The sequence below is a fragment of the Brachycentrus maculatus genome, unplaced genomic scaffold, assembly GCF_059751285.1.
Source record: "Brachycentrus maculatus isolate JH-2025_06_01 unplaced genomic scaffold, ASM5975128v1 h1tg000153l, whole genome shotgun sequence".
In the NCBI taxonomy this organism is placed as follows: domain Eukaryota; kingdom Metazoa; phylum Arthropoda; class Insecta; order Trichoptera; family Brachycentridae; genus Brachycentrus; species Brachycentrus maculatus.
This window is the reverse complement of record NW_028280906.1, coordinates 998944-1125613: the sequence shown is the minus strand read 5'-3', so window position 1 is coordinate 1125613 and position 126670 is coordinate 998944. Positions and strand designations below refer to the sequence as shown.

The 126670-nt window shown below is 32.6% G+C and overlaps 6 protein-coding genes and 1 long non-coding RNA gene across 11 annotated transcripts in view; 4 read left to right on the top strand and 3 right to left on the bottom strand.

The window, feature by feature from the left end:
- Positions 1-5929: 5929 nt before the first annotated feature.
- Opa1 (Opa1 mitochondrial dynamin like GTPase) lies at positions 5930-29485 on the bottom strand. 2 transcript variants are annotated; one of them, XM_088261355.1, is made up of 24 exons: positions 29429-29485; positions 28305-28483; positions 27965-28211; positions 27753-27888; positions 25863-25961; positions 24483-24524; positions 24136-24210; positions 23890-24056; positions 21670-21872; positions 20955-21065; positions 20173-20302; positions 18799-18897; positions 18063-18197; positions 17322-17467; positions 16637-16798; positions 15058-15245; positions 14225-14288; positions 12929-13060; positions 12192-12380; positions 11007-11216; positions 9435-9519; positions 9010-9103; positions 8301-8411; positions 5930-8000 (listed from the first exon to the last, which is right to left on the bottom strand). In XM_088261355.1, the coding sequence occupies exons 2-24, from the start codon at positions 28331-28333 to the stop codon at positions 7936-7938; spliced, it is 2919 nt and encodes a 972-aa protein (XP_088117481.1). In that variant the 5' UTR covers positions 28334-28483; positions 29429-29485; the 3' UTR covers positions 5930-7935. The 2 variants fall into 2 exon arrangements, with proteins under 2 accessions (XP_088117481.1, XP_088117482.1); XM_088261356.1 differs by lacking the exon at positions 24483-24524.
- Positions 29486-33158: 3673 nt separating this feature from the next.
- Positions 33159-49168, top strand: LOC148308678 (band 7 protein AGAP004871). Its single transcript, XM_088261369.1, has 7 exons — positions 33159-33343; positions 33912-34015; positions 36942-37014; positions 41094-41176; positions 42129-42388; positions 45976-46156; positions 48670-49168. Exons 2-7 carry the CDS (start codon positions 33920-33922, stop codon positions 48775-48777), a joined length of 801 nt encoding a protein of 266 aa, XP_088117495.1. The 5' UTR covers positions 33159-33343; positions 33912-33919; the 3' UTR covers positions 48778-49168.
- Positions 49169-54577: 5409 nt separating this feature from the next.
- On the bottom strand, positions 54578-75041 carry LOC148308677 (uncharacterized). Of its 2 annotated transcripts, XR_015837651.1 has the most exons (20): positions 74696-75039; positions 68643-68811; positions 67915-68053; positions 67494-67622; positions 65971-66112; positions 65467-65597; positions 65252-65382; positions 64958-65150; positions 64782-64860; positions 64527-64697; positions 64146-64327; positions 63885-64057; positions 63409-63577; positions 62192-62358; positions 60793-60931; positions 60549-60669; positions 60067-60168; positions 58564-58685; positions 56483-56592; positions 54578-55037 (listed from the first exon to the last, which is right to left on the bottom strand). XR_015837651.1 is itself a non-coding variant. In XM_088261358.1 (19 exons), the coding sequence occupies exons 1-18, from the start codon at positions 74834-74836 to the stop codon at positions 56488-56490; spliced, it is 2583 nt and encodes an 860-aa protein (XP_088117484.1). In that variant the 5' UTR covers positions 74837-75041; the 3' UTR covers positions 54578-55037; positions 56483-56487. The 2 variants fall into 2 exon arrangements, 1 of the variants encoding a protein (XP_088117484.1); XM_088261358.1 differs by lacking the exon at positions 58564-58685 and having other exon boundaries at positions 74696-75041.
- Positions 75042-75227: 186 nt separating this feature from the next.
- LOC148308676 (uncharacterized) lies at positions 75228-78717 on the bottom strand. Its single transcript, XR_015837650.1, has 2 exons — positions 78449-78717; positions 75228-76262 (listed from the first exon to the last, which is right to left on the bottom strand). It is a non-coding gene; the product is annotated as an uncharacterized LOC148308676 (long non-coding RNA).
- Positions 77966-89471, top strand: LOC148308675 (uncharacterized). Of its 3 annotated transcripts, XM_088261351.1 has the most exons (7): positions 77966-78428; positions 79607-79762; positions 81269-81466; positions 82175-82348; positions 83401-83636; positions 84204-84283; positions 85079-89471. In XM_088261351.1, exons 3-7 carry the CDS (start codon positions 81287-81289, stop codon positions 85294-85296), a joined length of 888 nt encoding a protein of 295 aa, XP_088117477.1. In that variant the 5' UTR covers positions 77966-78428; positions 79607-79762; positions 81269-81286; the 3' UTR covers positions 85297-89471. The 3 variants fall into 3 exon arrangements, with proteins under 3 accessions (XP_088117477.1, XP_088117474.1, XP_088117476.1); XM_088261348.1 differs by lacking the exon at positions 79607-79762 and having other exon boundaries at positions 77969-78428; XM_088261350.1 differs by lacking the exons at positions 77966-78428; positions 79607-79762 and adding an exon at positions 78617-78746.
- A 15105-nt stretch (positions 89472-104576) lies between these two features.
- On the top strand, positions 104577-120296 carry LOC148308674 (methyl farnesoate epoxidase-like). Its single transcript, XM_088261311.1, has 9 exons — positions 104577-104813; positions 113053-113304; positions 115773-115998; positions 116269-116449; positions 116606-116708; positions 116824-117001; positions 117538-117655; positions 118444-118582; positions 119008-120296. Exons 1-9 carry the CDS (start codon positions 104729-104731, stop codon positions 119238-119240), a joined length of 1515 nt encoding a protein of 504 aa, XP_088117437.1. The 5' UTR covers positions 104577-104728; the 3' UTR covers positions 119241-120296.
- Positions 120297-124759: 4463 nt separating this feature from the next.
- Positions 124760-126670, top strand: part of SCaMC (Short Calcium-binding Mitochondrial Carrier) — a 41413-nt gene continuing 39502 nt past the window's right edge. Inside the window, exon 1 of the mRNA XM_088261388.1 lies at positions 124760-125147. Within this exon, the coding sequence (XP_088117514.1) occupies positions 124959-125147 (189 nt within the window). The 5' untranslated portion in view covers positions 124760-124958. The remainder of the gene's footprint in view (positions 125148-126670) is intronic.

Here is a 126670-nt window from a genome sequence, read left to right as displayed (position 1 = left end):
TATTTTGTATACCATATGAAGATATGATATAAAAACCAGAAAAATGTCAATATTCTTAAATGCTGCTTTTATTGACCATAGTTGGATTAAAATGTAACAATTTTGTAATGCTTGTCAGTATCTAAAAATGAAAATAAAAAACATTGCATGCTGCCACAACTGGCATGGCTGGCACAACCGCCGCGAAGGACGTCTTGAGCGCTACGGAACAGAGATTGACAGAAACAGAATCAAGCCGCGTGTACAAAAACATGGTACGCACACACTGAGAAACGTTTGTGTATTAGTGATGCCTGATTTTTTAACAAATTATTTTATAATACTTTTATACTATAATACTTTTATGTAATACATAATTATATTACGGAGGAATACAAAAAGTCTGAGTCTGTATCTATAATATCTTGGACCGATATTCTTATTATTAGAATCGAATTGTAGTATATACTACAATTATATTGTATATACATATCACTGGGAAGGAAAGGTTAAAAACATTGTGCAACATTTCATTGTTTATTTCTATATTTATTCAAAACATTTGATTTTTTAAATAATTATTTAATAATGGTTTGATGAAACTCACTTAAATGTAAAATTTGCCAAGCCTATGGAGAATTGTTTTCATATTCATCGTTAAAGAAAATCTGTTGGCCCAAAAAGTCATCTATTTTCACTTTCCGGGGAAGAATAAATACCATTTTACTAATGCATTTACAAAGCAATTACTTTGACATTATGTATGTAATGAATTTGTATAATAAATATCATATAAATTTAGAAATAATAATAAATTTTTAAAATGGCATATAATTATGCCTTACATAGTGTCTGATAATATGATCTCTGATTTCCAGTGCCAATATGCATTTGCATTTTAGTATAATAATACTGAATTAAATTATTGTCGATTATATTAAGGCAAGATGCGTCTAGTTAGAGCCTGGTGAATAATGTCCTAACCACGTCCTTACATAGTTAAACAAGAAATGGAATATAACATTTGTTATAAGTGATTGTTTGCGTGAGAACTTTGCCTTATAGATTATTTAGTTATTTCATATATAAGTCAATATTGATCCTTTTTCTGCCTTAAGTAGTATATTTTACGATATACAAGTTGATCATTGTTGACAAAAACAATAAATTGATGTATTGTTTTATATTAGTATGTACAAAGTAAATACTGTATCTTATCAAAGAAATCTTTCATTTATGAAGATTTCCAAAGATATGGACAAATACTTTTTTTTTATTTTAATAAGTGGAAATAAAATATTTACTGATTGCAATACAGTGATACATCGCCATAAACTTAGTTTTAACTTACAACCTATCTAATGATAATTAATTATTAATTTGAATTCAATATGAGACTATCAATCTATAAAATTTATATTGCATGGTTTTGGTTTATTAAATGGTCAAAGTTTCTTTCTGAATAAATTTTATATTTAAATCTTAATACTCATTGCATTCGAACACGCGCGTGTTTATTATCTTTATAAATAAAAATGCAAATATTCATTTGTCAAAACTTTGACACAATATTGTATTTGAATATGCGCGTGTTTTTATATACTCTCTTCTTTCTTTTTCATTTGACCAGACTGAGGCACAGCTACGCGAGGCGGGTACAGATAGTAATTTATAAAAATTATTAATCAATCTATTCAAATGTTTTCGCTGTAATTCAATTACACAATGAATGCAATACATAATAGTTGTGACATAAATTATCTCCACAAACTACTGTTTTCAGTTGTCTTTTATAATGTGATAGTGTGATATTTTTAGATTTATGAATTCATAATTTGTTAATTAGATTAAAAATAATGATACAAAAGTGAGAAATATCTGTTATCTTGCAGATGCCTTTATGAGTTATGCAATATTTTAGAAATTATTGACTTATAAGCTAAGGAAGATTTAATAAATTAAAAATTTAGTAATAAGGGAAGAATGATATACATTCATGTGTTTATAGAGTTGAATGATATGATATTTTAATCATAATTGGGACAAGTTTTACATTGGCAGACCGAGGGACATTTTGGAAAATTCCAGAAGTAATTTGTTTTCTTAAGCTGGTATAAAAAAATGTGGTAGCTTTAGCAACATGATTGTTAATAACTCAATTTATGAAATTTCCTTCATTGGTCTGTTGGTGAAGAGCTGGTCAGATGGAGTACTCTTAGATAACGATTTAAAGAAATAGGATTGGAAGCAGTGAGAAATATTTTTACTTGTTAATATTAAGACAGTTATTTACACACTTTTCACTATGAGGAATTTTCCTCTAGAGGTAGATGTTTTCGCACAAATAGGGTAGAAATATAATTATTAGAAGTACTTGAATAGGTTTGAATAGTTTGAAAGGCTGCAACTTCACAATTTTCATTTTCAAAATACATAGATAGCACTATGTGCACGCACTGACCTTTTAAATGTTTTTTTTTAATGTTGTATTCTATTGCATGTAAGATAATTTAAAATTAATAAGACAGGTTTTTTTACAATAAATTTTTACAGTACAGTATAAGGGGAAACTATGCAATGTTACGATTTGGTGTACACCAAACTAATCTCAATAATTTTACAAGTACTAAGCATATTCAAATAAGCAATAAATGAAATAATTTTATGAGATGGCACACGGTTCCACACAGTCGCAATGTTATAGTAGAAAATTAGTAGTTTGTTGCATGGTATCAGGTAGTTACTTATTATGTGACAAACAAATTAAACAATAGCCGTGCGAGTTCCTTGTGCTCATCTCATTCTCAACCCTCCAAACATCTCACCCCAATAATACTATCTGGGTAAAAAAAAATCAGAGAAAAACTTCGGCCACTTTGGTACTAGCTATTTTTCAAGGACATTAATTGTTTGAAAATTTTCACAAATCAATTCGACATTAACATTTCATATTTATTTATGCTTAACGATCTTTGTTTTTAGTTATAATTTTCACTACTTATTTTGGGAGAGTTGTCCTTTAATACTGCCGATTGACTTATATCTCGATGGGAGGCAAATCTCCCAAAACCAGTACTAAAAATTAAAACCAATATAAAAATATTGATACTAATAATAAAGTTTGCATAGTCATAAATATTCATCGAATTTTAACGGGTATTTTGTATAAATGTCGAATCCACCTTACTCATGCATTTTTTGCAACTTGTGGTTTGTTAGAAAAATGATTAGAACTTTTGCCTTTTAAAATATGACAAGTTGCTGAATGCTTTTATATACAATTTTCATAAATAGCACGAAATTTTCACTTTTGAAAATGTGTGCATATGTATATTTTTAATATTATAAATTCATATGTATGAAGTACACATTTAAGTTTCTTTTGATGTAATGGGTTTACTTAATCTATAAATAAAATATTCTACTTACAACTCAGCAAGTGTAATTATTGAATAGAAAATGCAATACCCCATTCACATCAGCGGATGTTTGTCTATTCAAATATAGTTCTATGTAGTTATGTATGACGAAATAAAACAAGTGATCTATATAACTATAAGGTTTCCAGTATTATTTTTATAGTATTTAAATATGGTGACCTACAGTAATCATGAGTATTACTGAGACATGTTCAGATATGTTCAGACATGTTCAGACATGTCCAGACATGCACAGACATCCAGACGTAGAGACATGTACATGTCTATACATGCACAGACGTCCAGACGTAGAGACATGTACATGTCTATACATGCACAGACGTCCAGATGTACAGACATGTTCATACATGTGCAGACATGTTCAGACATATCCAGACATGCATAGACGTCCAGACGTAGTCATTTTCAGACATGTCCAGAGACAGTAAATTTGTGCGCAGAGGGCTCTCCGTTTACCATGTGTGGCTTCACCAGAAATGTGTTAATTTGGAATATTTGTAACTAACAAATCAAGGTATTATCCGGATGTATTATCTGCTGCAGAATCTTTTTGCTTAAGAACTGTATTAAAGATAGTTTCATTATATTAATAGGAACCTTCACAGTAATAAAGTGGAGCATATGTATGTACATTTAGATTTACTGGGATTACTTTTACCCATTCACCGTCGTAATGAGTTTGCTATATATTTTTTAGATTTATCGATTATGGACTGATAAATATAAACTTTAAAATCTCATGTGATCATTTACCACATGAGATTTTCCACAGTAACAATTACATACTTTTTTCCTTGATTACTTAGGCTACTAAACAATTCCATATATATCTGTTGTACAAATCATCTATTTTGGTCACTAGTTTCACGGCCAAAGTGCATCTCAGTGGATATGTCATATCTTCTTACATTTCACATGATGGTGACCTTCCGTCCTGAGTCCTGATAATGAAAGCAAGGCTGCTGGAGCAATCTCCATCTGGTCGTTCCAGTGGATTTTTCTTCTTCCTCCGCTTCTTTCTCCACTTTTACAACTATCGTGAGTATTTTCAGTACAAACTTGCTAAATTACCACAAAACTGCTGGCAGTCAATAATTAAAATAATCTAACTTTTGAACCTAGTAATTTCTACATATTTCGTACAATTTTTTTTTCAACTACATACTTTGCTTTGGTTCCAGTTTTAATAAAATTGAGAAATATGAAATTCAAATAAATGGTAGTCTACAGAGCTGTATATGTATATTGTTTTATATAATTAGGAAAACTTTTGATGGTGGATTAGTGAGAGGATACTTGGTAGAGGGTGTAATAAACTATATTTCTACATACATAGTATTTTACTTTTAAAATATTTGCATGTTTTTGTACAATTTAGTGACATGTTTTTATTTATTTTTTTATGTATTTTTTTTTGTAAATGGAGTGTGTGAAAAGAGATTTCGAATGTCTTGTTTTGTAAAAATGATAACATATTGTGTTACTCATACCTATTGAATAAAGTTAAATAGAAAATAACACGAGTTTTATTTCATGTTTTCACAGCACTTGCTCCATTGTTCACACTTCTTGCTGACATTTCTATCAACAATACGATTCTAATCGCATCCCATGATCTCTGTCTGAGAGCTGGCAAGGAACATTTATAAATTCTTTATCAGCAATAATGTAATACCTTATAATTTTTAAGAAATAATCTAACTCTTTTAATATGTACTAATATTCACTCCTTGTGTGGAGTACAAACCGCCTTTAAGCATTTCTGTCGGCTGCCAGCTCCATTGCATTCTCCCAAGACAGGCCTGTGTCCCGTAGTTCAGAAGAGAACTGCTGACAAATTATCAGCAGTGGTTGTCCTGGTTGGTGAGAGCATGAGAGTACAACTGAATCGCCTTTTCTTGCGGCCTTTGGTGAGCATGAGTCACTGCGTCTTACGCCTTATTTTGACATTCCTCACCAAGTCACACTGTACATCTAAAATTTATCTTAGATACCTACTGTCAAAGTTAAGAACAAGGCGGTTTTGAACCCTTGTAAGATGCCATGTTTCACAGACATGTAGGTATAATGCACGCATTTATGCATTATACCTACTTAATGCTGCTTATTATGCAATAGGCGGCATTAAGTCTTCACCGAGTACAAATCAGATCACTAGAAAACCTTCATACTGTCGAATGCAATGCCTTCAAATCCTAAACTCACTTCTTGTACTTTATTTTTTGCTGCTATTATCCATAGTGTACACTTCCGAGTACTTGAAACTTTCCACCCTTTCAATGAGCTGGTTATTAAACACCAAGGGTTGCTAGCCATTTGGGCACAAATAATCAAAAAACAATTTGAGCAACTAGGTACCAATAACAAAAAAAATATATTTAAAAAAAATATATCATTTAATGAGTTAAAAGAAAATAATTACAATTACAATCATTTGGCAAAATGGGGTTAAAATAATTATAAATTTAATAAACCAGCGTGTTTTCAGGGTAATAAAAAATTAAATCCAGTTTGTTTTTAATTTGTTTATTAGATAACAGTTTAATTACAATTAATAAAGAAATTCTTTCTAACAGACTAGACGACAAAAATATCTTAAAGAAGAAATCGTTTTTATTAATATTCGTAAATAAACTGATTTTTTTCCTTGTTTCTAAATTAATATTGCTATAATTAAGGCATACAAAAATATATGTATAAACATGTTTAATTCAATGAAACAATAATCCTTCAAATACTAACTACACATGTGTGTACTTAATGTATAATATAAAGTAAGTACTTAATATATTACTTATAGTTCCTTTACATGTATTGATACATTAAATTCTTCAGTAATGGCGGTGGAAGTTATTATGATTAAGTTCATAAACAGCTAAAGAAAGTATATATTGCTTACGGTTATATTTTTACTAAATACATTATTTATAATAATATTCCCCATTAAAGGGAATTAAAACTATCTATGTCTATAATACCCATGTGTGTTATTGCTAGCTGCAAAGCGCGAGTAATATTGCCATCAAAATAAATACATTCACTTTTAGCTACGTACGCTACCCTCCGGATGTTGTTGCGTAAGCTTGAAATTATCACAAATGCCCAAAAGTTACGCTATAAGTATCATCATAACCTATAATTGTTTAACAAGTTTAAATATTGCTTTTTTGGAAATTTCATTACAAATCTATTTATACATTTTTTGCAAGTGTAATATTTGATTGAATAATTTAACAAGAAGCGAAACAAAAAAGAATGCCTCTAATCAGTGATCTAACACTATTTCCCCCACTAAACAAAAAGAATGAACTATATAACAAGATAATTTGCTAACTTTATACATTGGCTACGGGTAGTTTCTTTTTAAAATGTGACTTGCGGCAGGCGAGATTTGATCGCAATTTCACAAGCCAAGTATGGCTGTAAACTTCAAACTGTAGAGCTCGGATCAATGTAACAAAAATTGTTTACATCATGATTTTGTGATTAAAATATTTTTAGAATGTACAGTAAAACCTTATGCTATCAAACTGTATGGAACAATAATCATAAATTTTCTAATAAAATCACTAAATCTGTAGGATATATTTTTAAACATTTAAAAAATACAAACATCAATCAATGGTTTGCCAAAAATTCCAACAGGATTTAAATTAAAATAAAATAACCCCACAGTTTAACAAATGCTCAAATTGCAAGGGCCGTAAATAAACAATGGCATGTTATATGGCTCTCCCCACTCGACTTTATCGCATTACAGGTATAAGTAGATGACTAAATGAAGGTCAATGATATTTGTGTTCTGTTATACATATTTTGAACTAGGGGACAAAAATAGCATCAATCGTCTCTTAAAAAATTAATTTATAGTACTTCCTTGAAAACTTCAAACCCGTTTTGAGCCCGTGAAGAATAGATAATCATGTTTGTACTATAACTACACCTATCCGCTACACAGCAAAGCAAATATGATGAAAGAAAGAAATCTAAGACATGGTTTTCTGTATGAAGTTGATGGAACTAAAATGCATAAAAATGTGCACCCCGCCGCAGAACAAGGTTTTTGAAACGCACCAATATGTGCACCCCGTAGTCAATGTGTTAATATGTATAATGTAGGATTATTGTAGTTAATGAAAAACATTGAAAAGTATATATTTGTCAATAATAATTCTAAATTTAAACCATTCATGTCAAGTAAAAAATCAAGATGTCAGAATCTTCTAAAATAAGATTTAAAATAAAGATTGAGAAACACATGCTTACTTGATATGTTAATATCAAAATTACTGAAATGGTGGTTGTTCTTTCGTTTGAGTGTCACAAATGGTAAAATTTAATACTAGATCATTCAAATGAAAAATCAAACATGTAATATATCAGATGAAATAAAAAAATAATCCGTTGTAATTGCGAAACATTTCCGATCTTGAAAATGAGCAAAATGACATGTCTGATAAAAAAAAATTAACTTCAAAATAAACATGAAGTTAGTAAGAATCGTAAAGCGTAATCATCACTTTTCTTTATTTAACGCAGCAATGAACTCCTCCAACTTTTCTTGAATTTGTCTAACCCGTTCTGCAACAAAAGAAAGATTTCTTCAGTTGTGTCTAACCACAATAGTTTACCAAAAAGCAAAAGTAGCGTACATACACTAAGCTCTTATCCTTGCCCTCCATAGGGTGACCATAATCGGAAAGGTACATAAAGTTCTCGACAAGAGTTTTAGAGCTCTGGGATTGTAAAAATATTGTAGGGAAGTGAGAGAGAATATATGTTCATGTGCCGATTAAAATAGAACCGTTTTAAGCGGCGAAGTAATGAAACATGGTCATATTTTATTAATTTTAAAATAAAACTATTAGAAAGGTTGCTTACTCAAATCTTCAGCGAGAGCGACGCGTCGACCGGTGAGTAGTTGTTTCTTCTTATCGGAATCTTGTCCAAACTCATCTAATACATCCTTCAACTCTTTGTCCAACCGATGAGCTGCGATGAACACAAACAGCAGACTTTATTAATATTCAACCATTGGTTTTGCCAAATAATAATATAATAAATAAAACCCTTATCCACACCCCAATGGTGCATAGGGCACTGCTTAATATAAACGGAGTGTTATCTAGATCGATTACACATGAAGGAAAGGTGATCAGCCCTCCACTTCAGGTACCAGTCCAGTGTAATATTGAATAAATATTAGAGTGAAAAAATCACTTATATTTATTAAACCCCCCTGGGAATTGAACCCGGGACGTCCAGAACGGTAGGCGAGCATGCTGACCATTACACTATGGAGGCGGACTAAAGTAAGTAATAAACTAGCATTTTAATTTTTTATTATAAAGTCTGTATTACTGATAACTGTACAAAAACACCAAGAAACAAGGCAAAGAATTTTACATATGTCACTACACATCCCTTTCTTATTAAAAATTTGATAGCACTTGAATTTTAAGCGTGATGCTTCATCTCACTTGGGATATTACTACATCTCACTTGATAATATTATTTAGATTATATGGTTCGTACTCTATAAGCAGTTACTTCTCCGTGTTTTTATACAAATATAAAATAATATACATACATTCTCTATTCATAATCTGCTGTCTCAGGGCATTGGCAGTCATTTTCATCATTTGTTGGATACGCCAAAACAAAATCACATCGCAGCATTCAACCTGGAAACCATATTTATGTACAAAAATATTTCAAAACTTGTGTTTATTGTATGATTTTGTGAAAAAATAAATTTGTTTTTACTTTTTGTCATTATTCAATTTGCCACTATCACTATTGAGATCTATGTCATTGACAGGAAGAAGAAAAAATAAAAAAATAAAAATGAGCCGGCTATGTTTATAAAACATTTCCAAATTTAGTACCATGTCGCTTAAATCCATCTTAAATACTTATGAAAAAAAATAAAATAAAATAAAAATATCATTCATAAGCACTGATGATATTGTATATGAATATTACGCATGCTCTGAATGAAATAATTGAACTTACTTCCCCCTCTAGTCCTTGTTGTTGGTAGAGATAGTAGCCACGTCTGCATTCATAGGCTCTAGCCAGGGCTTGTTTTAGGAAATGCCTTTAATAAAATAAAAAACGATTAGTTCATCTCCAAGTAAATTAATATGACTGCTGAATTTACAATATGTAATAAGACGTAGAGTTGAAAACTTACTTGAAAATAGTTTTATCAGCATTATAAAAAGCCTAGTATTTAACCACTTAACAGTCGAATTTTGGCGAGAAAATTCGTCGGTGCAGGAAATCATCACCAAACAACTCAAAACAAGAATACCAGAACACTGCTCGGGTTAGTCAATAAAAAAATAAATAAATATATTTGGGTCGGGCAAATGAATACCACAAAGTTGGAATACAATTTGCCCGAGCAGCACTCGGACTCATCATGCAACACAAACTTTTTGCCCGAGTCACGAGAGGGATAAACTGGCAAATGGTTAAGTTGACCCTTAGCTACCAGGACTTACTATGCTATAAATACCGCATTTCCAATATAAATCATTCAAAAATAAAATGAGTTGGATAATTTGTAAGCACTCTGTACGATTGTTTAAATAAATCTATTTTTACATTTCTCATTTGGCGGGACAAAAATTTCACAGCCAGAGTTATGATACAGAGTTACTAAATGTACAAAATTGACTAACGAGTAAATGCTACATGCTTAAACCTTCCCCTCCCGATGATATATATTTACTACAACTCGGAAACTGGGAAACTTTTTTAAAATGAGAATATCGATATAAATTATAGTAGATAAGAGATCAGATTTTTTTTGTATTACTCCGTAATATAATTACGTATAACATAAAAGTATTACATATTATGTATGGAAATTCATTTACAGCAATAGAAATAAATCATTTGCGGAAGTTTTTAGCATCGTAAGGGAAGGGTTAATGTCCACCTCCTTTTTACGCTGTGCGCATAATACTGCAAATCAAACGACTTAATTGACGACATCCGGTATCAACGTATATAAAGTAGGGGTTTGAGAAATTTATTATTTTATTTATGCAATAGATGTATTACATTTCAACCAATTTATTGCATATTGTTGATTAACCTTAACATACTAAAATGTATCTATTTGAAGAGTATGACAGCTTTACATAACTCACTTTTTGCGGAAACAAAATTGGTTTATTGAACTTTGTTTTTCTTTAAGTATTTTTGTAATATCATTTTTTGCCATATTACAACTAATTGTAAGATATAAATGACCATTTAATTCTAAATAACGATGTAAAACTTATTGAAGAAATAAACATAATACGAAAAAATATATATTCCACAACCCCTCTAACATACCGTCCAAAATGTGTATGAGACTTTTATAAATCATGACGTCAGATCTGACATTCGGTAATACTGGCTATTTATCGGTCTTGGTAGCCGAAGAATTAAGATTGTGAAAGAGAAAGTAATGATAATGATTACTAATCCAATCACCGCATTTTAAATAACTCTATTTCACTTTAGAAGGGAAGAGCTTGAGTCAGTATATATATTTTAGCAAAGCACTGAAATTGGTTGTTGACTCACTTCCTGTAGACCGGGTGCCAGGTATCTCGGATGTAGTCAGGATCCACCTCCAAATCCTTGTGCTGCAGGTTCTTGCGGATGGCCGCGAGCTCCTCGTAAGTCAGTCCCGCGGCACGGCGTATCCCACTCGACCTCAGCAGACCCTCCAGTTCATCACGCACCTTGCGACGCTTGTACTGCTCTTCCGTAGTGCTTTGCCAGTACAGCCAACTAAACCATCATTGAAACTGTTACATGCTCAAATTCAATTGTAATATGGATCTTACATTCTAGATTGAGGTTTAAAATATTTTTTGACCTAAATTAATGATTGAGATGTTTTTTTGCCCTATCCACAGCCAAAGATGTATAGAATGCTGCGTTGGATCGGCGCAGTGACAACCTGATCATAAATGTAAATCACACAAAGGCATCCCTTTCCTGCATTCCAGATTCTTGGATTAACGAGGAGCATGTATTTAATGGTTCAATTCTCTTCCCATGCATACCATTGTCTTCTTCATTGCCTTCCCCCCTTAATGTGGACCACACAGGTCCACATCGAGATATATGAACTACTCCACTAAGACGCCATCCATAGTCATGCTACATCCCACTGGGATCCGAAAGAACACCATGCTCTTAGTCTTTGTAACTCAAATAGTCATGTTGTACTTTTGACTAGCAAGATGGAATACGAGCAAGAGTAATTGTAGGTCCTCGTCAGTCTCAGTGAATACTACAGCATCATCTTCACAGCAAACCATGTCTATGGTTTTCTTTCCCAGTCTGTAGCGCTTTAATATCCTCCACATTCCTATCCATGATAATGTCAAAGAGGAATGGACTCAGACTGCCCTGTTTGATGCCAGTACTGACTCTTACAGGATTTGGGAGTTTACCATCTGCTCTAATTCTGGTGTTTGTGTTAGGGTCGAGTTGTCTGATTATTTAGCTATGTATTTCTATGGGCGCTCTTATTTCAGTCAGCATTTGCATATATCATTAAGTATGGCACGCCTTTGTGAGGTCAATAAAGCGTGCAAATGCCGGCCTATTATATTCCATAGCTTTTTCTTTTATTTACCTCATTTTAATACTGAATCTGTGGTGATGCTGTCATTCAGTCATTCAATGCTGCTTTTATAAAAATATTAATAAATGAATTTTTTATAGCCTAGAATATGATAAATAAAAAATATATACCTCTCTTTGAATGATGGTCCCATCATGATTTTTAGGGTGTCTTCGGTTTTCTTGAGCGTATCTTTGACGGACTTTTCCAGAAAGGCAACCGCTTCATCCCAATCTCGTTTTCCGCCCACGGCACGGTCTTGTAAAGCATTTAACTGCAAGACTCTGACCATTTCCTGAGCCTTTGATTCCCAACTATGCCTAAAAAATGGTCATTGATAACCATATCAGAAAAAAAATGTACTAAATATTTTTCAAATGGGGAAAAAACCTTCAGGTTTTACCTAAAAAGATCTGTTGCACGGTGAAAAGTCCAATAAGTGGCTTGATATTTATTTTTAACACATTTTATTATATTTTTAAACTTTCAAAACGTTCTCCTAAAAATTAAGTTTTTTGATTTATGACGTTCTTGAAAGGAGTGAGCGATATGACGTTGTTGAGTGAGCGATATATGTATAACTTTTTTAATAAAGGATTTGAATTTGATTTAATATTTAATAACATTACATTTTAATTGTATTATTTCCTTAAGTATTTTTTTTAATGCGTTAAATAATTTACAGTGCAAATTACAAATATTTGGTTTATTTGTCAAAGTTTTCTTTACTGTGGCCTCATATTGGATCAGAGAAACGCATGTGGTCTTTAGAAATGAAAAGGTTCCCCACCCCTGCTCTAGATGGTGCTCCATTCTACTGCACGCGTGCATATAAGGTCATTATTAAAATTAAATGAAAGTGACTTACTTGCGAAGAGCCTCATCAACTACAGCAGCTTTCAGGTTGTCAAAAATATCGTCATGGTCGGATGATAATTTGGCTTTGTTCAGAAAATCATTCAACTCCTTTTGGAGAGTTTCCCAACCACACTCTACAGACCTGAAATATTAATTTAAAGTCAGTAAAAGTGTGCTTAGTTTTCAATATGACTTATTTAACTTATAAATAATATATAACCTATTTTTTTCAAAATATTTCTACAATGTCGTGAAGAAAGAATTTTAATGAAACCCTTATTTAATATGTATTGTAACTTGATATAAAATTTTCATTGAATATTTTTTTCTAGTTATATTGTTTAAATTCAAATAGAACCTAAATTTAGTAAAAAAAATGTATTGTAATATTTTCATAAGAAAATGGCACCAAGTGTACTTATTTAGATTTAAAAAATTATTTAAAATGTGATTTTTTAATTTTTTTCCATCTGCAAACATACGCAATCTGCTTTTGTGTAAAAATGTCAAGTAATGTTACATAAATAACAACTATGTATTACTATAATAACTATTACATAAATTTACCGAAATTTTTTTTTATAGTAAATCCATTTTTACATCTTAATTATTCTAGCTAACTAACCATCACGCCGCTTCTCCGCAGGGGTAGGCAGAGAGAAAAGAACACCACACTAGTCTGTCTTTGCAAACATTCTTTGCCTCTTCCATGTTCATGCATCTCCTTATACATACCCGCCGATTATTTAGACTCCTAAGTTTTCTCGGTCTTCCTCTACTCCCTTTTCCAACTACATTCGCCTCATAAATTTGTTTTACCGTTCTTTCCTCACTCATTCGTTCCACATGTACAAACCATATCAAAACACCTTTCTTAATTTTATCAATAATGCTTTTCTCAGCTTTGCATTCCTTCCTTATTTCACTATTTGAACATCATACATCGTTTGTCGCACATTCTTCTAAGAGATCGCATTTCGACTGCTTTTAGTCTACTTTCATTCTTTTTTTGCCAACTCCATGCTGCCATTTATTCACAAATTGTATTTTAAAATTTATCTAAATCGTAACTTTTCCAGCACTCTAGAAAAATATTTTTTTGTAAAAAAATTGCCACATAATACATACTGTGCAATTTACTCCATTAATTTTCAGTTTTATTGTTTTTCATAAAATGAAAAACAATTTTTTTTTAACCCCCATTTTACGACTTTACCTCTACATAGACTTTTTACCTTGACATCTAGTAAAATGTCAAGTCAAGGTTTGCTGTGTTTTCATTACAAGGAACACATAAAATACTCACTTTAGCGGAAGAGCTCCCTCAGCCCACTGCCTTAACTTGATATCCACAGTTGTATTGAAAGTGTCTGCAAAATTCAAACGACTCATTTGACAAATGTAAAATGAAATAGGGTTAATGGCTTCTTGGCAATACATCCTAAAATAGGCAAATATATCCTATTGAGAAGTGCTTTGCAACCGTGAGCCGGACACAGGTGTGCCGCGGTCAAATTCAATGTATTTGACAATTGAAACCTAAGGAACAAATTAATCACGTAAGTAGAGGACATAGAGCGCTTGTACACTACATGTAATTTTACACAACAAATATTTTATAAAACGGATGATTGGCTTGTGCACTTGCACATCTTTCTTTCACAGGGCGCGTGAACTCGATCTCGCTAAACCATCGTAATCGCTTTTATTTGCAAGAAGCGGACTGCCGGACAGTAAAATTCCTTGTAGTGCACAAGCGCCCTTAGGGCGTTTGTCCACTACACGGAATTACACAGAATTCACCCTCTGGCATGTCAGTTAGCGTTTTAAAATGACGATTGGCTTGTGCTTTTGTCCATCTTTTTTCGGATCGGTGCTCTTGATCGGTGCGTGAACACATTACGCGTAAATTCGATCACGCTAAACTGTCGTAGTCGCTTTATTTTTCAAAACCGGACTGCTGGACGGTCAAATTCCGGATAGTGGACAATCGCCTATACTGTATCAGTTGGTAATTGTCCATAAATTATTTGATGTCAATTTTTTTTTTAATATGACCGTTTTATCCATAACAGCCCCAGATCAAATTTTCAACGGTAATGGCATAATAAATAATAGTTTAGGTGATGGTATAATTACTGTTGTTGGGTGTCATGGCGGCAGGCAGGTAGATGTTCTCGAACACGTGGGTGCTAGTCATGCTCCACAAGGCCTGCATCAACCTCTCCTCCCACACAAGGGGCGGCACCATGGACAAGTTGATGCTTTGGTCGAGGATCTCTCCGCGAGCGCGCTCAAACAGTTCGTCTCGGTCCAATTCCCGGATTCTGAAATCATTTAGACATACAATTCAAATTCCGTATAATGAATTCCTATGTAGCAAACTTCCCCCAATAAATGAACCTTTCACCTTGTATGAATCTAGCAAAATATACACACAGAGTTGCATAACCTCATATCTTTCAGTCTACTCGGGGTAAGTTCGGAGACATTCAAACACCGTTTGATATCCAAGTTGCATATCTTCATATTCAAACCCTTATCTGCACCCAATGGTGTGCAGAGCACTGCATCATATAAACACTGTTATCTTGGTCGTCAACAAATGAAGGAAAGGTGATCAACCTTTCGCTTCAGATACCAGTCCAGGGTAATATTGAATAAATATTAGAATAAAAAATCACTTATATTTATTTACCCTCCCCCCTGGGAATCGAACCCGGGACCTCCAGTACGGTAGCCAAGTGTGCCAACCATTACATTATCGGATAAAGAGTTTAGTTTAGGGCTATTTTTACAGAGCCAATCTTTAAAAATCCGTGGATTCTAGATTGGAGATTTTGGAAGAGTAGACTTTGCCATGGCTATTGCTTTAAGGGTATGTTTTACCAAATAATTAGAACCGATACTTATCTCAGCTGTTGGGCTATAGAAAGTTGCTATCGCTGACTTTTTATGAATGACTCTTTATGAATTAAACAAAATCCATTGTTGACTGGACAACCAAATCGGTAGAAACGGACAGAACGACCGTAGAGTAGGACACTGACCCAGGAATAGACAGTAAAAACCACAAAACGGGAAAGAAAATGAACGCTCTCTCATGATATGGACTCCAGAAATCAATTAAGAACACATAATTTTCATATTATAGGATAATAATAAAATTAAAATGAAACAATTCAGATAATCAATGAATAGCATTATAAAATTATTGTATTATATTTGCTGCTGTTTACAATATTCAATACCTTTGTCGTATTGTCAATTTGTACTCTGTAAATATTAAAAATAGAAATAAACAATATTTTTCTTGCTTTAAAAACAATATAAAATATGAGGAAATATTAGATCTATGACTTTAGTACCTCCCTGTGCCTGGAACATTGCTAGACATTCTTTCTTACAGTCACTTCATATGGCTGAGAAGGAACCTTTTCATGTTGGAGTCATTTCAATTGATAATTAAGGCGTCAGGATAAAAAAAATAAATGAATATGACACTAAGAATAAGAAAGTAACCTTGGGTAGCTGTTTTTACACTAAGAATAAGAAAGTAGCCTTGGGTAGCTGTTTTTCCATCAAATAAAAGAATATGACACTAAGAATAAGACAGTAACCTTGGGTAGCTGTTTTTACACTAAGAATAAGAAAGTAGCCTTGGGTAGCTGTTTTTCCATCAAATAAATGAATATGACTCTAAGAATAAGAATGTAACCTTGGGTAGCTGTTTTTCCATTCAGTTTCCAAATTGAAGCGTGTGGCTTTGAATGCATCAGCTTGTTGTTCTATAGATGCATAGACCATTTTCCAGAAACATTCGGCAACTGCCAGCGACAGGTTTCTGGTAGTCACTTGACTTGACATGATCAGACCATCCCTGCAATTCATTTCAACGAATAAGCTTAGTCAAATACAAACGCACAAAAAACTTGTTAGTTAAAATTTTTACATAATAAAAAAGGATTACTAATTTCTCCAACATTCCAACCATTTTTTTTGATATTATATAAAACTTTAAATTATTTGAAAATGTTTAAATTCAAATAAAATTATTTGAGAAAAGTGCACAAAAACATATTTTTTATTATTATTTTTATTAAGATGCACATAGTAAAATTACTTATTTCATTACTGCTGTTGTTTATTACATTGCCACGCACAGTTTTTATATGGAAAACATATAAAGAAAAAATCTTAAAATTTGCTGATGCCTTTAATTGGTACCTTGAATATTGAATAATTTAACTTTTATTGTAAATTAAATTAATTAAAAAAAAAAAACAGATCGCTGATAGAGCCCTGGATTTATGTTGGAACGCAATTATAAACATGTTAAAAAAAAACACAAGATTTTTTAACTAAACTAACAACCTTAAAAATATCTATTGAATTACACTTACTTGAAAAGTTTAGAATTCTTGAAGAATTTTTCTTCGTAATCTCTTATTGTTTGAATAGAATCATCTTTGTGGCCACGGCCCGTCACAACAGCGAAATAACCCAAAGCTTTCATTGGAAACAGTTTGCCGGATAAGATCTTCCTGATCTGTAAAGCAAACCAAATAAACAAAGGAGAAATGTCATGTGAACACTCCATAGTCAGACAATGCTAACGACATGCCTACCAACCCACACTTTTTTACACTTAAACGTGTAAACTCATATTCAACAGTATTTCACAACTCATAGTTGCATAAAAGGCATACAGATCTAAATTAATCAAAACCGCAAGAGGTATCTACTACAAGTCCACTGTTCTAAACAAATAAGCCCTATAAGAACCAACATATTGGCCCAACCAACACTGACCGAACCTTTAAGGACCAACCAACACTGACCAAAGTTGGCAAGAGGCCAACCGACAACAGTGTCAGCCGACTGTTATCTGCTACAATAATATGAATAATATAATATTATATGAATATAAACATGTCAAAAAAATATCATTCAAGACCATTTTAATGCAAAATGACTTAACGGTTAACCTATGGATGGAAGATCATACGCAACATACTACATATACACTTCTGAACAGTTTCCAACACAGGCAAAAAAAAAACTTTATGCTGTAATCTCAGAGAGATTTTTTTTTATAATTAAGTCGTTCTTTCACTGGGGTCCTTAAATTATAGTCAACTTACCTTGGTGGGGTCTGAAAGATAATTTTCTTCAGCTAAATCAACCTTCGTCAGAACAAAGATGGTCCTTTTCCCCGACGGGTCACATTGGGCCACAAGATCTGTGACGTTACTTCTTTCGGCATCAACAGATCCATCCTAAAACACATACTAAATTACTAAAATAAAAATTTAAAAACAAGCAAATAAACTAAATTTTCATTGATAAATGCACTTTTATGACAAGTATCTATTTTTAACCATAGTGAAACAGAGTCATAGATGAACCGAGAAAATATAGAGATTATATAACAAAATAGAAGAGATGGATATCTCTCCAGCAGGTAAGCCTACTAATACATAATACATTATCATTTAACTTTTTTCCATATTAATTTAATTCATATCTTTAAACATGGACTTAACAGTAACTTACATTAAGACCTAATTACTATTGCAAGTTTGTAAGTGTAGAATTTTAAATTACAACCAACATTACTGTTACAAATTTGATATAACAACTAGTCGTTTTGTTCATCAGCTCCGACCCTAATTATACTCAGACAGTCTGCCACCGGACCCTCAGTATACTATTCACAAGTAAACGCAAACCCAATTCCCATCTGTACAATGTTTGTTTGCATCTGTCGCGCTCTACCAAAAGTAAGCAAATGGAACGCTTTTAAGTATCTCCTGATCTCTACCACAACAATGTGTAAAACATGCTTTTTAGCGATTCCCGCAAACAATGTGTTAATACCTGAATGCACAAAATGATGGCATTTGGATTGTTCATGTAGGCCTGTGTCATTTCCTTAATGGCATCACGCGTGTCAGCTGCCATATCCACGGTTTGAGTCTGTAAAAAAAAATAGATAAGTCCATTTCTCAAATTATTAGCAGAAAAGAAAAGCAAAATAATAAAATCGCTGCCGCTTTTCAATATTTCAAATAATGCAACAGAACGCATGTTTTTAATGACAATTTTAAGATATAAGACGCCGACTGATTTCTAGCCCCAGTTAAGTTGGCTCTATTAACAGCAGCAGGCAACGGAAACTTATTTTTCACATTAATTTATCTTTTTCACACAAAAATATCATTATTTTCCCTCGTATAAATGAAAATCCAGAAATCTGAATATGAACTGTGTAAGATGATTTAAGTATAAAATTCAAAAGCTTATATGGGGTTAAAAACCAGCCGTTGTTTGTTAATTATAATTGAATAAACCTATTTGTTCATCAACAATTCAAAACGCAATGAGTAAAATTTCTTTTTTTTTCTTCTCAGCAGCCATTGATGAAGCATTGCTTTACGAATAGAGGTTAACGTAACAAAAAATACTTGTCAATACAAATTTTATTATAAACAAAGTTGGTGCCATGATACCAGAGTTTAAAGTTACACAGTGAACATAGAATTAAACACTTGCTTTTAATTTGTTCGAAGGACTTTCATAGAAATAAACAAGGTTCTCTATATCCTCGTTTGATTGATGGCCGTAAGAAAAAAAACATAAAAAACACTTCTTTTACTGATTCGGACATTGCTTTTTAAATGTAATCAAATCAAATTTTGAATTGACGCATTATATACGAGAAAATGATGATTATTGTCGGTTTTATTATAAAACTGTGTTTCGCTGAGTGGAATTCTTTCTAAGAGTCAAAAAAGTTATTCGATTATGTGATGCATATTAAAAATCATTTTTATTTTATATTTGTATTCATAGATGTACACAGTTTTACAATGAAGTTGACATTATTTATTCGGATATTTGTTCAAGTGGAGAAGCTCTTAAGCTCTGCCAGGGGCTGGAACAGTACAGTGCCATGATAGATGCCCGAAAATGGACAGCACAAAAGAAGAAGTGATTTATGTGAATAGATCGCATGGTAAAGATATGATAAAGTGGATACATTTTATAGAAATATTTAATAAACAAGTGCATTGGAAACACAGTCTTCAAATAATCTTTTAAAATTTGTGACAAAGATAATGGCAAATATGAAAAGGATTAACGATGTTTTCATACACCCTGGACCAGGTAATAATGATTGATTTGGAGATGGGTGTATGTTTTTCAAATACCCTTAAATGTGTAGAGTGAAAATACATAAACTAGGCTTACAGAGATGATGCCGGGTAAGTCGACCAGGACCATCCTATGCAAGCCGGGCCCTCGGACGGACATCGAGATGACATCTCTTGAAACAGTTCTTCCTCCGCGAACGCTGTTTCTCATACGCAGCTCTACCTCCCTGACACACACATACACATTTATTTATAATTTTTTGTTTATATTTAGTGATGATTGATTCAAAGCAAAAAGTTGCAAAGGGCCGAGACTCTTTTTGAGACAGAAGCTTCTTTAAAGGCATCGACTGGTTAATGAAACTTCAAAGGGTACGCAATAATTTATTGTTTAAGTGTTTCATTTTTCATTCAAACCCTTATCCACACCCCAATGGTGCATAGGGCACTGCATTATATAAACAAGTTTAAGTGTACATGTATGAAAACATTCTTAATGTGTATGAATAATCAAGTTTTAGTAGACAGCCGCTTGAACACATTAATAAGTTTATAGTAACAGCAATCGCTTATTAAACTAATTACCATGTATAAATTCATATCGCAAATTCAATAAAATTAACACAATTTGTAAATTTAAAAATCACGTAAATTTCAAGCAGGTAACGTTTTCATGGGTAATCACTTCAATATCTTCAAAATCTTTTATATTTTTCAACTAAAATATAATTTAAAAACAAATTCTTTTTTAAGTAAAAATCAATAAGTTACTCATTTAATGCTTCACAAATACAACTGTTATGGTGGAATGGAAAAGACATCGTAAGACAACAATTAGTAACAAACTGTACATATAGTATAATTACAAACTCATATCACCTTCTTAATTCCGAGAGATCAGATTCCTTGGTAAGGTCAAATTCCCTGGAAGAATCTCTAAACTGCGCAATGTGATAAGGGCCCTCTGATAAAGTCACTTTTACTGGAGCCCTATAAACCATAAGATAAAAAGAATTATTTCACACATAGGGAATTGTTTTATAGCGTTTTTTTAGGTATGTAAAATACAATAACAAAAATAGTGCTTTTTGATGCATCACTCACTCCTTTCAACAACGTCATATATGAAAAAATCATTATTAAAGTTTAAAAAATATGATGAAATGTATTAAAATAAATATCAAGCCACCTTTTGAACTATTTACTGTGAAACAGATCTTTTTAGGTAAAACCTGAATGTTTCTTCTCCATTTGAAAAATATTAAGTATATTTAAAAAAAAATAATTAAACAATACTTTTTCTTCAAAATGCGAAACAACACTTTCTGCTCTGTAGCGGGTAAATATTATGTTTTACCCATGCTTAATTCTTTTTTATAAATACATTTGGAATAATCTTTCGCCTATGACAATTCGCTCACTCCTTTCAAGAACGTCATAAATCAAAAATCGTCAATTTTCAGTTGTGCATGTTTGCGGAATGCCCAGAAAATGTACTATATCCCAGCTGGCAAGGCAAATACTCTTTCGCTATACTAGCTTACAGTCTTGACCTTCACAGGCTGTGTAAAGATGATATAAAATTATGGTTCACCTGGTCATCATCTCCCCGGCTCCTCGGGGGAAGATCCGAGCTTGAGCGACCATCTCCAGAACGCTGGTCTTGCCAGCGCTCTGGTCTCCGACAACAACCACTCGGGGCAAATGGTCGCTCCCCACCCAGACCCCGTCGATACTACTCCCGTTGTACCCCGACAACTCGTCCAACACTTCCGAATACATGTCGATTAATGATTTCTGCAAATATAATAATTTTTACTAGAATATTTGTCAAAAAACTTGAGAATATAAATGCATTTTATTTATATCTGTATATTTGCTGATTTATTTCATTTAATTTTTTGGCAGCCTCATATAAAAATTGTATCAAATTGACTTCCCACGGAAGTATCATGGTGTAATGTAATAAAAGATTCTAATCTGTCTAAATGTATCAAGTTCAAACAAATTATAATAGTTAATTACAAGTATTCAAATTGTTATGTTACTTCATTGACTCTTCGAATAATAAGCACATGGTGATGTGAAAAGGATAGTTAAAAGTTAGCTATAAAATGTTGTGAGGTCCAAAATCAAACTATTTTTGCAGCCGAAGATTATTACTTCCAAACTCATTTTTTTACAATAATTTCATTTTATCCACACCCAATGGTGCATATAGCAGTGCATTGGATCAATGCAGTGTAAATTTGATCAAAAATCTTTTAGGACAAGTTACTAGTGTAAAAAAAAATTTCAACATAAAAAATATACAACAAAGGTCATAAATCCTTGCGTGATTACAAGCACCGGTAATCTATATATTCTCTCAAGATCGCTTCTGTCACGTGCTAAATCGTCCACCTCCCTTAGACCCCTCGATGTCCCTTCAGTATCTGCCCAACTGAACATTCCGCGAGCACACAATATTACGCAAAGCACCCGAACGCATACCGAAATTATATCAGCTATCCGGAATACGTCAAGAGTGGCATAGACGCTATCCTTGACCCCCTGTATCACCTACTTTCAAAGGTACGGGAAGAGGAGAGTTCTAATGGAAACATCGATCGAAGCCCTGCAAGATATAATTGACTCCCTCCAAATAAACTCCGCTGGGTTAGGCCTAAGAGTGAATATCAAAAAGACCAATGTCATGTGCAACTCAGCCTGTCTGGACCGAGATCAACATCTTACTTGTGAGGGACGAGCGCTCATTCGAGTCCACACCTTCAGATACCTTGGAACACTCAAGGTGGAGGGCGGTAGTGTCCAGAAGGAACTGAACGTACGGCTGGGACTCAGTGCTTTACTCGACAAAACCAAGTGTCGTCTCTTTAACGCCTGCATCCTAACTGCTGCTGTACGGATGTGAGTCGAGGCACCTCACCAAAGCTCAAAGCAAGAAACTAGCAAGTTTTAAAAATAGGTGCCTGAGGCGAATACTGGGTATAAAGTGGTATCACTTCGTCAGGAATGACGATGTGAGGAGAAGCACTCAACAGCCCTTCATACTGGAAGTCATGAAGAGGAGAAGGTGGACATGGTTGAGACATGTCCTTGGAATGCCACCTGAGAGCATCAACCCCTTATGTCTCTTCTTCCAACCCCGAGGATTCCGGCACCCCGGAAGGGCGCTGACGACCATTCACCAACTATACTCAGCGGAAATTCGAGATGCCAGACTGACCTGGGAGGAAGCCAAGGAGATGGAGCGTGACAGGGTGACCTGGAGACGTCACGTGTTGGCCATATGCTAAACTAGCGAACATGGAAAGAAAAAGAAAGTCTGTGACATACTAAGAAACCCCACCTCTCTGAAAAGACACATTGTACTCTATTTTGTCTGGCTTCATAGCGTAGTGGTTAGTACATTTGGCTACCATGCTGGAGGTCCCTGGTTCGATTCCAAGGGGAGTCAATATATTTGAATATTTTTTCACACTAGTATTTATTTCATATTTAATGTGAACTGGTACCTGAAGTACAGGACTGACCACCTTGCCTTCATATAATATAATATAACAATTAAATAAGAAGATAAGGGTCAGAAGAAGTAGTAGTACTCTAGTTGAGAAGATTGAGTAGTAAAGCAAAATGAAAAGCGTTCATTCACTGAACAAAGCCACTGGAAGAATCTAGGTTCTCGGTGTGCCTTCAAGTCTACGTTGGGAGTCAAACAAGCGGGACAGTTAGAGAACTCACAGACATAAAAGAACTGAATGAAATTATTTTAGCTAGTGATAGAGTAAAAATAAAGCACTATGAAACGAACCTTAGTTTTCTTAAGAGAAGACATATCCCTTCCTCCGCGAAGCAGAATATTTTGTTTTCTCAATTCTCGATTTTCTTTTTCTAATTTATCAAACTCTCTTTGGTATCTCGCTTGAAGTTGCATTAATTCTTCTTGTAAGGAAATAACACGTTGCTCAGCTGACGACCCTATAAATATTATAAACTATTCTAAGAAATGTAACAAATTATGTATAAAACTGAAAGCATATGTTTAAATGCAACAAACCGTGTGACTTTGGAGGGGTTTCTTTCACATCTTTGGCGTAAGCCGTATTCATATTTACAATCTCATCTTTGGTTTCTAAAATAGAAAAAACATAAGAATACATTATAAATACTTGTGTATAAGAAAAAATTCAATGTTGGTTAAATTTTAATGAATGTACTGGTCTGTGTTTTTGGAGAATTGAGCCAAAACTTTGATCTGAAATAATATTAAGAATTATAAAACTAGTTTATAAAAACCAAAATACTAACTAAGAAGAAGATAAAAATTGGCAAATGATAATATAAGCACTAGTATAAAGATTACATTTTATGGATGATTTATATAATTTAATTGAAATGATTTACCTGATGATATTTTCTTAATAAAGTCAATTGCATCGTTGGCACCTATTGAAAAAAAGGACACATCTTACAGAATGAATGTAACAGATCACCGGATAAATAAATAGATGAGTGGAAATGTGGGAGCAAAAATTGAAGTACGTATATTCAATTCATTATAATCATTCCATAAAAGGCATTCCTTAATATTTAGCATTAATGGTAAAAGTGAAATATTTTCAACTGTAAAATTGTATGGGAAAGCAGTCCAAAAATAATAAAGCATTGAATTATCTGCACAAATAAACATTTAAAAAAAGATGAAACTGAAGCATTGGAAAACAAGAAAAATCTATTCGCTTTAACACTTCTGGATGAAAATAATAATTGTAAAATTATAAAATATTTATAAAAAAAAAAAAACTCATGGTCTAATAAAAGAAAAATTATATCTTTGCCTGTTTAATACGAAAATTTCAAGATATAAAAATATATAGCACTTTATTTCATGCTACATGTACTATAATTCTATGGAATATATTGGTATTTTTTGGTATTCCCTGGATCACTGTTGCAAGCACGAATGCCATATGTAAGTGCTTTGATTAATTTACAATTATGAGAGTACTTCTGAGTAATTCACAGTGCAAATAAAGAAAATCACAATCATTCTGGGGCCAATGGAGCCAACGGGGTCAATATTAAAAAAAATAAATCTCTTCCTATTATTTTAGGCCAATTTTTCTGTAACAGCAATGTTAAAGATACTTATAATTATTTAAATTAAAAGACATAAAAAATTGTTGTCATCTTATGTAAACAAAGGAATTTAAAATATACAAAGAAAAAATAATATTTCTAGGGTAAGTTAGTTGATAAGCTTCATTTCACTTCTAAGAATTTTACGTATTTTTTTCATCACCTTAAAAAGTGCCTAATACTCAATGATTTAATATCATATAGTTTTTCTAAAAACTGTGTTAAAATTATGATAAATTATCACAATTTTAACATATTTGTCTTAATTTGTATATAAAACCAACATTGCCAAAACCGATAAAAGTGGACTTTGTATTTTACAAACAACTTTTTGGTACGGTCAATTGCTTACAGAATGAAAATAGTACAAACAAATGGGATCGGGTAAGTTAACAACAAGAACAAAAAGAACTATGATCTTAGAAAAATAAGGATTGCCCTATGCGAAATAATTATTATTGCATTCTGTATGCGGGATCACAAAAGCTGTTATAAAAATACCTAGAATGTGTTGACCCCATATGACGCTGTTTTGTTCAGTTTCCATTGCGACGATAAGTATTAAAGCCTGACTATACATATAAGATAATTTGTTGAAAAGGACTCTTTACCACATGCAAAATAATTTATACATAAATGTCTTACGGTTGGCATTTGCAGCCTCCAGTGCGTTCTCCCATCTTTCGCCAAACCATTGCTTCATTTCAGTGTATTTAGCTTCAGTCAACATTTTCAACCTAGGATCTACATTTTAAAGCAATACAACTTTATATATAACACAATACAATGAGTACATTATATAAGATTAGCAATTGTGTGGTGCTTGTGTTTACCGATATTCAATATTGCTTCTTAAATCAACTTAATTTAACCCTGGACTATTGAAAAGGATCATCTAAGAATTTGTAGAATATATGAGGAATAATTTTATCATGAAATCAAGAAACAAAATACGTTTGAGTGGAGTAAAATCGACAGAATGTCAGACTTGTCTTGACTTCAATTGTCAGACATGACTGTTTCATCCAACTTTTGTGTTGCAGACAATAATTGTAGATATAAATACAATGAAAATAACTACATACGTTAGCATCAAATTACGTTTGTACTTTTTATTCAAATTATGAGTTAGTTGTAAATAATTGTATACCAAATAATGCCAAAATCAAATAATCTGATGATAATTAGGTATGTAACTACAAGAATCGCTTGAATTTAGTATACATATGGGTGTTTATAACTACAATGCTTATGTCAATATACTGATTGAGTGTACAGTACATTCAATCAGATATTTTAACTCAGATATGATACAGTCGAACTCGGTTATAACGAGGATGAAGGGACCGACTGAATTTGCTTGTTATAACCGTTCTTCATTATATCCGGAATAGGATTTTTTTTAAACATACCTACATACATATAATCACAAGAAGTATGTTATATAGAATGGTCACATAATATGATTATATGTCGCAATTGAAACAAAATTTATACAATTCACCCACTACACAAATGTCATATTTTTCTGTCAATCCAGTTTTCCGATAAATATGGGAAAATGTGTGCTTCTTTGAGTACAAAACCAATGTAGCAGTTTCATCAAAATTCGTAAAATCACAGTCCCTTTTTGTTCGAGTCCGTGATATTATTTTTAAATGCAGATAAAAACACAATATTTACACTAAGAATGATGAAAACTTCAACATTTTTCGCGCCATGTTCACGAATAATTTCCACCTTTTCACGAATTGAGAGACACTTTTTACTTTTGGTATATATGTTGATAATTTGAGGGTTTGTTTTTAACTGACCTGCTCTGGAATTGATCTGACTATCCCCATCTTGTAATGTTTATTATGCAACGTCCATAATAAGCATAGAACATACAAAATATGGAAACTATCGTAAAAATCCCCGAAACAAGCATGAAATTTATTAACTATAAAAAAGTTTATTGTAATAAAGTAGGTCCCTACCGACATGACAAAGCTTGCAATTTGCAACATGCAATTTTAATTCATATGCGTGAAACCTTTTTTTTTAATAAACGTAATCCAATCCCGGCGGCATCCGTCTAACTGCCCGGGCGGATTTTATTGTTTAAGTTTGAAAATGTTTTAAAACATTCAAATATATACAACCACCAAAAAGAAATATGATCTATTTTTGCTCGCTATGGCCGAGAAGTTGCTCATTATAACCGTGAATAAATGTATGGAGAAAACCAAAAACCAAAATTTCAACGAATGTTTCCTCGTTATATCCGAGATCTCACTATATCAGTGCTTGTAATAACCGAGTTCGACTGTATTTTAGTAATATAATTATAATCTAATATCATTCAATGTACCTTATAGATAACTTTATATCATGAGTCCTTAACACTGTGTGTGTTATTAATTTTTAAATAATTAACTATAAGATATATTCAAATGAAATTCCAAGACACGGCAAACTTTATTTATCCATAAAACAGGAGAAAAGTTTACTTTAGATAATCACGATTATATAAACTGATTAAAGTTAACGTACCAATATTAATGTTTTCTGACACATTATCTTTCATGGATATTAGAGACCCAGTAAATTTATTCCACTGATCTGCGTCAGGAATGACATCATTGAGCCAACCCATGTCCGGCAGTCCATCGCGCCATTCAGCATATTTCTAAAATAAATATTCAAAATAATGTATCGAAGTTTTTTATTGTTGCAAAGTTTTGCGAAACGATAAGGGAACTAACCTTGTTTAACGTCATTCCTCCCCCGACCGCGCCACCTAATAAAATATACCGTATCTTCAAGGCGCCACGCAAAACCCTGGCAATTATCATCCCGTAATTCCTTACATACAAATCCCTATTGGGAGAATGTCTCTTCAGTAATGGCTTAGACCTCTCCAGACTTCTGGAAGACCAAATTGTCAACTGCCTGGTTTGAGAACTCGATAAAATCGGCTTGCGCGTGTTCTTGGACACGACGGACACGAACCTGAAACAGTAGACACCGCAACAATTATATAATATTCATTTATACTTCATTCTAGAAAGGAAACAAACCGATAAAGTAACCTCAAAGACTCACCCAAAATGCCCGCGTAGTATTTGAGCCATATTAAATGTTTCGCTATGCAAACATAATAATCAAAAACGATATTTAGATAACAATACGTGGATAAATCTGACGAATAGTTACGAATAACTCGGAATATTCAGGGTCTATGCGAAAAACACGAAAGACCTGCCGACAGTTTCACCCACAGACTAACTATTTTATATAAAGACCGCCAACTACCTCGATTTTTTATGGCTGGAAGTGATATTCGCCAGTGGCCGGAAGTGACGTAAACGGCTAGAAGTACTAAGCTCCCGGCTGGGCGTGACTTCGCCGCGGCTGAATGTCAAATCCACCCGCCGAAATATTTATCATTCATTTTTCAGGTTAAATGGTATTTATATTGAAATTTGTTGTATTACATATTTTCAAAATTATAATATTAATATTACAAAGAAGATATTTCACTATCTAAATTTATTTATTTCAGTGTAAACAAAAATAGAAAGGTCACGGCTAAAACGCGACAATTATAAAAAGAATTCAGGCGATTAATAATGGTTACTCAACTCAGCCTTACAATGGTAAATGGTAATGGTAACTTTTTTGAAATTATTATCCCAAACTATGTATAAATATAAGGCTTTTCAACAAAAACAAAAACGATAGAATTTTCAAATTACTATATTATATTTAAAATTCTAGAAAATACAATATTTTAAAAGGGCGGAAGGAGTGCCCACCACTTTCTGAAGTTATGTTTCTTAACGGGGGTGCCAGCGCCCCTTTGTGGGCGTTTTGGAAGTCTGGCTAGGCGTTTTTAATTTTTTTGCATTTGGGGGGTGCTGCAGAAATTCAAGGGAGCGTTGTGTTAAGTAAGAAAAACTACACTTTCATACGCAAAATTTAACTTTAACTTTGGCATAATACTCAATATTATGAAGTTCTTCATAGACGGATTTCTATTTTTCTATCGATAATTGTCTATAACCATAGTCTGTATATATTTATTTGAAATATTTGAACAACTTGTTGGTATCTCGTATTTTTCGTTCCCGTTTTGGTGTTTTTGTTAGTGTATTAGTGTGTCTCGTCATTTTCTGGTCGTTTTTTGAACAATCTGACGTTTACGAGTCGACCCCCCCTGGTTTCACCCCCGCCAGAGACTACTTATGCCAAAATCCTACAGCTGCTACAGACTGTAAACCACTAAACTGTTTTCTATGCTCATAAAAATGTTACCATTATTCAACAATCGGTGGCTGCCTTTTTATCAGGTTCTTACCTTTACTATTAGTACTTACCTCGACAAAAAGCAAATATTTTTAGTTTTTTTTTCCATTTTCAATATCACATTGTTTTTTTCTTATATGTACTTGTACTTTTATACATTGTATATTCACCGATGAACACGAAAACCATCGCTTTCGCTAAAAATTATAAAATTGACTATAATTTATTAAACTTCAGGTACTAATCGTTCTTTTACAATCAATTTACATATTTGATGAATACCCTTTGTACTTGGTTTAAAAAAATTATCCTCCTGATTTGTATACAAAAATTACCTAAATATTTCAGGTAACAGATTACGTGACCCTCAGCCGCACAACGGTTAAATATGGATCGGGTGCCTTTGAAGGTACAATTGAAAGTTTTTTATTACGTGTATATTTGGAAAAAATGTAAACATTCCTTTATTATTCTATTTATAAACATTTTAAAATAAAAAAAGTACATCACCCTTATTTAAAATGATCATTAAAATTCTTTTATTCGTGGAAGCAAAGAGTGAATTAAAAATTTCTGAAGACATTTCATCTTCCTAAACTTCAATAAACTATTTTTAAACTCGTGGATATTATTTGCTTTTTTGCAAGTTTTTGCTTCATTATAGCCCATAAATTTTCTATTGGGTTCAGATCGGGACTGTTCCCGGACCAAATCAGCGATTTAACTCCGGATAAATTCTTGAATTCAGTTTTCTGTAAGAATAATAAAAAAATACACATCACATAAGTAAATATAATAATAATAAAATAAAATAATAACATATACGGGCTCTATGGAAAGGTGTACAATCGTCTTGGAACATAGGATCGGCAGTATGTTTACTGATGTACTCAATTGCTGGAATGACGTGGTTTTTCAAGACTGATTTGTATTGGAAGGCATTCATCGTACTTTTTTATTAGACTCCTCACAGTATATTCCGAGCACCCAACTCAACGAGAAAATTCACGTATAGAAATGTTTTCCTTCTACAGCGCCAGCGTAATAATATTCCATTTGATCACGGTACTAATTTGCTTATACCTTCTTATGATTTTTATATGATGTTTACATTAACGCAAGTAAAACAAGACTAGTGTAATATTTTAAACTTTAAATATTGTAGCAAGATAGCCAATAACATTCTAAAACGCTAATATAATAACAATAGAACGCTCTAATTACCCGGTTGGATTTTATTGCTTAAGGTCGAAAATGTTTTAAAACATCAAATATTTACAACTTTTAAAAATAGCCGATGTGTGTGTGTGTGTGTGTGTGTGTATGTGTGTATGTGTGTTTGTGTGTATTACAACCAACAAAGACTTATGAAATCCTTTTATTTACTAAATAATAATTAGTAATCGATAACTGTCAGTACCATATATTAAACATATTTCTAATTCACATGTCACAATGGGGTCAGTTTACACATACATAACTCATTTTGTTAGAAAGTACAGTCTGTGACAAATGTTTTTTAACATCTATTTTCTTACTATTGTGAAATATATAAAAAAAATGTTTCATTGTTTCCATTTAAAAAGACATAGACGGCAGTAATGTCAAAATACAATATAAGGTTTAATACAGGATCTGTTATCAATAAACATAATTCAATTTTGTGACAAATAATTCAATAAATTTAATACAAAAAAAAACATAACATTTTTAAAAATAAGTCTAAAATAGATTTTTTTTAATTTCCGATAAACTAAATCGTGAACTAAAAATGTGAAATGATTTATTATAATAGAAAACCTTAGGGGAAAAACCACAAACCACAAACCTTTTCTTTAGAGAAGACAGTAAAAGTTTGTACATTACACCTGATTAGCCGGAAATTTCCTTTCTTTAGTTATTTTACTTTCTTATGTTACTTTTACAGCTATACACAAATAATAAATTTAAGTTTTTACTGACATTTCTTGGTGGAACTGCATTTAATTGAATAAAATAACAACAATGCAATTTTTTCCGCTTGAATTTTATTTGACCAGCAACCAAAGCAAAAATAAAAATAACAAAAATAATAAAATAAAAAAATAATAAAAATCATGGCTTCAACTCCTGCCTTGTTGTGTATATAACATAGAATTTTGTCTAGCCTCTCACCATCAATCAGACAGATCCCAAAGGGAGTACCGCAAGGTAGCCTTTTGGGTCCATACTTATTCAACATATACACACGACATACCGACCATCCATGCATGCAAGAAGGCAATATACGCCGACGACGTGGCTCTCTACGCCTCCTCGAGGTCGCCGAAATTTGCGACCAGACATCTTCAGAGAGAAACAATCCAACTCGAAACCCGGTAGCTGGTCAAATAAAATTCATGTTGAAAAATTACATAGTTGTTATTTTATTCAAAGAAATAATAATAAAATAAAATTAAATTAAGATGAACACTTTTTTTTTGTTCCAAAATTTTATGTTTTATTTGAATTACAATGAAATTTTGTTGTCTTGGTTGTAGACATTTGTTCTTTACTGTATACCAAGGGAAAAGCGGTCAGAGCCGTATTTGTCAGTATGTATAATTCTAATATGGTAATATCGATTCAGAAGCTATCTTGGAATTTGTGAAGTAATCCATATTCACAATTTGACCATGGATACTCATTGAGCATGCCAGATATAACCGTTTGAGGTTAGTTTGTTGTGATGGTTACATCGGAAACATACATACAGGCTTTAAATATAGATTTTTTTTATATATTACCATATTATGGAACATTAATGATAATCGTGTTCTAATTTTTGTTAAAAATCCAATCTTTTAAAAAGGCAAAATACAAAATTGGCGTCGCGGGCAGTTACCCGCAAGTTGCAAAATGTATCTAAAAATGATTTATTTTCTGCTTGTTTTTTTTTCGTAAGTTTCTAATGGTTTGGGTGGAAGACTCACCAATTAGGAAGTACGTTTTCAATATTTACCAATTTTGTTTAAGCGTAAAGTGTAAATTCCAAATTTTAGATGTCCCACCCGTTACAAAAATAGAAATAACGCTGTATCGCCTTGTTATGCAGACTGCATTTATTGACTGTAGGGAAGAAAAAAATCATTTTATTTTCACAACAGAGCTATTATCTCGCACGTATTGCTAATACAATATGGCTTAAAATGAACTCCTTTTATTCAGAGCTCCTAAAAATAATTAAATATTTCGATTTTAAAGTAAATATATTTATATTAAATGTTTTTTTGTTAAAAAACAACATTTACATCTCGGGATAGCATGACAATTTAAGCTAAGAATTCGCATCCAAATAATCCGTAAATTTTGCTGTCTATCTGGTTATAACCCTAAATTGTATGAACTGAGAAAGGTTTTTGTCTGTGTTTATAATTTTAGTCCCATAGGGAGACCATTTTTACCAAGTGACAAAATTTTTATAAAAAATGAATAAAATATAATGTACATCGTGAAGAGTCCTTATTCCAGAAAATGTTACAGTATTGATGCTATGTCAGAAGGGCAGGTGACCCGGTCTGTATGCAAGTCGCGCTGACACCCTATTCTGACTCCTTTATCGTGTCGAAGGCGGTACTTCCATTACCACTCATTGTTATAGCCAGTGGGTGGTAGAGGGTGGTCAGTATCCCCAGTCGTCAGCTGACACTCGCGAGTATTGGACGCAGACAGACCAGTCGTTGTCAGTGCATCAAAGCTCGCTACCCGGTCTTCGGGAGCGATAGCATATCTTCTCACCATTCCTCTACCCCTGGCTCTTGGATCAACCTCCAAGGACATATCGGACGATCGACTAGATATATTAGTCGACGACGAAGGTTTACTAATCGCTAACATAACTTGAAGTTGTCTCCGTTCGGGGAAAAGTCTTATTGAATATTATGAACCCAAAAATAAAACGAATCGGTTAAGCAAGAAACAAAATAACTCACTGATTCATTTTGCTTAGAAAGTCATATAATATATAATATTTTATCAAAATTTCTTTCATATTGGATTAAAACTGTTATTTTAATATCATCGGTACGTCAGTTTTCTATATTTCCTTTAATTATAACATTCAATCTCGGATATCGCTATACAGTAGATAATTTATTTTTTAATTAAATAAAAAAATCGTTTATTTTTAAAAATGACGTCTATTTTAATCATTTCAATTTAAAAATATATATGTACTTAAAGTGTAAACCCTCCGGCCAATCAAAAGTTACCCCAACGGTTAATAAAGATAGACCGTTTGAGCCAAAAAATTAAGTTTTTTCATGTCAAAAAAGAATTTTCTGGGTCAACAAAGGATTGTTCTTTGGCCCTTTTCTATTTTTTTATATTTATGTGCATGTCTTAAGTATTTTTACTGAATTTCTTACAATTTTCTACTTTCCGCAGCTGAAGCAATGGACGATTCAAAATTATGTGGAAAAATACTGACTGGTCTATCGTGGGTACTCGTGGTCTTAACCATGCCGTTCTCTTTATTCGTTTGCTTTAAAGTAAGTACATTCATTATTACTTTTCAAAAATATTTATTTTGTTTTCACAGCGGATTTGCGAATTGAGAATTGTTTTTGATAAAATAAACTTTGCGTGATGTTTGTATTAATTTAAAAAAGTATATTTCAAAAAAGTTGTGAAACTCATTTTAGGAGTAGGTACTTACCGTTATTTTGTTGTTGTTTAAAACTTCAAATATGTATTATCGACCGGTTGCGGGAATTTTGGCAGATAGGATAGAAAAATCAGATATACATGACAAAACTGCACTCATTTTGTATGTAATACTTATGTATATTCATTTTTAATTTATATTTTATAATTTTAATATTTTTTGGCACGCGTGCCATAGGCTCGCTATCCCTGACCTAGCATATCAATAGCATGTGGCTAAGACAGACAAGATCGATCCATCAAAGCTCGGCTCTCCAAACTCAAAACACAGTAAGGGACATTTTTTTGTAGTACGTCTTTTTGCAATTTTGGACTAAGTAGATTCTACTTAGTCCAAAAATGCAAAAAAACGTTATGCCAATATCCTAGTACTCGGTGCAAGCGAAATCGTGACCCGTACTGCCGCTTATTTCGTGACCGTGGCCTTAGTATATAAAATGATAATCAAAAATATGGGCATGTAAGAAAAGGTATAAATATTGCGAATTTGGCGTGTTATTAATCGAAAATAATAATAATAATAAAAAACCCTTGTTTATCTGTTTTCACAAGGGTCACGGAGTCTTTAAATAAAAAAATCATTTTTAAACTTTATGTGTCGCATGTCACCACTTTTAAAAAAATATATGGACTGCGAATGACGTCACAAAGACATAAAATGTCTCGTGAGACGTATTATAAGTGTAAACATTTAAAATTACTAAGATAATGTAAAGTAATTGAAGTGGATTGATGTGTCAAAATCTGACGACGCCGACGCCGTAGGCATCGCAAGCCCGTGTTAATTTGTAGAAAAATATCATATTTCAAGTTTTGTTATAAAGTACAAAATTAAAAAAAAATTAAAAAAATAGGAAGAAAATATATTTTTTTCTAATTCAATTTTAGGTAGCACATTAAACCGTGATAATTTTGAAGATAATTAGTTTCTATTTTATTATCCTACTAGGTCGAATGTTTTCTCATATATTATTTGCTCATAACTTATTAATATGGTACACGAACATAAATGTCCCTCCTTGTGAAATTTAAGTTTCTAGACAGATGTTTAGAAAAAATATAACGTGTATTAACGTTATATTCCGAACGTGTTATATTTCCTCTGCAGTGTTATGATTAGCACGCTCGGCTACCGTTCTGGTGGTTCCGGGTTCGATTCCCAGGGGGGTGTTTAAAATAAATATAAGTGATTTTTTCATATTTATTTCATATAACCCTGGACTGGTACCTAACGCGGAGGGCTGATCACCTTTTTTTCTTGTGTTAATAACGATCAAGATAACATTGCGTTTTTATGATGTAGTGCCCTATGCGCCATTGGGGTGCGGATAAGGGTTTGAAGTTACAAAAATACAGAACAGTGCCCGTAAACTCCGCGGCAACATACGAACCGTAGAATGCAATGAGCGTGACGTCATTGGAGCACAATGCACAATGACGTCACACTCCAATGATAACACGAATTGCCTATTTTTTAGATGACAATAGTGATAATATAGTTTTTCTAAGGTTTTTTATGTTATTTTATTTTGCTAATAATAATAACTTTATGAAACCTTTTTCATAATATGTGCGTGCCCTTATTAACTAAATAATAATTATGAAAAATAATAAAAATGTTACTAGTAATGCTAGAATACGAAGTAAAACTAGGTTTATCCGGGTGAACTTAACATTACCCACTGTTGTTGTTACCAATTGTTGGGTAATGTAAGGTTATGTTAGGTTAGGTTTATTTAAATTTACTATGCAATGTGTTTAGTACTTTTATGATTTTTTAAAATAATAAAACATATAAATTCAAATATTATGTTTAAATATTCCTTTGCACTGACTCTGTACTTATATTGTCTACGTTTTACTAACATTATCCAATCAGCATTGGGTAGACCTCGGTGTACACGGGTAAACTGCGAATTTTACCTTATTTTTGTCAGCTTTCGTTCAAGTTTGGGAACAAGTTTTGTTAGTTTTCGTTCAACAGCATTGGGTAATGCTAAGTTATCCCGAATAAACCTAAGTTTACTTCGTATTCTAGCATTACCCGTAACATAATTTTTTTACTATCATAAATGCTATCGGTAACCTTGAAATTTAGAATGGATCTTTGTCAGACGGGAAGAATATCTAATTTAACACACTCAACCTATAAAGGATTATATTAGATTCGTTTTGTGTTTATAACATCCAATATAATTAATATTTTCATTCATTGTAGCATTTTCTTTTGGAAATTTCGCCTTCGAAAAAACGTTATTTTCGTAAGTTGGAAATGAATGACGTCACAGAAACGATGGTGTTATTTTAATGTTGGTGTCATTGCTAAATTATTGGCGGCTCTATTTGTTGATGTCCATTATCAAACCCCCCCCCTTCCCTCATATTTGTATAACACAAATGGTTGTGTAGTGGTAAACAAACAATCCATACTACTATGTTCTATGACAGAAATTTGATGACGTATGCGAACGCACGTTTTTCGTTTTATTCAACTATCTAAAGTTTAAACTTTAATATCTCCCTTAGTTCTCTACAGATGTCAATAAGAATGTTATCGATAATCTTGTGATTTTTCATATTGATTTAATAACTGTTCAGTTTAAGTCGTAGACGTATGACGAATTGGACGAACTGACGAATCCACGCCACTGATTTTGATGTGTTACCATGATACTCCTATATGTTTCCTAATATTTTCTATGCTTCATACTGGTGTATAATTTATTTGATGTTACCGTGTGACATCCGCAGGTGGTGCAAGAATACGAGAGGGCAGTAATTTTCCGCCTTGGGAGACTACTGTCGGGCGGCGCAAAGGGGCCAGGTAAATATATTTATACATATATTTACATATATAAATATATATATATATATATATATATATATATATATATATATATATATATATATATATATATATATATATATATATATATATACATATATATATATATATATATATATATATATATGTATGTATTTATATATATATATATATATATATATATATATATATATATATATATATATATATATATATATATATATATATATATATATATATGTATATATATATGTATATATATATATATATATATATATATATATATATATATATATATATATATATATATATATATATATATATATATATATATATATATATATATACAAATATTTATTATTTTTATATATAATAAATAACATTTATAAAATAATATTTATGATTTATTTGCAATCTAGTGAAAAATCTAATGTTCTTTTAAAAAGTTGCACGAGTCCTTCTTCGTACGATGTGGTCCTTCGTCCCCGGCGTTGCGACGCGATTATCGCGCGAATCTCAATTAAGACACCTATTCGACAGCAATATAGAATAGATTATCAAACATTTTAGTAGCGCGACCACATCGCGCGAATGCCAGTTGGGACACTTTTTCGAGATCTGAAATTCGGGTGAACGCACGATGATCGCGTAAATGCGTTGTATTATAGTGGGGACTGACCGGAGCCATTTCGCCGTAACGTAACACGTTACGATGCGAGCATTCGTATAGTCAGTACAGCGAGCCCAGCGCTCCATCCATAGTTTCGGATGCTCGGTGATGCTCGCCGCGAGCGATGTTACGACGTTACGTTACGACGAAATGCTCCGGTCAATCCCTACCTTTAGGACGACGCCTTATACCATAAAAATCAATCTGCTTAGTGCGTGCATTTAAAAATTATTTCTTTGTTTGTTCTCGTTTTATCAGGTGAAAAATATTAACGCGTTTGTTTGACAAACCATGTCACCTTCCCTCCGGGCGGGTCAACTTTTTACCTTCGGGAATACATTCAATTAGTATATTTGGGTCCATATTTAAAAAAATTTGATGGGTTAAATGTTATTCATTACTAGTATGAATTATTTTGTCCGCCTCCTTAGTGTAATGGTCAGCACGCTCGGCTACCGTTCTGGAGGTCCCGGGTTCGATTCCCAAGGGGGTAAAATAAATATATGATTTTTTCACTGTCATATTTATTCAATATTACCCTGGACTGGTACCTGAAGCGGAGGGCGGATCACCTTTCCTTCATGTGTAAACGATCAAGATAACACTGCGTTTATATGACGCAGTGCCCTATGCACCATTGGGGTACGGATAAGGGTTTTATTATTATTACTTTAAATGATATTTTTTCGTGTTTTTGAATATACAGTGTCCTATAATCCTACGTATTCCTTTTAAGGGGTGTTAAAACTCACCAAAAAATGAAAATATGACCTCAGTAAAAGTGCCTTAGTTTTCCAGATAATTTAATTTTTATGAATTTCCCGAACACCTACGCCTTAGATCAGTTTTTTAGGTGCACTTTATTAATTTTTCATATTTTAGGATTTTTGTTTTATAATACTGAATAACTATTCTGTTGATCACAGTCCAAAATATTACCATTACTGGCTTGCCTTGGCGGAAAAAATATAAATGCCCGGTCAATGATTTAAAAATAAATCTTTAGGTGACTTTGACTCTTCACCCTGAAAAAAATATATTATTTTAAATTTAAAAAAACAATTCCGTAAAATGTTACCCGGGTTTAGAGAAATTTTAGTTGCGACTTATCGAATACGGAACTTAAAAAACCATCCGTAGTAAGTTTGCTTTTTACATATTGAATTTTATAATAATTCCCATTTTCATAACGTTTTTACACAAAGTAAATTTAATGATGTCAAGCAAAATGTATCGATTTCTTACGGTGTTCGAACGTACTTTTAAGCATGTACTTCGGTACTTCCTTTGGGAAACAAACAAATTATGGGTATATCCATTAATATATTACACAAACATTCTGACGTACAAATTTCACTGAGAGTCTATAATTATAACACAATTTAGTAGCCATGATTAAAATTTTATATGCTGTCTCGCGACATATGGTACATGGAAACTCTAATACTTTATTAATGAAACAAAAATCAAATAAAACATTCATCTTGTTCGTTTATTAGTTACTGGAAGATCGCTCACTCCTTTCAAGAAGGTCATAAATCAAAATTCGTCAATTTTCAGTTGGGTATGTTTTCGGAATGCCCAGAAAATTTACTATATCCCAGCAGAAGCGGCATATTTTTAACGTAATATTTACCCGCCACAGGGCAGAAAGAGTTGTTTTTGCATTTTGAAGAAAATGTATTGTTTATTTTTTTTTTTAAATAAACTAAATATTTTTTAAATGGAGAAAAAACCTTCAGGTTCTACTTAAAAAGATCTGTTGCACAGTAAAAAGTTCAGTAAGTGCCTTGATATTTATTTTTAATATATTGTATTATATTTTTAAACTTTAAAAACGTTCTCCTGAAAAATCGAGTTTTTTGATTTATGACGTTCTTGAAAGGAGTGAGCGATATGTCAATATGTAAAATATGCCATTAAAAACAATTATACTACAAAAAATATTCGAGTGCAATCAAGGTGTTTTTTCATCTTTTCAGACCTAAATAATCTAATTATTGTAAACAAAAGAACCCCATCTAGATAAAAAATTTGTTGGGATATCATTATTTGCATTATAAGCAGCCATTCGAAAGTTCAAACATGCAAATAAATAAATATTAGTATAAAACAAAATTAAAACAAAATAAATGTTGTGAGTAAGTGAAAAAACATAATTAAAACGATACAATAAAGTTAAATTTTAATTTTAAAATGGAAAATCACAAAGTTAGTGCTTCAAATATAAATTATAGAAAGTAATTTGACTGCGTATGTTTACTTTTTCTAGAAAAAAGCAAGTAAAAATATTTAATGAAGTTTTAAAAAAATCACACTATAACGGTATTGTAGTAAATGCAGTGGTACTTCCATCTGTGTAAAAACCTTATTCTTCTTCTTGTTATAGGCCTTGCGGCCTGTTTTTAAGAGGGATTAGCCTCCTGCGACGTCGATTCCCAGCTATCGGCCCATCTCTTTGGTGGTCTGCCCGGGAGTCGTCTAACATGGGGTTGGCCGTACAATGCGATGTGGGGGAGTCTGGATGGTTCCATTCTCCTCACATGCGCATACCATTGTCTTCTTCGTTGCCTTCCCCACCTAACGACATCTTCGATCTCGCATATTTCCCTGATCTTGGCATTTCTCAATCTATCTCGAAGACTCTTGCCTGTTATGCTTCTCAGAGTCTTCATTTCTGACACTCTAAGCGCGTTTTTTGTGGCAGCTATGTCTGCTCTACTTTCGATTCCATACGTCATGATGGGTCGGACACAAGTTTTGTATATCTTGATCTTGCTGCCGATCTTCATCTCAGGGTTTTTCCATGTAGCATTTTTCAGGCATCCTGAGATGGCTGCAGCTTTGTTCACTTGCCCCATCACTTCGCATCGCAGATCCGTCTGAGCACATAGGTCCACACCGGGTATTTGTGTAAAAACCAATGAAATGATATGTTCTTTCTATGTACCTACCGCTTGACATTGATGGTGTTTTCCGTATACCGAATCTTTCCCCCTACTTTATCAAATATTTTCATATACCATTACTTATTCTGATTACAAATCGAGTAATTTAATGTAATGACGTATTTTTTTACATGGTATATTTCATTTTTACATGTTTAACCATAATCAAGGAACTATTTTTTTTTGTTTAACATATATTTTAATCTGAATTGTAATAAAACATGTTTATGTGTTTAATAGAAGCGAAAATAACTTGGAAAGTAACAACGATGTTTTGTTTCCCTGCACCCTTCGTTTTACATAATAATAAAATGGGACCTCAAGCATGATGATTTCATTTCGATAAAGGCTGTATTTATTTTAATAATTATATTTAATGATACATTGTTTTTTATCACTAAATCTTCACAATATATTGTATTTTGTTTTGATCCTAATGATTTTATTGAATTTCTACATAGGTATATTCTTCATCCTCCCTTGCATTGACGCGTATGCGAGGGTAGATCTGAGAACTAGGACTTATGACGTTCCCCCACAAGAGGTAAGCATTAGTATTAGGTGAAGAGGATACCCATTATTACATTAATCTATGATTTGATATTTATGTATTTACTTAGCTTCACACCCAAGCTTTTTTTATCATTATTTACGTGAATGTCGAAATGCGTTTTATTCCTTTTAGTAATTGTATTTGAATGCATTATACTCTGCTGTACACAGAGAAAAATCTATTACATTTAATGAATTTAAACCTTGTGGTTTCAAACACGACGGTTTAAAAGATTCAAGGTCATTAAATGTAATATTCTAGATTTTTATTCTTTTGTAGAGTTGAATTGGAAAGGATCAGTTTATTTTTATTTTTAAGAAAGTAACCCGCAAAGTCTATTATTTTAGAGGCATGTCTGCAGGTAGGATTGTAAGGATCAGGAAAGTAAATGTGAAAATATACACCACAAAAAAATTAATCTTTAAAATCGAACCCGCGACGTCAGTTTCGCAGTCGCGCGTCTGTCCAACTACGTTGCGCCTGTCGCAACCTGACTGCCAATTGTTCGAACGTCTCCGCATTTGATTTTGTATCGTGAAAACAAAAAAAAATACCATTGAGATATGGGCTGTTGGCGGATATCAACAGGCCTTCCGTTTGACTCTTCTTCTGATAATTCCCGCCTCTAGTTATATATTTTGTATTTATGTCCGCCTCCTTAGTGTAATGGTCAGCACGCTCGGCTACCGTTCTGGAGGCCCCGGGTTCGATTCCCAGGGGGGGTCAAATAAATATAAGTGATTTTTTCACTGTAATATTTATTCAATATTACCCTGGACTGGTACCTGAAGCGGAGGGCTGATCACCTTTCCTTCATGTGTAAACGATCAAGATAACACTGCGTTTACATGAAACAGTGCCCTATGCACCATTGGGGTGCGGATAAGGGTTTTTTCAGTTGTATTTTTCGGAATATGGTGATGAATTGGGTATCGTTTCACAGGTACTGACCAAGGATAGTGTCACAGTGTCCGTGGATGCAGTTGTGTACTACCGCGTCTCCAACGCAACGGTATCCATCGCGAACGTAGAGAATGCCCATCATTCCACGAGGCTCCTGGCACAGACCACCCTAAGGAACACCATGGGCACGCGACCTCTGCACGAGATCCTCAGCGAGAGAGAGACCATCTCGGGAACCATGCAGGCAGCGCTCGATGAGGCTACGGACGCGTGGGGAATCAAAGTAGAAAGAGTGGAAATGTAAGGAATTAACGACCAACATCATATTTTTGATTATTTTTAGGAAAACCCTCATCGAATCACGATCACCGACCAGCCAAAAAAACACACATCGCTCACTCCTTTCAAGAACGTCATTAATCAAAAAACTTAATTTTTCAGGAGAACGTTTTTAAAGTTTAAAAATATAATAAAGTTTCTTAAAAATAAATATCACGCCACTTATTGAACTTTTTACTGTGCAACAGATCTTTTTACGTAAAACCTGAAGGTTATTTCTCCAATTGAAAAATATTTTGGAAAAAAAAAATTATTAAACAATACCTTTTCTTCAAAATGCAAAAACAACACTTTCTGCCCTGTAGCGGGTAAATATTAAGTTAAAAATATGCCTCTTTTGCTGGGTTATAGTACATTTTTTGGGCATTCCGAAAACTGAAAATTGACGATTTTTGATTAATGACGTTCTTGAAAGGAGTGAGCGACATACAGGAGAAAGTGACCAACTAACAAAACGTAAAATGTTCAGGAGGGCCATTTAAGTCACTTTTGCTTGGCAAGAAAATAAACATCAATGCAGTTAGTCATTTTTAACAAGTCAATATACAATATTATATTTCCAAGTTTAAAATGCTTTGGGATTTTTTTCAGGGCAATATCAAGTTAGTAAGATATCTAATAGTCAATGATCACGTTTTTGTAAAAACTGCACTTGGTCATTTTCTCTTGTATGACAAAGATATGTGTATTCTCTATTCAAATTTGTTTTTATCAAATACTAGCTGTACCCGGCCACGCTTTGCTGTGCCTTAGTCTGGTTAAATAGAAAAGAAAGGAATTATAAACCGCACATTTCGAATATGTTGAATTTTACAATGCCTATGAATATACAATGTCTATATCCATAGGTCTGGAGTCGGAATAATCGGCGATATATGAGGAGATGAATGAATGTAGAAGAGGGGAAGATTGTTTTCAAAGACTGATTGGTGTGGCGTTCTATTCTCTCTACCTACCCCTGAGGGTGGCATTATGTTTACTTAATTAGTTAGTTAAAATGTTATTTATTGTTTCGTATTCACTTTGTGGTGAGACATGATTATATTATAAATAAAACACTTGTTTTTTTACCACTTGAGTAAGTATTAAATTTTTAACGGTTAGTTTCTGAATCTGAAGTTTGAATATAAACTTAAATTTGTATTCAAACCTGTAGATTTTTTTGTGAGGTCCCTTGCATCCCTCATGTCTTCCCTCATCCCTCATCCCTCATCCCTTATGTCACTGCGACCATATTAGGTCTATTGTGACCTCCCTCTGTATTACAGTTCACTCTCAAGACATACATGAGTCATGTAGCTCACGACCTGTCTTGGTGGTAAGAGCTTCACCTTCTCGGAGTCCAGTAGTGGTCCTCCAAGGATGTGGCTTCGTATGCGAGCGAGTGCGTTACAATAATTGAAAATGTGGATTGGTGTTTCGTTATCCTCCATACAAAATTTGCATACTATGGAGTCATGTAGTCCACTTTTTGTCATGTGTTTCCTCAGTCTGCAGTGTCCTGTCAAGGTCCTGCTTAGGATCCTTATTTGTTTTTGCTAAGCTTTAAAGCTTCTGTGGTGAATTTCCGCGAGTACCCCATGATCAGTTCCTTTGCGTGTTTCATCCCTGAGCTGTTGGACCAGATCTCTTGGCTCTTGTCCATGACCCAGTTTTTTAGACCAAACTCGATAGTGGTGTGTGTCAGTCCGCATATGGGCTCAGGGCCCATTGGTGGTCTCTCAGCACCAGTTCTTGCAAGATTATCGGCAGCTTCGTTGCCTACTTACCCGCAGATGGAAGCATCTGAAGCTTCCGAAATTAGTTGCTAAAAATATAATACGCAAGTGGGAAAAACAAGGGTTTAATTCATAATTTAGTTGGTTAAATTCACTGACCACTTCAGAATTTTATCCAACATAACTTACGTTGGTTAAGTACGGTGTTGATACATTTTTTTTAAAGTAAAACGTACATTCATGATTACATTAAGCCTTTTAGTATGATGACTAGTATACTTAGGGTAATTAAAAAAGGCCTGTGTTAAACGACACATTATTACAATGTCGTGTTACCAACCCCAAAAATAATTGAAGTGAAGTTAAAAGTGGGCATGAACTATTTATATTTTCTATCTATTGCTGAAGCCACGCCCAAAAACCATTGGCGATGTCTTCGTAGGTATTTAATTATCGATTTCTGGGTGTGGTGTGTATTAATATGTAGGTTACCTTTTGTAACCTACATTATAAACACACACTTATTTCATGGAAAACCATACATTGTAACCAGAGATTTTTTCAACAAAAAAGGTCTCGGAACTCACTTTATTAAACAAATATCATAAAATTAGTATATAACCACTCACCGAGATTTTTACGTCTACTGGTTTCGAGATCATAACTCTCCTTTTCCTTCAAATATCATTTTAATTAAATGTAAAGCAACTTTTTCTATATACTTGTGAGAAATTATATACATATAGATTGTTATTACGTAAACGCAAACTTTCGTCTTATTGTTTGAGAAAATTTAAAATACATATAAGTATACATATCTGTGAAAAAAGGTGCGGAACGCCGTTTCACCGCGTTACATGGAAAAACCCCTGATAATAACGAACCTCATGCTACAAGCCACTTTACGGCAGAACATCGTAAGGGCCAATTTAACAGAAATTACTTTATTAATTTAGTCATTTGTATCGTTCATATAGTAATTTTATCAGCTTAATTTTGCAATACGAACAATTTTAATAAAATTATGTCTATGTCTCCGTGTTTTTAGCAGGTTCGCTTAGTAGATATTTTATCAAGAATAAGGCTTTCGAAAAGTTTAGGTATAGTAGACTGTATACAAATTGGTCGATAATTGGTAATGTCGTTTTTATCTTCTTTTTTTGAAAATAGGAATCAATTGGCCAAAGTGTTTATATTTAAATCATCATATTATTCCATAAAGTAAATGCCAAATCAATAAATGATAGAAAAATATTTTTACAACCTAAAACTATGCTATATACTATGTATTATACCATAATTACTCTTCCAAATACAAATGCTTATTGTACAAGTATGATAGTTTTAAAATTAAAATTAAGGGTGATGTTGTGATGGTGCTTTCAATATATCTGTCACTGCCAATCTAAATAAATACAAGATTGTAAGTCCATCACCAAAATTTCTAAAAGTACCCAAGTGTAGGCAGTGAAAGGGATTAGTGTTTAGTTCAATTAGTCAGCTAGATCCGATTCCGACTCGACGTTGGCCGGTACACGGACGCCCACAACCCCGACCAGCACAGCAGACAGACACGGAACAGTGCAAAGACATTTACAGAAAATGGTCAGTCATCGCATTTCCAATCAACCATTATTCATCGACACTATTTTTGTGTCGTTACTTGTGAAAGGGATCCGAAATAGTAAGTACTGGTAGTCCACATCGGTGTTAGGTATCAAATTTGATACCAGGAAGGAGCTCCGAGCAGCTGGTCGATAAATATAAGGTCCACCATGCTCGCCGTTTCTGTAAATCGAAAGTCTTGGTGAATGTTATCGTTAATTTCAGCAAAGACGTGAGGCTTCCAGTTCAATTGCAGCGAGCGATGGCGGCGGAGGCCGAGGCTGCTCGCGAAGCCAGGGCTAAAGTCATCGCGGCCGAAGGCGAGCAGAAGGCCTCTCGGGCTCTGAGGGAGGCTTCTGAGGTCATCGGCGACTCTCCGGCAGCCCTCCAACTGAGATACCTGCAGGTAAGTTGGAAGTCCCTGAGATGGATATACGTGCTTTCGATTCTTCTTTATAGAATAAAATAAAAACTGTGTATGTAATTTTTTCCACGTGAATTTTATTTGACCAGCAACCGGGTTTCGTCGTAACCGACATCATCAGACTGGTGTGAGGCTAGACCAAATTCTATGTTATATACACAACAAGGCAGGAGTTGAAAACCATAATTTTATATTATTTTTCTTACAAAATCAATTTAAATTAAATGAGTTAAGTATTGTACTATAATAATAATTACACGTAAGTTATGGTAAAGGTTTTAGGCATGATTTGATATATTTTTTTTGTTAGAAATGATTTTTTTTATATGAATTAAAATAATATATGTATAGTTAAATCTGTAAATCTTGGTTGAGGACCTCTTCTACTGCTCATTCTTCTTTAAACTGTAGGGCTAATATAACCTGGAATTTTCATTTAAAAAATTCTGGCAAAACACCCATAATTGAGTGATACATGCCACAAACAATCGGTATTTTTTTATTATGCTGTAAATTAACACTTTTTTTAATGATTACTAAAACTAACTCAAATGCTTTTGTTATATTTTTTCAAATATTTTGTTTCATGGTCTTTAAATAATAACTAAAAACGCATTTAATGGAAAAATCATTTCATCAATTTTATTCCACTTTATTTTATCATTTTTAAAATTTTATTTAGTTAATTACTTTGTGACTATGTTTTGCTTATGGGTTTTATTACTTGTTTAAAATAATATTATTATACTACTACTACTAGTACCATCACGCCGTTTCCCCGCAGGAGTAGGCAGAGAGGGTGGAACGCCACACTCTTCTGTCCTGACATACACTCCTCGCCTCCTTCACATCCATACATCTAGTCATACATGCCCTCCGATTACGCAGTCTTTTGACACCACCAGATTTTAGGTTCTGATTGATCTGATCGTGCCAACTCTTTTTCGGTCGTCCTCGTTCTGTTATTTTCTGTCATTGAAATTTAAAATTTTATATTTGAGATTTCTTATTGCAATGTTGACGCCTGTAAACAGGGAAAGCCGCAAACAGCTTAGCGTGATTTAAACTTTCTTAAAGTTTTCGGGTTATTATCCGTCAATCAAATGGTTATACTTATACTACAAACACATGTTTGTTATGCTCACAAAATACAAACAGAGACTAGGTTATTTTTGTAGGATTTAAAGAATGGAACAAAAGCATTTGTACAAACACATTTTAATCAAGTAGTATGGTTCTCTATTGCAACAGGACTGTAAAAACACCTTTTCAACCTTTTGACTGAGGAGTTTTAATGAAGATTTTATTTGGATAAAGGGCAGTTTTTTTTAAATTCTGATAATCTAATGCATTATTGCATGGCATTAATAAAAATATTTTCCCGTTTTTATTTTAAAAAAATAAACTAACTGTGACTCTTCGATACTTAAACATTTTCCACTTAGTATTTCATTTTTATTTTCAATGTCAAATATTTTATTTAAAATGGGTTTTATGGGCCTTAAAAATTTTTTTTCTTCATATTTTTGAATAGCTAACATATACCAAAATAATACCGAAATTGGGCGACAGAGTTCACTTCACTACATAGGTACATATATGTAGAGCCACCCTGCGAGAATACATTCATTTACCCCATAAAATAATGTGGTAAAAATCACTTTGAGCTATTTCTTCGCCAGAGGCCGATTTCATTGTAGTTAGGTAGACGCTCGACTGCGAATCTGGCGTCGCGAGTTCGATTACCATCAAGTGCAAAATAAATTCAAGAAATATTTATTTTCAGTAGGTCTGGGTGTTTGTGATGTATTTTCACATTTATCTTCCCTATACTTACTGCAGGCAAGCCTCTAAAAGTATAGGCTTTGCGGGTTATACCTTTAAAAAAATGTATATAATAAAAAAATAAAAATCATAAAGAAATATCTGGCTGAAAATTGTATAAACCTCTCAGATCATAGTCTATCACTTCGTTCTTCCCAAGAAAGAACACTTTCCATTCCTTGCCATAACACATCATTCTTCAGTAATTCTTTCTGTGTCCAAGCGACCAGACTATGGAATGAATTACCTCTCCGCGTAAAAAATGCACCTTCTCTTATAACTTTTAAGAAACGTCTGAGACATTACTAATTATCATTCGAATCACTGTCCATCAATCCTCCTCCCTTAGTTTTTACCTCTACCTCCTTCCTTAAACTCCCTTTTTCCTTTACCCTCCTTATTATCATCTTTTGTAATTTATGTTTTCTTATATGTTAATTTATAATTTATTTATTTTTATGTTTAAGTACTATCTACCCTCTGATTGCAAACAGCTATATATGGTATCAAACGTTTTGATCAATATCACTAGTCTGTTTTAGGTTGGTTGGAAGATATTGCTTAGCAATAAGCCCGCCAATGTACTTATTTATTTTCTGTACATAAAGTTTAAATAATTAAATAAAAAATATCACCAAAACCCATATAATTTTATTTTTTTTCTTTTCCAGACACTAAACACCATTTCTGCTGAAAAGAATTCTACTATTATATTCCCATTGCCAATTGATATTATAACTTACTTCATGAAGGCTAAAGAAGCATCTACTAGCCAGTAATATCATGATTACCGCCAGCATACAAAAATTAACACCATATCAAATATTGATGGAGACTTTTATGAGTAATTTCCAAGGATAGAAAGGGCATTACCTTCTGCGCTGACCTCATTCAAAGGCAGAAAATAAGGAATTATCCAATGTTTTACATGAATATTATACACCATCTATAAGAATATTATATCTCATTGTTAAGGTCTTGACTATATGTAGATAATTATCTAATCCCATCGCCAGCGGTCCACAGGCGTAAAAAATACCCATCTGAAATGTGTTAATTATGTAATTTCAACCTTCATACATCACTCTCTTTTTCCCATGTATCTTTTACTCTTCTTACTTCTGTAAAAAAAATATTTAAACCTTAAATACAGAACAGTTTTTAAAAAAACATTGTGATAAGTATTATTTATTATAATTAACCCCTATTAATATTTGACCAATGACCTGAATGGCTAAGAAAGAAAAGAGGCAAACATTTTACATTTTCCTTTACTTACAATTTAGGGTAAGAGAATACATAATGAGGTCATAATAAAAAATTCCAATAATTTCATACACATATATTTCAATACATTCTATAAACAAATTGACCAATTTATATACATAGGTAAATGAAATAATTGATTACATTAATTCGTGCATAAATAAATGTCAACTAATAATTCATTTAAACAAATTATTTTCGTCAATATTGTGTCATATATAATTATAGTCATAATTGTCCATTTTTAAATGCAAAATTAAATTGATTAGTTGTTTGTATAAGTTTAAAAAATGGTTAAATATATTGTGTAAAGTATGCTAACTATGGGTGGATGCAGAGGCGTGCACCGAGTTTTTAATCAGGGTACGCACTAGAAAATAGGATATTAATTGAAAACTTTCCATAAATGACTTCCATCATTCAAGTCTCAAAAGATAACTAAGAAAATGGGTAGTTTTTTTTTAGTTAAATGCACATGAACTATCACAGTATTTCACCAAAGAAGGCATTGCATTTGTGTCCATGCAGCTCTATGAGGGTGGATGAGGCTGACACTGGATGTGGAGAGTAAATAGTGGAACCTCTCATAATGAGTAATTTGCGTAACAAGCAAAAAAAGTAAAAAAGTTGCTCCGAGCGAAATTTTGCATAACTAGTTACAGAGAAGGAGCGAGGCCGTTTTTCACGACATACACTTGCGAGCTGAAACTTCCGCGCCAGTCAAAATAAAAAATGTTTCGCTTAGTAAGTAAGATTTTAACGAGTAAGATTCTTATTATTTTTTGACATCTCATCAAAGATGAAGAAGAATATGGAAGTCTGGGCATTTACGGGGCTTACGACCGTCATAGGCTGGTTTAAGTGATCACTTTACACACGTGTAACATTCACCAATTCTACCCATTATTGACAACCACACTACTCAAATTCTTGGAAGTTCTATATATATGAACCAATTTAGAAACCTTGTTCATGAATCACTAAAACTTCACTAGAGACATCTATTGGTGAGATGTAAAGAAGATGTAAAGATTATAATCACACACATGAGAAACGCCAGAAAATACCATTTTCATTTTTATTATTAAGCTTATAATTTGACCAGATAATTTATTTACAACATTTTGAGTGTGTCCAAATACTTGTTCACAAAATCTGGATTATCTCCAATTACAGGAGTTATTTTCATATTATTTTTTGACATCTCATCAAAGATGAAGAAGAATATGGAAGTCTGGGCAAACCAGCCTATGACGGTCGTAAGCCCCGTAAATGCCCAGACTTCCATATTCTTCTTCATCTTTGATGAGATGTCAAAAAATAATATGAAAATAACTCCTGTAATTGGAGATAATCCAGATTTTGTGAACAAGTATTTGGACACACTCAAAATGTTGAGTAAGATTCTGGAACGAATTATGCTCATTATGAGAGGTTCCACTATATATGTGTCCTGCACTAGACAAACTGCCAGCCAGACTATGCAAAGTCAAATCAATGATCCGTAGGATGTGTTTTAGTAAAGTATAGAGTAAAAGCTAATTATGTAATTTGAAATTGATGGGTTCAAAATTTGATGAAATATTTTATGTTTTGAGATCAAATTTAGGTTACATTAAACTGAATCTTTCAAAATAAGTTACCAGAATACAAAGGCAGTGAGTGAATCAAAACATTAATTTATATCAATTGAAAGTATGTATAAAATTAATTTTAAAAATATATTAATACATTTATCTTTTTTTTTATTGGTCTTTTCACTCGTTTCACCGAAAGTTTTTTTCTTAAATTTTTAAATGGAAAAGTCGTTGTAGAGTCTGGAATTTCATTAAACATATTTTTCTATTTACAACTTTTTTATTTTATTTTATTATTTACAGGTTTTTATTATACAGTAGTATGCTGTGCAAACATTTAAACAAATTCCAAATGGCTCTATATAACTTGCTTGCGGTGTTATTTTTTATTGTTGTATTTCCTAAGTAGCAAATAATTTTTACCGTTTACCTGCCTTGATTCCTGTAAGAGGACAGCTTTATGAACAAAATTGATAATAACAGATTCAAATTAATGGATACGTATATCTGCAATGTCAAGAGTGATGATGAAAATAAGGTCATGAATATTTTTTGGAAGCATGCCATACGCCTAAGATTAAAAATAATACCAAAGAAAACATCTAGAGGGGAATAATAACACACTGCGGAAGGCAATTCATAATTCTACAATTGGCTATTTTCCCACCTTGCCTCCTATTCAGAGTTTTGTTATGTTACTCTGTGAACAAAATTGTCAACAATGGTTTCAAATTAATGTTTCATATATGAATCTGTAATGTCAAGAGTGATGATGAATATAAGGTCACGAATATTTTTTGGAAGCATGCCATACACCTAAGATTAAAAATAATCCCAAAGAAAAAAATCTAGAAGGGAATAATCACACGATTGCGGAAGCCAATTCATAATTCTACAATTGGCCATTTTCCCGCCTTGCCTCCTGGTTCAGAGAATGACTCTGTGAAGAAAATTATCAACGATGGATTGAAAAGAATGGATACATATAAGTTTCTGTAATGTCAAGAGTGATGATGAATATAAGGTCATGATTATTTTTTGGAAGCATGCCATACACCTAAAATTAAAAATAATCCCAAAGAAAAAAATCTAGAAGGGAATAATCACACTATTACGGAAGCCAATTCATAATTCTACAATTGGCCATTTTCCCGCCTTGCCTCCTGGTTCAGAGAATGACTCTGTGAAGAAAATTGTCAACGATGGATTGAAAAGAATGGATACATATAAGTTTCTGTAATGTCAAGAGTGATGATGAATATAAGGTCATGATTATTTTTTGGAAGCATGCCATACACCTAAAATTAAAAATAATCCCAAATAAAAATATCTAGATGGGTTCACATTTCTACAATGAGAAATTGCACCCTCATGATTACAATAGTATGGCTTGAAATTTAAATGTTTGACTCCAAATTGCTCAAACTATGCAATAAATGTTTGTCACAATATAAATTTCCATTGACCTAATCATATTTATATTTACACTTTATTTAATTTTTATTATTTATAATTGCAGTTTGAGCCTGCGCCACTCCATAATATTTAAACCAATTTAACTATGAGCACTATATGGAATAGTTGCCTTTGGAACTAAGACACTTGCAATTTTCTCTTCCACACCAATAAATAAGATCTGTTTTCAAACTATTATTTTAATTTAAAGACACATTGTCAACAAGTAAAGTGTTAAACTCTATTAGGCAAAAATATTAAATATAATTTAACAATCATGTGGAATATATCAACTCTAAAAATTCACTTTGTTGTATTTCGTACGCGTGGATGAACACAATAAAGTGTTATTAGATTAAAACCAATATTTTTAGCTTTTCCACTTTTTTATTTGACCAAACCCGGTCGCTGGTCAAATAAAAAAAGTGGAAAAGCTAAAAATATTGGTTTTAATCTAATAATATATTAAAAATGCAATTCCATCACGAAGTGTCAGTGGATAATATAAATCTAACAATAAAGTGTATTTTTGGAATCTATAAATTCAAATTATATGTTATGTTTCCGCTTTCGCCCGTAGATAAGGCCAATGTGTGTTTTCAATTATCTACTTAATGTTGGCCTAGCCAACAAACAGCAGAGTATGTTTCTATGCTTCAATGATGTTTTTCTAAAGTAAGGTGCACTTACAGGATTGTTTACTTCACAAATATTTTATTGGCGCGTAATGAAAAAATATGTAATGTTTACAAAGAAAACCCATTCTGTTCAATAAGATGTTTGAAAAAAATTTTAAAAAATCTTACTTTTTACTTGGCAAATACCACTATTCCTTGGAATATATCGTAACACGTGTTTTGATGCATTGAAACACATGTCAGGATTTTAAGAAATATTGGTATTTACCAAGTAAAATTTAAAAAACATGGGCAAATATAACCGTAAAGTGACTGTCGAATCAATAAATGAAGTTATTTATCACTCACTTTAAAGTTTTTTGGTTTTTGTTAGTGTCTTATAAAAATTCCAAAAGTTTTGCGTCAACATTATTTTTAGTTTAATAATAAAATATAAAATTCTAAAGCTATTATAAAAATAAACCTATTGTTTACAGGTGGGTATGATTTACAAAAGAAATGTTTCAACAAACATCTTCCCGAAAAGTATACAATTCATTTTATATTTCTAAATAAAAACTTAATTATTTAAACTAACCTTATCTATAGGAAAAAAATAGCCAATAATACGATTTCATGAACACAATATATGAATTGTGAGAACACTATAAGTGTCATTTTGAGAATTTAAAGCCAACAAGATTTATCAAATTAGAATATTATAAAATATTTTTGAAAGACACAATTATATATTTACAATAAAAGGATTATAACAAAAACCATGAAAATATATGAAAGATGACAATATTCTCATTTAAAAGAACAGAAAACCAATAGTTATGAATGAAATTCCACCAAAAACAATGAATAAAATGCGAATGTATTTTTTTTCAAAGAAATGATTTAAACAATAAAATAATTAATGAGCATAGACAGAACAGTGCATGTATAGACACTAAAATGGCCCCATGGATAATTTAGTAGATCGGACCTTTTACAAATTTACAATGGCTGTTGTGCCACAAATGATGATAATCACAAAAATCAGGCACATTGTATTCAGAAAGGAAAAATTCAAGTATTTGACACACCTGATCATGCCAAGTTTTTCACTCATGAATTACAACTATTGAATTTAATATTGAATTGAAATTATAGTACCTTCAAAAATAAAGAGTAAATCAACTCACAAGTAGGTATGGGCAATAAACCTAATAAAGTTGAAGCCCAAGTAGGCCCATGATAAGCGGTGCTGCGTAAGCCGTGGCTAGATTTGGATGTAAGTTAAAAAAATACATTGATGCCATTTTTGATTCCCCATGTGGAAATGAATGCTGCTTTTTTTTACATCACAAAATTTATATATTTTATAAATATAACAAATTGCATAGCTTTGGATTTTTTTCTTTCAAAATACATAAGTACTCTTGAGATGATTAAGCCTAACGTGAACAATATTGGTTTTAAGTTTACATTTTTTTTTATACAAATGACTTTAAAAATAAACATATTCTATTTGCATACAAAAATATGCAAAAAACTTATTTTACTTAAAGTAGAAACGTATTATATTCCTGTACAAATGTAAATATTGCACCAAATATGGATAGTATACCTATATTGGATTCCTCCTATAATCAGTTAAGTACCTCATTTTTAGTGCATTTTTGTTTAGTAAATATGTATCAGTTAAAATCTAACGGCTAAATCAAAAAAATGTAAAAAACTGATTAGTTACACAATCCGAGAAATTGATTATTTCGGGCTTGCTTGTAAATTTTTGTGAATGATTTTAGAGATACTTTGGCAGTTACATACGTCAGATATGTAACTTTGAAAAAAAATATTGAAAAATATATAATTACATATGAACTCATAAAGTCAACTGCAGTCTAAAAAAAGAAATACAACAAAAATTATGCCATAGCTTTGGGGGTAAGAATGAACTGAAGTTCACTGTAGACTATACTGTGGAGCACGGACTATATACAATTTCATGCATTTATTTGATTTTTTTTAAAATACAAAATACAATTTTGATACTTATAATTAGTTATCATACAACATCGTTTGGATGAAAATATGGATGTCGGAAGGTCGCCAGTTGTTTTTCAAACCACCAACCTGAAAATTAAATACATGTAAGTTTTCCAGCTGTCAAATAGTTTAAGAATATAGGGTCTGTCGCAAAAGTATCGAGAGAATATTCTTCAAAATACAATCCACGGGTGTCATTACACTTTTGGTAGCGTTTCTTCCAGTCTTGGAAGGCACCCTGGAAGGCAGAAGAGAGAAGTCCGGTGGTGCTAAGTCGGGACTGTACAGCGGTTGGGGCAGTGTCGCCACGCCTTGCTTAGAGAAAAACTCCTGGACAAGAGAGTACCATTTTGGTAGAAATCGTTCGCATTCGCAAATCGCTCATCACAATGCAGTGAATTGTGTCTTTTGTCATGTTCCACTTTTCCGCTACCAAGCGAACACTGAGACGACAATCAGACTGAAACACTTCCTTCACTTTCATGACATTGTCATCAGTTTTAGAAGCTGACGGTCGTCCAATGCAAACATCATCTTCAATTGGTTCCCGGCCTTTTTGGAATTATTCGTGCCATTCGCAAACTCTTGCCTGCGACATGGGTTCATCTCCGGAGGCTTCCCGAATCAAAGCCAGGGTCATACCATTTTTTTAGCCGAACTGAGAATTTGATGGATGCCGGCTGCTCCAGCAACCATTGCATCTTGATTTCCGACAAAACACACTTTGCGCGGATCACTGTGCTAGCTCTACCATTGCTCAGAGAGGACTGAGCAGCGATGCGTTTTGTAGCTGCGATTCCCTCCTACCATCCCCATCACTCGGCGCATTCCACTACTCTGCATAGTGCAGTCAGGATTTTTTCTCTCAATACTTTTGCGACAGACGCTGTATATTACGTATTATATATTTTGTATTCCTTTTTTTTCTATTGTTTTATTGTTTCTCACAAATCAGGATGTCATTTTTAGAAAGCATTTATTACATTTCTTGGTACTCGTAAATATATATTGTAACCCAAAAATATTTCAATATTTCAAGAATAGATTGGAAGTTAAAGGCAAATGACTGAAATGGGTGGGTGTGTAGTCTAATGCAGTGTCCAGTCACTACTTGTACACAAATCTGGCCATTTACGTCTCGCTGTGTTACGCAATTGTTTTTAAACTTACTCACTGCCTGAATTATGAATATTACAAAGTTTTGTTGCTACAACCATGAAAACATGACTCATCTTCAGTAATGAACTATCTGATAGTCAGTAATGAAAATTAGGTGTCGATTCTTTCTTTTAAAGGTGAGGACTGAACGGAGTTATTTGGTCGTAACGTAACACGTTACGATGCGACCATTCGTATAGTCAGTACAGTGAGCTGATTATATTAAATATTAAGCCAAATTATTTCACATTACCCAGCTTAATTTTGTTTCATGTTATCACTTTTTTCTGTTATTATTATTATTTATTTATTATTTTTTCTTCTTGTTATTATTATTTGAGAACTACAGATAATTAAATAAATGTAAAACTTACTCGAACTAGGGCATGCGAGTATGGACACTTGGGAACAGAGCCAGTGGTACTATAGGGACCAAAGGCGGAGGCAGGCTATTAGAATGTTCCCCGTCAACACTCAACTGTGACTGAAATAACACATACATAGTCAGTTAAATGAAGAAGTACAGTAGTCCCTCAGTATTTGCACTTTAGTATATGTAATTATGGATTATAATATTTTTCAATATTGTTACAGCATAAAAAAATTTTTTTTTTTAAGTATAAAATATTAAAAATAAAAAATAAAACAAATGAAATTTGTTTAGTTTTTGTATTAAAATATTATCAAAATCCTCAGATTTAGAAAAACTGTGACTTAATGGTCAGTATGAGGCCAGTCTCATGACAGCTAGGAATGTCAGTTCCAAGTCATGTCAGGTGTTCATTTAGAAAAGCCCGTAAAGCGTAGAAATTGCTCTTACCGCTGCATACTTTCTGAATTATTTGAGAACATAATTTTGAAGTTGTTCTGATAGAATCCGCAAAACATGCATCCGGAATCAGAGTTGGAAAAAATTAACCCTAACTGATTATTAAAAAACATTTGCCGGAACTTTAACAATTTGGGAAAAATCATTCAGCAAGACATTCGCTCATTAAGCGACCACCATTACGGTTGTAAAATTCATGTTCTCATTTTTCACAGCATTATTTAGAAACCGGAAGCCTGCAAATACTGAGGGATGACTGTAGTACACAAATACACTCATGAATTCCCCATGGCATGGTTCACACAACAATATGTACCCCGTGATATTTGTAAGATGAATTTGGTTCCCTGGGCTGTGTTCATACTACATGGGTGAAAGCAATAAAGGTGGCAATTACGTAATATCAAACCCTCGTGTTTCTGTGATGTAAAGTAAATAAATTTTCACACAGAGATGAAATTATTTCGTGTTTGCATTTCTTAGAGCATTAGACCAGAATATAACCATACCAATAGAAGCACTAAGGCCAGATATTGCGCAATTCCCGCCACTAGCGCTTTCGCTCACAGTATTAACACTGATTTGCGATCAAAGAAATGTAATTTTACAGAATGTAATGTTTTGTATTCTGTGAAATATATAAAAATAATGGTTTCTTCAAGCGATGACTTATCCTTTGGTTGCATATTTCATTAAATTTATTGTGGTTAGTTTGCAAGGGATAATATTGAAAAATATTTGGAGGGCAATGGGTTAATACTTTCATAATGGAGCGGAACACAAATGTGAATAATGCCGAAATGCAATTCGGCGAGCTGGTGAAACAACCGAAGCGCATGTTTATCCTCTAACTCCAATAGCAATGTTGCACGTGAAAAAAAAAGAGATCCCTTGCACTCAACTCAACACACTTTATAAACGCAGCGCCCTCTCTGCTACGCTACTGCGCGTCATGTTAAAAGCGTCAACTAAATCTGCCTTATATAACACATTATTCTGCACAAATCAAGGAATTCTTCATTAGTTTAGTGTCATTACGGGCAGTGCTTTTTGATACTTTTCAAGTAGAATTAACAGCATGTCAGTAGGTTACCATATTAATTAGTATGGATACATAATTACAAAACGTCATAAAACTTGCCGTGTTTCAAGGACATTATCGAACAAAAAGATTTATTATTATTTAAGTCGAAAAATAAATAGTTTCAATTCAATTTCTTTCAGAAAATTTGCAAAAACCGATGTCGTTTACAATATAATGAAAAAAAAGTCTCTGATATAATTTATCCTAACGTCTACTACAGCCAGCAGCTAAGCACACTTAAAGGTAGTCGGTTTGGTGAAATTTTTGAAGTACAAAACGTTAAAATGTTTCTTCCTAATGCCTACACTGATAAAAAAAACTTGTTTGCAATCGGCATATACATAAATAACACAAAGCCATGTCTGCAGAAAGAAATGTGATTAGTAATTTATTTATGATGTACTGTCAGTACTGATGCATGAATAATTTGGAGATGAAATTAGCAGGATCCCCCACACTCCTGCTTTACTTACACCCATGCTATATTTGGACATTACATATGAAATGATGCAAATCATTCAATGAACCAAAACATTCTTTACCTTAAAAAATAATCTTTAACTTGATTAAATTCGGGGATGTCATTCTCACACATTCCAATTTCAAGTAATGAGTTTATGGAAACATCAGAATTTTGCATAAACTCCAACAGTGGCAAGGTTTCCTTTATAATAATAATTTTTCATTATAATAATGCATACAAAAATCACGACATAATCTGCTCCTTCCTTTAGAATCATTAATATGAACCACTGTGATCAAAAAATATGGTGAAATTATAATTTTATCTTTTAAATCTATGTCATCGCGTTCAAAGTACTCCCCTTCCGATACAATACACTCACTTATGCCAACGTTTTAATTCTAGTCCTCCAAACAATTTGAAGCAGATTTTCGGAATGGCCTTCAAAGCGCGCAGCACTTCGGTTTTTATCTCTTCAATCATGTCAAAAGGGCGTCCCATAAGCGACACTTAAGGTTAGGGAATAGCCAGAAGTCACTCAATGCAAAATCAGGCTAATATGGTGGTTGTGAAATGATACGTCTTGAATCTTTGGCAAAATGGTCCCGAAGCAAAAATGTAGTGAGATGGTGCATTATCATGGTGCAAAAACCAAGAATTGTCTGCCTATAATTCTGGTCTCTTTTTGTGAATGGCTTCACGTAAACTTTGCATAATGCTCAAATAATATTTCTTGTTAATAGTTTGGCCCAGCAGAAGGGATTCATAATGCACCACACCATGATAATCGAAGAAAACTGTTAATGGGATCTTGATTTTTGAACGACTTTTGAATGACTAAACTTTTGAAGAATATTCGCTTGATTGGTCAGTTGTTTCCGAGTCGCATGCATAGATCTAAGTCTCATCTCGAGTTTTCATGCATTTCATTTCATCCTGATAGTCAGAAAACATTGTTTCAGACTTCAATGTGACACTGTTTTTCTAAAAAAAATTAACTTTTTGGCACCAAATGAGGTTTTACTCTTTTCAGGCACAAAACATCTTTCAAAATACATAGTCTGGACTGATCAAAATTAAATGTTAACTATATCAGCAAGATCTCTAATTGTTAATATACAATTTTTGAGCACCAAATCTTTGATTTTCTCAGTTGATGTTGATGGTCGTCCAGAGCTATTTTTGCCTTCAACGCTTTCCTGCCTTCTTTGAATTGTTTATACCACTTGTAAATATTTTCTGTAACATAACCTGGTCATCAAAGGCCTTCTGCAACATTCTCAATGTTTCTGCAGCAGAAATTTCATTCCGCATACAAAATTTAATGCGGTTTCTTTATTCCAACATAATTAAACATGGTAAAAATCAAATAAAATTTTTGCTGTTCATAAAACACATGCGAAACTATTGTACAAATGCAGATCTTGATATGAAATTTGACACACATATATGTGACAATACCTGCATATTTTAAATTAAAAAAATTACCTTATTTTTTGATCACAGTAATGGTAGAATTTACAAGGAAAATTATGTTAGGATGTACTTCAAGTATTGATAATATAATGCGAATATTATGTACCTGCAGTTGATCTGCTGATATTTGCGACTCGGCTTCTTGATTACTCGGTGAGCTTCGAGAGCGATGTTTCGGTGTTTGATTGGGTTGATTTTGAGGGTTAGCCTTTATAAAAATACATAATACCATTATTTGAGCACATTACATCAAAACTCTCCATTTTTACATTTTCAGTTTTTACACCAATTTCAAATCAAACCTAATTCCAGTTTCATCTCCTTTTATAATCTTATTTCACTGTTTACATTTGAGAAGTCAACCAGTTAATAACTTTTTTTTTGTTACTATATATGTACTCCTAACCTTTAAAATTAAGTTTGTGCATTTGTTTTATGTAAATGTCGCTAAACTTTTCTCAAATTCCTTTAACAGTAAGAAAAAATTGCTACCGGCTGTTATGAATGGGTCCAATATTTTTTAATGTTTTTTAAAATAATTATGTTTAAATAGTCCCATGAGTTTTAAAAGTAGGTTGGTAAAATTACCTGTGGATGTTTTTCTACCCTTCGTATGTGAGATGTGCAATCGATTCCGTGCAAACTGCGCTTATGCTGAGTCAGGTGATAACCTTGTATAAAGCCTTCCCCACAAATGTCACAATTGAACCTAAAATCATTTCAGTTATGTAATAGCTGCTTCTGTGTAAAATTTTATCAAGATTTTTTAAAATTCAAATTGATTTTCACATAGAGATTCACGTAGAGATTCAAGTGATGCAGTTATAATTACCGTTCTCCTGTGTGTCGTCGTACATGCGACTTAAGGTCATTTCCTTGCGCAAAGCGTTTCCCGCAATATGTACAGACATACGGCTTTTCACCAGTGTGTACTCGAAGATGAACAGTTAGGTTATACTGCCTCTGGAACCCTAAACAAATAGCTTAAGTTAGATATATAAACAAACAATTCGTACATGTGTTTTCACTGCAATAATATGTACCACATGCGAACATTAAAATAGTTTGTTTGCGAATCTTATATGATAATTATTCCAGTTCTATAAACTGATTCCAATAAGTTTTGGATATGTGTAGTAGAAATAAAAGTCATTAAATGGGCGACAGAAATCTCGCAACAGCACCTAGCGAGTAATTATGGGAAGATCTCTAATATAACAGAAAGACACGGAAACTGCATTATATAGGATACATATCGTAGTCGTACAGGAGAAAGTGACTAACTACCAAAACGTAAAATGTTCAGGAGGGCCATTTAACTCACTCTTGCTTGCCAAGAAAATAAACACCAATGCAGTTAGTCATTTTAAACAAGTCAGTATATTATGCTTCCAAGTTTAAAATCCTTTGAGATTTTTTCAGGGCAATATTAAGCTAGTAAGATATCAAATAGTCAATGATCACGTTTTTGTAAAACAATGCACTTGGTCACTTTCTCCTGTATGACTACGATATATGCATAGGAATCTAAATAGTCCTGTGAAATCCAAAAATAAAAAGGAGAAAGAATCTGATGAAATTGTGAACAACTTTCCACAGAGTACTTCTGATTGCATTTCATAATTTCCATTACACTGTGACACATTTAAATTTATTGTTTAAATATTGAATGTATACCTTGTTCATTAACGATGTAGACATTTTACAGCAAGTAGAGGCGGGTTAAACAGTACATTATAAAAAAAGACTACAGATAGAGTTTAATAATATACTAGGTATGGATAAAAATTATTAATTTGAAAAACTTTATAGAGCGCTATTTTTTTAAAATACTATCTGTACGGTACTATCTTTTTTCAATTAATGGGAAAAATTATGGAAATATTTTAGCAAAAAAACGCAATTTTAAGTTCTTCTTCAAAATGTTAAAACTGTTGGTAAAAGAGCATTCCATGCCACCAGACCCTTAACATCAAAGCAGGTTCTCCAAATTTAGAGCACTGATTGCGAACTGGTGAGATCATTTTATTCATCTAGTTGATGAAGTGTGTGATGTCTATCAACTAATTGGCTTGAGATGCACACACCTGTAGATATGCTAGAGCCGTATTGTACATTGATTTATTACACTCTAAAGCATTGCCAGTGCAGTTAGTGAGGTAGTAACGGGGAGAGTAGAATTTACAAATTTAAATGCAATTGTTATTATTGTATGAGTAAAAGCAACCTACCTTTACCACAAACTGTGCATAGATGTGTTTTTTCTCCAGTATGGTAGCGCTCGTGGACAGTAAGATCTGTGGCTCGAGGAAAACCTTTGGAACAAAACTTGCATTTGTAAGGCTTTTCTCCCTTGTGGCGCCGCATATGTATTACCAGATAATCGTTACGTATGAATCTGAAACCACAACAAATATGTCAGAGCACATACACAAAAAAGCCTCAGAATTCCTAAAACGATAATCCAACTTCCATCAAAATTTTAATGAAATTGTGATGACAATTCCCAAAATTGAAGATAATATTTTGCCAAAACAAAATATTTTTAATAAAAATACAGATAGACAGTTGGTAGTGACAGGCGCTGTGACGGCGACTGAAATAAGTGATTGATCACAGTGCTTTAGCTTATCTCTCTGGAACCAGGAAATAGCTATTCAGTCATAACTTGGAACATTAGCTGCTGTTAATCCTTCACTTTCAGGTACTAACACTCGGAAACATTTTGATCAGTTTTTAACATGTTTTCACACTATTTTCATGCCTTTCATGAAATTTTCCAACTGCTAGCTAGAAAGAAAGAGTTGGAGAATCGTTTTTACTCCCTCCGTTGTAAACGTCATAGACAGTTTAAGCGCATGTGCCTAGTGTAATGAGGTAATACGTTGCATAGGGAACCAGTAGATGCTTGCACATTATACTGTACATTAGTTGAACACGTAATATTTATTAGTCAACAATATCCAATGTGTGACAAGTGAAATGGAGAAAAAGAGAAAAATAACCTTTAGGGATGAAAAGAAGCAAATAAATTACAAAAAGCACCAAAAACTACTAAAAGAAAAAGAGAGTTTCGATGCAGGCAGACGGAAAATATTTTAACGGAATATTTATACGGAAAATATAATTGAAAGGAAAATGATGGACAAAATAACCTTCCAACAACCTCAAATATACTAGATGCATCGATAGCACCGTTATGTGAAGACACGGTAAGTGGTATGGGGAATTTGAATGGGACTGACATGGGAGGGCAATGCATAAAATGAACTATTTCTAAAAACTAAAAAGTTTCACTTCTAATGTACGAGAGTCTCACATATTTTTCGATAATATTATATGTTAGATAGTTAAAAATTATTATTCTTTCCATATAAAGAAATATGCAAAATAAAACACAATTGCTTTGCATGGCTTTACCATTAAAATAATAAAGTTTAGTGGTTACCTTTGACCGCACTCTGAACAGAGGAAAGGTTTTTCTGCTGAATGCCACTTATTATGCTCTTTGAGATGCCATTTGGAATTAAAAGATTTGTCACACACTTTACAAGTAAAAGTTTTGTCTCCTGTGTGCATTCTCATATGTGTTTCTAGATATTTAGATGTGGTGAATCCTGAAAAAAATAGAAAAGAATGTGGAAATTTATAAGCAATTAAAGATGGTATGGTATGGAGTTAAGGGTGTAAAGCTTATTTTTATAAAATAATAAAGTCTCGCTGAACACTTTCTCCAATATTCTGCTTTCTATACTGGAATAGGCTTTTAGACAAATAATTTATTTAAGTAATGTGTGATAAAAACACAAATAAAAATTAATGATTACTTTTAAAAATGGGAGACTGATCCCCGTGCATACAATGACAAGAAAGCTATATGAGGAAATAGAAGATGCAATAGTTATTATTACACATTTTTGATACCTCGGTTGCATATTGAACAGAATGCGGTCTTTGGATTCTTCTGTTTCCCAGAGTGTAAAGCGGCCCTGTGTCTTTCAAGATGTTCAACTTTGAAGAATCCCTTTGTACAAAGATCACACGGATAAGGTTTTGTATCCATGTGAGACCACATATGCTTATTAAGGTGATCTTGCCTAAAAAAAATGTTATGTTGAATAACGGTTAATCGTAGATTATATCGCATTATATGTTTGTTAATTAATTATACAATATGGAACTTACCGGATAAACGACTTGTCACAAGAGTTACATTGGAGTTTCTCCAAAGGCTGGTGAGACACCTGATGCCGTTTAAGGCGATGCACATTGCTGAATGTCTTGTCGCAAGCGACGCAGCCAAACATTACAGACTCACCCGTATGTTTTGCCATGTGCACTTGGAGGTTTAAATCTGATGTCAAAACCTAAACAAATTCACTCAATGTATCAAAACAAGACGGTCAAGTAAAAAGTTATTCAAAATATGTTACCTCGCAATAGTCGCGCAGCTATGTACATATTGAAGTTTATATGTATTCTAATAGTTTCAGTAGCCAGGTAATTATGACAGGATTCTGTCCAATACTATTCACAAAAATCATTTTTTATCTTGGGAACATTTACCTTAGGGCACATTGTGCACGGAAATTCACCAATTTCTTCAGTATCAGTGATAATTCTTAATCTTTTGTTCAGTTTATGTCTTTTCTTAGGATCAAACTCTCTCTTCCGTCCGCGTACTTTTCTTTTCTTCAGGTGGAAAGGTTGGTACTCGGAGCAATCACTAGCAACTTCCTGAAAGTCATATTTTGGCATAAAAATATCACATTTGGTATTTACTTGAATAGGCATTACTTAATTTGATGATCGGTTACACACCACGCCATTTCCATCCAAAACATCATTTTCTAAAGCTTCAGGAAAGCTATTGGCATCATCTTCAATAATTTGGTTTTCCCTGTAACAATTGCGTAAAAACATATTTTTAATATTGATGAAAATGTTCGAACTGAAGATTATCTCATATATAGTTGTATATGTACACATATACATACCTTTCAGCTTCTTCTAACAATTCTTCCAAAGGTTCTTCCTTTATAACACTTATGGGTTCAACTTCATCGGTGGGTATTGTGTTTGTATCGGGTATCGCTGATCTAGATTTCTTTACCAAGCCATTTTTAACTGGTGACAACTTTTCCGGAACTTCTATTGCCAATACATCTACCAACTTCGTTTCAGACGATGCTATAAATTAGAACGATTAACAACACACGAGATCTTTAAAATAAAGTAGCTAATTTGTAATATAGGAAATGATTGACTAATGGTAGCCCTTAATGTAATACCTGTCTCTTTTTGGTGATTTTCGTTAATATGTGAAGTGAGGGCTTCTGGTGAAGTAAAACTTTTATTACATACTAAGCACAGGTGTGATACTCGCTTACATGTTAATAAGTGCCTTTGATAGTTGTCATATCTGTAAGAGTAAAGTTTAATTTTAATTCACATGTGAGAAAAATCCAATTAAATTCACTTATGTGACCAAATCGTAACAACTTACTTGTTAAAGCCTAGTTCACAACTATTGCAGTTATAATTTTTCTTCTTTCCGTGTGCTAACATCATGTGTTTCCTCATGCTTTGCAGCTTTTCAAAGGGAAGCTTACATATCAGGCAAGTTAGTGACTCATCCTGTAACAAAATAATGTTAAATTCAAATTACTTGCAAGCCAAGCATTTTGTTGATGGCCTGTTGAATTTTACTGAAGTAATATTTGGCAACTTGAATTTATCCAAACAAAATAAATGGTTGGAATAAAATATGGAAGAAATCAGATCTTGCATGTAACCTGGTAGTAAATCTAGTAGGTGATAAAAAGGACCATTGCAAAGTAACGATGCTGTTTTGATGGCAAGGACGTGATATTGGAGCGAGGTGCGGATGGCATACACATAAAGGGTGATTTGTTGTTTCTGATAGCTGCAGAGAATGTGATATTACAGTATTACTTTTGGAGACTTCTAAAAGTGGAAGGGATGTCTTTACATGAAGAGGGTTACTTACTGCCAGGGGTTTTCGGGGAACTGTACTATTATGGATACTCTGCATATGTTTCTTATAATTTTCTCGATTAATATAAACCTTTCCACATTCCTCACATGAAACTACATCAGCAGCAGCATGTCTTTTCATATGCACAGTAAGTCTGTAAAAAAAGTTCTCAGAATTAAATCAATAATTAATATAGTCAATAAATATATATACTTTAAAACGTAATAAAAAACACTCATTCTATACTTGAAGTTATACAAATGTCTTCTACATTAATTGATCAGTAAATAATGCAAAAGGTTGGGAAAAAAGTAATTTCGTATTTTGTGGCCTTTTTTTAAAACTAAGCATATCTCGTTTGTTATTGGTCACATCGGATCATACGATATGGCGTTGTAAAGGTGTGAGTGTATACTGCAAACGCTTCTTTGACAATATTGAGCTTGGTCAGTTCAGTTGTAATCTATCGTGCGTCAAGTATGGAGATCTCAAAAGATGAAATTCACCATATTTTACATTTTAACTACCTGAAAGGGACCTTTAACTACCTGAAACTCTGAAAAAACCTGAAAAAAAATTATGTATGCGGGGCCATTTCTCTTTTGGTTCATGCTGAACAACAGTGGTTCGAGCGATTACGTTCCGGTGTAGTGGAGATGAATGAAATGAATGAAAGCCAACGAAGTGGCCCAGACCGTGGCCCAGCCAGGACTGACGACTAAGAAGGTGTTGCTGTGTGTTTGGTGGGTTTGGCAGGAAATACTATATTTTGAGCTAATCCCTAAAGCCAAACGCTCAATTCTGCCCTTTACTGTGAACAACTTGACCGTTTGAAGCTGGCGATCGAACGGGAGCGTCCAGCATTAGTGAATAAGAGAGGAATCGTGTTTCATCAGGACGTCAGGCCGCACACATATTTTATGATGCTCTAGAAGCTCCGGAAGCTCGGATGGGAAGTTCTTATGTATCCACCCTATGGTCTGGTTCCCAACGCACTTGGTGGGGGTACAAGTAAAAATTGGCTGTCAGAGTTTTTTGCCAAGGTATCAAACAGGACGGCGCATATTTGACTTAAATCGGATGATTGTAACACTTTTTATAAAGCATTGAAATAAATCAAAAAATATAAAATTACTTTTTCCCAACCTAATGATACAGATGCAATATTTGTTGTGGTAATAGCGTTGGGATTTTTAGTTTTACTTTTTTTATACCCAGTTACATCTGCAATTTGAATAGTTGCACAAGTATTATTTATTGGGATTTTGATGTGTAAATTTCTCTACAGAATCTATGATAAAGCCTTCCATGCCAACAAAAGTAAACCTTTCCAGCCATCATAGGTGATCTTGGAATATTTATAAAACTGCGAGTTAGAAATATGACCGTTGGCATAAATTTTATACTGATGGAGTAATCTGTCATTGAGTTTTTAGCTGGACATGCATCATTCACCATTACAGTGTAGATGAAAAAGCTTTTTTTCAATCAATATAAGACATTATACGAAAAAGTAAACATAGATATATACTTACGAAAACAAAGATTTAAATTTCTTTTGGCATTGAGAGCAATTGTGTAAATGCAAATAATCAGCCTGTATAGTCTGTGTAGATTTTTCATTCTCTTTTACATTTAAAAATGAAGCATTCCCCAATGAGCCACTGAAAAAGTTTCAAAAATATAAAAAAATGTATACAGCATAGTTTGCAAGAACCATCCCATTGAGAGATTAAAATAAATATGTGAAAAAGGAATTAATACCAGTAATTTCAACATGCCTCTTAACTGGAGAATGCCTTTTACATTATTTCTTTGGATTGTGTATAACTAATTTTAAAACTACACATCAGTTTTTTTAAGACTAAATGGAAAAATATTTGTTTATGCTTAGAGGATCGAAATAGTCCTATAAAGAGTCTGCACTTTTCAAATAAAAAATATCATGAAACTTACATTTTTATCTCGCTTTCATAAGTGTGTTGATGTTCTGCAGAATCTCGAGCTTCCATTTTTATGGACCGTAAATCAGAATTGAACATAGTATTAAAGTCTATTATATCAATATTTCCAGCTGAAACCTCTTCCTTGACTCCTGTTAACAGAAAAAAATATATAATTAAAGCAAGGAAAACCCCATGGTTAATTTTAGCAATGAATAAGTATATTTGTTAAAAGTAACCAACTAACTAATTAACTAACCATCATGCCGTATCCCGCAGGAGTAGGCAGAGAGAATAGAATGCCAAACCACTCTTTCTTTGCAAACATTCTTCGCCTCTTCCACGTTCAAGCATCTCCTCATACATACCCGCCGATTGTTTCGACTCGTAACCTGACCGCTTTCGAGTATTCAGCATACCTGATCGTGACAAGTTTTTCTCGGTCTTCCTCTGCTCCTTTTTCGAATTACATTCGCCTCATAAATTTGTTTTACCGTTCTTTCCTCACTCATTCATTCTACATGTCCAAACCATCTCAAAACAACTTTATAACATCTATCATACATCGTTTTGTCGCACATTCTTCTGAAAGATCGCTTTTCGATTTCATTTGATAAAAGTACAAATATGTAAAAATTGGAATGTAAATGTATAATATCACACATCAGCCATAGTTTGTACCTTTTTTGGTGATTTTTTTGCTCATTCAAAATTATGATTAAAACAATAAAAATATCAAACCTGAGTTTGAATTTGCTCCAGCCACATAGATGCTTTTCGGTGATTTGGAAATATATTTCTTGAGCTTAGCATCCGATGTCTCACACATTTGTCTAAATGAGTATGCAGAATTAAGTTGTTGAGCGCAATGCACACAAATTTGACACGGCAGTCCATCATTTTCTCTGATCTGTTGATACAATAAAAAAATAAACATACAGTTGAACTCCACATAAGTCTTCGCTAAATTCACATTGGTCACATGGAAGTTCAACATTAGTTTTAGCAGATTCAGATCATTAAAATATATATTCACATAATTGGAAATGATAACACAAGATATCGCTCACTCCTTTCAACTACGTCATATATCAAAAATCGTCAATTTTCAGTTGTGCATGTTTTCGGAATGCCCAGAAAATGTTCTATATCCCAGCAAAAGTGGAATATTTTTAGCTTAATATTTACCTGCTACAGCGCAGAAAGTGTAGTTTTTGCATTTTGAAGAAAAGGTATTATTAATTTTTTTTTTTTTTAAATATACTAAATATTTTTCAAATGGAGAAAAAAGATTCAGGTTTTACCTAAAAAGATCTGTTGCACAGTAAAAAGTTCAACATGGCTTGATATTTATTTTCAATACATTTTATTATATTCTTAAAAACAATCTCCTGAAAAATCAATATATGACGTTGTTGAAAGGAGTTAGCGATATAGTAGGAATAAAAACAAAAAATTATAAAGAACATTGCAGATATTATTGTCAAGTGAGTTTGTCATTGGTATTGTCAGTGTGGCCTGTCATGAAAAAAAAAACTATAAAGAGCACTAGAGAAAATACGGTAGTGATCTGACCATTAACTTTTTTTTATGGAGTAAAGCAAAAAAAAGTGCCTTTAAAAATGTGGTTCATTCTAATGACCAAAAAATGAGAGCTACAAGTAGTTTAGAAAATTTTATGTAGAATTTCGGCTTTCGGAAAGAATTGGAGTATGGTAATGACAGGCAGAATGGTGTTAGATACGCAGAGGGATGCAGTTTTAATTTTGGGACAGTTTTAATGTTTGGGACGGCGCTATAATAATAACAAATGGTGAGTTTTTTATTATTTCTAATCTTTAAAGTAGAAAATTATAAACCAATACATAATTATTAAATAAATTAATAAAATAATAATTAACACATTGCTGTGAGAAACGCTTGAAAGTATCTTTTAGTAAGTAGAGAGCGGGAGACGCTTATAAGTGTAATATTTGCTTACTTTTGGTAAAGCGCGAGACACCAAATAACATTGTACAGGTCAGAATCAGGTTTGCGGTTACTTGAGAATAGTATACAGAGGGTTGGGTGGCAGACTGTTTGAGTATAATTAGGGTCGGGCTTGATAATAATAATGTGTTACGGTAAAAAAAGTTTTTTTTTTTGCAATTTAACATACGCTTTAATAAAATGAAGGTCTTGTCACGTGTTAAGTGACGTATATCTTGAATAGACCACTAGAAGGGCAAATACATCAGGCAAGTACTAATGTAAATTATCATCAAAAAATCTCATCCAACATAATGAATGGCGACTGCATTCACTAGGGGTTTTCGATATATGGGCATTGAGTAACTTACCCGACGATACTATTTTAAATGGATGAGCGTACGGATAAAGGGGGTGAGAATCGGCCTAGTAACATTTTTGTACAGATTTTTCTTAACGAGGTAAAACATTCAAGATGATTGTGAATATGCAGATATCGCTCACTCCTTTCAAGAACGTCATAAATCAAAAAACTTGATTTTTCAGGAGAATGTTTTTAAAGTTTAAAAATATAATACAATGTATTAAAAATTAATATCAAGCTACTTACTGAACTTTTTACTGTGCAACAGATCTTTTAAGTTATAACCTGAAGGTTTTTGCTCCATTTGAAAAATATTTAGTATATTTAAAAAAATAATTAAACAATATCTTTTCTTCATAATGCAAAAACAACACTTGCCACTTGCTGCCCTGTAGCGGGTAAATATTATGATAAAAATATGCCTCTTTTGCTGGGATATAGTACATTGTCTGGGCATTCCGAAAACATGCACAACTGAAAATTGACGATTTTTGATTTATGACGTTCTTGAAAGGAGTGAGCGATATGTGATATAATTGCTTGTTTGCTTGGTAATCTTTTCAGCTTTAAAAAGAAATTGGAAAGCATTAAATTTGTGGTAAATCAAAAATTACCATCGATGAGAGTAATTTTAAAATTATCGAATGTATCAAACCCTTATCTGCACCCCAATGATGCATAGAGCACTGCATCATATAACTGCAGTGTTATCTTGATCGTTAACAAATGAAGGAAAGGCGATTAGCCCTCCGCTTCAGGTACCAGTCCAGGGTAATTGAATTGAATAAACATTTAAATAAAAAAAACATTTATATTTATTTGACCCCCCCTGGGAATCGAACTCGGGACCTCCAGAACGGTAGCCGAGAGTGCTAACTATTACACTACGGAGGCGGACAAATTTTTAAATTACCTACAAATAATAAATTTTACTTACAATATATGCAATAATGTCCATACTTTTCCTCTCCAAAGCGTTGATAATTGCTTAGCAATCTGACTAAATAGGTCAGCGATATTACAATTTCAATTTACTACTTAAATGTAATTCATCTGCAATGTACGTGTTTTTCAATAGGTGGTATGCGTACGATGCTGCATCAAGGGGTGAATGCGGCAATCTCTCGACCAAGATAATTTAATCACATTTGTCACATTAACCTTTCCCTTACGATGCTAAAAATTTTCGCGTGCACCGGTGATATGTATTTTGTACACCATATGAAAATGTGGTTTAAAAACGGGAAAAATGTGAATATTCCTAAATGTTGCTTTTATTGACCATAGTTGAAGTTGAAATGTAACAATTTTGTAATGTAAGCTGTGAAAATGAGACAAAAATACATCGCAAGTAGCCGCAATAGCTGGCGTAGCGACACGACCGCCGCGTACAACGGTTGCACTACTAAACTTGCAACGACATGCGCGTATACGCAAATCAACGGCACGCGCACACACACACAGAAATGACATTTTTCACAGTTAACTTTATGAATTGGATACATTGCGTTGATTTTTTATCTTACATCTATTTAGACTAAGTCAATTAGTCCGAAACCGATGTTACGTATGTTATTAAAAATTTGTTTTACTACAATTTATTTAACGTCAATTTTCAATTTGATTTTTTTATTTGCAATTTAAAGTACGTAAGTCAAAAAAGACAAAGGTCAACGATTTTAATGTCTTCTAGCACAGGTACACTCAAGGCAGAGAATTATTTTCTCTTTGAAAGTAATAATAATAATATAATAAAACCCTTATCCGCACCCCAATGGTGCATAGGGCACTGTGTCATATTAACGCAGTGTTATCTTGATCGTTTACACATGAAGGAAAGGTGATCAGCCCTCTGCTTCAGGTACCAGTCCATGGTGATATTGAATAAATATTACAGTGAAAAAATCACTTATATTTATTTTACCCCCCTTGGGAATCGAACCCGGGACCTCCAGAGCGGTAGCCGAGCGTGCTGACCATTACACTACGGAGGCGGACATCTTGAAAGTAACTTCAATGTTATTTAAGGTATAGATGTAAAAAAATCAGAAAATCAGAAAAAAGAATCAGAACTAACAAAAATACATACATAGCATTTATTCACCTAGAAAAAGCCTTCAATAAAGTAGACTGGAAACAGCTTTTTAAGATACTTAATAAAATAGGAATGAATTACAAGGACAGAAAAGCGATATGGAGCTTGTACTGGAAAGAAATGGCGGTAATACTTAGCAGAGAAATTTGTGCGGAAGCAAAGTTGGCCAAGGGGTGAGACAAGGCTGTTCAATGTCCCCAGAGCTGTTTAATTGTTACATACAACAAGCCATTGACGAGATAAGAGAAGATATGGTAAATTAACCCGGGGGGGGGGGGGGAAATATAATGACAGAAGATAGACATAAGGCAAACAGACGATATGGCACTGATTCCTGACACTGAAAATGAACTTAATGAAGTGTTAAATAGAATGGTAACTACCATAAACAAAGGAAAAACTAAATGTATGGTTGTAGGAAGAGAGGAATTACAGACAAACATTGTACTTGATAGTAAACATATCAAACAAGTAAAGGAATTTGTTTATTTGGGCAGCAAAATTACTCAGGCGGATAAAACAAGCAAAATAGCATTAAATAAGAAATCTTTAAAAAAAAACCTGATAACATAAGTTGAAAAACAAGAAAAAACTCAATCAAAACTCTGGTCCTGAGCAAACTGTTGTATGGAAGCGAAATGTGGACTAAGGAAGGCTGCTGGAGGTGTTTGAGATGTGGTGCTACAGACGCATGATAAGGATTCATCGGTCGGAACATGAAGGAAACAATGAGGTATTAAGTAGAGCTGAGGAGTCTAAATGCTTACTAAATACAATAACACAACAGCGAGCCAAATGATAGGTCATATTAAAAGATACCCAGACCTGCTTCTTATGATTGCAGAAGGCATATGAAGGCACAAACTACAGAGGACGACCCCACTTTAACTACATGGACCAAATTGTTTCCGATATGCGCTGTAGCGGGTACGCCGAATTGAAGAGACGGGCGGAGAATAGAAGCGGATTGACCATGAAAGAAGCAAAACAATCATCACGCACATTGTAACCGACGAAGAAGAAGACATAAATCGATAATTTTGATTTTAGGGAGCTGCATCGGATTGTAGAGATTCTTGGATATAGGAGTAGAATACACTTGATAAGGTACAAACGGGACATATCTTAGGTTGAGAACATTGCGATTAATTAATGGTGTAACTAATGGCTAACTGTTAACTTTTTCGGTAACCTGTTTGGGATGGTATTTGTTACCTTTTCTCAGTTTATATTTCTTTTGAGCTTACATTTTTGACAATAAAATTTTCTAATATATAAAAAGCTACAAATTCACAGTACGCTACCAAATGTGTACACTGATTGCCGTAATTAATTAGTTGAATTCAAAAATTAAATAAAGCAAAGTTCTTTTAAAGAAGTCATTATTTTATTCGGTTTTATAATTTGGTTGTCAATGTGTTTATATTAATTACATTTTTTTTTGGATACAAAACTTAGGCTACATGGTACAAATGATCAGGATGAGATATATTTTCTAGTAAAATTACATTTTGCGGCTTACAATAGCATATGTAGGATGGATTGGTATTGAAAAGTTAGCGATGTCAAGAGTAGAATACTACCATATTATTATTTTCGCATTTGTTGATATTCAACCGCCATTGAGTGGGCTAAAAATTATTGCGATTGAAAATATTTCATGAGAATGAAATTTGTGGGGCCACAAATTCACCTCTGGGTGCCTGTTTGCATCACTTAACACAAAAACTCCCTTCTTTCCTTCCTTATAGTTTCTCGGCTACACCAGAAATTCACAAAAAAATTGTTGAAAGTACTCTATTTATTCCACCCGATAGCAGATAAACCATTATTGCAATATCTATACATGAAAAGAAGTGTAAAACAAAACATTTTACAATTTAAAGTATTCAGAACGTATTTCTATAAAGAAAAAACTGGAACAGTAGTTCAGAAATTCTTTGAAATATGCCTCTAGGTATTGATGCAGGAAAACCAATTTAATAATCTACTTATAAACCTCCAAACGCTAAATGAGGTTCACCAATAGGTCATGAATATTTCCTAAAAAAACTTTTCTTGATGTGAATGTATTTTATTTTTTAACCAACTCCGAAAGAAAGAAAAATAAGACGCCGACCAAAGAATAATAAAACGGCCGGATATTAGTTACATCTCTAGAAACACAATCAGAAATACAAACAATAGTAATTTTTCTGTAAATAAAGTCATAGAGGTTATCGCAACAGTCATAGTCCTAATGTCATTATGTCCGCGTATAACCTTCAAAAAAACATAAAAAATATATATTGTTTGAAATATAATAAAAAAATTGACATACAAGAAACCAAAAGACGCGTCATTTAATACAAATAAATAATAATTGACCTGAATTCGAGTGCTTGACGTAAGTTTTTGATCCAGGCGCGGTCCCGAACTGTCCTCTGCTGTAAACAAACCCCTCATCTCGCCGCCTTCTCTAAGACAACTTCGACAAATGCGCCCTATATTTATCACTTCGTCACCCATTTTTTTTGTTAAAAAATTAACACAATTCAATAAAATCACATTATTAATCTTGGCAAATTAGCACAAACAGGGCTGTCCTATTAACGTGCACCATGACAGGCGACCACCAAGCAACCACAGACTACTGCTAAATATATGCAAGCGACGCCAGGCGACGCCTCTGCACACATGCGCACCTTTTGATTTGTGTATCCAAGATGGAGGCGATTATCGTAGATAAGCATAGATAATGAGATAATACTATACGAGCGACTAGAATAACAATTACACATTGAGTTCCTAACCTAACCATTGAAGTACAATAAAGTAGACTGTAGGGGAAGCCGGGCGAAACGGGGTACCTAACGTTTGATGACAAATGTGACAATGAATTTGAATAAAAGTACTTCGATTTTGTTTATATTCTCTTTATTTAGTTCTTTTTGGACAATATTATGGAAGAAAAATATTTTTTTAAAAAACTACAATTTGCAATTTAAAACAGTAAACAAAAATGAAAGTTTAGTAATGGGGTACACATATTAGATGATTTATAATTAATTATTAATGATTCAGATTAATTATTAATGAACAGATTCATCATTGTCACTGTCTAGGTAAGCACATAGTAAATGAGCAATTCACAGAACAAGAACAAAAACATCAGCTCTCATTCGTCTTGGAAAGTAATTCATTGTAATAAAAACAACTGGCATCTTCATTTTGCGAACTATTGTCATCGTCATTTTTACTCTTCTTGGTTTATTTGTTGTTTTCTTTTCATTTTACGGGTTTTCAATAATTCAGATTTGTTCGTTCAATCTAGTTTTTTTTCTTGCCTTTTCTCTTTTTTAACCTGCTTCTTTTAATTCAGCCTTGTAAGGAGGTGTTGTCAAAATTGCTGCTTTCCCTCATTTTCTTACGCATCTTTTCTGTGTTGTTTTAACTTTAGGTAAAGGTATCAAATCTTAAGATGAAGCACTTTGGAAAAAAATTAGATTGTGTAGAGCCTGTGAGGGCGACAGACATCCATAAATAACCAGAGGGTTCAACATCAATGTCCATATTTGTAACGTCTTGAAGAGTCTGGGAAACTAAAATCTTGGGAATTTTGGATGGGTTCTAGATTCTGGTCGTCATGTTTTTCAGGAGTTTTGTGAATTTCTACAAAGGTTACGACGATTGTATATTTTCAAATGGAGTAGGATTGTTATTTCTCCCAGGCGTTATTTGAGCATTAGCTATGCTTGGAAAAAAATCAGTTGAAGTAGTGACTTTAGTGTCTAACTCGAAATCAGTAGTAGTAGTAGGCAGAAAATCGGTAAAAATTTGTCGGATGCCCTTTTATAACCCATTTGTCCAGTAATAACAGTTTCTACAGCTTGTTCCATATTTTCTTACGAGCATTTTTGCCTGGAGGTTTTTTGTACATAATGCCGCACCATATCTATAAACAATATGAACAGAATAAATAGTAATAAAATCTCATATATCTTGATAAAAAAATCTGGGGCACAATGGGATATTCCCATTCCACCCCACCCCGTTCTGCCCCTACAGTGTAGGGCCTACACGAATGTTTGAATTTTATGTCAAATAAAACGATTTTAGAAAATAAAATTACACCTTAGGTATTGTATTGCGGCCGGCTACTGAGTGATAAAATACAATTGTCTTGCACTCCCCACCACCCCACAATAGATGACAGCTTTTTCCCGTTCCACCCCGGTACCTCGATCCACCCCGGTACCCCGATCCGCCCCGGTACTCCGATCCGCCCCGGTACTCCGATCCGCCCCATACATATATGCATATATTAATGCATTTTTTGTAGGTATACAAAATCAAAATAAATATAAAAAACTACACATTATAATAATGTGGCACACATTATAATATGTAAAACTACACATTATTATAATGATATTGGCTTAATTTAATAGATTGCGAATGTGGACAAGATATAGGGGATGCAAACCATACGTTCTTTCAGTGTCCGCTGACAACAGACGAGAACTTTCTAAATAGCTTACTTAACACGGGCAGGAATTTAACTCCCCACCCAAGTATCCACCCTTCTTTCTGAACCTAATTCTAGAATTGCGGGCATAAATTCTAAAATGATAAAGTTAAACCCTTTAAAACTATGGAATTTTGTATTAATTGTTTTTATCATTTTCTATTATTTTTTTGTTTGTAATTAAAAATAATACTTGACACTGATAGAAACATCCTTTCACTTGGTGACTGCCAAATAAGTAATTAAAAAAAAACTTTATGCCGTTATTGTTCAAATATGATTTCGGGTACGTGAGCGCCACGGCTAGCTAGAATGAAGCGCAATCGTGAAGTCCAATTTTCGACAACTTTATCGAGCAACTGAGGTCGTATATCGCCATATCGGTGACTTCACATACCCCCAAAAATAATGGTGTAAGAACGCACGATCGTGGAGGCCAGTTCACAGGTCCAAACCTGGTGGCGATGAAATTATATATTTGGATACCAATGAATGAAGGAAAAATGTTTCTAGTTCTTGGTGAACACAAAAGCAATGAAACGAAAGAACATTCGTTTTATTCTTGTTTTTCGTGAGGTGTTCGGCCTACCACATGTATTTCATTCAATGTGAAGGAATATAGTGAGTATGGAGTAAAATAAACTGTAAAGGCATATATGTTTTATTACGGGCCAAAAATATTCCTTTTTGAGTATTTTTTTCACCGTTTTGTATAGGATTCTTATTATAAGGTGCAGACTTAAATCAAGTTTATTAATTATTATGGGAAAACTTGTTTTGGGTCATGAAAGGTCGGAACGAATTCGCAACCCGAGAATCTCCCTTATTTGTAGTACTATTGTACATACCCATAAATTAAAAGCAATAGACATTCGTATTTAAATAAATTAATATTGGAATTCTTCCTATAATGAAGCTTGTGAAAATAGAGTAAATATGATCCAAAAGTTAATAGACATTTATTTACTTTCTTTTTCAAAACTCAATTTAATGATGATTTTATAAATTAAGTTAATAAGACGAAAATACGTTGAACCCGTTTTTCTTTTATAAATAAACTAAATAATTTTAATGAAACACTTGGTTATTTTTTAATTCAAATTGTTTCTTTGCTTTCAGCTTTTACAGGCTTCTTTCCGCTTTACCACGATGTATTCGGTACCAGAATCTACGCTGTATGCTGCCTTATAAAAAGTTCGAAAAGTCGTACACAGCTACCATAATCTTCCTATGAGGCCCTAACAAAAACAGCGTAAACGATGGATTTTCAGATATTAGTATATATGTTTATTGGAGACGTTGGAAGAGAAAAACATCAATAAGATTATAAAAAAAGTTCATAATTTATTTTGGTTTAAGCGTTACAATAGGGCGGCTATGAAGATAATTATGCGTTTAGACTGGTGACTAGCGCGTAAATGTGAATGGATCGTAGTTTCACGATTGAATCCTGATGTAAAAAAGATTTCAGTCAAATTTAACAACATGGCGTCGGTCCGGTGGATACTTGTTTTCGCTCAGTTTCGTCAGTTTAAAGTTTGTAAAAAGTTTTAGATTTTCCCGCTTAACAAAACATCAAAACCAAGACCAAAGGTAATAAACGTTTTACATACAAATTTCTTTCAGTCTGCCAAACTGATAGCAGCTATACGCTCTTCATGCGTGTGTACACTTTTGAGTAAACATATTGATCGTGTTTTAGTAAACAATGACGACGCGACGTAATGATTTCATATTCGATTTTCGATACATCTTTATGATATCTGATTGTTTGATATCTAATCGAATCTAAAATGAAATGTTCGAAAGGTGTAATTGTACACAACCTAAATTTACATACGCACTTCAATAGTCAATGATAATAATACAACTAGACATCTTTGTTTTATTTATTTGACAATCAATTGCTCGGTAAATATTTATTTTATTTATCGAAGAAAAAAATACAACAAAAAAAAACACTTAATCGGAGACTCGATTCTGCTAAACGTCTCATCATTTCATTTATTATTTATGATTTTACTGTGGGAAAATAACTCGAAGGATCAATGTATTAAATAGGCTCAAAGGATTAATATGAAATGTTTTATATCCTACGAAATTATTAAAAAACTTTGTCGAAATATAATGCATTTATTTTGATAAAATTCTTAAGTTGAGAGAAAGCTTAATTTTGTTTTGAATGAAAGTTCAGTACAATCGCTAACCCGCACAAACAGTTGATAACAAAGTGTAATCAAATACCATAACAATTACATTCAACCTGCGATCTTTCATCTTGTAGAGAAACTGGATATTAGATATCACTCATACTTCAGATATTGGGTTTTTCATGCATTTGGCTGTGTGCATTATACTTGGGTTTTAGGACTGTACTTGTGTGAAATAACTATACATGAGGTATCGGCATAAGCTTAATCTCATGATAAAATGCATTTTTTACGTTATCCAAAAACCAAACAAATTCATGCAAACTTGCATCTGAGTTGCTGATGAATGGTAGACAAATGTACTAACCACCACAATATGGAGACGGGTTTGTCAAAATACAGATATTAATGGCTTGAATAATAATCATATGTGATATAATATGTATTTTTAATTTCTGCAAAATTAAGTGTTCTCGAGAAAGCTTTTTTGCAATATTCCCTATGATATACCAGGTATACAAGTGTTTGCATAGTATTGTTTTGCTGTGTTCAATATATCGAAATTTTATGCCAATTAAAGAACATTCACGGACAGGATTAATTTTTTGTTTTCATTTGAAGAAAACTGCTGCTGAATGATACCTATTACTCTGAGAACCTTATGGTGAACATGCTTCATTGCAAGATATAGATAAGATGCAAGATACTACCAAAAAAGTAAAGACGTGAAATTGCGAGCATTGCTAAAGGGAGACGATTCTCAAACACCGTTACTGGGTATGAAACTTGGATATATTTTGAGAATCAAAAGTGCAAAAAATCATGGGTAACTCCAGGCGAACCGTCCACATCAACAGCAAGACCGAATCACTTTGGGAAGAAAACGATGCTCTGTGTTTGGTGGGACCAGGTATTATGAGCTATTAAAGCCTGGTGAAATGGGCAATACCAAATGCTACCAACAACAATTAATCGATTTGAATCATTGACCAGAATGTCAAGATAGCCAACACAAAGTGGTGTTCCTCCCTCACATATGGCAAAACTGGTTGGTCAAACGTTGGAAGCTGGGAAGTGCTACCCCATGCGGCTTACTCACCGGACTTAACTCTTTCCGATCCCACACACTTACTGAGCAGCTCTCTGGTTCCTACCAAAATTTGAAAAAATGGATTAATGATAGTTCGTGGTAAAAGAGTAATATTTTCACTGGCGTGGTATCCACAAATTGATTCCTTCTTCCTTCTTTCCATGTTCGCTCCCTAGGTGGAGCATATGGCCAACACGAAACGACTCCAAGTCACTCTGTCACGCGCCATCTCCTTGGCTTCCTCCCAGGTCAGTCCGGCGTCTCGAAGTTCTGCTGAGTATAGTCGGTGAATGGTCGTCAGCAGCCTTCCGGGACGCCGGAATCCTCGGGTTTGGAAGAAGAGACATGAGGGGTTGATGCCCTCAGGTGGCATTCTAAGGACATGTCCCAACCATGTCCACCTTCTCTTCAGGACTAAATTGATTAAAGTCTATTAAACCACCTTTTGTCATTTTTCCGAATTGAATGCAAAAATCATCGCAGGAAGCTAATCCCTCTTAAAAACAGGCCACAAGGCCTACACCAAGAAGAAGAAGAAGAATGAGTTGAATTGTTTTCAACTTCAGTAGCCAGTATAACTTCATCTACTTTAGTGTTTCTTTCACTTCTAGGGATAGTCTTCAAATCGAAATCCCCAGATCAATTTTATTTTTTAAATTTAAAAACCATCTCTAACACTTGCAAACTTCCAAAATATCCCCCAATACATCACAAATGTTTTTAGGGTAATCCTTTGCTTTCTCTTTTAAAAAAAATATATGGCATAAAATTTCGAACTTATTCTCCACTCCGTTTAAATTGATTCATTATAAATTGGATTATGAAATTAAAATTTTATCAACTAAAATCAATAACTGGAAAGTATACTTAAAATAAACAGAAAACACGGCTTACCACTAAGTGCAGTCGAAGCACAACTGACACTGAAAAATGGCACATTAAAAAACGACATTCTTTTTCGGTACATTTGAAATAAAAAACCTGCCCTTTTTCGAAATAACATCTTAAGTAAAACTCATCATTCAACCTGGTCAAGTAATCAAATTTTAGAACCTTTAATCCTTATAACAATAATATTTCAAAACCTATTTAATAACATTTATTTCTGCCTGGTAAATTTTATATTAGCTTAAACCGTTTTTGTGGGAATTAAATTTATATTTATTTATAATCTGTTGAATTGACTCTTTTAGGATAGAGTATCTACCAGAATGGCAGTGGAATACATTTTGCGGTGGAATAATTTTTATTCCATGCTCTCGTCTGGATGTCAAAGCTTACTGGAAAGTGGAGACCTGGCTGATGTTACAATATCTGCAGGAGGCACTTGTATTCATGCGCACCGATTAATCCTATCCGTATTCAGTCCCTATTTTCGGCAGTTATTCAAGGTTTGATTTTATATTTTTTATATTGTTGACTGCAGATCACATTTCACACTCCTGATGTTGAATGCAATTATAAAATGTTTATGATGTAACATAGCTCAACTAAATTGCGATGCGAAGTATATGAAATTGAATATGCGTTGATTATTCTTAATGCGTCATTTTAACAGAAGCTTATAAGCGCGCCATTTTGGTACTATTGTAGAAAGAAAGAATCTATAATACAAACGAAGACAACAACCAAAAGTTGTGTTCAGTAAGATCATAATACATATAATATTTAAGTACTAAATCCCAAATGATTTGTTTATTTTTTTGATGTCGTATATCGACTGTTAAATGTTAATATAATAGTTGAATATTTTCATTTATTGTTCAATACATAAGTATAAGCGGTCCTCAAACTTTTTTATCCACCACCCCCTTAGAGATAGTAATGGTTCACTGGCGTATCTAGAAAAATGCTAATGGATTCTTAGCTCCAAATAGTATATATCTAGTATCTCTGTTTTTTGTCATATGTGTTCTTGCTGGGAATGTCAGGTTTCTTGCGAGTTTTTACCATTTTCATACTGTCCATTTTGTCCTCAGCGCCTTACTAATGCCCACTTTCAGTATTTCTGTTGTGTAATATGTGTAATATTAAACAATAAAACTTGTACCAGTGTGTCGGAATGCAATATTGTGAATTTGTTTTTTTTTTCAATATAGGAAAGCCCGTCCAGTCACCCCATTGTGATCCTCAAAGATGTCTCCTTCGCTGATCTTAATGCTTTATTACAATTTATGTACAAGGGAGAAGTGTGTGTCAATCAAGATAGCATCAACGGCCTCATGAAGACAGCCGCACTTTTAGAAATCAAGGGACTCACAATGAATACGGGAGTAAGTGGGACATTCTAATAAATATCATTTTTATTTTATTGTAGCATAGTTGTATTCAATTAGTAAAGCAATCCCACAAAAAATTACTACCCCTTCTCTAATCTGTCATGGTGTTAACCTTGCGCAGCACGGTGTCCACATTTATTATTTACTATTTTAAACACATATTTTGTTAAGGACTTGAGATTTTATAACAATAACAAATTTATAAGTGAATTACAAACCTTTTCGATTGTTTATTATCCACCCGAGCATTGAAAAAGACATACAGATAGCAAATATACAATAAAATATGTTAACAGTTTACTATATCGCTCACTCCTTTCAAGAACGTCATAAATAAAAAATCGTCAATTTTCAGTTGTGCATGTTTTCGGAATGCCCAGAAAATGTACTATATCCCAGCAAAAGCGGCATATTTTAAACTTAATATTTACCCGCTACAGGGCAGAAAGTGTTGTTTTTACATTTTGAAGAATAGGTATTGTTTAAGTATTTTTTAAATATACTAAATATTTTTCAAATGCAGAAAAAATATTCAAGTTTTACCTAAAAAGATCTGTTGCACAGTAAAAGGTTCAATAAGTGGCTAGATATTTATTTTTAATACATTATATTATATTGTTAAACTTTAAAAACGTTCTACTGAAAAATCAAGTTTTTTGATTTATGACGTTCTTGAAAGGAGTGAGCGATATGTCTCTCTCGTTTTCAATATTAAGGCTACTATTGCCTCACGTGATGCGAGCAATACAGATATATTTTATCTTTTATATTTTTCTATTAAAATGTAGTAATAATAGTATAAAACCACTCACCGAGATTTTAATGTCTACCGGTTTCGAGACATACCCGTATATTTTATGTTTACGGTGGCTGCTGAGATTATTTTTAACCCAATTTTACTATTTAACTGCGCAAGACATTTACGTTCAGGATTATTGAAGCAGATGTCAATAGTCTAAAATTGGCCATATTTTTAGCTATAGCTCATTTCAATCTGAGTACTCTGCTGATGTTTATTTATCTTATTTCTTATTTTTCATTTACAGAGTATTGGTATAGAACTGGATAGTAGCTCTAATGATCAATCAAAAGTAGACAACTTTACGTCTGATATTGAGCCACCTCAAGATAAAAATAAAATCAATAAGAAACGTCTTCTTCCTAGTCCTAATATACCGGAGAGGTTAATTGGGAAAAGAATCAAACCAGATCCAGGGATGAATGATGATATGTCAAAAAATCTTTTCAGAGCATCATCTTCAAATAATAATGAAATTTCCATGTAAGTAATATACCCGTAAATTCTAAAACAGTGATAAAAATCACTTTTTACACAAATTGCATATATCTGAATATATTTACGGACATATAATGCCCATAAGTAAAAATTTGTTCCAAAGCTTACAAATAATGCCTATCTTATATACAACAAGTAATAATTTGTTCCAAAGCTTACATAAAGCTTTCTAATACTATTAATTTTTTAGTGGGAATCTAATTACTCTTGAACTTAATGTTTTTTTTCTAAACATTAAATAACCAGTCAATTCCAAAGTCCTACAAGATCTTAAAAATATAAGAACTTTTGTGTTTGTTGTCAATATTGTTAAAATTTGCATAGTTTAACAATAATCAATAAACAACACAATTGTGCTTGGTTGGATGTCCGTTTTTAATTGATTTACACCTTTTATTAATAGAAGGAATGGTATTAATCTACCCTTATTCAATGGAAACATTAATCCCACTCTTATTTTATCATTGTTTCATTTACATTTATTTTGTTACTAACCGGCCACTATTGTATTTATTACATTATAATTGACATATTTCCATTAATAAATTCTAGCAAAACGGAAACATTATTACACATGGAATTGGCAAGCAAAATATCAATTGATGAATCGTCCAGGGAAGCCAATGTTTCAGGTAATTAAATATCTTTTTACTACACGAACTTAGCAGAGTTCTTCTAATAACGAATATATTAAGGGCATTGCATGTAGTATTTTTAAAGACATTTATTTTACTTTATGGTAAAAGAAATATACACACATAAGTTTTTTATTTGGTTTTAAAAAATTTTACCGTACAATTTTTTTTAGTAATGTATGATAAAAATAGATTATCTTTAATCAAATTGTATTTAAGTACTTAAATGTAAAACTCTACATACTTCATTTATACTTCTAGTTCATTTATACTGTAAATATCAATAACGTTTTGAATAGTATTATGTTAGTGAAATTCAATAAGCAGTAATCTAATTTATCGTCTTTTTTATCTTTATAGTAAATTGTGTTGGGTTGTAGTCCTGTGGTTAGTGTCGCGGACTCTTAAATCAGAGTTTCTCGGTTCGAACCCACTTAACCACAATTTGATACCTATTTCTAATAATGAGCCGCCTAGAAATAGTGTGACTGTAAATATTTATATGAATAATACAAAAAAAAAAATTGTTGGAGTTTATGGTAAAACAAATATGTATTCCAAAAATGTCATTTTAATAAAATTTATATCTAAAAAAATTTGATTTTTTTAAAATAAAATGTTGAAAAAAAGTTACTATTTATCTCTTATTTTAAAATTTCATTTTTCCAGTGATATCACACATGGGATATTCATTTTTTTTTTCTTCATAAGACTGAAGTAATTTAACAGATATTTGCTACTATTTAGAATTTTGAAGTTACTTAATATGTATTATCATATATTTTATTTCAGATGGAGCGTGCAAATCAGTAAAATGCACTCACTGTGATAAAATGTTTGCCAACCGTTATAATTTAAAAGTGCACATTCGGGATAAGCACAATTTCAATCCGGAGGGCTCACTTATTTGCACTTTGTGTAATAAACAAATGAGGAATCTATCATGCCTGCGAATGCACATTTACAATCACAGGAAGCAACTCACTACCGACGCTGCCAAGAACTTATAACCACACCAATGCGTCTCTGAAAAAGCACCCTGAAATATTTTATCAAAATAGTTTTCCCTATGTTTCTACCATTATGTTTATTATGTACCAATATCATGCATAAAGTGAAAATCATTCATTTTATTTCCATAGTAAAATTAATTTTAGGGATCATATTTACCCTTTTAATAATAATTTTAGTTTTAAAATGAAAATTAACTTCATAAATACCACTTGTTGCAATACTACTTGTTTGGCATAACACTCACTCCTTTCAAGAATGTCATAAATCAAAAATCGTCAATTTTAAGTTCTGCATGTTTTCAGAATGCCCAGAAAATATACTATATCCCAGCAAAAGAGGCATATTTTTAACTTAATATTTACCCGCTACAGGGCAGAAAGTGTTGTTTTTGCATTTTGAAGAAATGGTATTGTTTAATTATTTTTTTAAATATACTTAATATTTTTCAAATGGAGAAAAAATATTCAAGTTTTACCTAAAAAGATCTGTTGCACAGTAAAAAGTTCAATAAGTAGCTAGTAATTTATTTTTAATACATTGTATTATATTTTTAAACTTTAAAAATATTATCTTGAAAAATCAAGTTTTATGATTTATGTCGTTCTTGAAAAGAGTGAGCGAATTATTAAAAAAATTATGACCTTCTTTTTTTCTTCTTACAAAACTTTTGATAATAATAATAACAAATATATCGCCTGATATTCTATATTTACGAATTCGAAACATTTTTAGAATTTTGGCTCTTTAACTTTTCATTATTAAGCTTTTACTGCAGTATATTAATTACTGGAATTTATTAAGTTAATTTAAAATATGTAAATATTACCACAAAGTGACTGTCAAATTATTATTTATTTATGAAAATATTTTTAGTGTTCATGATAAGAAACATACACTTGTAGTTTTAACTGTGATAACTCTTTTGCCAGGTTTTAAAAAAGCATTGATCATTCCCAGTAATGGAGTACAATATTTTTTGTAGTCCGTTCCTTTCTAAAGAAAATTGGTACAATTTAGATATAAAGCAATTTAATTGATATTCCTTAGTTATTGTAATGTGTTTATGTATTTTTTTATAATCGATTATACACGTAATAATTTAAATAATACTTATTGAACATTTAAAGTAAGTTTTTTTTCATTGTGTCCATACTCTTACATATCTTGCAATAATTATATTAAATATTGATTTTTAAAGGTTACTTTTAACATTCTATTCTCTCTATAGAATTCTCGTCATTTATTTGTGGCATTGAATTTTATAAGATTACCATCTAGTGCGACAAAATCAAGCCACAAAATCATTTTCACCCTTATGATGTGAATCACGTCTATAAATGTCACAAATACTTGTACAGGTAACTGCGCATCACATGTATGGATATATTTTACTTTGCCGTACTAATGAATATTGAAAAATTCTCCATTTACTCAAGTAGAAAAAAGATTTGTAAATTTGTTTTTTAGTTTCCATTACCATTCAACTGCTGCATTTGTATGTTAGTTCCACAGTATGTTGGAAAGGAATCACTTGTATAAGATAATTATTTTTATAAGTATCGCATTTATAACCATGTCAAACTATCAGAACATCCTTGTAACAGACATTACTTTTGTGATGGCTTAATTTGTGTATTTTTAATGAATTTTTCTGTTGTTTCTGTGTTTAAATTTAACTTTAATTAATAATTCTTCATAATGTGTGAAATGTTACTTTGTAAATAATTAATAATAGTCCATAGTGTAATTTTGTATACTTAGTGCATAGACTTTTCTATATCGTTTAGTATTATATTTATTCAAGATTGATGATATTAAATATTTATCAAGTTGACATAGTGCGGTGCTCTATGCACTATCAGGGTCCAGATAGGCTTAAAATAATAAGATTATATTTATTTTATCTAAAATTTTATATCTAGTATTATAAAATATTGCATCACCCAGAGACAATTGATAGAAATATGACGATGATATCCTTTTTATTATAGTGAATAGTGATTCCGAAAGTGATTATTAAAGTGACAAAGCGCCCATTGAAGACTATCCAAGGATATATATTCAGTGTCGAGCATCTGGTTTACACATCGCTCACTCCTTTCAAGAACGTTATAAATAAAATATCTTCAATTTTCAGTTGTGCATGTTTTCAGAATGCCCAAAAAATGTACTATATCCCAGCAAAAGCGGCATATTTTTAACTTAATATTTACCCGCTACAGAGCAAAAAGTGTTGTTTTTGCATTTTGAAGAAAAGGTATTGTTTAATTATTTTTTTAAATATACTAAATATTATTCAAATGGAGAAAAAACCTTCAGGTTTTACCTAAAAAGATATGTTGCACAGTAAAAAGTTCAATTAGTGGCTTGATATTTATTTTGAATACATTGTATTATATTTTTAAACTTAAAAAACGATCTCCTGAAAAATCAAGTTTTTTTATTTATGCCGTTCTTGAAAGGAGTGAGCGACATGTCGGCCAGAATAGAAGCATCTAGTTCACATCTATGGACAGGGTCGGAAAATATTCAAAATGAACCACGTATCCTTTCTTCAACAGACCGATACTCAGTTCCAAAATTATCTCACAGAAGTTGGGAAAAATACCACACGGCTGTTCCACGACCATAATTCCTGACAAAAAAACAGTGATCATCCATTTAAGTTGGCTGGTAGGAACTTCATAATAAGTATGGCAGCAACACCTCGAAGGACATACTTCAAAACCGGGAAGTCCCACATTTTTGATGTCCTGTGTGCAAAATCTTTGAGTTGATCCTTTCTGTGAAAAACTTCAAAATGTTAATGTTTTTTTGCAATATTTAATTAAGGAGTATCCGAATATATTTAATTTTGAACATCACTTAATAATAATGGTAATATATTGAATAATTACGGGCGTATATTTAGTTGTATCTCATTTTCACATGTTGTATTGGTGCGTGCTGTTGTGAACATTCCAGTACAGTAAAAGTAGCATGATGTGATTATTTGAGCAGCTTTTATATGTTGATGGAACATTAACCAAATTTGATATTTCCATCGTAAAATTTCGATTTTAGTCATAATTTGGATCACATCCATGCGATTTCATCTATTTCAGTATCGATTTGGGTACATCATTGCTAATATTTCTATCGTCTTTCTATTTGAACAGTCTAATGAGTGATGAACTGTATTTTGCAGTGAATTTTCTAAAATATTTTCAGAATAAAAGTCGTATTAGTATTTGTCGTATGTATTAGGTAGGTGTCGTGTGTGTGGTTTTGTGATAAGCAAAACCAACTGTCTTTTATATGAACGAATGAAAGTACAGAGAATGTGCAGCAATAATAGATTTGTCATTGAAAATGTTGCTAAATGCAACGAATTTGGTTACGTTTATTTGACTTTTTGTTACATGAGTTCTAGGCAACAGTAATTTACCAGAGAAAATTGTCTATTTTGAATGGATACAGGTTAGGAAGATCTGCTTAGTCCACTTTTCGTTACAAAGTCAAATTATCAACATATTTTGTGAAGCCAAGCATATTACATACTACAAAACTGTGCCTGTATTTTGTTTCACTTGTATAAAATTACTTGCCAAGGAATAGCAAAACATGTCTCAAAACGCACCATATTGTTGGTTGAACTTTTAATGCCTTAAGCGGCTCATTATAAATTCCCTAAAATTTACGAATTTTTTAAAACATTTTTTATATAATTTGATCACATGTTTCAATATAACATTCCACTTAGATACTGTATTTAGCTTTTTTTTTTTACTTAAGTAAAATGACTGATTTTTTATAGTTATAATTTTAAGAAAATTGTAATATGTAAAAGATTATTCATCCGGATGTAATCATATGAGAAAATTCATTTTTGTATTTGTAGAAGTTGTTTTTTATCACTGATCTGAATCAGCCATTGTTAAACTTTATACAAATTGAAATTTAAAAATATGTAATTAGATTCATCACAATATTTTGATTGTGTCCAAATACTTGTTCACAAAATCTGGATTATCTCCAATTACAGGAGTTATTTTCATATTATTTTTTGACATCTCATCAAAGATGAAGAAGAATATGGAAGTCTGGGCATTTACGGGGCTGACGGCCGTCATAGGCTGGTTTAAGTGATCACTTTACACACGTGTAACATTCACCAATTCTACCCATTATTGACAACCACACTACTCAAATTCTTGGAAGTTCTATATATATATAGAACTTCCTTTAATATATATTTATATATATTTTCTATATATATATATATATATATATACAAGAATTTGAGTAGTGTGGTTGTCAATAATGGGTAGAATTGGTGAATGTTACACTTGTGTAAAGTGATAACTTAAACCAGCCTATGACGGTCGTCAGCCCCGTAAATGCCCAGACTTCCATATTCTTCTTCATCTTTGATGAGATGTCAAAAAGTAATAGATTCATCACATTGCATATTACCGTCACTTCTTCTTTTGGTGCCATGTTCGTATTCAGAGTCTTTCATGGCTTGTACTGAATTTTTAGATCCCCTGACCGTTGCGGTGTGGCATTCTTTAGTTTTTATTCATAGATAGATATTCTTTAGTTTTAAGAAGGCACCCTTTTCTTTTCCTATAAGAATAAGAAAAGGCTCTAATTTAGTCTCCGGATCTCCCTTCAGTATTATCCATGCACCCAGATACTTGAAGTTATCAACCTCTAACTGTCTGTCATTGGGGTGATAATTGTTTTACTGACGCCATGGCTTTTGTCTTGTTAATGATGATGGTCAACCCCCACTTTCGACTATCCCCTTATCTGTTAAGGTCAGAAGTGCTCATAGGTCTTCACTTTCCACAGGAATGGCAGTACTATCTGCGTGCCAGATATCACTTACGAGTTCATCGCCAATATGGACACACCTTGTTACAATTTTCCATCAAAATGTTTTTAGAATACGTATTAAATGACATCTGTGAGAGTACATACCCCTGCCGTAGTCTACAAATGTTGATCTCTGTTTTGGCTGGAGATTAGCTTCAATATAATGTTTTGAGTAAGTGAATATCTTTACTATCAAGCCCGACCGGTACTGCTTCTATCACATTGAACTCGATCGAACACATTCTCAACATCCATAAAACAAGCGAAAATATTATTATTCTACTCTCTGCATTTTTGCCAGAGTATATTCATGCTGAATTCCTAATCCTGTTCGGTATCCAAACTGAGTGTTACAAATCATACTCTCACATATCTTGAATCCTTCCCTACCTTTCCTGGCTTACTTTACACCACATATTTCATCCAGGCTAGTGGTAGGAAAATTGCCCAGGAATGGTTAACATAAGACCAACCCTTCTATTCGCCCACACCCCATACCCTCGTTCATCCACATGTAGTTAGCCTCCCACCACAACAAGGTGACTTCCACGCGATGATACTATACTTGCTTAATGAACTGACTCATATCAGTTCAAACCATATAACTCTAGACATGAATATATTTATAAAATTAATTTGTAATAAACATTCCGCGTGTTTCGTTTATATTCCTGAGATATATAATTGATTGTGTTATGGAAGTAATGTTTTAGAAACATTCCTATACTTACAGTATTTTTTAAAAATGTTTATACATTTACAATATTATTAATTTAAAGGATCAATTGACTTTTACCACCAGTGTGTTAAAAAGTTTGATTTTATTTAGATTAGATTTCTTACATGACATAACTATTAATAATGACAATAAAAACTGTGGTTTAATGTAATTGGGAACTATTGATTAAAAACTCGAAATTAAGTTCCCAATGTTAGACCCCTTGGGACATTTATTTGATAAATATGAAATTTATTTATACACATATTTATCAAATAAATGTCTCAAGTTTTGAAGAGTTCTATAAAATTTCTACAGGGTAAATAAAAAGATATTGCCATTTTTTATTGCAGGTCTAAATACAATGCATATAATTATAATATCGTGGAATATACTGCACCATATAGCTAACAAACATATGTTTTTATAATATTTAATGTTAATTTGTAAAATAATGTGCGGTGGAAGTGGTCTTAACATGAATCTGTGGGCACACACAACACACTGCACAACACCAACCTATGTTTAGTAACAAAATTACTATTAATTTGTTCATTGACAGTCTATACAAACAAATAGCACAGCCTCTTCACTTGGCCATTCTCATTTGGTTTTTTACCTGAATTTTTTTAAATCTATTGTTTTTTTATCTCTGAAAAGAAATAGTCTTAATTTTTCCCTTAATATTGTCCCTAAAATACTAAAGGTACTATGTTAAACTATTTATATATTTATACTAAACAGTTTTATAAGCTATTTCCGCCATATATTGAAATCGTATTTTTGATAAATGTATTAAAATGTGAAAATATATTATAAATTATAAGCAAGTAATTAAAAACTTATATTACCTCTAGAAAAGAAAATGCGAGAATCGAGCTTACATTTTGGACATTTTACATGGTAGATTAATTTTATATCTCTATTTTTATAAATATAAACAGAGCTTCATCAGATTTAAATAATATGTACTATTATTGAACAGCCTATTTAATCAAGGAAATTAGTAAAGAAAATAATATTTTAAAACCTTTTTTAAAGGTTGACCTATCAAAAGTTACCAAAAGTGTCCAAAGTATCACACAAAACCAGGTACATTTGACGCAAAGAAGTCATGTGGAAATCTACGAACTATTTACAGCCTTTTCACTTTGGACCCTCAATATATAATAAGTTTATAAAAGTTAACTATGAAAAATAGACAAAAACACTAACTTAATAAATTTTTTATGTTATTTGTGCTATTTTTATGATCATTGTAAAAAATAACAAATATGGTTTGTACAAAACTATAGTATTTAAATAAAAATTAAACACTTCTATATTCTATTCACCTCTTATTAATATTTTTTATACAGAATATTGAAATTTTGTATTAGAGTATGTATTTTCGATTCATGAAAAGAAAACTGCTATAACTGTTTTAAATGTAATACAACAATATTCCTGTCAATCCTGAATTTATAATAATTTATAATCCTTAATGGATACATATCTATAAAAATCTAATATACAAAATATTTACATTTGTTGAACACTACATGCCAAATTTGTGAGTAAATTGACTAAAATCTTAACCATTCAATGAAGCTGGTAACGATAGAACAGAACAAGTATTGCTTTAACTTGTAATTTCTGTCCTGTCGTACAATATTGTATAAACTGTTGCTTAAATAAAAGAAACATTTAAAAAAATAATAATAATCTTAAAAAATAATAACAATAAAAACGACAATATTTTATGGTGCCAACTGTCGTTTTATAACTTATCCCTCAAGAATACATTGATACCTTAAAACACAAAAATACTAATTATAGTAAAGGTGAATGATGATCATATTATTGAAAATTTCTTAGTTTTTTTCAAACAATAATATATATTACTTTTTTCAATGAATATCACTCAATGTTAAATTTAAAGATAAATATGAAAACTTTACGCTGTTTTGGTTATTGTATTAATTTTTTTCTTGTTTAAAAAATTGTAATTAGAATGTTTGTGCATTTTAAAGACATTAATATGTAAAAATATTTAGGTTATGTTCATTATATTAGTTTAGTAAACCTCAATTACAAACGTGTTATCTATGTATTTTAGATAAAATTTACTATACTTTTATTCAGTAAAAAACGTAATTTTGAAAAAATATTGGTAATTTTTATAATTTTTACAACACAAATCTAGTATCGGTTTAAAATACCAAAGCCATTGTAATAATAGTCCAGAAGTAAAGTAAAATTTATCTAAACTACGTAGTTAACGCGTTTGTAATACCAAAACTGATCTGTCGAGACATTAAGGTTGAAGTTTAATGAATTTTAATAATAATGGTTATATTTTAATATTATTAGTTCCACTTTGACAAATTGGTTTTCGTTTACTCGGTTTAGGTTAAAAAACCATTTAGCTCAGAAAACAAGAACACCTGACTGTACATCAGAATTATCCATCACCTTTTTCTCAGATATATTTGTAAAATTAATACCTAAATCTATAGTGATATATTACCTTACTACAAAATACAATATTAATTCAAATGAAGAGCCCAACCAAAGTTATCAATAGCTATTCTTCAATTGTCAACATTTTAGGTCTTGAAAAAGTATTTATGGTATAAAACAGAAGATTTTTTACATTTTTTATTTCTTTTCCATTATTTAGCAATTTATATTTTCAATTTTAATATAGACATTAAAAAACATGAAACTGAATTATTATTATTATACTTGCTGCTTCATTTAATTATTTACTGTTGTACATATTTTTTAAATATTGTACATTAAAGTTATCAAATGATCTTGAGAATAGGTCAATATTGCGCAATTTGGCAAGTATTTGATGAGAAGTTTTACATATAAATATGTAATTATGCTAAATATGAGCCTCTGGCCATACATCGTTTTTTGTGACATGTGCACAAACACAATATTCCTTCAAATTTTCATATGCATGACGTATATGACCCTTACTCTAACATTTTTACAAATTTTGAATATTTAAATGAGCCAACAATAAGTGAACCACAAAAGGTGTTTGGAAGATGGGTTGTTTTAGTTTTTTTACTCAAATCTTGATACAATTGTATTTTTCCATGTTGGCGCAACTACGTATTAAACCTAGTTATAACAATAACAGATTGCAATCACAAATTTGCTCTTGTTAAAGATGTCACAATACAGAATTCATACAATTTAACCTTCGCTACAAAGTCACCATACTGCAAATAAATACAATGCATACATCTAGATAGTTTATGCAGGGAGCATTTTATCTTTTAAAAAAAAGGAATGTATGAGTATGTTAAATGTATTTGTGAGGGTTTTTTTAGAGGTATACTAATTCAAATTTCCCGCAATAAATTGATGGTGGCACCCGCCATGTGACATGTTGCGCTATCTTGTTGAAACCACAGTTCTGTCACATCAATGCCATTCAACTCAGGTTCGAAGAAGTCAGTAATCATGGTACTGTAGCGCTCCCCATGTCCGTTACATTCTGACCGGCATCGTCTTTAAAATATATGGGCCGATGATTCCACTCGCCCATAAAGTACATCAAACAGTGACTTTTAATGGATGTAAGGGCGTCTCGACAAAGGATTCTGGGTTTTCTCCGATCCAAATTCAGCAATTCTGCTTATTGACATTTAACCAAAAAGTACCTCATAACACAAAATTTTGCGTTAAAAAAGAGAATCAAGCTGAATATTGTTTTCGACACATCCGTTTATGTTTGAATTTGTAAACCTTTAAAAAAACACCTGTATTCGCTCAAAATCTGTTATACCCGTGTGTTTTTAATGTTCAATAAAGTTGTGTTAAGATTATATTATGGTTATTTATTTAATTCTTTAATTTTTCTTCTTTTTAAGGTTCTAGGAATAAAAAAAAAAGTGCGAATGATTACATAGTATTTCTGATTCTGTACGAATATATCCATAGTGTAGCAGTTAATGCGTTTGGCCACCGTGCTGGGGGTCCCGAGTTTGATTACCTGGGAGGGTAAAAAAAAAAGTCTTATTTTTATTCTAACATTTAATTTTTATTGTTTTGGACTGGTAAAGTCCAGGACTTATCTCTTTTCGTTCAACGATCAAGGTAACATTGCTTACATAGGAATATCCTATGCAGTGCCCTATGCACCATTGCGAATAAGGGTTAAACAGATATATAGATATGCTAAGGAACTAAGGCGTTAAATACATATATATTTTTTCTATTGTTTAATCTCAAACATGGTTTGATTTAGAAAAAATATTTTAAATTACTAAAGGATATTAGGATATAAGTATTTTCATCTTATTTTTTTATGAAAAACTCTTTGGAAATTGTTAAACAATTCTGCATTTGAGGCGGGGCCAACCTCACATGAAACATATTCACCCTATAATACCATTGTTCTCTCATCCTAAGTTACACCTCCCACGGATGGGATAACACTGCATAACATTAATAAAATACAGTGCAATACAAATCATTTAAATGTTTTTCATCAATTAAATGAGAACACAACAAACTAAAAGAAAACAAGTAAAAGCACAGGGTACAAGGAAGGAATAGAATATAGTAAAAATAGAGTAGTAACCATAAAAAGTAATGAAATAAAATCAAAGTTAAAAATGTAGAGCGAAATTTAACTAAGATGCATCTGACATCCATTTAATTTCAGGTATATTAAAGTCACCCAATATTACATATTGTGAATTAGAATCTTTACACTGAAGTTGCAATCAAAGTTTGCCAGCGTAATTTTGGTGGAATATAGACTACGCAGAGATGTATACAAAAACTAGAGTTAATATTTGGTTTGATTGATACCCATATATCCTCAACACCACTCTCTAATACTGTTTTTCTCAAAGACACAAGTTGTTTCGAGACAGCTATTAGAACTCTGCCACCTTGTTTGTGAGTAGTTGTGAGTTTGTGATCGAGAATAATTTTTGTTAACTTCGATTTTTGAAAATTATTTTTAAATTTTAATTAAGATACAGTAATTAATTCAATTATTTGATATCCTGAATTGATTTTTAAAGAAGGAAATGATATTTTTTTACTCTGTACTGGGTACTGACCTTGTAAATGGGGAGTTAAGTGTATAGAGTTTTATATGCTAATGATGGGGACTGACCGGAGTCATTTCGTCGTAACGTAACATGTTACGATGCAAGCATTCGTATAATCAGTACAGCGAGCCGAGCTCGTTCAGAGTACTCCATACGATGTTCAAATATTCGCTGCGAATGTTATGTTAAGACAAAATGCTCCCCACCATAAGACATACATGCCTGCAATTAATATTATATCAGACACTGGATAATTCACCCTACGGATGAATATTATAGGTATCTCAACATGATATGAAACATCTATCGTTCCTCTTTTACATGAAAGAAGATGGAAGTCTGAGCATCCCAGGGGATTACGACCTGGCATTTGGCTGGCTTAAGAAATTACTTTATACACTTGGCTTAGAGAGTTATTCATAAATTGATGATGGAAGTGGACAGATTTGAAATATATTGTATCATTTAGCCGTGTCATATTTGATTTATAAACAATTTTCATTAATTAATATTAAAAAAAAAATGAGTGGTGCACTTGCAAACCACTTTATGTTAAAAAATTAAGATTTTTAGAAATTTGCTCCAATCTATCAATCTATCAATTGGGTAGAAAATAAAAAAAAATTAACATCCATATTTAACGTAATCTGCCGAAACTCGTTATGTTAGGAATAAAATGAAAAAGAAAAATCAAAACTCTTCCAAAATTCGCTATGCCAATCAACAGTTTAAATTTCACATCCCTCTAAAAATCTCAAATCGGTAGAAGATTTAATATTCTATCTCAAATGAGAGCACATTATTGTAATTTGTAATTATTTATTTGATGAAATAAATAAACCGCTGGAGTATGATGTTTCATTATTATTTCCTTGTCTGTAGTTGCTTCGTCACATTTATTTGTGTGATAGAATTCAAGTTCAAGGTTAGCAGTACAGAATAGTGAGGAGTGAGGTCACTCACAACAGCTGAAAGTTCAGCCTTTTGTGTAGGGATCTGAGTACAATCGGTGCAACAGATTTTCCTTATGCAAGGGCCGGTAGGTAATTGATCAGTAATAATGGCAAGATTCATAAAATAAATAAACTAAAAAGCAAAAATTAAAAAAAATATACCGATCAATTCATATGTCTATTTCAAACAATATGATCATCTATGTACACACTAAAAATTTTGTGATTACGGTGTTCAGGTGACCTTATAACCTGTAGAACAATGTCGTCTCGTTTCATCAACATAGTGTACCCACTATACCATATGATGGTGGTAATATATGTTAATTAATATGTATATATATATATATATATATATATATATATATATATATATATATATATATATATATATATATATATATATATATATATATATATATATATATATATATATATAATAAATATATATATATATATATAATATATATATATATATATAAATATATATATATATATATATATATATATATATATATATATATATATATATATATATATATATTTATTTATATATAAACATATATATATATATATATATATATATATATATATATATATATATATATATATATATATATATATATATAAATATATATTTCTATATGTATAAATAAATATATAATCACGCCAGAAAAATTGACGCTTTGCACCTTCCTTGAGTCTCCGTCCCTTGGACCTCCAGGTGCAGGGGTGGGCTGTAGGGGGTTCGGAGGGGCTCGCGCGAGCCCCTTGTTAAAATTGACTTGGGCCGGCGAGCCCCTTGTTAAATTAATAGAAATAAATATTCTCTGATGAAATCAGTAATCTATCATAAAAAAATCATTTTGTCATTTTGTCGTTCGATGTGCACATTAAGTATCTTTTCTTATTTTTAATTATTATGTATTTTGGATAGTTAAAACAAAATCATACCCTCCCCCTCCCCCCACCCACTTCGCCCACCACCCGCAAGCCCCTTGTTAAAAAAATTGGCAGCGCAACCCTGTCCAGGTGACATTCATTTCTTTTTCTAACCCTAATCCGCACCCAATGGTGCATAGGGCACTGCATGGCATAGAAGCAGTATTATCTCGATCGTTAAATACACGAAGGAAAGGTGATCAGCCTTCTATTTCAGGTACCAATCCAGGGTCAGAATAAATAAATATTAGTGACAACATTTTGAGTGTGTCCAAATACTTGTTCACAAAATCTGGATTATCTCCAATTATAGGAGTTATTTTCATATTATTTTTTAACATCTCATCAAAGATGAAGAAGAATATGGAAGTCTGGGCATTTACGGGGCTGACGACCGTCGTAGGCTGGTTTAAGTGATCACTTTACACACGTGTAACATTCACTAATTCTACCCATTATTGACAACCATACTACTCAAATTCTTGGAAGTTCTATATATTTGAACCAATTTAGAAATCTTGTTCTTGAATCACTAGAACTTCACTAGAGACATCTATTGGTGAGATGTAAAGAAGCTTTTTATTAAGCAGAAACTCTTATATTAGTATGTGAGGTCCGAATCCTGGATTATAATCACACACATGAGAAACGCCAGAAAATACCATTTCAAAATTTCATTTTAAAATCTCACGAATAGATGTCTCTAGTGAAGTTTTAGTGATTCAAGAACAAGGTTTCAAAATTGGTTCAAATATATAGACCTTCCAAGAATTTGAGTAGTGTGGTTGTCAATAATGGGTAGAATTGGTGAATGTTACACGTGCGTAAAGTGATCACTTAAACCAGCCTATGACGGTCGTCAGCCCCATAAATGCCCAGACTTCCATATTCTTCTTCATCTTTGATGAGATGTTAAAAAATAATATAAACATTAGTCATCCATTTACCTACTAATATATGAACCCAGGAAGAATGAAGCATGCTTTTGCAGTTCCGATATTTGAAACATTCCTTATTTACCTCAGAGTAAATTTAGTACTATTTGAGTGCAGATGTAATTTGCAATTGTTAAACCCGACAGAGCTGTAGTGATGCCTCGATTTCGGAATTTTACAGGAACGAATCAAGGAATGAACCTATTTTCAATTTTGTTTGAAGAGTGGAATATCTGAAATTTGGTGATTTTTAGCTTCGAGCTACTAGCACTTTTCATGGCAGCGAAGCAAAACATTACAATTACTCTCCCAAAAACAGACAGGTATGACGCGACCTTGGCTCCCAGCGCATCACGTACAGAGGACCCACGCGCACTTACGAATTAACATGCGCTGCGCATGTTGGTTTAAACGCGCGCGCGCAGTTGAATTATGTCTGATGACAAGTCTCGACATGTTTCCATGCGATTCGACAGTCCAAATAATATAAACGACTTCATTACCGAATATTTTAACATGACACGAAAAAACAAATTGATAAAAAATAAGGGGCCCCTTCTGTTTGAATTTCTAAATATATTTATTATTTCGAAAAGGACGTACATCCTCTGCTATAAATAAATATCGCTCGTTTGGTGCAACAATGGCGTAATTACACTTTTACAATTATTTTAGAAGATGCCCATTCAGACGTTTTAGCAACAGAAATGGCGCCATTATACAAATTCTACAATGAGACTCGCACCATTTCGCAGCATTCCACCACAAAATCAATTCTGTCGATGTTTCTCCCGACGGAAATAGTCTTTCCGCAAATTTTTATATATTTGATTGTTTAAACAAACGAGTAATTACTTCATTGTTGCACCAAATGAGCGATATGATAATTAAATATAAGATTTATTAAGCAACTCGTTTCTTCAGATTTAGCATTTGGGTATATTTTAGTACCTCGAAAATTCAAAGTTGACCGCGGAAAGTGTCTACCAATGGCGCCAAAATAATGACATTAATAGAATCAAACTGGCCAATAGGACCGCCGGAATTAAAAAAAATCAGTACTAGGAAAACTCTAAGTCGGGAAAGCACTATCGAGAACGTTTCGTGGGATTCGCGAAAATTCGCTTTAGAAAAACTCCATTTGTGGTTCTTATCTGTGCTCTGCTTTGTATTTATAAATAATATCAAAAATGTACATCTTAATCAGAATGAACGGCGCGAGGCGTTATTATCCTGTCTAAATCCCCCTACCGGCTCTGTAAGTCGAAGGAAAATGATAATGGCGACGAATATAGTTCGATGTATTGTATTTTTTTTTATCGCTTCACTTTGCAAGTCTACACCTATGATTATTCAAATTTGAATATTAACATGATCATTGAAAATATAGATGAAAAAGATCACAAAAAGTAGATAGGACATGCAAGGTGAAATGTCAGCAAAATCAATACTTTCCAACATGTATTATATTATTATCCTTGCGGGAATCCAGGTAGCTTCATCAAGTTGAAAGAAATAGATGAAACGATTTGTATTTATTCAAGTTGATAAACGAGATGTCCAAAAGCAAATTTTTCTACAATATTTGTAAAAACACAAATTTGTAAATTCTCACTCCGTCTCTGTTAAAAAGAAATGACTTTGTGTTAGATTCTTAAAACGTAGAGCAGTAAAAGTTTCATTGTAGGTGCTCAACCCAAAACGATTACGGGCACGCAACCCCGAGTGTCCCAGCCAATGCATCTATCCTCCATTTCCTACCTACTGTTTATCCTCCATTTCCTTTCCCGCGCAGCAGTAATATACTTCACCCTGAGATCGTTCACAAAAGAAATCTGTATCCCGCAACAAATATTCCACCCTCTCTTAGATATAATTAGCAACCATGTCAACGCCCTATCGATCCGTTTTGGTACTGTGTGTAGCTTTTGGGACGGATAGAAGATAAACAAAAAATACGTATGGGAACGTTTATTTATAAAGAAGAGATTTTTGTTGTGTTGTTTTGTTTTGTTGTACTGACTAAAAAACAAAACAAACATTACCGCAGGGGTAGGCAGAGGGAATATAACGCCACCCCACTATGACTTTGCTTCCATGATACTATTCTTCGTCTCTTCCACGTCCATGTATCGCCTTATACATACCGTACAATTATTATATTATATTATTATACTTGACCTGACCAGGTCCAAAATTTGATTTACTTGATCATAACAAGTTTTTCTAAGTCCTCCTCTGCTCATATTTTCGAATACATTCTCCTCATAAATTTATTATATCCTTCTTTCCACACTCATTCGTTCCACATGTCCAAACTACCTCAGCACACATTTCTTAATTTGATGCACAATGCTTATCTCAGCTTTGCATTCTTTCCTTATTTCACTTTTCGAAAATATATCATACATAGTTTTGCCGCACTTTCTTCAGAAGTATCACTTTTATTATTCTAATCCTTGACCGAATCCAATGGTGGATAATCTTTAAATACACAAAGGAAAGGTCATCAGCCTTGCGCTTCAGGTACCAGTCCCAGTGTTATATTAAATAAATATTGCACTGAATAATTACTAATATTTATTTTGACCCTCTTGGGATTCGAGCGCGGGACCTCCAGCATGGTAGCCTAACCACCTAACCGCTTACCATTGCACTATGGAGAAGAAGAAAAAAAATATATAAAAACATATTATATATAAAACTAACTAACTAACCATCACACCGCTTCCCCGCAGGGGTAGGCAGAGAGAATAGAGCGCCACACCACTCTGTCCTTGCAAACATTCTTCGCCTCTTCCACTTTCATGCATCTCCTCATATATATATATATATATATATATATATATATATATATATATATATATATATATATATATATATATATATATATATATATATGTATATATATATATACATATATATATATATATATATATATATATATATATATATATATATATATATATATATATATATTTATATATATATATATATATATATATATATATATATATATATATATATATATATATATATATATATATATATATATATATATATATATATATATATATATATATATATATATATATATATATATATATATATATATATATATATATATATATATATATATATATATATATATATAAATATGCATTTTTTTAAATTTATTGGCAAAGCACCCAAAATTGGGTGATACATGCCATATTGGTGATTTTACTTAAACCCTTTTTTTTAGTATTTTACTTGGGGTTACTCGTTTTTGCCATACTTTTTTCACATGTTTAATGATCGCACTATTAATATTTTTGGAGTCAATTGATAAAAGGTGTTGGACATTCAGCGGGAAGGACAAACCCTCCGACCGAATGTCCTGAATGAACACGAGATATATATGCATTACTTATGTATGTAATATGATTAAAAAAATAAAATAAAAATTGTATTAAAAATATCGGTCGCTCTTTGAGAATCTTAGATAATGTTTAATTTTTTTCTTTAAATAGGGAAGATAATCGATCCTTCAGCCAGTTTCAAAAGTGAAATATTGAGATCAACACTGAAAATGTTTGCTACTACGATTTTGGTGATTTTGATTATGGTGTGGATGAGAGTCCTCAGCCGAGGACCAAAAAACTTACCACCAGGTAAGAAATTTTACTTGAATATTTTTTTTTTTTTTTATCTTTAAATCAATTTTGAAACTATTCATTTTCAAAAAATCACTGCATAATTGTGTTGCAATATTGTGAAATATTTATTTTGTACAATTATAATTTAATATCTGCATTAGAATATAATTTTTTATTGTATCGTGGTAGGTAGAATTTATAATATTCTCATTTTTTTTAATATATAAAGCATTTGCTTTGTGGTTAGTCAGTTTTACTTTTTTTTTATAAAAATGTTAGTATATAACCACTCACCAAGATTTTTATGTATATCTACCGGTTTCGAGACGTACCCGTCTCTTCGTCAGGACAATCACTACCACAACATGCAAACAATACTACCCGTTACTACCATAGCATTTTATGCATTTTAACTAACGTCGCTAGTGCATGTTAGACCTCAGCTCTTAATGCATATTGATTCCGCAATCCCTAGTGCATGTTGGTCTTCCGGTCGACCAAAATCGCATGTGATAAACATTTTGTGTAGTTTTAAGTGTGTGAATAATGCTATGGTAGTGACGCGTAGTGTTGTTTGCATGCTGTGGTAGTGATTGTCCTGACGAAGAGACGGGTACGTCTCGAAACTGGTAGACATAAAAATCTCGATGATATACTAATATTACTAACATTTTTGTAAAAAAATATATAAAAGTAGAATTTATAAGTTATTATGATTATATAATACTCAGACTACAATATGTTTTTATATATGGAAGTCTGAGCATCCCAGGGCTTCTTCCATCTATTGTTGCATCGCATCTTTTTTCGTATCAAAATGATAGATGCATCATGTCAAGTTGAGACAAGGAGAATAATGAAATCAGTCATAACTATTTCATTATGCACCCTGCGGATGATGTATAAAGTAGTTGTATTTATGGTGTTCTGGTTCCAATCGTAGTGTATGGATGAAAGTAGATTCAATAAGTCGAAATACGTACGATAGATGCTCGAATGGTGATATAAGGAGAGAACGCAAGGCTGAGATGAGCATTATCGATAAAATTATGAAAGGTGTGTTGAGATGGTTTGGGCATGTGAATCCAATGGGTGAAGAAAGAACAGTATAACAAATTTGTTACGTGAATGCGGCTGGTAATAGAAGCAGAGTAGGGCCGAGGAAAACTTGGCATGATTGAGTATTTCAATTAATTGAAAGTGGTCAGAATAATCGCCAGATATGAATGAGGAGATGCACGAATGTGAAAGAAGAGAAGGTAGTTTGTAAAGACTGTATAAATGTATATTCATATCGCTCACTCCTTTCAAGAACGTCATAAATCAAAAATCGTAAATTTTCAGTTGTACATGTTTTCGGAATGCCCAGAAAATGTACTATATCCCAGCAAAAGAGGCATATTTTTAACTTAATATTTACCCGCTACAGGGCAGAAAATGTTGTTTTTGCATTTTGAAAAAAGGTATTGTTTAATTTTTTTTTAAATATACTAAATATTTTTCAAATGGAGAAAAAAAAACCTTCAGGTTTTACATAAAAAGATCTGTTACACAGTAAAAAGTTCAATAAGTGGCTTGATATTTATGTTTAATACATTGTGTTATATTTTTAAACTTAAAAAAAAAATCTCCTGAAAAATCAAGTTTTTTGATTTATGACGTTCTTGATAGGGTATGCGATCTACGTACATACATACATACATGACATGTAATTTTTCAAAGCTTTTTATTATAATATAATATAATATATTTTAATATTCTCGATATCATATACAAAACGTAAAATATATCTGGAGTAGAAACTAAATAATGCCTGTTATATTGTATTCCTTTCCTAAGACAATATAGATTTAGCGTTGATAGAGTACGTGCAAGATTGAGAAAAAGTACCTAATTACCTCTGATCTAAGCTTGACATTTCAAATATAATAATCAAACGACCTCTCGAATAATAATTTTTTGACTATGGTAACAAAAAATTAGCCTTTCCAATTTGAAAGCTAACATGTCCGTAAAAGTTTGTATTGTTTTTACGCGTATCGATAATTTTGAACGTCGGATTTTAAACGCAACGGAATATAAAAAAGTACCTAAATAAACCAAACACCTCACACTGTAATATTCGCGAACTTAAATCGCCTGGTCAATCGTTTCAAAACTTCGGTCAACGCCGGTTGACGTTCGTCGCCTCGGAAGTTTCCCGCTTTTAGTCGTATTCCGATATCTCCAGAAAGAATCTTGTGACATATTCGAATCTAATAAAGAGATTAATTACCATAAATAAGTTATTTTGTTGCTACTAGTTATTCGTTTAAAATGCTCACGACAATAATTCTTTCAGGAGTCGTTATTTTCCTTTGGATGTGGTATGTAAAACATGATCCACCAAATTTCCCACCAGGTGAGCATTATTATTAATTACATTACTAAGCAAATGCATACAAAATGGTCCAAATTATGAGAAATACATACTTTTGTTTCAGATAGTTTTTTTTTCAAATGACAAATTATTATTTTTAAAACATTTCATTATGACTTTGTACATCTGTACTTTTTACTTTTCAATTCATTTAAATATCATCCCTAAATACTTGGTTTGTATTTTCGGAGTGTTATCGTGGAAAAACGACTTTTTATATTGACCTCGACTATTGTTTTGGGTCTCTTAAAATTCGCTTCCCCGTGACAATATTTACTAAGTGAGTCAATATTTTTCGAAACGAATTTGTCAACTTTGGCTACTGATTTTATTGCTATATAATATATATATATATATATATATATATATATATATATATATATATATATATATATATATATATATATATATATATATATATATATATATATATATATATATATATATATATATATATATATATATATATATATATATATATATATATATATATATATATATATATATATATATATATATATATATATATATATATATATATATATATATATATATATATATATATATATATATATATATATATATATATATATATATATATATATATATATATATATATATATATGTATATACAAATGCATACATATAATTATATATGCCATTAATGTTAAAAAAAGTTATGAACTGCATGTATGGAGAGGAAAAGGACGTCATCGAAATAACCAGCTCCCCATAAAACATACTGTAGACCAGTGATTCCCAAAGTGAGCGCCATCTCCACATTTCGCATTGTCCCTTTTTACGAGCGCGTGGGGGAAAATGAAACACCTCCGGGTAGTAGGTCTAGTAATAAGTGGAAGTGCAGCTGTTTATGTACCAGTTTACGACCTGTGACTGTCCTTTCGTGGCATGGCTTTTAAGTGATTATTGTGTTAGGGGCTGTGTTTTACATCATTTGTTACAGTTCTGCCTCTGGCTTGGTTCTATGGCTAGGACTCCGTTCTAGGGTATATGCTTTAAGGTGGGGACTGACCTCCACATTTCGTCCTAACGTAACATTCGCGGCGAGCATCTGACTTCGGATGGAGTACTCGGAACGAGCTCAACTCGCTGTACTGACTATACGCTCGCATCGTAACGTGTTACGCTACGATGAAATGACTCCGGTCAGTCTCCTCCTTTATAGGATTGTGTCGTTTGTGTGGGATTATATTAGGAAAAATATTCTTCTTGTGAAAGGAATCCGGGCTGAATTAGAGGCGGTTAAAAATGGTTTAATTGTATGAAACTGTGCAATAACTTGATCTTTCCTTGACTGTCAGGATAGATCTATGTCAGCCTGGTGTGTTGGTCGGGTTCTGGAGGCATCTGTGCATCCCTATCACTGCTAATACTGGAGCATTTCTAGAATATCTAGAAGAGAGATGGTTATGAAAAGTATAGTGATGAACAGTGGAAATTCTCATAGCGACAATTATTCGTTCCAGAATCTCATTCGTTATGTGAAACACTCGTAAAGTGGAAAAATTCCCATTAAATCAATGTAATACGATAATGCGTTCCGTGCCGGTTTTTTTTTTCGTTCATACAAATAATGCAATTTAGTTTTGCAAAACTATAAAATAATAATAATAAAGTTTATTGTTTATGACACATAATTCTTTATTAATACAAAGCATTCTACAGACATTGGTTGGCCTAGCATTCAAAGATTTGGTGAAAATGTTACACGGCATTATCTTAGTAAATTTGTAGAACGTATACCCACCTTATTATTATGGTGATGCTTCTCAATGTACAATGCAACATTTTTCTATGCTTTCAATATTTCACATATTATACCAGAAGTTTGTTGCTCCGCTACTTTCTCCTCTTCCAATAATAAATTATCTTCCTTATCTTCTTGCTGTGACACGTGATACAACTCCATTAGCTATCGGTGGTCAGTTCTTGCCTGTGCTCTTCTACAAGCTCATCAAAATTATTGTTATCTGTCTCTAGTCCAATCGTATTGGCTAAAGACAATTTTCACAAAGACGCCTTTTTTGGTTCACCCGTTAAATAATCGTTATGAGAGGTTCCAATATTTATTATCAGTAATAGGTAACAGGGCCGGATCCAGAGATTCTACGGATCTAGCGATTCTAGCGTATCCGGGAATATGGTGAGAGCCTCACTAGACGATATCGCCCACTTGAGGGCGCTGAAGCGGTCTGTGGGGGCATTAGAAACCCTACAGGCAGAAGGGAAGCACGTAGAGAACTTGACGATTGCATCCAATTCCACTTGAATTCTAGTTCAAACAATAATTGGATTATTAGCCAGTGTCCCACTCGTTAAGGATACTACAGTGAACTGACAATAGTTGTAGAATCAAATTTTAATAAATTATTAACATTTTTATGTAATTACGCACAACCAAACCCTTTCAATAGCAGAAAGCTAGTGACTCCAGAGGTAGAGAGGAAACTGATTAAAAATTGAGCAAAACTCCTCAAAAAAAGGAGTAAATAAAAATCAAGGGGGCAAATTTAACGGATTTAAAATAATCATTCTTTCATCTTACTTTTACCGGGATCCAGTCGCGGATCAAATAGCATACTGCATCGGATTGACACATTGTTCAAGTCAAAATGCAAATCATGGTTATTATGAAATAAATATAAAAGTTAAAAAACTAATAACATATATAGATGACTGAAACTCGGGACCTCTACGGCCAAACGTAATCAGTTCATTAAAATGTTATTTAATACTTTGGAGTGTCCCGTGGACAGCTAGGAAGACGAACTTGTCCATTCTGGAGCAGCTCGATATTAAATTCTCCGTTTGGCAATTCCTCCAAATATTCCCCAATATTGTACCTAAGGTTTGGGAACCGGTGCGGTAGATTCTAATTGGTCCGCCGAACAAACATTGAAATAATAATATTGGTGACCAGTATTACTTTCCAACTCGACCATACAGTTGACCATCGACCAAACAGTTTTTTTTCAGACGTATTATTCGGGTCTCGGGACCCGAGTAATACGTCTGAAAAAAATACGTATAAAAAACTCGGGACGTAAAGGAGTCAAACATCAAATAAATCACGCATTTTATTTCCATTCTTAAAGCTAAAATATTAAACCTTGGAGAACTAAATGACTAACCGCCAGCCTAACATGTAAACAATTCAACACCGTCTGGACAAATTTACTGAAAACACTTCGAAAGACGTTAAATAATCGGACATATAAATTCGACATCGCCATAATTTTTTTTTTATGAGAAACAAACAAAACGTTCACAAGTATTTTGGAAAACCAAAACCTAGTTTTTAAAACGAATAAAAATCCACATAAGTATTTTTTTTAAATATACAAATTGCAATCCGCAATAATGTGGCATCTATTTCATATATCGCTCACTCCTTTCAAGAACGTCATAAATCAAAAATCGTAAATTTTCAGTTGTGCGTGTTTTCGGAATGCCCAGAAAATGTACTATATTCCAGAAAAAGGGGCATATTTTTAACTTAATATTTACCCGCTACAGGACAGAAAGTGTTGTTTTTGCATTTTGAAGAAAAGGTATTGTTTAATTATTTTTTTAAATATACTAAATATTTTTCAAATGGAGAAAAAACCTTCGGGTTTTACCTTAAATGATCTGTTGCACAGTAAAAAGTTCAATAAGTGGCTTGATATTTATTTTTTATATATCTTATTATATTTTTTTAACTTTAAAAACGATCTCCTGAATAATCAAGTTTATTGATATATGACGTTGTTGAAAAGAGTGAGCGATATCGCTCACTCCTTTAAGAACGTCATAAATCAATAAACTTGATTTTTCAGGAGAACGTTTTCAAAGTTTAAAAATGTAAAACAATGTATTAAAAATAAATATCAAGCCACTTATTGAACTTTTTACTGTGCAACAGATCATTTAAGGTAAAACCCGAAGGTTTTTTCTCCATTTGAAAAATATTTAGTATATTTAAAAAAATAATTAAACAATACCTTTTCTTCAAAATGCAAACACAACACTTTCTGTCCTGTAGCGGGTAAATATTAAGTTAAAAATATGCCCCTTTTTCTGGAATATAGTACATTTTCTGGGCATTCCGAAAACATGCACAACTGAAAATTTACGATTTTTGATATATGACGTTGTTGAAAGGAGTGAGCGATATATGCCTTCTTCTTCTTCAAACCCTTATCCGCACCCGATGGTGCATAATAGGGCAATGCACCATTTAAACGCAGTGTTAACTTGATCGTTAAGACATGAAAGAAAGGTGATCAGCCCTCCGTTTCAGGTACCAGTCCAGGGTAATATTGAATAAATGTACATACACATATTATCGTCTTTATTGTTTCGGCATTAACTTTGTGGTAAGACATGTTACAATGATTAAAGAAAACACTTTTTTTTTACCACTTGAGTTTTATTAAAGACTACATGTTTCAGAAGTTAAACTTCCATCATTCAGATCTATATAATAACTATTATACAGGCCTGAATGATGGAAGTTTAACTTCTGAAACATGTAGTCTTTAATAAAACTCAAGTGGTAAAAAACAAGTGTTTTCTTTAATCATTGTCATATTATCTTCTCTTCAAACATTTATCAAATAGTTATCATAGGTCTTTTGACCGAAAGAGCTGATGTAGTAATTAAATTATTTTGACGTCGCTAACTAATTGTTCGGTTTTGGTGAATAATCTGAGTGTGCTTTCAACACCCCCAATTGCGTATTTTAAGACGGTTCTTTAAAATTTGGTCAGATTTGTTTTGTGTTTGTGCTGTTGAAGATGAAGCGGACGTAAATACATAAATTACTTTTAAAATTTTAAATGGTCTCGCGCGTTGTTCTTTCGAACAATGCCTCGTGTTACGCTCTCACATTCCTGTTGGTAAAATTGTGTTATAGAGGTTTTATTTTATTATTATATTTTTATATACGATTGCAGAAGAATGTGCGACAAAACGATGTATGATAGATGTTCGAATAGTGAAATAAGGAACGAATGCAAAGCTGAGATAAGCATTATCCATAAAATTAAGAAAGGTGTGTTGAGATGGTTTGGACATGTAGAACGAATGAATGAGGAAAGAACGGTAAAACAAATTTATGAGGCGAATGTAATTGAAAAAATAAGCAGAGGAAGACCGAGAAAAACATGACACTATCAGGTATGCCAAATACTCGAAAGTGGTCAGGTTAGGAGTCGTAATAATCGGAGGGTATGTATGAGGAGATGCATGAACGTGGAAGAGGCGAAGAATGTTTGCAAAGACATAGTGGTGTGACGTTCTATTTTCTCTGCCTACCCCTGCGGGGAAGCGGCGTGATGGTTAGTTAGTTTTTTTTTTTATATACGATTGCTCAAAAGTAAATGGCGCATAAAGTAGACACTGTCAGTTATCGCTTCAAATCCTAACGAAAAAACAGCGAAACAAATTGATGAGGCAAATAAAAGGAAATAGGAGCAGAGGAAGACCGACGAAAACTTAGCAAGATCAATGTCGTATCGCCTGTCAAATAATTTAAAGCAGTCAGGTCAGGAGTCGAAATAATCGGCGGGTACGAATGAGGAGATGCTTGAATGCAGACGAGGCGCAGAATGTTTCGCAAAGACAGAGTGGTCTGACGTTTTATACTCTCTGCCTACCCCTCCGGAAAGAAGCGTGATGTTAGTTGGTGAAACCATTTTATTATAAGGGCATTAGTGGCAAAACTATTTTGTTTCTGCGTAGTGTGATAGTCACTTATCTATGTATGTCGAAAATCATCATTTTCTTTTGGAAAATTGGCCTTCGTAAAAACGTTGTTTTCGTAAGTTGGTAACGAATGACGCCACAGAAACGAATCCACACTGCTACTTTTACAGCTCTGTAAAGCAGATACGTAAAGGCATACACACCCGATGAAGTAAAATTTTATGACGTATAACGGTGTCGGTTTTTCGTTTCGATTCAAATATCTAAAGTTTAAAGTTCAAATATCTAATGTTTAAAGTTCAAATATCTAAAGTCAAATATTTAATGTTTTTACTTCACTACAGAATTCAATAGTGATTTTTCATATTACTTATTACCCAATAATAACACATCGTGAGAATGATCCATTCTGTCCTGATGAAAAAATATTTATTTAATGTTACCGGTTATCGAAATATGAATTTACTCTGAAATTCGAACACGTGCTAGATTAGTTTAAAGGGAGGTTTAAATACGAATTAAGAAGTTTGTAAAACTTTCGGTTTTCGAGGTATGGGTCGCTGAGAAAAAATCCTCTTCTCGCCGATTGTATATGAACCTGTGTTGTTCTTCGTTGCATATTGCATTTTTATCCAAGCTGAGCAAGCAATTGATCAGCTAAGCGATAAAATATTTTTACATAAATTTAAACTATTTTTCGTCGACATCGAATTCTAGTTTTTGTTAATGTTGTTTAAAAGAAGGTGTATTATGTAAAATTATTTTAATACTATCCTGTTACTATTTTAAGGTGAAATTAACATAAAATATATTTTTGTTTGGCCTTTGCCAGAGATTTTGTTCAAATACAATACGTTAGGCGTTAAAAGAATTAGATCAAAGCTTTATGGGTCATTTGGGGCCTTGTACCGAATTGGAATAGAATAAGATTTATTCAAATGTATTGTATTAAAATAACATATGTTATAATTATATATATATATATATATATATATATATATATATATATATATATATATATATATATATATATATATATATATATATATATATATATATATATATATATATATATATATATATATATATATATACATATATATATATATATATATATATATATATATATATATATATATATATATATATATATATATATATATATATGTATATATACATATATATATATATATATATATATATATATTTATATATATAAAGGCCTAAATATATATCGACTGCGAATATCAAATAAAGACAATGTGTAAAAAAGACGGCGAAAAGTGAGTTTATCAGGATATGGGTAGATTGTCGAATACCTATGTGTAGTGTCGGATTATAATAAATTAAAATAAATTAGGCGGTAGTGTCGGATTCTCCGAAATCGTGCATGATTTTGTTGATTCGATTAAATGACCTTAACGCTGTTTCGGTAAGCTACGTGTTGGAATTACAGTATAACGAACTAATTGAGGGGAGGAAGTGTCCATTAAAGCCGAAAGTCCATTATATAAAAATAGGTTTAAATTAAATCAATAAACTTTTTTAAATTTAAATATATGCTCACTGTATTTGGATATAAATAAACAATTCAAAACAAAAAAGAAAATTCCATTTATGGTCTTCGGAGAATCGTCGTGAAGTGACGTTGCTGATTGATATCGACTCGCTTGCTTTCGGTAATCCTGCTTTGAAAAAGGATTTATGTTTTGTTTGCGCTTTTAAAGTTTGCTGTTTTTTTATAATCATCTCTCAATAGGCTTTTGTCACGATGTTGGATTATTGGCTAATAAATTTATATGAAAAATCACAAGACTATCGATAACTTTCTTATTGAAATATGTAGGGAACCAAGGGATATATTTAAGTTTAAACTTTAGATATTTGAATAAAACGAAAAATGTGCGTTCGCATACGTCATCAAATTTCCGTCATCGAACGTTTTATGACGTCATATGGTTTATAGACGTGTAATAGTAGTAGTATGGATAGTTTGTTTACCACTACACTACCATTTGTGTTATACAAATATGACGGTTGAGGGGGGGATGGGAGGGTGGACCATAGACATCAACAAATAGAGCCGCCAATAATTTAGCAATGACACCAACATTAAAATAACTCCATCGTTTCTGTGACGTCATTCATTGCCAACTTACGAAAATAACGTTTTTTCGAATGCGAATTTTCCAAAAGAAAATGATGAATGAAAATATAAATTATATCGGCTGTTATAAACACAAAACGAGTCTAATACAATCCTTTATAGGTTGAGTATGTAAAATTAGATATTCCTCCCGTCTGACAAAGATCCATTAGGAAAATGCGTATAATATAGTTGAACTTTGTTATCTGACGAATAGTCAATAAATTCTATTTTACCTTTTTTTAGATGGGAAATGCATTTATTATTTACCTTGCTTATTAGGCACAAGGTTTAAAGACCATGAAGTGGGTTTTTGTTTCTTCTTCCCGTCCTAAGTGTGCTAATATGTGTATTGGTGATTCCAGGTCCGTTGAGATGGCCGATAATAGGCAACATGTGGCTTATGTATAAGATCAGGAACATTGTAAAGTTCCACCACCTGGCGTGGTCTGTCCTGGTGGAGAAGTACGGGCGCGTGGTGGGGCTGCAGCTGGGCCGAGTGCGCGCTGTGCTGCTCTCCTGCCCCCACCTCATCCGCCAGGCGACCGCCAACGTCAACCTGCAGGGCCGGCCCGACGGCTTCTTCTACCGCCTGAGGGCCAAGGGCAAACGTGGAGGCGAGTATTCGCTGCTTGTTACTGAGACTGCTATTCTCTTCCCGATTGTCCATAGGTGATAGATACTAGATGGAAAGTATTGAAAACACAAACAAATCCATACAAAGAGTGTTTCTTTTGATTTTTTCTCATGTCCACCAACCAAATTGTAATCAGCGTATAGGGAATCATTTTCATTCAAACCCTTTTTCGCACCCCAACGGTGCATAGGGCGCTGCATCATACAAACGCAGTGTTATCTTGATCGTTAACACATGAAGGAAAGGTGATCAGCCCTCCGCTTCAGGTACCAGTCCAGGGTAATATGGACTAAATATTAGAGTGAAAAAATCACTTAAATTTATTTGACCCTCCTGGGAATCGAACCCGGGACCTCCAGAACGGTAGCTGAACGTACTGACCATTACACTACGGAGGCGGACGGATAGTAAATCATAATTTTTATTTTTTTATTTTTTAAAAAAAAATGCATTTCACAATATGCTATATATCGTAGTCGTACAGGAGAAAGTGACCAACTAACAACACGTAAAATGTTCAGGCGGGCCGTTTAAGTCACTTTTGCTTGGCAAGAGAATAAACATCAATGCAGTTAGTCATTTTTAACAAGTCTATACATTATACTTCCAAGTTTTAAATCGCTTTGTGATTTTTTCAGGGCAATATTATGCTAGTAAGATATCAAATAGTCAATGATCACGTTTTTGTAAAAAATGTACTTGGTCACTTTCTCCTGTAGGACTACGATATTATAATATTATAATTATATAATTACAAGTACAAAAATATTCTATTATATTATTACAAAAAAAAGAAACCACAAAGGCATGGCCTGCACGTGGGTAGACATTTTATTTTAGGTTATAATGAAGGGTACTGGGAAGAATACAACAATTATAAACAGATTAAAAGTCCTAATGTGAATTACAAATATTCGATTTTAACAGACAACAAAAAATCAAAGAGTGAAAATTAAAATAGTTAACAAAAGTAGTATATGAGTTATAAGTTAAAAAGAAGAAGATACTAAGATCTGTTTTTTTTAAATAAATAATTTCTGTAAATTTTTGAATCTAAACAATTTTAAATAATTAGTGTTGATCATATCGCCTTTGTGTAATGATTAAACTATTTTGGAGCTATGAAAAATGAGTGTCTTTACACGAGTCTGGATTTGCCTAAAGGGATTTCTAGTACACTATTCCTTCTTTAGCTGGAACTAGGTTTATTTCTCTATTTTTCATCCTTCAAGTCAGTGCTGATATATGACAGTTTAAAGTTACGCAAACATTGTTCATATCTTACTTCATCCTTTAACTTCCAACTGAATTATCATGACAATGACTCAATTCGACATCAAATATATAATAGTGAGTATCATTCGTTATATTGGTCTCTAATTAAATTAAAATATTTCATCACTGAATGTTGAAACATAAAAAGGCTATTGCCCCATTGCCGTTTAATCAATCGGAGACTGCTCTGGTTTTAATCTCGGTCATAGGTATTGGCAGAATTTTACAAACAGGAGCAATATTTACAAGAATTCCACAAATCAGAGCGTTATTCCAGTTTGTTTGGTACTACACTAGAACTGCCTTTTTTCACCCCCATGACTGTTGCTAAAATTTTAAAATACATACTAATTAAAAATTAAAAAAATATACAGTCGACTCAATTCATGAAGTTAGACACATTATGAATTAAGTCGACTGTATATTATATAAATAATGTGTCTATTTTATAGAAGAGAGAGAGTAAAAAGATTTTAATTTAATCATTGTACAACTTGTTTTGTTTTATAATATCTATTTTTGTAATTGATAAATTTCGTATCATATTTACATACTGATACCCCACTGATGCCAATGCGGGTAAAAAAAAGTATTTTAACACATTGTTGGTGGGCAGTTTTTTCATCAACTCTGACCCTAATTAGTGTACTAATTAGGGTTGTATACAAATCACAAGCAACCACAAACCCAACTCGGATCTGTACAATGTTTGTTGGCGTCTTGCGCTGTATCGAAAGTAAGCAAATAGAATGCTTATAAGCGTCTCCCGCTCTATACCAACAGTATGTTGAAGACTTTTCTTTGAAGTGTTTCCTGCAAACAATATGTTAACATAAAATGCATTCATGCAAACATAAAATTCATAACAGGTATTAATGCATTTCCCAGATATAATGCGTTAAATTATAGCGGTTTTAGTTTGTTATGTATTAAAGCATAAATAAACATTTTTGCGTATATTTATTGCGTTGCCAACTGATTGCGTATATATTCCCATTGCTACTTTTTTTTATAATGTACATAATTTCGAGAGAAAATAGAACTTCCGATCTTCAAGATTGTAAATGAAAAATATTAACACCTGTTGGTGGCGAGTGTGTTTTTCTTTTTCAATTACAGGGAAGTTATAAAATGAGAACAAGAAACAAAATCATACAATTTGTTTTTCTTTAGGTATTGTGTTCAATGAAGGTGAATTGTGGGCTGATCAGAAGCGTTTCTGCATGGCACATCTTCGCGACATGGGATTTGGAAGGGATAGGATGGAAACCTTGATAATTTCTGAATCCACAGCTATGGTTGATTGGATTAGTAAATCGATCACGGTTCCTATTCAAATGGACAGAGTATTTGACATTCCCGTTCTCAATGTGCTTTGGGCAATGCTCGCAGGAAAAAGGTAAATCAAAATTTTTGACTTTTATGTATCTAAATTCAATTTCAGATCTATTTTCTAATAACCCTATTTAATGATTTTATTGATAAAAATCATTTCATTGCCAATAATTATTATTCACAATAGTTAATTCATTATTTTACAACATTCCAAACTAAAATGTTTTGTCTAACTCGGAAACGTTTAGATTATACTAACTTTTGTCATTAATCCCAGTATGCACACCAACCAGATTTCGTCCATCATGAAAGCCATCAAAACATTTTTCCACAGATATCCTCGAGATGATATCCAGTTGAACAAGATTTCCAAAGCCATTCACGAAAGCTTCCGGCTAATGGATATGTCAGGAGGTGTGCTGAATCAATTCCCTATCATCAGAAAATTTGCTCCAGACCTATCTGGGTACAACCAAGTATGCCGCAACCTCAATGAGATTGATATATTTTTGCAGGTTAGACATCTTTTTCAAATTTAAAAATTCCATAAACAAATAAAAATCGATAAATATAAGAGCAAATACTCGGTATAATGGCCCCTTACTAAATCAATAAAACATGAATAATTGCTTAACTATAACTAATATTTGCTACATTCCTTTATATTTCAGGAAACCATTGAACACCATAAAAAGACATTGTCCGCAGCACACGTACGAGACCTCATTGATTCAATCTTATTTAATATGCAAGAAAATGACACGTTATTTAAAGGTAATTTTTATCAAGAGAAAGTTTGTTTATGTTAAGATTCTCGGGAGTCATACATTTTCTTTTATGCCAAAAATATTTATAATTATACATTTTTGTCATTATTTTTCCTTTTCAGAAAATGACCTGTACATGGTTTGCCTTGATCTTTTGCAAGCGGGGATGGACACTACTAGTAACACACTGTCATTCTTTGTTATGTATATGATGCTTTTTCCTGGTGTCCAAAAAAAAATGATAGCAGAAATAGATGTAGTCCTCGGAAGTTCTAAAGTGACTCTCAATGACAGAGATAAGTATGTGATATTATTTACCATGAATTGCTGAGTAGGAATTATTATCGTGGTCCTCAGCAGACTCCAAATGCTTTAGCTCAAATTTTCATATCTTAGTATGTCATCCCAAAAGATGTCACCCGATGTTTCAGTATTGGCACTGACAAAATTTAACCTTCGTTAGTAAAATGAGTAGGAATGTCGTAGGTGGAAACATAGAAATTTTGTATGACTAAGATTAGTCAGTTTACATGAAATCTTTGGACCCTACTCTGCTTCTACCATGTAGCTTATGGACATTTATATTATCGTTTTGTAATAAATCAAACACATTGGTATGATGCTCCAAATAATCAGTTATGCATAGAGGCAACACGCTTCTGCTATGCAATACTTGGAGCGAGAATGGGTTGGGATGAAATCTGCTTTGCTGTTGTAAAAGCACCAATTCCAACTTTCTAAAAACATAAATTTATAAAGAGCTTTGATACTCTGTTGGATTCCATTCTCAGGTACTTGTGGATATTTCTGTAATTATTTGAGTTGATTTGTTTTAGACTACCATACGTTATAGCCACGATCCAAGAGGTACAGAGGATTGCCAATATTGCTCCGGCAGGAGTTGCTCATCGAGCAACCAAAAAAACCTCGATTGCAGGATACAACATCCCAAAGGTACAAAACAAAACCTTTTCTCTTTGATGGATGGCCATATAAAGATAAATCCAATTTTGCATGTTTAACAAAAAGTATGAGAAATACTAACAGATAACATGTCGCTCACTCCTTTCAAGAACGTCATAAATCAAAAAACTTGATTTTTCATGAGAACGTTTTTAAAGTTTAAAAATAAAATTAAATGCATTAAAAATAAATATCAAGCCACTTATTGAACTTTTTACTGTGCAGCAGATTTTTTAAGGTAAAACCTGGTGGTTTTTTCTCCATTTGAAAAATATTTAGTATATTTAAAAAAATAATGAAACCATACCTTTTCTTCCAAATGCAAAAACAACACTTTCTGCCCTGTAGCGGGTAAATATCAAGTTAAAAATATGGCTCTTTTGCTGGGATATAGTACATTTTCTAGGCATTCCGAAAACATGCACAACTGAAAATTGACGATTTTTGATTTATGACGTTCTTGAAAGGAGTGAGCAATGTATCATCATCTTTGCACACTATTAATACTTAACTTTAGGATAATCTCATAAGATAATGAATATGATGAATGAATGAGTCTCAATGTTTTATTTATCTCACATTTAAGTGGTGATTTCAATTATTATTCTAATCCTTATTTACACACAAAGGTGCATAAGGCACTGCTACAGACTAATGAAAAGGTGCACTACATATTGTTGTTCTCAGTGTGTTTGTTTCTTTTCTTCTTAAACATCCAAATTCTCTTCCCAAAAAAAAAATTTTTGGGTCCGTTGAAAAATATTGTTTTTCTGTTTTAGGATACAATTGTTCTAAATCTACTACATGAGGTTCACATGAACCCTGAATGGGGTGACCCCATGATCTTCAAACCCGAACGCTTCCTTGATGAAGATGGAAAAATCAGGAGTACACCCCTGTTCATGCCATTTGGCTCTGGTGAGAAATTAGTATTGAAAGATAAGATGATATGTTTAAGTTGTCTAAAAAAGATCTATTAATAGAAGAAGTATTGTTAGAACTCTTTAGATAAAATATCAACAAAAAACAAACATCATCAAACCCTTGTCCGCACCCCAATGGTGCATAGGGCACTGCATCATATAAATGCAGTGTTATCTTGATCATTTACACATGAAGGAAAGGTGATCAGCTCTCCGCTTCAGGTACCAGAGGGTAATATTGAATAAATATCAGAGTGAAAAAATCACTTATATTTATTTGACCCCCCCTGAGAACTGAACCCGGGACCTTCAAAACGGTAGCCGACCGGCTTACCATTACACTACGGAGGCGGACTGAGACAAAAAACAATAGTTATATATTTTTTTTATTAATGGTTATTTTATGTTTATTATTCACAGGTAACAGAAAATGTATTGGAGATGTGCTGGCAAAATCTACAATGTTCATATTTGTCGTGTCCATTTTCCAAAGCTTTTCCGTTCGTTTTCCACCCGGATCACCCAAAAATATTGAAATTAGTGACGGGATTACTCTCTGCCCAAAACCATATGCAGCTATGTGGTCAAAAAGGGAAATAATGCCAAAACGTCCTCACGTCGAATTCGCTTTCACCTGCACCGAGTACCGTTAATCAATTGGAATTTAAAATCTGCATTATTTACGGTTTTTAAAAATTATAATTAATTTTTTTTTTACAGTAGAACGTAGTTTTGTGTGAGTTTTTGCAGAATAAGTTTTTTTCACCATCTATTTTTTTCCTTTTTTCGGAATATTATAAGTTAAATTAATCAATAATCAACTAACATCATTAATAAAAATGTAATCCCAATTGATTCACAGGGAAAACATTACAAAACTATCAGTAATGGTTTAAAACAGACAACAGTATTTAGAAAACACTCAAAGTGCTTTATCATTTGTAGATTTATCAGTTATAAAATTATATGAAGCTCTTAAAATTAAGTATAAACATTTAATTAATTCTGATAAATCGCAATTTTCACAGATTGGTATTTTTATTAGTTTGTCGTTTTTGTTGTCAACAATTCATTTATATTTTTATGCAGTATTGTCCCAAGTTACAAATGTGCAGAGCATAAAAAGGACATTGTACTCTCTACTCAGATGTTATTTCTATGCCCTGCGAATTTATGTTGTCACATGACATGCAACTCGGGACAATTCTGCGTAAATAATATTAATTAATTTTTAATATGGACAAATGATAAACTAATAAAAATACCAATCTTGGAACATTGTGATATATTAGTGGTTATAAAATGTTTGATACTTAAGTTTTTTACCTCATATTTTTTATTTATATTATCCGGTATCCACAAATTTAAAATATCTGTTTGATTTCATTCAAATGTGGTTTTCATTTTAAAATACATGTTAAAATAATAATTCTAAATAAATTTCATTCAAATGTTCTAATTTGTTAAATGGTACAGATTCTTGTAGCTTTGTACTTTATTAACTTCATTTAAATGTTCTAATTTGTTTAAAAATGCTAATAATATGTACTTATTTTCCTTTTTTAAATTTAAGTAAGAAAACAATTAATGTTTTTATTTCTATATCAATAAACTAATAAAACAATAAGAACATTTGTATTTTATTTCAGTCCTATTTTTATTATCCATCTATAATCCTGCAAAAATCAACTACTTCACTCGCACTTATGTACTTTATGGTACAGTCACACATAAAGTGCATAAATGCAAGCGTGACTTATCTATAACATGATGAACCCAATCTGATTTCGGCCAGACTATGATAGTCCCAAAGCCCTTTCCTGCCGCTAGCCCCCTGAGGATTGGAACATGGTGGTGGATTGCATATTCTATTTATTATTGCCTTACATCCCCACTGTTAATGACAGACATTAAAAGCATTAATCATTATTTTTGCTCGCAAAACACGTTGTGTAATTTGCATAAAGACCGATTTTTAAAGAAAGTTTTTATAAAACTAATTGTATGTCTAGGTCCGAATGGAGCCAAGAACTTCTATCTGGAGCCAGGAATATGACAGTAGCTTTCAGAGTCCCGAAGCCCACCCAAAAATATAGGAAACCAATAAAAGATCCAGAACCCAGGACCAATGTCAAAGCTTTACCTAAAGCAAACCAGCCTCAAACCTTGAATTTTTGTTTTTATTTTTTTAATTTAATTTTTATTTTTTAAATCAGTCCGACACTATGGATTGACAACATTTAAAAATGCATTAGAAATAAGTTATCTACACTACAAAGTTAAAGCATTGACTTCAGTATGGAGTCCCTGCCCGAGGTTCTCTTAACTTTACATTAGAAACAAAATTTTGTAAACCAAAAACCTTGTTTAGGATTTTTTTATTTAAAATTCTCAATCTCACGGAAACGGAAAGTTTAACTAGTTAAAGCCCTGGTATTCCTCAAAGTCCTTTTTGATGTTAAAACTTGGACCCTGAGAACGAATATGATTGATGTCTTCGAGACGTGTTGGCGTTGTATGCACAGAATACCACGGATTGTGAGACAAACTTTTATTTCTCTCTATTCTACAGTTACACCACTTAAAAGATAAGCTAACTATAAAATAAAACTATATTTGTTTGGATATGTTACTGGAAGAGAAGACCCTGTAGAAATTAGTGATCTGTGAAAATGGACAAGGATTGAGGGCAAGAGGTCATAGTTTAACAAATCTAAAATTAATGTTTTCTAAATAAGATAGACAGACTAAACCGAGACATGACAGGAGATTTACCACATCTTGCACTAATGCCAGTGATCACGAGGTGCGGAGATAGACTGTTCTCGGTATAGAAGTGCAAATCTATTTACTTTGTCTTATACAGTAATCCAGTGGTCACCAACATACAGACAGCAGGGTTGATCTGGACCGGCAAAGATTTTCATCAATAAATGAATGAAATTATTTATACGCAGGAATGGGCAAAAATATCCCATTCCTGCATATAAATAATTCAGATAGGATATATTAATTTTACAGAATTTTGTTATTTGGCTATGAATTCATTGCACTACAAATGCTGACGGAGAAGTTTTTGGCTAAAAAACAGAAACTGTTATGTGGATTTTTGGATCTGCAAAAAGTATATGACAAGGTTAATAGGAGCGTGATGGAAAACTACGGAGTGTATCATAAATTAACACAAGCAGTTGCTTTTCTTTACGGGGGTAACACAGCTAGTGTATGGGTTAATGGGAGCATTACATTGTGGTTTGCGATATCAAAGGCTGAAAAACAGGGGTGTGTAATGGCAACATTGTTAATTAATCAGTATACGCACCATTGCATCAATGAGATTGAAAGTTATAAAACGGAGCAAGAATGACAAATGTGTATGTTAGTTGCTTGTTGTATGTGGATGACGCTGTACTGCTAGTAGGCAGCGTAGAGGATTTGCAGAAGAGCACAAAGAATGTATGATGTATGCATGGAAAATGTGCTGGCAATGAATGAAAGTAAGTCAAAGGTCATGATATTTGAAAGAGAGAAAGATTAACAGAATACAAGATTATCGTACATAATGAATATCTGGAACAAGTGCAAGAAATCTAAGAAGCATGATCTCAAGAGATGTAAAAGTGGATTAAGATATTAAGAGAAGGGTGAATGAAAGGAATAGAATAAATGATGTTTTGAATAAAGATGACCGGGTTAATAATTTTAAAATGGATTATTCGTTATAGGTCAAATATCAGAATTTGTGAAAACGGATTAACGTGTAGTAGATACAGAATTTGTGAATACGAAGTACATGCCAAGTTTTGACATTCGTATTTGAAGCCTATCTCGGACCTCGGAACGTCAAGCGAAATGAAACCTAGCGGATTTCGTTCGAACCTCACGGACAACATGATTAGGTGCTCACCTAAATCTTTATAATAAATTTTGTATAGTAATATATGCTTTATAATTACTGTAAATAAGATATATTTTTGTTTGTACTTTAGAAAACCGGCATTAGGCAACAGTGAAATTCTGCTGACGAGGCTTTTTTTTTAAATCTGTTAGTTTTTCTATGGAATTCAGTGGCGGCGGATGTATTTTGTTGTCCTAAAGAAAATTTCCGCCTCCGTAGTGTAATGGTCAGCACGCTCGGCTACCGTTCTGGAGGTCCCGGGTTCGATTCCTAGGGGTGGATGAAATAAATAAAGGTGATTTTTTTAACTGACCTATGACAACTATTTGATAAATGTTTGAAGAGAAGATAATATGTGTATGTACATTTATTCAATATTACCCTGGACTGGTACCTGAGTGGGAGGGCTGATCACCTTTCTTTCATTTGTTAACACTGCGTTTATATGATGCAGTGCCCTATGGGGAAAACAAAAACTAAGCAAAGCTTGTGAGAAGTCTAGCTCCAACTTGGATCGTCCTTGTTCGGATTGTCCCACGTAGGTAATACTATTGTTGATCTCGCTACTGAGTCAACTACTAAACCTTATATCGAACATACATATACACATACCCACAGCTACAACTGGTGCCTTATTATCTCGTTTATGCAAAGAAATAGTTCACGTTACAAAAATCCAAGTGGACAGTGAAACCGTAACCAACCTTTATGACATTGACTTCGATCCCTTTCCTTCACAGCAACTATTCGAATGGCCTGGAAAGGAATCAAGTCCGTCGGCCGCAACCGTCTTTTGGTTTAAGATAGCGAACGAAGCCAATTCTTTCGCCAAATCTGACATATTAAAATCTAACGAATACTCGTAATATATTTAAGCCTTTAGTTACCAGGACTATTGGGGTTAATATGCCAGAAAAAAACACGATTTAAACATAAATAATTCAAATTTAAAAAGTGTTTTATATTTTATAAACACTGTGCCATTTTTTATCTTCGGTTCGATGAAAATATCTCTAGGATTTTATGTAACTAAATGCAAACAACGTTTTTAAAAAATCAATTACGAAATGACTAACAAATAAAGCTGCTCGCTTGATATCTACCTCCTTTTTACGCCGTACGCATAAAACTGAGGATCAAACAACTCCCCGACATAATTGCCTACATCCGGTGTTGAAAGAAATAGTATACGGATGAGTGAAATTTAAAAAATAAATATTGTTAATTTTTATTTATGCAATATACTTATGTATTTTATTTGTATAAATAACCTTGACACGTAAAAATGTATCTTTTTGAACAAAAACACAACTTACTTTTCGCGGAAACAAAATTCGTTTAATGAGCTTTGTTTTTCTCGTTTCTCTTTGCGTATTTTTGTAACTTGATATTTTCATAAAAATGTACGATGTAAATGTTCAATAATTCTAAATTTCGATTTATAACTTATTGACGAAAAAAAACATATAAATCGATAATTTTTGCACGTCCTAACACACTGTCCGAAATTTATCTGAGACTTTTTATAAATCATGACGTCAGATCAGACGGATTCGGTATTTTTCTCTAAAGTACAGAAAACCGACATATCGGATTTTGGTAACCAAAAGGTTAAAGCAAATATAAAGGCATTTCTTTGCATAGGTTTGAACAAAATATTGTGAAAGATGCTGAAGTACCCGAAGAGTCGGTAGGTAAGGATCTAAAGGTAAAGAAATATTATATTCGGTAAGGTCGGCTACCCGAGCTTCTTATCCGATATTTCCAGTGTTTATATTTCACAACCTACTCATATCATTTTTAACTTCCCTAGGAAGGACAAACTTGTGTGTAAAATATTTTGTAAATGTGTATTGTATGTGTAAAAAAACTCAATAATCAAACTTATATTACTAATGAAACTATCTTCTAGCAGGAAAATTAATATTCAAAAATTAATGTAAAAAGTGTAAATAAAAAAATAACTAGACACTGGCACTGGCTAGAACACTCTTGAGGCGTCAAAAGCAATGAAAGAAAAATAAGGCTTTTGATTTAAGCCTTATCGCACACGTAAGGTTATGCAAGTAAAAATTATTAATTAATTATTGTATCCAAAAATAAGTCCAAAAATAAATAAAAAAAAAAACTTTCTCAATGTTATTTTTAAACTTAACACATCCCATATCGAATTATAATCCAAAAATTACGAATTTCGAAAACTCATGTGTGGGTCAAAGCACGTTTCATTCCACGATTCATTTCGATAGCGGTCGTACCTACAATTCAATTTTCAGTACATTTCTGTTCCTGTTGGGAGTCGGTCGGTGATTGCGCTCGTTTTCGGGATATTTACAATACGTCAATCTTGAGGGGCGCACGAGGAACGGAAACAATACCTTTTGCAATATTTAATTTAATTTTTTTCTGAATTGACTAGTTGTAGGTGAATCTGTTAGGTGATTATTTTTTTCAATCAGATATCGCATAAAAAATGCCCGCAACTAAAGACCAAACGATGAACTGTCGTCCGCCTTTAAAAATCGAAGAACTTCCAAAGGAAGATGAAGAACGACTTGAGAAACTGTTCGTCAAATTAGACGCTGATGGCAACGGAAAGATAGATATTCATGATCTTTCCCTTGCCCTTCGAGAGTTTGGCCTTCATCAGAAGTATGCTGAGGTGAGTTCATTCCGTAAATAATCATTTTCGATGACAGGTAGTTAGTTTTTAGGAAAGATCTCAACTTTCTAATGAGTGCTATTGCTTTATGAATGAATAAACTTTTTCCTTTTGTGTTAACGGTCGGCTATTGGTACAGTTCTAATATAATTTTTATTCCACGTAAATTATTTCAACAGAAGATGTAAGCTCCAGTCAGAATGTTTATGAACTAATACTATAAAGTCTGAGCGATAGTTATCGAATCCAAATTCAATAAAATAACTGAAAATAATCAATGTTCAAGAATTATTGAAATAAAAACTTCATTTAACCCTTATCCGCACCCAATGGTGCAAAGGGCACTGCATCATATTGAAACAGTATTATTTTCATCTTTAACCCTTTGCACTCGAAAGTTTTTGTATGCGCATACCGAAAATTCCTTATTACTATTTTTTTGTACTTTCATGTCCACCTCCGTAGTGTAATGGTCAGCACGCTCGGCTACCGTACTGGAGGTCCCGGGTTCGATTCCCTTTTCTTATTAGTTTAGTAGAGTGATATACCCTGGACTGGTACCTGAAGCGGAGGGCTGATGCAGTGCCCTATGCACCATCGGGTGCGTATAAGGGTTTGAAGAAGTACTTTTATGATTCTGGTTTCATTATATTGATAAGAAAAAAAAATTTAGTATAAATATTCAGTATGAAGACTTTATTTTGTTAGCGCCATAGTGGTACTCGAGTAGTATGGCAAACCATGCATGCCGCCTCTATGGGGGCACTCAAGTGCCAAGGGTTGATTATATAAAGGCAATATGTATCGGTCCTGTGCTTCAAGTACCAGTCTAGTGTTATTAAATAGATATTTCAGTGAAAAATCGCCTACATTTATTTTGTCACACCTGGAAATCGAACCGAGACCTCCAGCATGGTAGTCGAATGCACTTACTACATCTAATTGTTGCTTAGATACTCTTGAAATATAAATTTAGGTGGAAAGATGACCTCGTTTCACTGTTTTGTTTAGCACTGGAACATATATATCTCCCTTTTTGAGCATAGTCTTAATGCACGTAACCACTCACCGAGATTTTATTCTACCGGTTTCCAGATGCACAATCGCCAAGACAATTACTACTCTAGCATCACTTTACACCACTGCTATTCACACATCAACACCTAGGCAACCCATGTTGGTCTTCGGACACACTAACACCGCATGTGACTAACATTTCATTAATATGTCTGGTCACAAAGTTGATGCTCTAAATACAGTAGAACCTCTCATAACAAGTTTAATTCGTTCCAGCATCCTACTCGTTAAGTGAAACATTTTTTCCCATACAAATCAATGTAAAATACGATAATGCGCTCCAGGTTGAAAGAAAATAAAAATTTTATATATTTTTTTTAACGTTTATCAAATAAAATTGCTTATAAAATTGCTTATAAAGGAGTGTAAAAACTTAGAATATAATATAGATTTAAAAAAAATCGTCAATAAAAATATGAATTTATGACAAATAATTAATCCCTTTT

What these genes read in the sequence shown, in the direction of transcription:
- Opa1 (XM_088261355.1), bottom strand. Translation starts at nt 28,333, where the DNA reads ATGGCTCAAATACTACGCGGGCATTTTGG. An exon ending in TATTAAGAAAATATCATCAG is followed by an intron (nt 24,211 to 24,482) that starts GTAAATCATTTC and finishes TTTCTATTTTAG; the next exon opens with AAACCAAAGATGAGATTGTA. An exon ending in AACCCCTCCAAAGTCACACG is followed by an intron (nt 24,057 to 24,135) that starts GTTTGTTGCATT and finishes TAATATTTATAG; the next exon opens with GGTCGTCAGCTGAGCAACGT.
- LOC148308678 (XM_088261369.1), top strand. Translation starts at nt 33,920, where the DNA reads ATGGACGATTCAAAATTATGTGGAAAAATACTGACTGGTCTATCGTGG. An exon ending in GGGCGGCGCAAAGGGGCCAG is followed by an intron (nt 37,015 to 41,093) that starts GTAAATATATTT and finishes ATTTCTACATAG; the next exon opens with GTATATTCTTCATCCTCCCT. An exon ending in TCCAACTGAGATACCTGCAG is followed by an intron (nt 46,157 to 48,669) that starts GTAAGTTGGAAG and finishes TTTCTTTTCCAG; the next exon opens with ACACTAAACACCATTTCTGC.
- LOC148308677 (XM_088261358.1), bottom strand. Translation starts at nt 74,836, where the DNA reads ATGGGTGACGAAGTGATAAATATAGGGCGCATTTGTCGAAGTTGTCTT. An exon ending in TGTGAACTAGGCTTTAACAA is followed by an intron (nt 65,383 to 65,466) that starts GTAAGTTGTTAC and finishes TTACTCTTACAG; the next exon opens with ATATGACAACTATCAAAGGC. An exon ending in CGACGACACACAGGAGAACG is followed by an intron (nt 60,670 to 60,792) that starts GTAATTATAACT and finishes AAATGATTTTAG; the next exon opens with GTTCAATTGTGACATTTGTG.
- LOC148308675 (XM_088261351.1), top strand. Translation starts at nt 81,287, where the DNA reads ATGGCAGTGGAATACATTTTGCGGTGGAATAATTTTTATTCCATGCTC. An exon ending in GACTCACAATGAATACGGGA is followed by an intron (nt 82,349 to 83,400) that starts GTAAGTGGGACA and finishes TTTCATTTACAG; the next exon opens with AGTATTGGTATAGAACTGGA. An exon ending in AATAATAATGAAATTTCCAT is followed by an intron (nt 83,637 to 84,203) that starts GTAAGTAATATA and finishes AATAAATTCTAG; the next exon opens with CAAAACGGAAACATTATTAC.
- LOC148308674 (XM_088261311.1), top strand. Translation starts at nt 104,729, where the DNA reads ATGCTCACGACAATAATTCTTTCAGGAGTCGTTATTTTCCTTTGGATG. An exon ending in GCAATGCTCGCAGGAAAAAG is followed by an intron (nt 115,999 to 116,268) that starts GTAAATCAAAAT and finishes ATTTTTCCACAG; the next exon opens with ATATCCTCGAGATGATATCC. An exon ending in AAATGACACGTTATTTAAAG is followed by an intron (nt 116,709 to 116,823) that starts GTAATTTTTATC and finishes TTTCCTTTTCAG; the next exon opens with AAAATGACCTGTACATGGTT.